This window comes from Corella eumyota, chromosome 7, assembly GCF_963082875.1.
Source record: "Corella eumyota chromosome 7, kaCorEumy4.1, whole genome shotgun sequence".
NCBI classification, from domain to species: Eukaryota; Metazoa; Chordata; class Ascidiacea; order Phlebobranchia; family Corellidae; genus Corella; species Corella eumyota.
The window spans coordinates 9,466,873-9,588,768 of record NC_137496.1 but is presented as its reverse complement, the minus strand read 5'-3'; the positions used below and the strand labels follow the sequence as shown (position 1 = coordinate 9,588,768).

The 121,896-nt window shown below is 27.7% G+C and overlaps 4 protein-coding genes, 1 long non-coding RNA gene and 1 pseudogene across 7 annotated transcripts; 1 reads left to right on the top strand and 5 right to left on the bottom strand.

Moving 5' to 3' along the window:
• Positions 1 to 276: 276 nt before the first annotated feature.
• On the bottom strand, positions 277 to 3,494 carry LOC145760312 (uncharacterized). The gene is made up of 7 exons (XR_014286582.1): positions 3,486 to 3,494; positions 3,329 to 3,443; positions 2,874 to 2,939; positions 2,364 to 2,426; positions 1,626 to 1,691; positions 1,348 to 1,483; positions 277 to 659 (listed from the first exon to the last, which is right to left on the bottom strand). It is a non-coding gene; the product is annotated as an uncharacterized LOC145760312 (long non-coding RNA).
• Positions 3,495 to 4,148: 654 nt separating this feature from the next.
• Positions 4,149 to 11,069, bottom strand: LOC145760311 (lysosomal protective protein-like; annotated as a pseudogene). The gene is made up of 10 exons (XR_014286581.1): positions 10,917 to 11,069; positions 9,969 to 10,080; positions 8,726 to 8,863; positions 7,977 to 8,135; positions 7,500 to 7,591; positions 7,040 to 7,133; positions 6,094 to 6,259; positions 5,885 to 5,922; positions 5,111 to 5,360; positions 4,149 to 4,364 (listed from the first exon to the last, which is right to left on the bottom strand). The product of XR_014286581.1 is annotated as a lysosomal protective protein-like (transcript).
• A 3,529-nt stretch (positions 11,070 to 14,598) lies between these two features.
• Positions 14,599 to 20,587, bottom strand: LOC145759984 (uncharacterized). Of its 2 annotated transcripts, XR_014286565.1 has the most exons (5): positions 20,476 to 20,587; positions 20,169 to 20,395; positions 15,783 to 15,843; positions 15,538 to 15,597; positions 14,599 to 15,411 (listed from the first exon to the last, which is right to left on the bottom strand). XR_014286565.1 is itself a non-coding variant. In XM_082573846.1 (3 exons), the coding sequence occupies exons 1-3, from the start codon at positions 20,538 to 20,540 to the stop codon at positions 15,815 to 15,817; spliced, it is 321 nt and encodes a 106-aa protein (XP_082429972.1). In that variant the 5' UTR covers positions 20,541 to 20,587; the 3' UTR covers positions 15,695 to 15,814. The 2 variants fall into 2 exon arrangements, 1 of the variants encoding a protein (XP_082429972.1); XM_082573846.1 differs by lacking the exons at positions 14,599 to 15,411; positions 15,538 to 15,597 and having other exon boundaries at positions 15,695 to 15,843.
• A 217-nt stretch (positions 20,588 to 20,804) lies between these two features.
• On the bottom strand, positions 20,805 to 22,482 carry LOC145759982 (uncharacterized). Its single transcript, XM_082573843.1, has 6 exons — positions 22,426 to 22,482; positions 22,130 to 22,321; positions 21,936 to 22,052; positions 21,797 to 21,848; positions 21,324 to 21,666; positions 20,805 to 20,822 (listed from the first exon to the last, which is right to left on the bottom strand). The coding sequence occupies exons 1-5, from the start codon at positions 22,474 to 22,476 to the stop codon at positions 21,428 to 21,430; spliced, it is 651 nt and encodes a 216-aa protein (XP_082429969.1). The 5' UTR covers positions 22,477 to 22,482; the 3' UTR covers positions 20,805 to 20,822; positions 21,324 to 21,427.
• Positions 22,483 to 37,364: 14,882 nt separating this feature from the next.
• Positions 37,365 to 43,935, top strand: LOC145760310 (GPI-anchor transamidase component PIGU-like). The gene is made up of 10 exons (XM_082574178.1): positions 37,365 to 37,387; positions 37,908 to 37,977; positions 38,800 to 38,897; positions 39,322 to 39,422; positions 39,700 to 39,803; positions 40,715 to 40,845; positions 41,688 to 41,825; positions 42,908 to 43,032; positions 43,199 to 43,341; positions 43,822 to 43,935. The coding sequence occupies exons 1-10, from the start codon at positions 37,365 to 37,367 to the stop codon at positions 43,933 to 43,935; spliced, it is 1,047 nt and encodes a 348-aa protein (XP_082430304.1).
• A 14,423-nt stretch (positions 43,936 to 58,358) lies between these two features.
• On the bottom strand, positions 58,359 to 60,083 carry LOC145760309 (lactadherin-like). The gene is made up of 4 exons (XM_082574177.1): positions 60,059 to 60,083; positions 59,846 to 60,004; positions 59,044 to 59,222; positions 58,359 to 58,496 (listed from the first exon to the last, which is right to left on the bottom strand). Exons 1-4 carry the CDS (start codon positions 60,081 to 60,083, stop codon positions 58,359 to 58,361), a joined length of 501 nt encoding a protein of 166 aa, XP_082430303.1.
• Positions 60,084 to 121,896: the final 61,813 nt, after the last annotated feature.

Below are 121,896 nucleotides of genomic sequence, written 5' to 3'. Positions count from 1 at the left end.
TATAAAACAAGTACTTGATTACACTAAATGCGCAATACTAAATAAAACTAACATTACACTAAATTAATAATATGAAAATTTAAAATCCTTTTATGTAATGGCTTTTAAAGAGCGTTATTAACACTACCCAACCGTAGTCGGCTTATCATAACAACTTTTTTTATATAGCCGGCAGCGTGGTGTAGTGGTCAGAACACTTTTAACACTACATGAGGTCGTGGGTTCGATCCCCAGTGATTCCATGCTGTAGCGCCATTTACACCTGCTGAGCTAGCACCTAATCAGCAGCTTAATTATCGGGCAATTTTATTCTATAATATCCCTGGGTTAGGGCAACAAATATTACTCTGTGTTTAAGCTGTAAAGTTAACCTTTCCAAATTAAAAATAAAAAAATACAACAAAATAACCTATTAAATATTGAAAATACAGTTTTGAAATGTAGTTAATTTTGCTTACGAATTTTTTTTAATTTAAAAATTTTTTTTTTTATTCTTGTAAAATTAATTTTTTAGTTTACCCAATTTGTAGATGATCTCTAGTTAGAGGCTGAATCATAGAAAGACCAAAACACCTGACGAGCATTTAAAAATAAACTGAAGGTAATATATCCTTGATTTTTTACAAACTTAACATTTTTTCAACCGTGTTTTTTCTAATCTAAAAACAAAATTTTTGATTTTTAATTTCGAAAAAAAATGTTTAAAAATTGTTTGTTTTAATTTTAAACTGTTAATTTTTTATATTTATTTATTTTTAATATGGGAAGGTTTACTTCATAACCCAAACATAGAATCTGTAACCTTAAATATTACAGATTTGTTGATTGAAGTGTTATGTTACAGAGTTTTGCAATTTTGTAAGTGATGTATATAACATGTTAGTATGGTTGACACTGAATCACCAAATGGCTTTAAAACCTTTAAAAAATGTCTGTGGTATTTACAATTTAATTTTTAAAAATACTGAAAAATTATTAACATAAAAAACAGATTACCATATTTTTGTGTGACGTAAAAAGTAGTGTAGTGAATGTATATAAGCTAGTACTTTCTACGTCATCACAAACAGGGGTTCCCTTTTCTTTTTTTTAATTAATTTTAATTTTTTTTTAAAGTTGTATAACTTGAAAAGCAGGTGAAATTATTTAAAGTTTAATTAATTTTTAAGCTAAAAAATATCGCTAATATATGACTTTAAGTGTTAGCACTGCATGATTTTATAATGTTTATAATGTCTTATTAAATAATGCTACATCACAGAATCAGTGGGAATTAAACTTAGGACCCTACATGGTGAAACCAGGTGTTCTAACCACTACACCATGCAGATGGTTAATTTTTTTTACCTCAGCCCTTTGCTGTTGAATCTGCATAGCTTTGGCTAAAGTTTCAATTTTGACATTATCCGTGACATCATCAGTTGATGACATCACAAGTGAATTTGAGGTGAAACAGCAGAATTCAAGAACAGATAACCACATCCTAAAAATATTTTTCAGAAAAAAAATAAAAAAAATTTTAACTTAAAAAAATTTTTTTTTTTAAATTGAAAAATTATAAATGTTTCAAAATTGTTAAAATTTAGTAATTTTTTTAGATTTTATTAAATGCATAAAACACTCACAATCCATGTTGTTGGCACTTTGTTCCATTGCACTTTGCTGAGATCAACTTATTGGCGGGACTTCAACTAAAAAAAAATTTATATATTTTTTTATCCTATTTTTTATGTAAAAAGGCCGACTTTACAGCATAAACATAAAGTAACAGTTGTTACCCAGACCCAGTCTTAAGTTAACTTTAACAGTTTAGAATACCTTAACTAGAACAGCCTAGTGTTCTAATTATTACACTTATACTGGCATGTATAATAGTCTCAACTTACTTTTAAAGTACCAGATTATTGTTAAAATTTTTGCTTAGAATTTTGAAAAATATTAATAAAAAAATATTTATTTTTCAAAAATCCACATTTTTTATATTTATTTATCCTCGATGTTGAATGGTTAACTTTGCGGCATAACCAAAAGTAATATTTGTTAACCTTATCCAGTCTTTAGTTAGTTTTAGCAGTTTGTAATAATATTAATTACAATTGCCCGGTATTTAATAAGCTGTTTTTTCATTTATAGTGCCTTACTAAATGGTGTTATAACATAGAAGCAGTGGGGATCAAACCTATGACTTTATTATGTGAAGCTAAGTGATCTAACTATTATAAACTGCTGCCAATACAGTTTTTAGGTACTGTATTAAATCATAAAGTTATCTTTTAACATCAAAATCAATAGTGTTAAACCTTAATACAAACATATAAAAATACAGGTGAATAGCTAAAGTTTAATATAAAATTTCAACACACCTGTCATAGCTTCCTCCGAAACAGATGCTTGCAAAGTTTTTAAATTTAAATGCGAGTTTTCACCTAAAAAATCAACTTTCTAGATTAAGTATAAAATGTTTTAAAATAAAAGCTTTATCAAAATATGTTGAAGAATTTACCTAATGCTTTTTAATAGGGATGAGCTAAAATTCAAAAAACACCGACCCAGTCTTGAGTTGCCTGTGGCAGTTTGGGATATTATATAGATTATAATTGCCCGGTCATTACGCTGCTGATTTAATTCTGGCTTAGCAAGAGTTCATACCGTTTATAGCGCCTTACTCAAGGGCGCTACAGCATGAGGGCAGTGGGGATTGAACCCACAACTTCATGTGTGGTGTAGCAAGTGTTCTTACCACTACACAACGCTGCTGGTTCAAAACTTGAAGCCACTAAAGCATGAAAAATATGAAGATTGACCTAATGCACTGAAGCCAAGTGTTTAGACCACTACAACATGCTGCTGGCTTTATAAGTAATATCACTAACCTTCTTTTTGATTGGCCTTTTTTGTTTCAGATTTTAAATTTTTCTTTTTTCTAAAAAACCTGAATTCTAAAAAAAAAATTGTTTTTTTTAGTATATATCTTTATCCTCGATGTGGAAAAGTCGAATGCGCGACTTAAACATAGAGTAACATCAGTTACACCGACCAAGTCTCGAGTTGCCTGTGGCAGTTTGGGATATTATATAGCTTATAATTAACCGATGTTTAAGCTGCTGATTAAGTGCTGGCTCAGCAGGAGTTCATACCGTTTATAGCGCCTTACTCAAGGGCGCTACAGCATGAGGGCAGTGGGGATTGAACCCACAACTTCATGTGTGGTGTAGCAAGTGTTCTTACCACTACACCACGCTGTCGGTTTGATAGCCTGTTACAAAACCATAAATATTCTAGAAAAAAACAAAATAAAAAATAATATTTAAGCCAATAATTAAAATACTTTTTTCAGTTTCTTGTGATTTGCTGGTTGACAAAATATTGTCAGATTGTAAAATTTCATTTTGTTCTTTTGTAGACAATTTGTTTACTCGAAGTGAAAGTAAATGGGTTCGCACCTGACAAAATTTAAAAAAATTAAACCAAGTTTAAACCAATACCGGCAGCATGGTGTAGTAGTCAGAGCACTCTCTTCACTACATGTGGTCCTGAGTTTAAACCCCACTGCTCTTATGCTGTAGCGCCCTTGAGTAATGCGCTATAAACGGTATAAACTCCTGCTGAGCCAGCACTTAATCAGCAGCATAATTACCGGGCAATTATAGTCTCTATAATACCCCAAACTGCAACAGGCAACTCGAGACTGGGTCGGAGTAACTTATGTTACTCTATGTTTAAGTCGCGCATTCGACTTTCCCACATCGAGGATAAAGATATATACAAAAAAAAATAAAAATTATTTAACAAAATCAAAATACTAACACACAAAAAAATATCGCATATTTTAAATCCTCAAAATTCAAAGTTTTACAGTTTAAAACAGTGATTAAAATTTTACTATTTTAGTGATTAAAATTTTAGAACAGTAATTAACAGTGATTAAAATTTTTTAAAACAGTGATTAAAATTTTAGATTAAAATTTTACTATTTCATTTTTGAACTTTGTTTTACAGAAGTGTAATAAAAAAAGCATATACATAGTACATGCTGAAATCTATTATAAATCAGTTAATTAATGAGATAGAATCAAATAAAATTGCACAAACAAAAAACAAAAATTACATTTTATTTATGATTTCGAAAATATTGCAAACAAAAATTTTTTATTAATCTTATCTTGAACTTTTATATATAAGTGATTTGTAAATTTTTTATAAATAATAAAGAGTTTAAATGTCTATTGTAATCAGTACTCTTAAATTTGTGACATTTTATCGGAAATTTTTTATTTTGTAAGGAATGGCTTATCGTTGATGAAATTATCAAACATGGCATATGCATAGGTGGGTGCCCACTGCGGAACCATATGACCATCTCCCTAAAAATTAAATATTATATTATATAGAAGCTTAAGTATATGCATAGTCAAAAGGATCAAGAATTTGTAGCATCCCTGAAACAATGTTCTATGGTATTAATTTCGTAATTCAAAAAAGCAATATCGTGGTATAGGACTGGCAGCGTGGTGTAGAGGTAAGAACATTTGCTACATGACATAAGGTTGTGGGTTCAATCCCCAATGCTCTTATGCTGTAGCACCCTTAAGTAAGGTGCTGTAAACAGTATGATCTTCTGCTGAGCCAGCACTTAATTAGCAGCATAATCATCGAGCAATTATAATCTATAATATTCAAAACTTTCACAGGCAACTCGAAACTGGGTCGAGGTGTCAGTTGTTTTTCCATGTTTAGGTCCCGCATTTGATCTTCCCACATCGAGGATAAAAACATATATAAAAAAACATTGATTGAACACTGACAGCAGGACATGGTGGAACATTAAGCTTCACTACATGAGGTTCGAGGTTTGATCCCTATTTTTTCATGCCAAAAAGCCTGTTATTAGGGCACTATTAATTATACATAAAAACAACTGGCAATTTCATTATCGGGCAATTATATTCTATAATATCCCTAACTGCCAAAGTCAACTTGAGACTGGGTCAAAGTAGCTGATGTTACTGTGTGTTTAGCTTGTGCATTCGACCTTTCCACATCGAGGATAAATAAATAGAAAACACCAAACATAAAAAAAATCAAATTTAAAAAATAAATATTTACTTACCCTTATTGTAGTGAAAGTAACTTGCTTAAATTTCTTGCGAAAACCAGCAACTTGGCCGTTAACATACCAAGGTGCTCGACTTTTCTCCAAAGGCAGTTTGAGATCGTCTACAAACCATTCATCCCCAAGAAAGTTACAAGCCATGTCCGTATCACCATTGTAGAGAAGTATTCGAAAGTCGAGTGATTTTAAAAGCGTTTGGTAATGGGAGAGCATGCTTTGATACAACGTGGTGTATTGAACGACATCACTTTAAAAAAAAGTTTTGGTTATTTTTTTGTATTTGTTTATCCTCAATGTGAAAAGAATGATGTTACATGTAAAATATAAAATAACATTTGTTACCCCAACCTAGTCTTAAATTGACTTTAGCAGTTTGGGATACTATTAAACATATATCCCAATAATTTCTGCATATTGGTATTTGGCTTAGCAGAAGTGTGTTTATTTATAGCACCTTAATTTTTTTTTTTATCTTTATCCTCAATGTGGGAAGATCAAATGCTCGACATAAACATAGAGTAACAACAGTTACCCTGATCCAGTCTTAAGTTGCTTTGGGATATTAAATAAATTGTAATTTCTCGATAATTATGCTGCTGATTAAGTGTTGGCTCAGCAGGAGTTCTTACCGTTTATAGCCCTTACTCAAGAGCGCTACAGCATAAAGTCAGTGGGGATTGAACCCATGACCCCAAGTGTGGTTACCACTACACCACCCCACCTTACTCGAAGGTGCTACAGCATGAAGGCATTGGAGATCAAACGCAGTACCTCATGTAGTATGGTAGTAATATGGTTTTACAAACTATCTTAATAATATGGTAACATGGTAATAAAATGTTCTCAAAAAATATGGTAATAATATAGTGTCAATATGGTGAAAATATGGTAATATAGCCATAATAGGGTCTTAAAAACTATTTTCCAAAAGCCTAACAACTTTATTTTTTTTAAATTTTATTTATAATATATGTAACTACCTTTTGTTCCATGATAAGAGATTTCATAAACTTGTCCATATTTGGAAATAAGTGAGCCATATCATGTTTGTATCTCTCAAACGTTCCTTTATCTCCACCATAACAGTCCATATATAAAGCATACTCGTTTAAAAGAGTTGTACACATATTGAAATGCTTCTGCTACCTTTAAAAAAAAATTTGAAAACAAATCAGTCAAATATATGATATTTATATTTTGTTTTTTAAAATATTTGGCATTACTACGTAAGACCCTGGGTTTGATCCTCACATCTTTTTTTTTTGTATATATCTTCCTCGATGTGGGAAAGTCGAATGCGCGACTTAAACATAGAGTAACATCAGTTACTCCAACCCACTCTCGAGTTGCCTGTGGCAGTTTGGGATATTATAGATTATAATTGCCTGATAATTATGCTGCTGATTAAGTGCTGGCTTAGCAGGAGTTCAAACCGTTTATAGCGCCTTACTCAAGGGCGCTACAGCATGAGATCAGTAGGGATTGAACCCACAACCTCATGGTGGTGTAACAATCATTCTTACTACTACACCACGCTGCCGGTTAAGCCTTCATACTGTAACATTCTTAAGTAAGACGCTGTACACAGTATAAACCCCTGCTGAGCCAAAAAATTAGCAGATTAATTATCAGACAATTATATTTAATAATATCCCAAACTGGCAAAGTCAACTCAAGATTGGGTCGGGGTAACAAATGTTACTCTATGTTTAAGTCGCGCATTAAACCTTCCCACATCGAGGATAAATATATATACCAAAGAATACATGTTTATGTTTAATTTATTTAAAATAAATAAAACTGTCATTTGTGGTGTGCGGGTAAATTATCGCTGACAAATATTAGTTAAAAGTTGCGACCATTTTAAACAATTTAAATTTTGATTATTGCCAGTATTGTATAAATTAAAATTAAATAATCACTTACAGGGTCAGGACAACCGTTGGCGGTGCTGGAAAAATTACAGGCCTGTCGACTTTCTAACCCATCACAGCATTTAGTTGTCAAACTTTTCCATAAACTAAAAAAAAAAAATATTGTAAAAATTTTTAAATTTAAGGTCACTTTTAAGATATATTTATCCTCAATGAAAAAAGGTCAACTTCACAACCTTAACATAAAGTAAAATTTGTTACCCTGACCCAGTCTTAAGTTGACTTTTCCAGTTTGGAATATAATTGACTAAAATTGCCCAAAATTGTTTTTTTTCGCTTAACAGAAGTTCATATCGCATATAGTGCCTTATTTAAGGACACTACAGTCTAAAAGCAGTGGGAATCAAACCTATGACCTTATGTAGTAAACCCAAGTGTTGTAACCACTACAGACTACTGTCTACTATACCACATTGCCCATAGTATAACATATATTTTATTATATAACTTACACTTCACCGAATAGCCCATGATAATATGCAAAATAAACAAGAGAGTTATCATTATAAGAAAAACTTGAAAGACCATTTCCAATTGCCATACCCTAAAAACAAAAAAAATGATTAACTTATATAATTCATTTATAGCGCCTTACTCAAGAAAGCTAAAGTATGGAAGCAGTGGGGATTGAACCCAGGACCTCATGTTGTAATTCATGTCTTCTATAAAATTTTTTTTTTCTTTATATCTTAATCCTCGATGTGGAAAGGTCGAATGAGTAACCTAAACATAGAGTAACATTAGTTACCCCGACCCAGTCTCGAGTTGCCTGTGGCAGTTTGGGATATTACATTGATTATAATTGCCTGGTAATTCCATGTTGATTAAGTGCTGGCTCAGCAGGAGTTCATACCATTGAACCCAGGACCTCATGTAAAAAGTGTTCTAACCACTACACCACGCTGTCATTTTTTTAAAACCTAACAAACCTGAAAATTGATTTTAGCAGCTCCTTGCATAATTCTAACACTGAGCGTAGGAACATATATTCCTCCATAACTCTCACCAGTTACAAAAAACTTGTTAGAAGAATATTCCGGAAATTTTTTAAAAAAACCAACGATGGCATTATAGTTGTGAAGAGAAACCTATAGAAAAATAGATTTTTATCCATAATTGGGCGAACTATTTAAAATACACGCAAATTGCAGAAGTACTCAAATGTGATACTTTATATATATATTTTTTTTGTATATCTTTATCCTCAATGTGAAAAAGGTCAAATGCGGGACCTAAACATAGAGTAACATCAGTTACCCGACCCAGTCTCGAGTTGCCTGTGGCAGTTGAGATATCACACATTATAATTGCCCGGTAATTACACTGCTGGTTAAGTGCTGGCTCAGCAGGAGTTCATATAGTTTATAGCGCCTTACTCAAGGGCGTTACAGCATGAGATCACAGGGGGTCAAACCCTGGACCTCATGTAGTGTAGGAAGTGTTCTGACCACTACACCACGTTGCCTGTTCATAAATTGATTACTATGGGCAAATTATATAAAATCTACATATAACGAAGCTTAGTGGACAATATATAAATGTATATCTTATATAAAGGCTTAATAAATAATTAAAACTGCCATTTGTGGTGCGCAGGTAATTTATCACATGCATATATAGGTTTACGGTTCTACAATTTTAAAAAAATTCTAAAGTAAATTTAGTCCAAAATTTATACCTTGTCATCATCAGTCGTCATATCACCATTGTCATCGTAAGAATAACCGACACCTTCCGGAGATTCTAAGTATAACACATTTGCAATCTTGTTCCAACTGTATGAGTTAGCGAATAGTGTTTTTCCATCACTATTTACCTAACAAAAAATTAAAAATTTTAAAGTTGTTTTTTCATGTATTTTTTTATCCTCGATGTAGAAAGGTCAACTTCACGGCCTAAACATAGGGTAACATTTGTTACTCTGACCCAGTCTCAAGTTGACTTTGGCAGTTTGGGATTCTATTGACTATAATTGCCTATTAAAAAAATTTGTTGTTTAAATATTGAATAGGCAAACGTTCATACTGTTTATATCATGTTACTTAAAAATGCTACAGCTTAAAAGCAGTAAGAATCGAACCCAACACCTAATGTAGTAAGTATACAAATACAGAAGCAGGGATGGAGAACAATGTCGACCCTAAAATTTTAGTAGAATATTAGCGCGCACTTTATTTAGCTTAATATTACGAGTTTACAAATCTCATTCTGCCGACTTACATACAAACTAGTGCCAAATAAGGTAGCCTTTTTTGTTGCCATATAACAAAGCATTTGTTGTCGAATAACATAGAATTTTTAATAACCAAATAACTTATAAAATAACACCGGTAGCATGCTGTAGTGGTAAGAACATTTGCTACACCACCCATGAGGTTGTGGGTTCAATCCCCACCGCTCTCACGCTGTAGCGCACTTGAGTAAGGCGATATAAACGGTATGAACTCTTGCCGATATAAACGGTATGAACTCTTGCCGAGCCAGCACTTTATCAGCAGCATAATTATCGGGCAATTATAATCTATAATATCACAAACTTCCACAGGCAACTTGAGACTAGGTCAGAGTAACTGATGTTAATCTATGTTTAAGTCGCGCATTCAACTTTCCCACATTAAGGATAAATATACATACAAAAAAAAACTTGGCCTTTTTTAGTCTGATTAACGAAGTTGCTGGTGGTACAACGTCAATATTTTTTGCGCATTGTATTTATATTATTAACTACATGGTCGTTGTTTGTTCGTCTTGTTAAAAATAACCAGTGCTATAACAGAAAACTATGTGGTAGGGAAAACAAATCGTAAAACTAGGGTAGACAACACACAAAAATTTGCGCGCTATAATGTCCACCCTGTTTTCGGAACCTAGATTGCCTCCATTTTTTTTTTAATTTTTTAATTTTATACAACAATTTTTACATGTAATGGGCCATTTTCTGAAAGAAATCCATCCAGTGAGCTACAACCTGGCCCTCCATTCAGCCATAACACTACAGAATCATTTGCAGGATTGCTTTGAGATTCAACAAACCTAAAAAATACAAAAAAAACATATATAAGTGTTTTTTTTTATTCTTATTGTAAGAAGATCGACTTAACTGCTTAAATATTAAAATTGCTTTAACTTAACCTTAATGATAATATATGGATATTGTTATTGTGAGGTTCTAAGTTTGATCCCCACTGCTTTCATGTTGTTGTGCAATTAAATAAGGCACTATAAATAGTATAAACACCTGCTGAACCAAAAATAATTAAGCAATTATAGTCAATAATATCCCAACCGTTACCCTGACCCAGTTCCAAGTTGCGTTTGGCAGTTTGGATATATCTAAATAATAATTTCCGCTAATTAAGCTGCTGATTAGGTATTGGCTTAGCAGAAGTTGATAGCGTTTAAAGCGCCTTAGCCAAGGGCACTACCTACAGCATAAGAGCAGTGGAGATCAAACCCAAAACCTTAAGTAGTAAAACAAAGTGTTTTAACTACTACACTATGCTGGCGATCTAAAATGCTAAATTCTACTGGTATATAAAAACATTTGGAAATTAGTTATTAAACCGGCAGCGTGGTGTAGTGGTAAGAACACTTGCTACACCACACATGAGGTCTTTGGTTTAATCCCCACTGATCTAATGCTGTAGTGCCCTTGAGTAGATTCTATAAACGGTATAAACTCCTGCTGAGCCAGCACTTAATCAGCAGTATAATTATTGGGCAATTATAATCTATAATATCCCAATCTGCCACAGGCAACTCAAAACTGGGTCGGAGTAACTGATGTTACTTTACGTTTAAGTCGCGCATTCGACTTTCCCACATCGAGGATAAAGATATATACAAAAAAAACATGATTAACTAACTACCAGTAATGAAAATGCTTAGAAGATGTAGCATCAAGATAACCGGAATATTGTTTAAAACTTGTCATAGTTGACAAAAAAACTCTTCACTTCATCTTCGGCAGAAGCTCCAAAAGTTAAAGTAATTACCAAACTTAAGATTAATAAACGTAACATGATTTTAGAAAACAAACTGAATAAATCCTAAAAATATATCATTAAATATATCATTAAAAATATATTATTTTATTAAAGTATATCATTAGGTTATTAAAATAATATTAGTATTAAAATACAATAATTCCTATTAAAAATACAGATAATAAGAGCATTATGGTCTAATGGTTTTAAATCAACTGATCACTTCATGTTGTTTTAAAATATATACATATATCCTTGATGTGGAAAGGTCAAATGCGCTACCTAAACATAGAGTAACATCAGTTACTCCGACCTAGTCTTAAATTGCCTTTAGCAGTTTGGGATATTGTATAGATTATAATTGCCTGATAATTATGCTGCTGATTAAGTGCCGGCTTTGCAAGAGTTAATACTGTTTATAGTGCCCTACTTACGGGCGCTATAGCATAAGAGCAGTGGGGATTGAACCCACAACCTCATGTGGTGTAGCAAGTGTTCTTACCACTACACCACACTGCCGTCCAGTCTGGAAAGTAGGGCAGCGTGCACGCACAAGATTTTTTTCGTTGAAAAAAATGCTTGCCTGAAATTGTTTTTTTTGCACCCCTGGCTTTAAAAGTAAATGCAAAATTAAGGTAAACAAGCTAACATAAATCACGTGTGCACGCGTAAACCGAAAATTTTAATATGCATGTACGCGCGGTCACGCCAATTTTTACGCTTGCACGCACAAGATCTCGTCGAAAACTGCCCTACTTTCCAGACTAGCTGCCGATGGCAAGATATTTATATTTACTTATATATATACTCAAGCTCTATGAACCTTTACCCTAACTTAATATTTACCATACATCCAATAATGAATTATTATTATTTTAAATTCCTGATAATAAATATATATTTTCTTGTTACTTTCATCTTACATTTCTAGAAAAGGGTAATTCTGAAATGATTTAAGTTGAGGTATAAGGTTTAATAAAAAAAACACCGACAACACTTCCTAATAGAAGAATAGGCCAAAATTCAGTTAACAAAATTTTGTACAAGAATAAAAAAAAGAGTTTCGATTTAACGATACTGGTTTTTAAATTTCTAGTAACGATTCAAATTTTTGCCATCACCAATCATTACATTCCGTTAAACAAGATACTAAACATTGTCAGACTGTCTGCAAAGAATTGCCGTGTTATTTAAATTTATGGCGAGCTTGTATTTTGCAAAAACTTTTTAATTTTTGCCTTTTTTTTATTTATTACACAAACATCACGGGATTGTTGGGACTTCCCGGTTTTGCAGCAATTTAACTCGCTACAGCGAGTAAACCAAATTCCCAAAACGGCATTTTACCAACAATGTGACAATTTTTATTTTTTTTGTACATATCTTTATCCTCGATGTGGAAAAGTCGAATGGGCGACTTAAACACAGTGTAACATCAGTTACCACAACCTAGTCTCGAGTTGCCTGTGGCAATTTGGGATATTATAGATTTTTTTAAACAGGCTCAAACAAAATTTAGAATTACATTTCTAATAACAATTTAATTTTCTCTTCTGTAGTTCTCTTTACTTTTTCAATACAGAATGTGTGGCATATTCTGCTTAATATCAAATGTATTTAAACTTAATAAACAATTTGTGTTTTAAAAACTTTATATTTTTATCCTCGATGTGGGAAGGTCGAATGTGCGACCTAAACATAGAGTAACATCAGTTACTTCGACCCAGTCTGGAGTTGCCTTTTCCTTGTAACAAAAAATTGATTTCGCCACCAAAACTACAAAAATTATTCCACCAACGATTGCAAGTATTAGTTCTATACTAAAACCCTCTAATAAAAAATCAGTTAAAAGTTAGGGTGATTTATTTAAATTTTTAATAAACAATTGCAATTTTCGCCTTTTAAGCCGGAGGTGGGTATGTAGGAAAGCGCTTAGCATTTCCATCAATTTTAATGCCAAGGCTTTCCTAGCCTCAAACCAGACTTGATGCCGGTTCACACCGAACGACGAGAAATCCGTATGACGTGTTGGTGGCCTTGGACAATAAAATACAGCGTTGGCCACTGGGGTACCAAAAACAGAACATTATTAACCAGAATCAACTGATATTGATTCAACAAACAAAAGAAATACGTAAGAAACCCATTTTCACAGGCGCAATAATAACTTTCGTTCGGCGAACCGAAACAGTGCAAACTCGCTACCATCCCATGCGGTTTAAACACCGTACAAAAGACTTATTGATATGAAAAAACTCATAGAGACTGTATTTATGTATATTTAAATCCATACAGGTTATAAAGGGGACAAACAAATTAATCCCTTTATTCAAGGACAAGTCTAACGCCCATAAGGCAGTTAGACGCTCTAAATTTATTCGTTATTATATTGAACATGGTCCAATTGTATATTTTTCGCGTGCCCTTGTAAAACATTGTCGCTATTTGTTATGTAGAGCCAGTGGAAGCTGTGCCTAATTTCCTGTTCAGTATTATTCTATAAATTTCATAGAATAAGGGTTAATAGTGTAACCCTTTTGATGTAAAAATGTGGATTGACAGTTGTCCGTTTTTGTGTTTTTCCTGCGCGATTTTATTTTCTGACAGTTAGTATATTTTTTTGGTTCCTAAAACACCCCCTATTTTTACTTTGCCAAGTTTTAATTTAGAATTAGTTAACAGTTAAATACCATTATAAAGGATGTAGTCGATATACGAAAGACGTTTTTTTTGTGTGTAATGTACTCGTAATTATGTTTATCGCTATGTATGTAACCTAGAAACCAGATTTTTGTAGTGTGTACGTGTAATACCGTTTTGTATATGTGTAGTGTAACTTTAGGAAAAATTATGTGATGAATGTGCTTGATTAATAAATAGATGTTTTCTGAAGATTCGGTTTGCTATTTTTGACCGTTTCGGGTCTTAAACCCAATTTTAGACAATAGAGACTTATACTTTAAACGTTATTGCCATATTATTTGGATAAGAGCACCCTTAGGAGCCACAACTTTTATGATTAGATTTTTCTTGACCTCAGTCCCTACACACCCGTTATCTTATAATTAAGTGCCCCCCTACTTATCTACAGGGTAATGCAATAATTAGTTGCTGCCGGTTGTTCTGTCCGAATATATTTATTATTTTAGTTAAATGATAGCAAAGCTTGGACAATTTTGCTTCCATAATTTTAAATTTATTTTGTAAGTATGGTTTCAAGACATAATTTAATCCTAAAAATCTTTTAAAATTGGGACTTATAAATTTGATTATACATAAAAACAACTTTAAAATGCAAGACTTAAAATCTAATAAAAAAGAACTAAAAATGCAAAGCACAAAATTTTTGTTATAGTGAGATTTAAAGCAACTAAAATAAAGCGTTATTTGTAAGACACAAAAGCGACAATAATTGCTTTAAAAGAATGAAGAAAAATGTAAAATTTATCTGAAGCATAGTTGATTACAAAATTAATTTGAAAAACTTGTACAAAATTAATTTAAAAAATTTGTACAATTTTAATAAAAATTTAAAATAAATCAAAAAATGCATACTGTTTTGGCATAGCACTAGCAGATGCTGAATTAAAAAATAGCACAAAATAATAAGACAAAGAAATTTAAGATACAAAATGTAAAATAATACCATTTTAGATAAAAAGAGTCCATTCTACAGCAAGTCCTAATATTTTAAGAATAACTTTAAGGCAAATACTGCAAATAATCACTGATTTACTGCATACGACCACACATATTAATTACCAGTAATTCTTAATTACAGTTACTTTAACATTTTATAATTAGAAAATAAAAAAAAATATCTTTTTGTATATATACATTTATCCTCGATGTGGGAAGTTCGAATGCGCGACCTAAACATAGAGTAACATCAGTTACTTGTACCCAGTCTCGAGTTGCCTGTGGCAGTTTGAAATATTATAGATTATAATTGCCTGATAATTATGCTGCTGATTGGTGCTGGCTCAGCAGGAGTTCACACAGTATATAGCGCCTTACTCAAGGGCGCTACAGCATAAGAGCAGTGGGCGTAAAACCCACGATCTCATGGTGGTGTAGCAAGTGATCTTACCAATACACCACGCTGCTGGTGCATATATAATAAACGAATCAAAAGTTATAAGTTAAAATGTGAAGAAGTAATTAAATCACAGTAAAAAAATAACAACTTCAAAAAAATGAAATTATAGCTTTTTTCAAAATTAATTTTTTTATTAATTTTTCAGACTAGCAAAATTATCTTTTTAGTCCGACTTTTTTTCTACATCGCTGCTATCAGAACCAGGGATAATATTAATCTTTTTCATTTCTTTGATCAATACATCACAATCGTTCAACTTGCATTCTTCCATTTTGACAACTACAATAAAATAACATAGAAGGTAATCGGCAATGTTGTACCATAAACTATTTATACAGAAACAGATTTATTAAAAAAAATATGCTTTCCATATTACCATAGTTACACAAAACTTTTAAAACTTACCAGTTAAGTTAATTGTGGAGTTGTCGCCAATATTAAACCCATTATTTGGTTCAAAATTATCTAAACAACCATTCAACTAATTAATTGGGTTAGCATAAAAGTGCATATTAAACAAGTTTGTTTCTATTACCACTATAAAATTTTATTTAGGTTGTTAGCGAAATTGCATTAAATGTGGTTTTAGACTATATTACAATAGACATTAAAACTTTTAAAAGGACTGGATTGTTAAATACAAAAATAACCTTTAAGTGGCTTATGTGTTGTTGAAGAAGGTTCAGTGGAAGTTGAAGGAATGCATCCACCCTAAACAAGATATTTTCAATACAACTACCGGATGTCAAATTATATCCACTCAGTTTTGAATTTTAATAAAAATATATTTTTAAAATACTGTTTCTTTTACATCGGTGGTCAGTTCATTGAAACCCGGGACTTGTTGCACTTTCTCAGGCTTAGCATTTGGGTTTTCAAACTGCTTTTCTTTAAATAAAAAGCCTTTGCTAATTTGTACATAATTATTGTTTCTAATAAACTTAAGAAAAAATTTAATAACAAAAATAGGTAAAAAAAAGTTAAAAATTGTTCAACCTAATTGAGAAACAGCAATATCAAATACAATACTAGATTTATTTGACAAATAAATGATGGTTCGAAATCTTTAAAGATGATTTGATTATTGACACAGGCAGGTCATTCACTAAACTTTTTAACACTCTTTAACATCTTTTAACGATGATGATATTTTACACGTTCGATATATTTAATAAATATCAAATACTAATAAAATGATTACATGACATTTATAAGCAAAATTAATCAGAGATTATATAATGTAATAAAGCGCCTAAATATGCAGAAGCTTGAAAATTTAAAATTTTGATTTTTTGCGATGACCCAAAATTTATAAAACAGAGTGCGATAAATTTAATATTTAATAGATATGTACAGATTTACTAATGAGTGATAACTTGACTTCATATATGAATTTATGCCACGGGATTAACTAACATTGAAGTGTCTTATTATTAGCTGCATTTTAACACAATGTTGCAATTAAGGTCCTGATCGTACGTTTGCGCTACAAATGCTGGTTCAAAATATATAAGCAATTGATTCAATAAACATGTGATTATTCCGTAAATGTCGATTACCAAAACTAGATAAACAAATTTAAGCTGGCATTTACGATAGTTACCAATGCGTAAAAATTTTAATCCTGCAGTACTTTAACAAAGAATTATTGCGCGAAAACTTTTTCATGATGATATTTCACGTGTAGTGTGATATATTTAATTAAATTTCTAATAAATGATTACATAACATTAGTAATTAAATTAATCAAATTATATATAACACCCTAAGAGTACAAATATGTAGAAGCAGGAGAATTTAAAAAAATGTTTTCTTCACCGAATGCGATAGATTTAAAATTAAAGTAAATATAATATGATTACTAATTATTGATCATTAAACTTAATAAACGAAATTAAGCCACATTTTGCAACAATTACTTTTTTAATCCATTGTCGCGAGTATTTTTCTATACCCCCGATCGTACGTGCGCACCACAAACGCTAGTTCAATAATTTTAAACATAAAAAGCGATCGATTCAATAAACAAGCGATTATTTCGTAAATAACGATCACCAAAACTTGATACACGAACTTGAGCTTTCATTTATGATAACTAACAATTTGTGAAAATTTCAATCGTCTAGCACAATGCTTTTCAACCTGTGAGGCGGTACGCCTTTGTGCGTATACGAAAATATGCAGTGCGGATAACAAACACGGTGCGGATGAGAATAGCTGGTCATTTTTTCTCATTATTTTAGATAATCTCGATAATATTTTAGGTTCACATTTTCCAAAAATATGGGCAATGTAGTGATAATGCCGATCAAAACAAGTAATCGTAAATCATTTTTTGAGGGTATTAGCGATCACCTGATTAATGTCCAAAGTTAGCAGATCAGTAATTACGTACAATTTGATATTTCGCCACAAATGATCATGCATTGTACATGCGTTAACCACATGATTTTCTAAAACTATATTCTCACAATATTGTAACGTCATAATCCTAATAGTTTTACGTGAATATCATTTTTTACAGAGCGTTTTTTTTGTAGAAATAGCAAGTCTAGTTTATTTACAATTATTCTTACAGTTACAGTAACACGGCCAGTTGGGACAAATTTTGAACATTAGTAAGAAAATTAATAACGCCGTAATTTTTTTGCGGGCAGATGCAGTAGAACAACAGGAAGTGGTAATGGAAGAAGAACCAGAAAATATTGAACCGTCGACATCTAAAATGAATAAGAGACAATTATGCAAAAAACGAAAATGGAACGATGCATTTACTGAGCTGGGATTTGTCCGAGAATCGGACGAAGACTACCCTTCGGCTCGCTCTTCTCTCTGCCATGTCATATACCACAATCCATCTATGGAGAAGTGCAAACTGAAAAGGCACAGAGACACTAAACATTCAGAACACAAAAACAAGTCGGGCTCATTCTTCAAACGACAAACACGACAATTTGTTGAACAGAAGCGACAGTTCCAGCAATTTGCAATGGAACCCTCTGATCACTGCCTCATCTTATCATCACTAAAAATAGCTCATGTCCTAATGTCTGCAAGAAAGCCATTTACCTTGGCAGAAAGCGTTATAAAACCTTGTCTGGAAATAGTAGCACGGGAAATTCATGGTGGATCAACGGCTGTCACCGAAGTGCAAAAACTGGCATTGTCTGATAACTCCATGCAAAGGAGATGTGCGGTAATTGCTGCATCACTCAAAGAAGCAATTCTAACCAAGCTCCGTAACGCTCCCTGCTTTGGAATTCAATTCGATGAAACGACTGATATTACCAGGCAAGCTCAGTTGATTGCATATGTTCGCTTTCCAGACAAGGAACGCATAAAACTCGTCGATCATTATCTGTTTTGTCTCCCCATTTGTATAGATACCACTGCAGCAAGTATCTTTTCAAAATTGGACAATTACCTTGTGGAACATGGTGTGACGTGGTTAAAATGCAAGGCTGTGTCCACCGACGGCGCAAGGGCTATGATCGGCATTAGAAATGGGGTTGTTGCGCTCATAAAGCAAGTCATACCAGAGGTTGTGAGTATCCATTGCATTATACATCGCGAAGCACTGGTTGCCAAGAAACTGGGCAATAAAGAAAAAAACTACCAACTTGCCGATGTGATTTCCGATGTTATCAAAATTGTAAATGTAATATTAAATAGTCCGAAGAAAAGTCGTGCGTTTGATGAACTTGTCAGAGAAATGGGAGGCGGTGGGCGCCTCGTTTATCATTCTGAAGTGAGGTGGCTGTCTCGTGGAAAAGTAATGGAAAGAGTGTGGAAATTGCGACAGGAACTCAATGTGTGGTTTGATAGACGAAAGGATCATAAAGCTCTTTTATTTCAAGATTCATTCTGGCTTGCTAAACTGGCTTATCTCGTTGACATATTTAATCTGCTTAACATGCTAAACCTCACTCTTCAAGGTTCTGGAATTGATATATTTGAAGCGACCTCCAAAATTACATCTTTCAAAAATGACATTGAAAATTTAAAAGAAAAATTATGCACTAACAATTTTATGTCTTTTTGTAGATGGGAGGAAACAGAACAAAACATTGAGCAACGAATTATCAAAATAGTCGGCTCTCATATGCAGATTTTGATTGATAATTTTGAAGCCTACTTCCCTAGTCAGCAGGCAACAGTACTGCAATCAAAACTATGGATTTTGAATCCTTTCGGCGAACAACCCCCTAGTCAGCAGGCAACAGTACTGCAATCAAAACTATGGATTTTGAATCCTTTCGGCGAACAACCCCCTCCAGGTTATTTGGGCGAAAATCTAAAAAACAACCTATGTCAACAAGCTTTTTTTAGCCGTGGAAAACACGCTGAATTCTGGACAAGAGCCCTCGACAGCCCTTACGAAGACCTGGCAATTCAAGCGCTAGAAGTTCTTGTGCAAAATCCAACCACCTATTTGGCCGAAAAGGTTTTTTTTCTGGTTGATATTAAGACTAAAAAGAGAAGTTGTCTTCTTACTGGGACACTAGACGACCTTATGCGGGGAGCATTGGAGCATGACGTTGTTCCGAACTGGAACGAAATTGCAAAAAATATGCAGCAGCAACCGAGCCATTAACAAAATTTAATATTTCGCATAAAGACATGCGGATATTCTTAACACATTTTTTTACATTTTAAAGTCAGTATTCGTTATTTTTCTTTAATAAACAAGAATTCATTTGTGTTTCTTAAAATACGTTCATAGGGTATGTATAATCTGATTTTACGCAACTTCGGTTGCTTGTGCGGATGAAATTTTATTTAAACAAAACAGTGCGAACCGTCTTTGTAAAGGTTGAAAAGCACTGGTCTAGCACTTTTAAAAAAAGAGATTTTGCACGAACATTGAAAAAGAATAGTAATGATATTAATAATACTGTCGATAACAATATGTTTCGAAATCGAAGATTCCGAACCATAATAAAAAATAATGAAATCAAAAAACAAACACAATATTATGGGGTAAATATTAGTTTTTATACAAATCACTTAAAATGTAACTTACAAAAAAAACTAACCTGCTTGATTTGGAATTAAAGGATATTCAAAATCGTCCCTTTTAACCTTTCGAGTTGTCAGATTTGTGGCCGAATAAGTAAATATTTCCCCTGATGGGTTTTTGTTTTCAAATCCTGGTTTGGGGTTTGTTCTGATAACACCAGATTGACAATCTGTACTGTCATATGTTTTTAAAAAAGGTTCATAATCTTTGTGAAAAATATCAAACAACACTTCGTCCTTTTGTCTAAATATTTAAGTGCAAAATTGGATTAAGTTGTTTTTGACTTTATTATTTTATTAAAGTTATATATACAAAACAATAACCTTATTGGAACATGTACAACAAAAACCCGATTCCCATTCGATTTAAGACGGTCTTCTGTGTCCATAACATACAAAGTTAAATATGACTTTGGTGGTTCATGGTAGCAATCAAATATTTGTCGTTTTACTGGATTACTGAGATAATGCTGTAGCCAATCTGTTATTACTTGAAACCTTGTATATAAAATCAGTTTAAATAAAAAAAACATAATCGTTTTTAAAACAAATAAATAAACATTCAATAACTACCAAGATAAATGATCAACTTGAAACTGAATTGTTTGAGACACTCCCAAAATAACATCAACAAGATCTTCCCAAACAATTCCATCTTGACTTACTTGAGGCTAAAAAATAATAAAGAAATAAAATGTTAGTAAACTAAGTTCTAAAATGCAAAGCTATTCTATATTTATAGATATATTAATGTAAATTTGAATATATGTAGATTTAAACATGAACATTTAGTAACATCGAACAGAGCATCACTTTGGATTAAACGTATAAATTTTTAGGCAAATTAAATATTGAATCAAATAGTTTTTTCTATTTAGCAAAATATATAAATGGCAGCAGCACTAGAAATTGACGATTAAATGTAAAAAAGTCCTTTTATTTAGGAGTTAGTGTATAGAAACTTTAATTTATTCAAAATGATTTACTTTTTTGATAAGCCATGATAAAATAAGGAAATATTTGTCATAAGATCAAAAATTTGAGCTTAAAAAAGTTTTTTATCCAACAAAAAAAGTTTTTTATCCAACGAAAAAGGTCTTTTGCAAAAGTAAAATAATAAAAATAAGTGAATATTAAAGAATTTTAAACAAAACACAACAATAATTAATTACTGTTGCAACACAGGTTCCAGTTGTTGAGTAAAATGGGGTAGAAAGAGAAATTTTCACTGGAACCTTAAACTTTAATCCATGTGGCAAGCATTCAAATTGTGGAGTCAACAAATAAGTTGAGTTATTCTGTAATTACGTTTTTTTTTAAAAGTAATAAAAAATATGTTGATTTGTACTATAAATATATGTAGAACAACTTTGTAAACCACAACCTTAGTTGGAAAAGTACCATCATTACAATAAACAACATGAACAGTAATTGGAACATCCTCAGTAAGTGCACCTTCAGGAATATCAATGTAACATCCCGATACTTCAACTCTACCTCCTTTAACACCAATCACTTTGCACATAATATGATTAGATTTATTAAATTTAATTACCAAAAAAATTGTTAACTAATAATAAAACATCAAATAAAAAAATATACAAAAAAATTATAACTAAGGTTTTAAAAAATAAAACAAACTAACCAGATGTAAATTTCGCATTATTTTTTAGTCCTAATGTAGTTGAATCTTTCTTCTAAAACAATAATTTTAAAAGTATTTGATTTTCATATTGTTTTAGTCAAATTATATCTATTAAAAGAACACCATATTGCCTATTTACCTGGTTAGATTTTTGTATTACTGGTTCATTTGAAGACTGATCAGATTTGTCTTGTCTAATACAATATTCTTCTGGCAAACCAGAAACTCCACGTATATTAGTTGTAAGTAAATTTAGCTGTATAAAATAATTTATATATATATATATATACTAAGATCAAATACCCCTACAAAATACAAAACATATTTACAAACTTTTGCATTGTTATTTCTTGCAACTCTTAGTAATTCACGCCCTTCAGAATCAACTCCACAATAAGAAAGAATCAGTCTTTTAATTTTGTGCAAACAATCACACAGCTTTGTGATGTCATCAAGTGAGAGTTTGTGGTTTCTTAAATTTTCAAAAAGAAAAAGTTTGCTGGGCTTCAAATACATGTCCCCAATCTACAAATTAATAAATTAGACTATTACAAATAGTAAATTTTTAAAAAAATAAACAAACTTGTACAAAACTAAGTTTTTATAACAACAAAGAATTGCTAGATTACCTTTAAGTTTGATTTTTCTTTTACTACTGGGAGAACTTGGTGAGTAAACATTGTTAAACTGCCATCCTTAAACAATGGATAAACATCTAACACCACTGGTTTTATCGAAAGTTGTAGAATTTCAACAAAACTTGTGACATCACTTGGATAAAGTTCACCAACAATTTTCATGTGTGAAGGTAAATGTTCAACAAACCAAACTTGAAGCTCTCTTCCATATTCTTTTGTTAATTTATATAAAAAAAGGGGATTTGGTAAATAGTCATGCTCCATATAAAAACCAATACAGTTGAACAAAATATTTTTCTTTCCAGCTAAATCAGGATCAAAACCCAACATCAACCCAACTTCTGTTATGTTCTGTTCATTACACAAACCAAAAAGAAATTTGCACACTTTAAACTGAGAAGTTTTTGCTTTTAAATCCTCCATTAACCAGGTTAATACAGATTCAAATTCATCCAGAGAAAGATGTTGAATCATGTAAACTGCATAGAGAAATTCTTGCCAATTCAAACTTGAATATTGTTCAAGTTGAGCATCTTTGAAAAATTCAAATCTAGTTAGTAGATTAACTTCTTTAGATTCAAATATGTTGTAAAGATTATCAAATTTGAATTCATCGATATGAAATACATCTTTTTTTTCCATTGTTCCATCATAAACCAGTTTAGCCAAGTTGGTTAACTTTTCACTGCTAGTCTGCCCAAATTTTAAGCAATTTTGAAGGAAAATTAACATTTTACTTGCCATTGTAGTTGAAGAAAGATTCTCAGTTTTAATTAACTAAATAAAAAAGTCAATTAATTTTACAGATTATTTATTTGAAAGAAATTATTTGAAAGAAACCTTAATTGAATAAAGTGTCCCATCATGAATTGACACATCTATTGCATTAAAAAATAGGAATAAGTTTGGAAAACAGTGTCACATTTAGACAATTTTATATATGCTTTTGTGTTTATTGTAGACATGACATTAAGAAATCACATGCTGTATTTACATTTACTAATTATTGTATAATGAACTAAGCTTTTTGTTAAGTTATTAAACCTATTATGAAGGTGACAATACCCCAATGATCAAGATTAAAATTAATCACCAAATTAAGTTTTAGATTTAAACCCTAAAACATTAGATTTTTTCGCCGTAATTAGTATATACTAGCAGTATAAAAAAAAACTAAGTGATGTAATTGCTATACTATTATGTTACATTAGTGTATCAAGGGCTATCTATATAATAGTCTGATTATTATTTATATTACTTGAGTTGATGTTGGCTTGACTATATCAGAAGTTAATTGATCAGTTTGTTCTTGTAGGTCAATATATTTCTTAGGTAAACCATGAACACCTCTTATCTCAGTTACCTAAACAATAGTACTCTAATATAGTTTATTTAATATTTTAGTTAAAGGGTGTTTTTGAATGTAAAATAAATCAATTTATTCAACATTTTGCTTAAATCTAATTATTTGAAGCTAATAGTAAATTAAAATAATTTATAGTTTGTAAAATTTAAATATATTAAATTAAATTTGTTTTTTTAGTTACAAACCTTTGTATTCTTTTTTCTGGCAACTCTCAGTAATTCTCGTCCTTCTGAATCCACTTCACAACCATAAAGATACAAACTATCAATTTTGTTCAAACAACCACACAGCTTTATGATGTCATCAAGTGACAGTTTGTTTGAACTAATATTCATCTCTCTAACCTAAAAATAAATGATTTTATTGAACTAATGAATTGAAAATATTTATAAGTTTGCACGCCTACATTTCGTATTTAAACAAATACTTTCAATATCAAACTCTATTCAATTTTACATTTTTTTTAAACAAATGTAACAGAAATAAATTTTATTATTTATAATGAATGGACAAAAACATTAAAAAATATTTGTTTACCTTTATGTTTGATTTTTCTTTTATAATTGGAAGAATTTGGTGAGTAAACAATGGTAAACTGATATCCTTAAAGCTTACATAATTTACATCTACATTCACTGGTTCGAGTGAACTTTGTAATCTGTCAACTAGTTTAGAGACATCATTTGGATAAATATCTCCATCAATTGTAATCTTAAAAAGTATAAATGTAAGTAATACATGTTTTTTACTTAAAATTTAAAAAACACAAAATAAAACAAGTATTAGGGTGGTTTGTTGTTTTCAGGGGGTTTACTAACTTATAATAAGTAATGCATTCATGTATAATAAGTAATGCATTCATGAAAATATATATTGTACCACAAATGCAAAATACTTTAATTATTTTACTTTTTTAAAAGCAATTTTTTTTTAATTTACGAAAAAATTAAACATTTATTACATGCCATTAACCCCCCAAAAAGCTATTTTGAAATAATTGACTGTGCAAGTCTGCCTTGTCAAAAACACATTAACAAGGTTTGTTTTAATTTCAAAGACTAAAATTTTAATATTCAAGTTTTAAGGCTGTATAATTACTGTAATATGCCATAAAAACACTGTCAAAAAATAAATTTTAATTGTGATGCACTTTTAAGGTTAAATAATATTTTATATTTTTAATAAAATGTAATGCAAATTTAAATCCAATAATTCTTTAGCAAAAGTTTTAAAATTGCTTTTCCTGGCAACTGTAAAGCAATACTAAAAACTTTTTGCCAATGTAACTTCGACAATATATATATATACATATATATATATATATACATATATATATACAAAAATTTTAATATTTTTTCGATGATTAAAAAAATATTTATTTTGACTTTTGCCAATAGGCCTAAACAAACAAAATTTGTCAGCCTAAAAAAATGACATTATTATTTTTCAACAAAACATGATATAATCTCCAATCATAACTTAGTTTAGTTGTTTAAATTTTTTTTTTTTATATCTTTATCCTCGATGTGGGAAAGTCGAATGCGCAACTTAAACATAGAGTAACAACTGTTACTCTGACCCAGTCTTGTGTTGCCTTTATTACATTATAGATTAGTATTACATTATAGATTAGTTTAAACAGTAGCTAGTACATGTAATGTTACTACCATCATGCAGATAATTTGCAGATGAATATATGCATTAAAGCCTATTTTAATTAAAATATTTTTCAGACAAAAATTTCCTTATGTCTTGTTTTATAAAATAGTTAAAATTTGGTTACTTTATTTTTTAATAATATGTTTAACTGTTTAGATTAATTTTTTATAAAAACTTTTTAATTATTTTTTTAATAATTCAAACAAGCACAAAGTTCTTAATTATCATGTTTACCAGATTAGTTGTTTGTGTTAATAGTTTAGTTGAAGACTGTTCAGATTTATGGGGTAGGTTAGCATGCACTTCTGGCAAACCAAAAGCTTTACAAATTGTAGTTGTCTGTAATTTTTGTTGTTTAAAATATTATACATAATATATTACATATGTATCAAGAATATTATTTAAAAATATATTTGATTTCTTGACAACTGCTTTTTTTCTTGACAACATTTGATTTCTTGACAACTGCTATTTGACTCACCTATTCTGTAGGTTGTTCTACTGGTTCGAAAATTTTCAACCATTGAGTCGATTTGTTGTTTTACATTATCCTGTGAAGTAAAGGAATTCTTCGGCAAACATCACGATCTACAGTTAAACTTGTCATTTCTAAATCACCAAGTGCTGTATCTTCAGTTATATTGGCAATAAAGTTTTCAGCATTTACCGTTATGAGAGTCATTTTGTGATGGATTCTAGCCCCTTAAACATTTGAGATCATTCTCTACAACACAAAATTTAATCTTGTAGATTTTCACATTTTTAATGTTTATGACATCTAGTACAGCTTCACTAAACATTTTTCGCTGCTTCAAGAGAGTGTTTCTTTTTCTTACATTGACACCTTAAAGTTTTGCCTCAAGCTGGACAAAAATGTTTACCCACTTGTGTTACGTTTCACAAAAATTGCAGTTTTTTATAATTTTTTTGCTCATTTCTTTAAGGTCCTTTTTCGATAGTTACCACTAGATTTTGTTGTAATTCTATTTACAAGCTAAGACTGCGATTAGATTCTACTTGACGACAATTCGTTTGCTTGTTCTACAGACAACTCACTTGCACGACAAATCTGTACGGATTTCATTAAATTTAAGTTTACCTCGCGAAGTAATAATTCTTGCAGTTTTCCAGTGTCCGTAAATACAATTTTATTTTTTATCATTCTGTCTTTTCTTTGAAAATTGCATGCTTCTGCTCTTGTACGCATATTAATAAGAAAGGTATTAAAAGGTTCTTGGTAAGCCACATTCCACCACATTCTGTCTAGGTGTACAATAGTTTTTTACAGCCTTTAACATTTTATTAGGATTATCGCGATCTTCAGGATCGTCAAATGTAAAATGTTTAGCAATAGGTATTACTTGAGGTCCCCCACAAAGTAGATTTATAGCTGGGCTATCTTTTTGTCTTTTGTTAAAGCTTTGCTTGCCAGCAGGTAAACATCTAACCGCTGTGCCATTTTCCGAAAGCTTCTGAAAAATTTCTATGATTGACATTTAATATAGGTGGTAATCGAAAATTAGTTTCTGTCATCTTCTTAAATTCGAATCTGTTTAGCTGCTACCATGTTAATAATAATAATATCTTGTTTATTATCTGGTAAGTTTATTAGTAGCCACGAGGTTTAAGAACCGCAACCTTTAAGTATAATGATAGGGAAATGCTTTATGGGAACATAGAGGGTAGTGTTTACTGACTTTATTTATTTGCATTGAGATTAGAGTGCGCTTTAATGTATTCAGGGTTATATTTATTTTATTATGTAATACAGTGTCAAAATTTTTATTCATTTAAATTTGGGATACAGGTAATTCAAATTTAGGATACAGGTTTAACAAAATACTATGTTGCTTACATTCTGCTGTGAAGCATATATAAAGTTTATATGTGACACTGTTTTATAAATTTATTCCTGTATTTGTCAATTTCGATTTGTAATCTAATTTTATGTTCCAAAGCTGTAGCAATAATTTGAAATTATTCTTTTTTAGGCAAAGCAAACTGATGATTTCTCCCTTACCACTACAATGACAAGTGAGATGTTGACATTTTTTCAAGATTGCTTAAAATCTGGGCAGACTGGCAGTAAAGAGTTGACCACAATGGCCCAAATATCTTATAGTTTTATAACAGAAAAAAAGAGGGAATCTCGATATTCAAACTATAAATCCAAATTTAATAATATTTCTATCAGATTTAAAGATTACATGAAAGCTAATAAAAATTTATTTAGAAGAGTTGAAAGGATAAAATATTCAGATCGGTGTTGCAAAGAATTTCTTTGTGCGGTTTACATGATTCAACATCTTTCTTTGATTGAATTTGAATACCACCTTACCCTGTTTATGAAAATTAATTTTACAAAAAAAATTTACACAAACTTGTGCAAGTTTATATATGGTTTGTGTAATGACCAAAACTCACAAGATGCTGGGTTGATTTTTGGTTTTGGTGGTAGTTTAACAAAAAAGAAAAATATTTTGTTTAATCAAAATATTTACTATGGGAATCATGACGGGCAAATGTATTTACGAGATCCAAATCTTTTTTATTTCTATGAATTAGCTAAAGAATATGGAAGACAACTTAGAGATTGGTTTGTTTACCTTCAAACATTAATATTGATACATTTACCTTCAAACATTAATATTGATGATGAACTTCATCCCATTGATGTCACATATCTTATTGAGATCCTTCAACTTTACAGTAAACCAATGAAGCTAATTGTTCATCAAAGGTTTAAAGATACCAGTTTAACAATGTTTACTCACCAAGTTCTCCCAATAGTAAAAGAAAAATCAAACTTAAAGGTAAACAAGTAATTTTTTGTTGTTGTGATTTTTCTATTTTCGCTCTTTTTAAAATTTTTTTTCAGTTTTTAGCAATTTACTTATTGGTTTTAGAATTAAGATTGTTTTAAGTTTTTGTTTGTATTAAATTTTATTAAACATTAGATTAAAGTGATGAACCTGAGGTACAACAAACTCTCACTTGATGACATTACAAAGCTATGTGATTGTTTGTACAAAATTGATAGTGTAAAGCTTTATGGATGTAAAGTTAATTCTGAAGCACGAGAAGTACTGAGAGTTGCAAGATATAAGAATGCAAAGGTTTGTAAATGTGTAAACAAATTTAATGCAATTTTTGTAAATTTATAGTATATACAGATTTAACTTTTAATTGAATTTAAACTGCCAGTTTAATTTATTAAATTTACCATTCAATTAACATACATTTTTTTAGGAAACTGAGATAACAGGTGTTCATGGTTTACCTGAGAAATATTTAAACCTGCAAGTTCAATTTGGTCAAACAACTGATGATATAGTCAAGCTAACGTCTTCTCAGGTAGAATTGGGTTTGCTAAATCATAAAGTTTAATCATGAAACAATAATGTACCATACCCACTGGCGTCGATTCTGGGGGTGCAGGGGGTGCATGCACCCCCACTTTTAATTTTATCAAGTGCTGAATATATGTGGCACCCCTAGAATATTTGCAAAATTTTGCATTTTTGGTGTAAAAACGGATAGTTATATACGCGATCTAAAAAATTTCACGATAATAAATACTTGGAATGTCGCCAAGTACTTAACAAATGTTAATCAAAATGGCATTTTCTGCGTGCCACGTTGTAGATTGTGTAAAACTGGAATTATTGCGAAACAAATAACGATTGTCTGGTGCCTTATTTTACGTAATAATTGTACTTCCTGGTCTGCTATCGTTGCGAACATTAAGATTAAGACTATTTGGAGTCTATTTTAGAAAAGCTAAACCAATTATGAGCACTTTAAAACGTTTTTTTTTTTTTAAATACGTATATAAACTTTACATATAAACTTTATATATGCTTTACAGCAGAATGTAAGCAACATAGTATTTTGTTAAAACTGTATTCTAAATTTGAATTACCTGTATCCCAAATTTAAATGAATAAAAATTTTGACACTGTATTACATAATAAAATAAATATAACCCTGAATACATTAAAGCGCACTCTAATCTCAATGCAAATAAATAAAGTCAGTAAACACTACCCTCTATATTCCCATAAAGCATTTCCCTATCATTATACTTAAAGGTTGCGGTTCTTAAACCTCGTCGCTACTAATAAACTTACCAGATAATAAACAAGATATTATTATTATTATTAACATGGTAGCAGCTAAACAGATTCGAATTTAAGAAGATGACAGAAACTAATTTTCGATTACCACCTATATTAAATGTCAATCATAGAAATTTTTCAGAAGCTTTCGGAAAATGGCACAGCGGTTAGATGTTTACCTGCTGGCAAGCAAAGCTTTAACAAAAGACAAAAAGATAGCCCAGCTATAAATCTACTTTGTGGGGGACCTCAAGTAATACCTATTGCTAAACATTTTACATTTGACGATCCTGAAGATCGCGATAATCCTAATAAAATGTTAAAGGCTGTAAAAAACTATTGTACACCTAGACAGAATGTGGTGGAATGTGGCTTACCAAGAACCTTTTAATACCTTTCTTATTAATATGCGTACAAGAGCAGAAGCATGCGATTTTCAAAGAAAAGACAGAATGATAAAAAATAAAATTGTATTTACGGACACTGGAAAACTGCAAGAATTATTACTTCGCGAGGTAAACTTAAATTTAATGAAATCCGTACAGATTTGTCGTGCAAGTGAGTTGTCTGTAGAACAAGCAAACGAATTGTCGTCAAGTAGAATCTAATCGCAGTCTTAGCTTGTAAAAAGAATTACAACAAAATCTAGTGGTAACTATCGAAAAAGGACCTTAAAGAAATGAACAAAAAAATTATAAAAAACTGCAATTTTTGTGAAACGTAACACAAGTGGGTAAACATTTTTGTCCAGCTTGAGGCAAAACTTTAAGGTGTCAATGTAAGAAAAAGAAACACTCTCTTGAAGCAGCGAAAAATGTTTAGTGAAGCTGTACTAGATGTCATAAACATTAAAAATGTGAAAATCTACAAGATTAAATTTTGTGTTGTAGAGAATGATCTCAAATGTTTAAGGGGCTAGAATCCATCACAAAATGACTCTCATAACGGTAAATGCTGAAAACTTTATTGCCAATATAACTGAAGATACAGCACTTGGTGATTTAGAAATGACAAGTTTAACTGTAGATCGTGATGTTTGCCGAAGAATTCCTTTACTTCACAGGATAATGTAAAACAACAAATCGACTCAATGGTTGAAAATTTTCGAACCAGTAGAACAACCTACAGAATAGGTGAGTCAAATAGCAGTTGTCAAGAAATCAAATGGTAGTTTGCGAATATGCATAGATCCTCAACCTCTTAATGTTGCACTCAAAGAACATTTTAAACTACCAACTATCGACTTGTTCTACCTAGCCTAATTAAGGCAAGAATATTTAGTAAACTTGACGTTAAGCAAGCTTACTGGCACGTAAAACTTGCTGAAGACGCCAGTAAATTAACGACAATGATTACGCCTTTCAGTGGATTTCGCTTAAAAAGGTTGCCTTTTGGTTTTAAAGTAAGTAGCGAAATTTTTTAAAAACAGCTAGTTTATGCCTTAATAGACTTAAAAGGTGTAATTTGTGTAGCCTATGACATTGTTGTTGTTGGATGTGGCTCAACAGATAAGCAAGCTGAACTTAATTTTAAAAAAATCTAAAGAACCTGAAAAATCGTTGGCAGGGCTGAAATATAAAGTTTAATGTAAATAAAGCAGTTGTTAAAAATACCAAAATAACTTTTATGGGACACCGTATAACAGCCAATGGTATAAAAGCTGATAGCTTGAAGGTGGAAGCAATATTAAAGATGCCTCGCCCTACTGACGTGAATGATGTTTGACGATTTTGTGGTATGATCCAGTACTTGGCGAGATACATGCCAAATTAATCGCAGGACCTTGAACTTATTTGAACATTAGTTTGGAAAAACACTGAATGGACAGAACAAGAAAAAACATTTTGTTTTTTTAACCCATAAGGGTACCCACAATTTATTACTTGCTCTATTTAGGCCTTATGAACATAGTCATTCAATTTGACATTTCGTATTTTATTAAAAAATACCTAAACTACATTTTAAGGTTTTTACTATTTTGTTATTAAACTTTACAAGCTATTTTTTAAATTAAATATTAAATATTGGAGGTTAAATCATCGTTCGTCTTGTTTTAATGGATATGCCTGCAGTGTGTTAAACCGCAGGCGCAAAATCACGAAGACTTAACGCATCAATGAGAAAAACAGCATTAAGTGTTAGTTACAATAATTTTTTGCCCTAACTTTTTTATTTTTGGATTTTTTCGCAAATTTCTTTATCTCTCATGTTAGTTAGGGCAATGCGCATCAAATAAGATGTTTAATTTCGTGATTTGAAATTTTGCAAAAATTTAGTAAATATGTCATAACTTTATTAATATTAAATATTTTTTTATAATTTTTTTGAAATAGGATATTCAGACCAGTGCGGTTCTATTGGTTTGGTTTAAATTCAATTTAAATTTTTCAATTTTTTTGAAATTTTTATTGGCCCACTTTATATAGTACCAATTTATGAGGGGGGGGGGATAATTTTTTGCCCTAACTTTTTTATTTTTGGATTTTTTCGCAAATTTCTTTATCTCTTATGTTAGTTAGGGCAATGCGCATCAAATAAGATGTTTAATTTCGGGATTTAAAATTTTACGAAAATTTAGTAAATATGTCATAACTTTATTAATATTAAATATTTTTTCATAATTTTTTTGAAATAGGATATTTAGACCAGTGCGGTTCTATTGGTTTGGTTTAAATTCAATTTAAATTTTTCAATTTTTATGAAATTTTTATTGGCCCACTTTATATAGTACGAATATATGGGGGGAGGGCAATAATTTTTTGCTCTAACTTTATTAATATTAAATATTTTTTTCGATTACGTTTATTTCAATGTAATCATGATATAAAATAATCCTAAAAGTGTTTAATATAAATAATCGGCAAATATAAATTTAAATAAATAATCGGCAAATATAAATGCAAATATAAATTTAATATAAATAATTTTTGAACTTACTAAAACGTCTTTATTAATACGATAACAAATCCCTTTTTTCGTATTGCGTCGCTTTGTGCTTTTCTTATAATTTTTGTAATGTCGTTTTAATTTAAATCGCGCGTCTCTTGTTCTAAAAATATTTATCTACATTTTTGTATATACTCATATTAAATCTTTAAAATTTGATTTAATAGGCGTCTTTTTTTGCGCAGTCCTTAAATTTTACTGCACGGGTGCCCTGCAAAAATGCGCGTTTTTCGCACATTTTTGCGCTTAAAGGGAACACTGCCCCGTACTAAGCCAATTTCTAGCACCACTTAACACCAAAACGTTTACCACCCTTTTTGTTTTTTATAGTCAGTTATAATCTAACATAAACAAAATGTTTTTAATAAACGTTATATAAAGTTATAATGGAGCACAGGTATGCCATATACTTATCAATTGCAGTAGCAGTTTTACATTTTTTTGTTTTGTATTTTAATACGCCATGTAATACTATCGTGGCATCAATGACCTCTGGGGTGATATTGAACCCGTTTTAAAAAATGTTTAACAAAATTTTAAAAAAATAAAAATTTACAGTTTGCTTTATGTTAATACATATAAGTTTAAAACTAAGTTGTATTAGCATAAAGTTACTTCAAGTTTAATAAAAAGTATATAAAACAAGAAACTTTGATTTAGTAAAACCATTTATTCTGTTGCTTTTTGTATGTTTACAATGCATAATAGAAAATTTTATAAGCTTACTGAAGCCTTAGGTCCAGATGATTCTTCACTAAATTCTTCTTTTTGCATTAAAGTATCAGTTATCTCAGTTTCATCCAACTTTGCAACCTCAGAAGTAACTGGAACATCTTTGTTTGAATCCTAAATTATAATTAAACTTGGTTTAAAATCTTATTTTCTTGTAAGTTTGTAATTACAAATAAATTATAATAACTATCATAACATAGTTCAAGTTATTTAATTAAGTTATTTTAAATTTCACAAAATAACAAAACTCTTTATTGCAAGAATAAAATAAAACTATGTTTTCAAAGAATGTAGTTGTTAAATGTTACTTACATTCATAGTTAAACAAGCTGGGTTTTTTCTACCTTTCTTGTTATTTAATTATTGCTTATTTTGAGTTATTACAATCAGTTAGAAATGTTGTTTTATACCATAAAAATAGTTTAGTTGTACATTAACATCCTTTTTTAAACCATAATTAAATATCTAGTATATATCTTATAAAAAATCAGCCCTGTACAAAACAAATGTCTGGTTAAAATTTTAGTAACTAAACATTATCTCAAGTATTTAATAAAAGGGAAAAATTTCTTAGGCCAAATCTTCTTACGACTATTGAACACAAAATTTCATTAATTTTATGCTAAAAGGTGGAAATATTTGGAGCCCCATGAGCGTTGTCCGCCCTAGAAACCAGTCTGGAAAGTAGGGCAGTTTTCGACAAGATCTTGTGCGTGCAAGTGTAAAAAAATGCGTGACCGCGCGTGCACGCGTACCATGATTTATGTTAGCATGCTTTAGGCGTCAGTACTGCACATGCACATTTTTTTTAAGAAACCAGGCATGCAAAACGCTAAATCTTAACGTGCATTTTTTTTAATGAAAAAAAATCGTGCGTGCACAGTGCCCTACTTTTCAGACTGGCCTAATAATAAGTGGAAATTTTTTACTTGAAATTTTGTCTAGAATATAGTCTATGACTATTAAATGCAAAACATTCTATTATCGACTATACATCGGAATTTTTCCACTTACATTTATGTTTTATGGCTGAACTTACATAAATATAAAATATTGTTGCAATTAGTTCGATTAAAAAAAAAATTGTGAAAACGTTGGCGACTATCAACTCGCATCGTGTTCGCCAGTCTGGAAAGTAGGACAGTTTTCGACGAGATCTCATGCGTGCAAGCGTAAAAAAATGCGTGCACGCGTACCAAAATTTCCGGTCTAGGCGTGCACGCGTGATTTATGTTAGCGTGTTTTAGGCGTCAGTACTGCGCGTGCACATTTTTTTTAAAAAACCAGGCGTGCAAAACAATAATTCCAGGCGTGCATTTTTTTTAATAAAAAAAACCTCGTGCGTGCACAGTGCTGTACTTTCCAGACTGGCGTGTTTGCGTAACTACTACGATTATTCCCTAATAACAATCAAATTCAAAACAAACAAAAATTGCAACTCTTTCTATATGATGTCATGAAGTTTAAAATATATCCATTCTAGTGTATTTTTATTTTGATATCACAAAGTTCCTGTGAATGATGTTTTACAACTATTTGTTTTGGTGTGGTTCCAGTAACCGATTTGGGACAGAATTCATCACCTCTGTTTTTCATAAAAATCCATTAAAAATATCAATTGTTAATTGCAATTAACTTTATTTATTTAATGCAACAAAAAAAATTCAAAATTTTAAGTTTTTTTATTAGTTAAGCCTTTAGCAAAATTCGCCTAATAAAATTAGCGATCCTGCCTTTTCTAATCTGCTATTAAAGATAGCAACTTCTTGATAACAATTACGTTTTATTTTACCGAGTTAAAGCCACACTAGCTACTCGATTCAGACAAGAACAATCTTAATCAAAAACAATGCAGCACGGGAATTTGGTGTTTATATACAGAGGGTGAATGACGTATTTACGACCAACGTCATAACCGGCAAAAATATTTTATATTTTATTTATCCTCGGCCAAAAAAATTAAAAAAAAAAGTTTCAAATTCTAATACAAACATGGCAACAAAAATCATTTACATATACATGAATTAATTCTATTTTTCAAGTTGTTATATTATACTATATTTTTGTTCACATATTCCTTATACACATTTAACGATTTATGCCAACAGTACTTTAGTTTGTAGTTTGTAATGCTTGAGTCAAAATGCTATAGCATGAGAACTCTCATGCTGTAGCGCCCTTGAGTAATGCGCTATAAACGGTATGAACTCCTGCTGAGCCAGCACTCAATCAGCAGAATAATTATCGGCCAATTATAATCTATAATATCCCAAGCCTCCACAGGCAACTCGAGACTGGGTCGGAGTAACTGATGTTACTCTATGTTTAAGTCGCTCATTCGACTTTCCCACATCGAGGATAAAGATATATAAACAAGCGATCATTTCGGAAATAGCAATCACCAAAACTTGATAAACAAACTTAAGCTGTGTTTTATTAATAAACAATGTGCGCTTTTTAAAAAAAAGTTATTGCGCAAACACTGAAAAACAATAGAAATAATATTATGGCTGACCATAGCCCAGTCTGAAAAGTAGGGCACTCTGCACGCACGATTTTTTTAATTAAAAAAAATGCACGTTAAGATTTAGCGTTTTGCATGCCTGGTTTCTTAAAAAAATTGTGCATGTGCAGTACTTGCTACACCACACATGAGGTCGTAGGTTCAATCCCCACTAAGCTCATGCTGTAGAGCCCTTCAGTAAGGCGCTATAAACGGTATGAACTCCTGCTGAGCCAGCACTTTATCAGCAGCTTAATTATCGGTCAATTATAATCTATAATATCCCAAACTGCCAGAGGCAACTCGAGACTCTATGTTTAAGTCGCGCATTCGACTTTTCCATATCGAGGATAAAGATATATACAAAAAAAATATATATATTATTTAAAAATTCCAATATTTAAAGTATTCTTGTTACTTTTACAGTTTTCACGTCTCATCACTTTTTTTTTGAAAATTAAATAAAAACTAGATTTATTTGATAAATAAAATATGGTTCGAAATCGTTTGATTTTTTTTATAAATATAATTTATTTAGTAGGTTTATTAAATAAATTATAAATTTGAATATTAACTTTTTTTAATTTAAACCTAATTTTAACAAACGAACACGCATTTATTGATATTGTAATAGAAAAGTAAACTAAATTTAAAAGCAAAATACCGATCTTAATTTTTTAGTAATCAAACGAGTATTAAAATATAATAATAACAAAACAATTAAAAAAAACATTTTATACATTTTTTACTTATACTTTAACATTTTACTTAAATTTCCAACCAATATATTTTACTTTAATGGACAGCGAAAAGAACGATTTTTGACGGCGACCAGAACGCTATTAAATTATTAAAGCGTTAAGCTCACACTGATTCGTTATTTTAAAAAAAAAATAATTACACCTTAACTAAGAATATTACATATCTTTGATTTTTAATAAACAAACAAGCATTTATATATATTATACAAATAAAATTATTTTTTTAACCCGGTTTTATGTTGTTAGTATCAAGATATACATTTTACTAAATTTTAAATTTCCAAAATTGATTTTTGATTTTTAATAAATAAACAAGCACTTAAATAAAATAAACAAACAAAAATTATTTTTTAAACATGTATTTTAATTACTAATATCATAAAATACATTATATTAAATTTTAAATGCTCAATATCAAACTTTTATTTTTAATAAACAAACAAGAATTTAAATATAATAAACAAACAAAAATTAAATTTTTAATCCATTTTCGAGTTATTAATATTATGATATATAACTGACCAAAATTTGAAAACTTAATAACGATCTCTAAATTTTAATAAACAAACACCTATTAATTACTAATTAATAATATTTAAATTATCAAAATAGGAGGATTGAAACACAATATGATAATAAACAACATACCGAAATTTTAAAAATTTATATACACAAAATCAAAAGTTATTCGATTTCAAAATTCGGATTAGTAAGAATAAAAATAAAAATAATAATAAATATACTGACAATAACAATATGTTTCGAAATCAAAGATTTCGAACCATAATAAAAATTGTTTTAAGTTGAAGAAGGTGTTTCGTTGTTAAATGTAACCTCACTCAAGCATGTCAGTGATTCCTATCATGGGGTAAGTACCTTTAACTACTGACATATTATTAAAAACTTTCTTACAAAAGAAACTTTTTTAAAAAAAAACATATGTAAAAAGCCGTTTTACCGAAAATAGACATTTTAGATTAACATTAGGTTACCCTAACCTTTCTCTGGAAATTTGCCTTTACTATTTCTAAAAATCGTATATATATACTTTAAAAAATGAACCCTACTTTAATTTTTTTTCAAATAAACTTTAATTTAAAAATGATTTTTTTACGAAAAAAAATTTGGTCTAAATTTTAGTAAAATGTCAGTTTTTCGAAATTTTGTTTTTGAGAATATGTTTATTGGATAAAAATACTTTTCGGTAAAATTTGAATACTATATACATTGTAAAAAACATTTAAGCATATATGTGCATTTATAATTTTTTTTATATATATATAGATGTAGGAATAATTATAAAGCATAATATATATTTCAAAATAATTAAAAAAATTTGATTTTTCAAGCTGTTTAAAAATTTAACAGAATTTTTATTTATTTTAAAGTCTTCTTCAGCTAATTTTTGTATCAAAACTAAAAGAATTCTCCCCAATTTATATCACTGTTTTATTTATAGTAAGTATATTTGTTGCTACTACTCAATTGCCTGCCCTTGCATTCTAGTTGTCACTGAACACAAAAATAATTTTAACTTAAAATAATTTCACCTACTTTTCAAGTAATACAACTTTTAAAAAAAATTTTAAATTAATTAAAAAAAGGGGAAGCCTGTTTGTGATGATGTAGAAAGTACTAGCTTGTATACATTCACTACGCTACTTAGTATTTTCTACGTCACACAAAAAATATGGTAACCTGTTTTTATGTTAATCATTTTACAGTATTTAAAAAAATTAAATTGTAAGTACCACTGACGTTTTTTAAAGGTACTATAGCCATTTTGTGATTTATTGTCAACCATACTATTATGCTATATACATCACTTACAAAATTGCAAAACTTTGTAACATAACAAATTTATATATATAGTCTGAAACTTTTAATATTTAACCCAAATATTGTTATGGGTTTGTGATTTTTTTTCAATAACTTTTTCAATAGCTCTATCGTTTGTTCATAAGATTATTAATGTGGTGTAGTGGTAAGAACACTTGCTACACCACCATGAGGTCGTGAGTTTAATCCCCACTGCTATCATGCTGTAGCACCCTTGAGTAAGGCGCTATAAACGGTATGAACTCCTGCTGAGCCAGCACTAAATCAGCAGTATAATTATCAGGTAATTATAATCTATAATATCCCAAACTGTCACAGGCAACTGGAGACTGGGTTAGGGTAACAAATGTTACTCTACTTTTAGGCCGTAAAGTTTTTAAAAATTTTTTAAAAATTAAAGATTGAAAGTTTTTTTTATAAAAAAAGTTTTTTTTTTTCTAGTTTAAATCTCAAAATGAAAGTAATTTAAAGAAACAGGTAAACTCAATTTTAATCACTCAACATCACGTCAATAAAACACCAACCCTTATAATGTTAATGTAAGTTTAAAAGACTAAATATTTTATAAAAATAGTTAGTGATTTTTTTTGGAAAATATATATTTATTTCTTTAAATTATTTATATGTATATTTTTTTTGACTTTTTGTTATATTTTTATCCTCGGTGTGGGAATGGCGACTTCATGACCTAAACATAGAGTTACATCAGTTACTCCGATCCAGTCTCTAGTTGCCTTTGGCAGTTTGGGATCTTATTTAAATTATAATTGCCGATAATTATGCTGCTAATTAAGTGCTGGCTCAGCAAGAGTTTATAAGTTTATAGAACCTTATTTGAGGTCACTACAGCATAGAGGCAGTTGGGATCAAACCAAGGATCTTGTGTAGTAAACCCAAGTATTATAACAACTACATAATTTAATTTTATATTTTTATTAAAGGCTAATGTATTTATGAATTTAGATTTTTGTTTAACCCATTCACAATAGCAACCTTCTTATCAAGATCTACTGTTACGTTTAACAACTTATTTTTAAGCCTATTTTCATTTTCTCTAGTTAAAGGTAAGACAATTAAAAAATTTAAAAAAAAGGGTATTTCCCGGAGGATCAGGGTGAATGAGGGGTTAATAAAAAGTTTCTTAATGTCGGTAAAACGCCAATTTCAGTAAATAATATCATTCTAAGTTTAGCGTTTTAATTGTACTAATATAGTCGCAACTCTTAACTAATATTTGCTTTTAATAATTCACCAAGGCACCACAAATGGTAGTTTTATTTGTTTTCTACACCTATAAATTGAACATAATATGTTATATATAGATAACAGTATTTTTTATAGGTAATGCTTGTTTTATTGGATTATTTCTTGCTTTATCAACTTATGAAAGTTTTTACTCCGTCCAACTTATATCTGTGGCTTGCATTTGTTTATGGAAATATCAGGTAAAAAAATGTGGAAAAAAGATTTTTAAAATTTTATTTTTTATTATCTTGTCTTATATATAGTATTATGTTTTTTGGTAAAATTTATTCTTAAAATTTGTAGCAAAAAATTTTTAACAAAAAATACATCTTAAATCATTACTTAATATTGTAAATTTATTATGTAATTTTTAATAACTGTATATATATTTATATTTTTTATTTATTTATCCTCGATGTGAGAAGGTTAAATTCACTACATAAATATAGAGTAACATTTGTTACCCCAAACTAGTTTCAAGTTAACTTTGGCAGTTTGGAATATTATTGATTATAATTGCCTGATAATTAATCTATTGATTGTTTTTTTGGCTTAACAGGAATTTGCTTATAGTACCTCACTTGAAGGCACTTTGCATAAAAGCATTGGGGATGAAACCCAAGATCTTATGTAGTTAAACTTAAAGTGTCATGTTAGAGAGTTTTGCAATTTTGTAAGTGATGTATATAACATGTTAGTATAGTTGACAATAAATCACAAAATGTCTTTAGAACCTCTAAAAAATGTTTGTGGTACTTACAATTTAATTTACAAAAATACTGGAAAATAATTAACATAAAAAACCAGGTTACCATATTTTTTTGTGTGACGTAGAAAGTACCAAGTAGCAGGGTGAATGTAAACAAGCTAGTACTTTCTACGTCATCACAAACAGGGCTTCCCTTTTCTTTTTTTTAATTAATTTTAATTTTTTTTAAAGTTGCATAACTGAATTTATTTAAAGCTAAAACCATTTTTGTGTTCAGTGACACCAACTTTATTAATTTTTAAATAAAAAAATATCGCTAATATATCACTTTAATGTTATAATCACTACACCGTACTGCCAGTAAATTTTGTTATTTAAAATTTTACAAATATATATTTCTAGAAAGAAAATATGGATTTAAAAACCTGTATAATGCTTATGATAAGTTGGTATCTAACCTGGCTTTTCGTTTTATTTTTCATTTCTTATTTATATTCTGATGAAAGTTCGATTTTTTCCCATTTTCAATTTATGTAAGTATATGTATAATTTTTCAAGAGATATTAAAGACCATTTCATAGACAATAAGATATTTCAGTAATATGGCATAGAATTGTTAAATTTTTGTTTGTTTAAAACTAAATAAAAAAAGGATTCAAATAAAATTATTGTTTGAATTTACTTTATAATTTGATATTTATTTTATTTTTACAAATATGTAGTGCTTGTATTATAAATTTTAAGTAAAATATTAATTTTTTTATATTTGTTTATCCTTGATGTGGAAAAGTCGACTTTACAGCCTAAACATAGAGTAACATTAGTTACCACAACCCAGTCTTAAGTTGGCTTTGTCTGTTTGGGATATTATTGATTATAATTGCCCGATAATTAAGCTGCCAATTTTTTTTTGTATATATCTTTATCCTCGATGTGGGAAAGTCGAATGCGCGACTTAAACTTAGAGTAACATCAGTTACTTCGACCCAGTCTTGAGTTGCCTGTGGCAGTTTGGGATATTATAGATTACAATTGCCCGATAATTATACTGCTGATTAATGGCTGGCTCAGCAGGAGTTTATATCGTTTATAGCGTCTTACTCAAGGGCGCTACAGCATGAGATCAGTGGGGATTGAACCCACGACCTCATGTGTGGTGTAGCAAGTGTTCTTACCACTACACCACACTGCCGGTGTTTTGGCCTGGCAGAAGTTTGTAATTTTTCTAGCACCTTACTTTAAAAACTACAAAATAATAGCAGTGGGGATCGAATCCAGGACCTCATGTAGTAAAACCAAAGGTTCTAATCACTACATGGTTTAAAAATAAATAAACATTTTTTTAATTTTTTTAGTTTATCTTTTTTTTTTTTAGTTTACCTGACCTTACCCCTAATATCGGATTATTCTGGTATTTTTTCACCGAGGTTTTTGACCATTTTCAGACCTTTTTTCTCTGTGTTTTTCAACTAAATGCAGTTGTTTATAGTATTCCATTAACCATAAAATTAAGGTAAGTGTTAAAATTTAATATGTGAAGTTTTCTAATAAAACAAAAATTTAAAAATATATATAAACTGTCTTAAGTACCGGCAGCGTGACGTAGTGTTAAGAACATTTGCTACACCATACATGAGGTCGTGGGTTCAATCCCCACTGATCTCATGCTGTAGCGCCCTTTAGTAAGGCACTATAAATGGTATGAACTCCTGCTGAACCAGCACATAATCAGCAGCATAATTATCGGGCAATTATAGTCTATAATATACCAAACTGCCACAGGCAACTTGAGACTGGGTTGGAGTAACTAATGTTACTCTATGTTTAAGTCGCGCATTTGACTTTTCCACATCGAGAATAAAGATATATACAAAAAAAAAGTAGGGCAAGCAGGCACACAAAATAAATACAAAAAAACGTATATTGGCAGCAGATTTAAACCGAAAGGTTTTGGGTTTAAGCCTCACCAATGCCACACTATTTATCTTTGAGCCGGGCATTTTTGAATAACTCGAACAGGTTGCAACCGCACATTCTTTTCGAATAAAAAATAAACCCTCTCACCTTGATGTTATACTAAAAAAAATAAAATAATAAATTGTGCATGCACAATACTGACATTTAGTGGTAGCATTTTACTCAAATTTTAAATCACATTTATTCCAAGAGTAGTACAAAAATTATGTTAATGCTATGTATTTACATATATTCTACCCATAATCTTGTTACAAGTTACTCCAACTGTTCTTAAATTGTAATTGATAAAAATATAAAAAAAAAATAATTTTAAACTTTTTTAAATAAAATCCAAATTATAATTTTTTTAAATTTTTTTTTGATGTGGAAAGGTTGACTTCATGACCTTAACATAGAGTAAAATCAGGTACTCTGACCCAGTCTCGAATCGACTTTGGCAGTTTGGAATATTATTAATTAAATTTGCCTATTAATTATTTTGTTAATTAATTTCTGGCTCAGCAGGAGTTACTATTTATAGCAGTGGGGATCGAACCAAAAACCTCATGGAATAAAGCCAAGTGTTCTAACCACTACACTATGCCATCACTAAAATTTAAAAAAAATTTTTTTTCTTAGATCTCACCCGATATTCTTAATGTTTGTTTTATATGGGGTGATAGCAGTGTTTAAGTCTTACCCTTCTATCGGAGATGTGGGGTACTGGCTTTCATTTACCCCGCTATGGAGCCATACTTTTAAATGTAAGTGTATTTAACCTGACTTTAAATATGTTATATATTACCCTGCTTGCCCTAACTCTATAAATATGTTATATATTACCCTGCTTGCCCTAACTCTATAAATATGTTATATATTACCCTGCTTGCCCTAACTCTATAAATATGACATATATAATTTAATTATTAGACTTACGCTACCTAGTGGTGACATCGGTGATGTTGCTAACAACGACAGTTTTGTGTCCGATCATGTGGAACATGTGGGTAGATGCTGATGCTGCAAACGCTAATTTTTATTTTGCAGCAACACTGGCATTTTCAACTGCTCAGGTATGTGATATTTTTTTCGTATTTATCTTGTTTTGAAATTGTAATTTTTGGTTTTTGCAAAATTTTTAATTTTTTTACGTTCTTTAAATATATATACCAAGACAATTACTTATAATAGCAATTTATTTTTGTTGTTTTGAGATCCTAGGTTCGATTCCCTGTGTTCCTATGCTGTAGCGCTCTTGAGTAAGACCCTGTAGACGGTATGAACTCCTGTTGAGCCAACACCAAATCAGCAGTATAATTGTCGGGCAATTATAATCTATTTTATCCCAAACTGCCACAGGCAACTAGAGACTGGGTTGGGGTAACTGTTATTACTCTATGTTTAGATCGCGCATTCGACATTTTCACATCAAGAATAAATTTATATACAAAAATATAAATTTGTTTCAAAATTATTAAAAATTTGTTTTAAAATTAATTTAACTTTTTTTTATTTGCTATTTTTTTTAAATTAAATTTTTATTATTTTTTTAGGTTTTCATACTAACTGAAATGACAATTTCTTACTTAAAATGGAATTATTATTTACATGAAGGATTAGAACCAAAATTAGACGGCAAAAAAGCTGACATTAGATTACTTAATTAAGGTAATACTTTGTGAATTGAATATTCGAGATTTGTTAAATAGTTAACATTTTATTCTTGAGGTAAAAAACAAATGTTGAAACAGTAAATTGAAAAAAAAAAATTGAAATTTTTTTTTCTGATATTATTATACTGGGTTAGGGGTAATTGACTGACAATGTGGGAGGGCATAATTTACATTCTGAATATAGGGGTAGTTTACCCCCAACTACAAATTTATAGGGTAATTAATTATAAGCTTTGTTTTACCCCCACTACAAAATCCTGGAGTAATTAATATATTATACTGGGTCATTGGGGTATTTTATTATACCCTTTAACGTAAAAAAAAGTTATTGATAGTCTTTTTGGGGGAATAACTAACCCCTTCTACAAAGTTGTAAGGTAATTATTTCTGGGGGTAATTTTACTCCTACTACAAATTCCTGAGGTTTTGATTCTGGGGGGGGGGGTAAAATTTTATCCCTACTACAAATTCTCAAGTAATTATTTTTGAAGGTGATTTTACCCCTACTACAAAGTCGTGGGGTGATTATTTCTGTGGGTAATTTTACTCCTACTACAAATTCCAGGGTAATTATTTTTCTGGGTAATTTTACTCCTACTACAAATTTTCGGGGTAATTATTTTTGAGGGTAATTTTACCCCTACTGCAAAGTCATGAAGTAATCGCTTCTGGGGGTAATTTTACCTCTACAACAAAATCCTAGGGTAATTATACCCTAACAGCAAAGTCTTTAAATAATTATTTCTGGGGGTAGTTCCACCCTTAATGCAAAGTTCTTGGGTAATTTACCCCATCAAAATTCACTACAGGACACTTTCCTTCATAATTTTTTCATCCTCTTTTTCTTTTCTTCCATATAAAACTTCACCCCCAATTAAACCCAACCCGGCTAGGGTCAAAAACCCTATTTGTAGATAAAGTTTAACATAAACGCACAAACTTGTGCTCCAAGCCGTAGCTAGCACTATTCCAAGATTGGTGATGCAGTTTTTTACACTGTAGGCTATCCCAACACGATCTGCGAAGTGGAGGGCAGTTAACCCTATACATAAATGGGTAAATTATAGGGATGGGCCAATCGAATCCGAGTCCGAGTACTCGGCCCGAGTATTAAGAATATTTTAATACTTGAGCTCGTCGAGCATTTTTTAGTACTCGGACGCCGAGTAATAACTAGTCATTGAGGATCGTATACGATTTACTAAACATAAAAAAACACGAGGTTTGCCTTTTTCTAATAATTTATAATCTACTCTCAATTATATCACGTTATTTAAGCAACGATTTCGCAACAAATACACTTTTTACTTGGTAAAATTTTACGCATAATAAGTTTGAGACTTTTACATTTCGGTTTGGACTTAAAATGATATTGCTATCAGGTCATAACCGAGTACTCGGACTCGGCCAATATCGCGACAAAATACTCGGGCACGTCGAATCCGAGTAATTTGGATTCCCATCCCTAGTAAATTAGTTGCTTATGTTGTTAATGGATCACTTGTACTTTATGGTCTTTCAAAAAATCAGAACTGTAAAGTACGAGAAAGAATTAGCAAAGAGACGTATAAGAAAAACTATCGAGGACAAATATTAGTTAAGAGTTGCGACCATATTATGACAATTAGGATGTTGATTGTCAGAATTCAAATAAAAGTTATCTAATATCAATTAAAATTTAATTTTTGTATTATATAAGTTGTGTTAAAATTCTGCATATTAACCCCTGCTTAAAACTTAAAAAAAATTAATAACACAAAAAAACTAAATTTAAAAACACAATAAACTGAAAAAACGGAGCAGGCAGAATTTAAGGGAATGGAAAATAAAGGTACGAAAAATGTGGGGAACGAAAAATGAGGGACTGAAAATGAAGAAAAGAAAATGGAGGAACTGAAAATAAGGGATCGGAAAATGTTGAAACTAGAAAATTAAGGTCGATACACCATTTTTAGTTTCATTATTTTCGTCTTTTTTTTCCAGTTCCTTCATTTTCTATTTCGTTTTTTTTCTGTTTCCTTCATTTTCTATTTTTTTTTTTTATTCCCCCATTTTCATGCGACCCCAAAATATAACAAATCAAAATAATTACTTTATCTTGTATGACGTTTAAAATCAATGCCTCGCTCATTCCAAAACACACTGTCAACAAATAAACAATCCATACCGATGACATCATCGGTTGCCAAGTTAGGCTGATGATGTAACTCGTTAAATGGACGGTTGTCATAGCAACAGCTAGCCATCGTCGACCAATTACCCAAGAGTTTATTAACGACGTAACTCCAGATGAAATAGCGTAAATACTTACTGTTACTCCAACCTAACAGTTTAAAAGTTTCTTTTGTATTTGTTTATCCTCAATTTGGGTTAGAAGACTTCACAGCCTAAACTTAGAGTAACATTTGTCACCCTGACTCAGTCTCAAGTTGACTTTCGCAGTATGGAATATTAAAGAATATAACTAGCCGATTATTATTAGCGGATCGTTCTTTGGCTTGATATGAAATTACATCATTACTTAGAAGCAGTACAGCATGAATGCAGTGGGGATTGAACCTAACCTTTCCACATTGAGGATGAACAAATACTAGCAAAATTAATTCTTTTTTAAATAATAAAATTTCTACCTGTAACACAAGATACAAATGCTCTGGTATACTCAGTAAGAACGTAGCCGTAAATCAGCCCATAGTAGAAAGATATCGGAGGAAAAAAAGGGTGTAACGGTGACACTAAGTGTTTAAAAACGAGTTTTAACTCCTGGACGTAGTCGTTCCAAATGGCTCTGTACTTGTTTTTTTCTACATTGTTTAAAAGCAAAAAAATATTTATTTAGTTGTAGGTAAAATTTTGTTTTAAATTTTGATTTTTTCAGTTTTTTTTTTTTTGATTTCGATTTTGAGTTTTTTTTTTGATGTTGATTTTGAGACTTTTAATTGAAAATTTTATAATTCTAGCATACTTTAAAGAACAGTTACTACTTTAAATAGTATTTATAACAGATTTTCTTATGTTAACCCTAATTTAATATCTATTAATTGTTTTTTTTTAAATACTTAAAAATATTTTATTGTATTTTAGTGAATTTTTTTAGTATAGACGTGTTATAATTTAGGTGTTAAATATAAATTGTTCTGCTGAAATGTTTATAGTTAGACAGCGTGGTGTAGTGGTAAGAACACTTGCTACACCACACATGAGGTTGTGGGCTCAATCCCCACTGCTCTCATGCTGTAGCGCCCTTGAGTAAGGTGCTATAAACGGTATGAACTCCTGCTGAGCCACCACTTAATCAGCAGCATAATTATCGGGCAATTATAATTTCTAATATCCAAACTGCCACAGGCAACTAGAGACTGGGTCGGAGTAACTGATGTTACTCTATGTTTAAATCGCGCATTCGTCTTTTCCACATCGAGGATAAAGATATATAAAAAAAAAATTAGGTACTAAGGTTTATTTACCTATATATGTGATAATTACCTTCAGTTTAACAAAATATTTGTTTTAACTTTATGTATATAGGGTTTGGTGACTACTGTGTTTTAACTGTCAGCATAATGTAGTGGTTACAACACTTTTATTTTCCTAATAAGGTCGGGAGTTAGATTCCCACTGCTCTCATGCTGATAAGCTTTTGTGCAGGGTACTATAAATGGTATAAACTCCTGCTAAGCCAAAAAATAATCAGCAGATTAATAACCAGGAAATTATAATTAATAATATCCGAAACTACTAAAGTTAAATTAACACTGGGTTAAGGTAACTAATGTTACTCTATGACCGTCAAATCGGCCTTCCTACATCGAGGATAAGTAAATAAATAAACCCATATGAAAACTTAAATTATGGATACATTTCTTAAATTAAAAATTTGTTTTTTTTTCTTTTTAAAAAAGTTTTAAAATAATAATTAACCATACCTTTATTATTAAATGCATCATACTTTGCCGGTACTCCGGGTAAATAGAAATACTCCACTACCATATTAACAACACTTAATAAAGTAAATAAACTAAGTAAAGTATATACTGCTATACTGTTTGGTTTATATTGAGATAGCTCACTCTCTGATGCATTGTAGATAATGTCAGCCTAAAAAAATTTTTTTTTTGTATATATCTTTATCCTCGATGTGGGAAAGTCGAATGCGCGACTAAAACATAGAGGTAACATCAGTTACTCTGACCCAGTCTTAAGTTGCCTGTGGCAGTTTGGGATATTATAGATTATAATTGCCCGATAATTATGCTGCCGATTAAGTGCTGGCTCAGCAGGAGTTTATACCGTTTATAGCACCTTACTCAAGGGTGCTACAGCATAAGATCAATGTGGATTGAACCGACGACGTTATGTGTGGTGTAGCAAGTGTTCTTACCACTACACCACATTTTGTTTTTAAAACTATTTTAGATCAAATATTTATTGGTAAACTGTCTCCTTCGGTTTTTTAAGTTATTTACGTTTTTTTTGCGTTTGGTGTTTTTGTAAAGTTTTGACTTACAATTTTAATAATAGGATACAATTTTAAGATACAAATTTAAAAATTATTTAACCGAATATACTAAAAACCATTTTACCATTATTAATTTTTTACTGAAACTATTTGCTCGAAAACACCATTTTATTGCCAAAGTTCTTTTTTCTACTTACCCCCTATTACTTTAACCCTTTTCTGAAAAATGCCCTTCATTTTACAAAAAAATTTAACCTAAATTTTGTTAAAATATCCATTTAAAATTTTTGTTTTTAAAAATGTGTTTTGGTATAGTTGTTTTTTTGGGTATATACCATGTCTCTTTTTGGGCTTATAACCGAATACGTTTTTAATAACATTTCTGATATATATATATATATTTTTTTTTTTATTCGACACACAGTACAACACAGGAAAGAATAGCGTAGCACGTAGTAGTACATATCAAAAAACAAATATTAAAAATTTTAAATAGCTAAATACAAACATAAACATAGTTTAAGGCAAAGTTGACCATTTTGTAAAAAATTTTTCCATTTTTTTAAATTTTTTATAACGATACAAATCACAATCTCTTAAGTTGGTTACAAAAATAATAAGTTCCCTAATTGTTGGTGTCCGTTCAGCATATTTACAAATATAAACAATATATCTAGAGCATAATAATAATAAATTAATTAACGAATGAGAGTGATCATGCGAGACCACTCCAAACAAACGTTCGCTGTTAGAAATAATTAAAGGAAGTCTTAATGTGGCCACAATCCAGGATATGGCATCTTCCCAGAACACGTTGGTTACTGGGCATTTACAAAAAATATGGTAAATGGTCTCACTTTCGGCTTTACAAAAGGAACATACAGGCGTGGTCTTCACCCCAAACGCAAAGAGAGCATCGTTAGTAACTATGGCCCTAAGGTTTAATTTAATTTGAAAAGATCGCAATCTAGTCGTCAAACTTGTGTCCGCAGTTAGTTTATAGACTGATTTCCATACGTGTTCGTTTAAACTCGGGTCGTTAATAGTAGATTGCCATTTTAATTTTTGTTTAATCGGAGTTTTTGTATTATTTAATTGGTAATTGTAAATAGACTTAACTGTACCGCCGTATGTTTTAAGAAAAAGTAAAATATCATCTATGTATTTTAAACCTGAGCGCGTGTTATTGTTAAAATAAGAGTCGTCAACATATGGTAGCTTGGATTTTAGTTTTATATAAAAAATGTAATCGTCATTTGTATTTCCAATGTTATATTTTGAAACTAGGTCGCTAAATTCAATGTGTTCGCCATTGTTTGTATATAGTTGTGAGAGGTCGGTCAATCCACGTTGTAGCCAGTTGGGGTTAAAGAGATATTTTCCTCGATATTTAGTGGTCTTATTAAGAAATATTGGTTCGGCGACATCGTCAGGTGGTAACATTATTTTTAATAGTTGTGCTGTTGTTCGTAAGTTACGAAGCGGTAAAATCCTCGTTATGTCTTTATGGTTGTAAATCAGTTTGGAACACATCACATTCGCAATTGTTTGCAGGTTTCCTGACGCACTTTCTATGTTTTTCCATTGAGACTTAAAGTTCTTATCAAAGAGTTTTGCTGCCCAACGTGTGTATAAGGCTAAGATGTAACTTTCTATATCAATCATATTAATTCCTCCCTCTTTATAATGAAGATGTAGTGTTTCGCGTTTCACACGTTCCCATTTGGAACCCCAAATAAAAACAAACAATTTTCTTTTTAATTTTGCCAAAAAAGCCTTTGGTGGCAACACTGGTACAACGCTAAGTTTATATATTAAAGTAGGTATAACTAGGCTTTTGATTATCGTTGTTTTTCCGATTAAAGTAAGGCCCCGAGAGGACCAGATTTGGAGTATGTTTGCAATTTTGTTAAGTGTTTCGCTAAAGTTTAAGTTGAAGAATTGTTTATCACTAATGTATTTGGAAATCGGTATGCAAACGCCCAAATATTTAATGTTCTCCGACGGCCATTGAAGGCCAGCGGAGGCGAAGGGATGATCTTGGTTATTTCTACTTGCGCCAATATAAAAGGCTTGGCATTTTTCTATGTTCATCTTACACCCGGAGATGTCCCCGAAAAGATTTACAGTTTCAAAGACTTTATCAAATTCATCCGAGTCACCGTTGAGAAACACCAAAGTGTCATCAGCTAAGAGCGATACTTTAAGCCGGTCTTCATTTATTTTAATACCTTGAATAGATTTGTTGATTCGTATTGCCGTTGCCAGACATTCTATGCAAAGAACAAACAGCGTTGGTGATAACGGATCGCCCTGGCGCACCCCCCTCTGTATAGAAAAATAGCTGGATAGAAAATTATTATTGATAACTGAGCATTTAGGCCATCTATAAAATGTATTTAACCATGATAGTACATATGGGCCAAATCCAAATTGTATTAGAACCTCTTTCATGAAGACCCAGTCTAAGGTATCAAAAGCTTTATATATATCTAGGGCAATAATCGCCCCAGGAAGATTTAAATTATCCACATAATCAATAACATTGAATATAAGTCTTAGATTTTCCCCTATATATCTGCCCGGTATAAACCCAGTCTGGTCTCGAGAGACTAGATCATCAATGTGCTGTTTAATTCTAGAGTTAATTAATTTAGCTAGTATTTTATAGTCTGCATTTAGTAGGGTTATAGGTCTATAGTTTATGGCAAAAAGAGTATCTTTGTTCGGTTTAGCTATTAAGGTAACCACACCTTGGCATTGAGATTCACTTAAAGTGCCGGTGGCCTGCGAATATTTATAACATTTAAGTAATGGGTCCTGCAACTCTGACCAAAATTTTGAATAAAATTCAATAGGAAACCCATCAGGGCCAGGAGATTTGTTTGTTTTCATACTTTTCATGCTTTTATGGCACTCATTTTTACTTATAAGAGACTCGGTTGCAGTTCTTTGGGGCTCTGATAGCTTTGGCAGGTTAAGGTTTGTTAGAAAGTGTCGGATTTTATCCAACGGATATATATCTTTTTTCCGAGCAAACAAGTTTTTATAAAATATCGAGAGCTCTTTTAAAATAGAATGTTGGTCCGTCAAAATGAAATTTTGAACTTTTAATCGGTTAATAATTTTTTTATCTCCGTGGCGCTTTTCTAAATTTAAAAAATATTTCGTGTTCTTTTCACCTTCTTCCGCCCACTTTGCTCTAGACCGAACAATCGCGGCCTTTGTACGATTCATTGCTAGATTGTTAATTTTTTGTTTACAATTGTTAATTAGGCGCCATTGATTTTCGTTTTTTAAGGTTCCATCGTTAAGAAAGGAATTTTCCAGTTTAATTAATTCCGCTTCAGGGCGAATTTCCTGTTTAATAAATTGTTTACTTTTATATGAGGAATATGCGATAGACACACCTCGCAGTACGCATTTCAGGGCATCCCATCTAATATGTGGCGTTGTATCGAGTTCCTGATTTTGTTTAAGATAGTTTTGAATTTCATTTTTAATTAGGTTTATGTAATTTTCGTCTTCCAACAAGGATATATTAAGTTTCCAATACCCTTTACCCCGCGGTGTTGGGTCAAGCAACAGCGTTAATTTTACTATTTTATGATCTGATCTGACACTAGGTATGATATTAGCTTTAAGCGTTTTGTTTATTAAATTTGAAGAGGTTAGAAAGAAATCTATTCGACTTGCGACTTTTGGGTTATTTTGAATACGAGAAAAATTTAATAAATTGGGATGTTTTACTCTAAATATGTCATTAAGATTATATATTTGCATCAGCGAAATAAGTTTAGCACGCGCTTGTTTGTTTGAGTGGGCTAAAGCGCCACCACGTTTATCCAGGTCGTTATTTAGTGTTAGGTTGAAATCTCCCGCAATTATCATATCATAACATGTTAGTTTATCAATATTCGAAAATAAATTTGCAAAAAAATTTGGCTCGTCACTTTTTGGAGCATATATGCTAGCCAAGGTCAATCGTTCGTCATTAATTTTAATGTTTAGAATAATAAATCTACCGTCCGTATCCTTGATAACGTCATATATTTTATAATTTATAGTCCTAGACAAACAGATCGCAACGCCCTTGCTCCTACTTGTGCTGTGCGACCATTCTATTTCGCCCCCAAATTCCATTTGCCATAGTTTTTGATCTTGCATAGTACAGTGAGTTTCTTGCAAACAAGCGATATGGATTTTTTTATGTTTCAGAAAATTAAATACCGTTTTTCTTTTAAGTTTATCTTGGAGACCGGCCACATTATACGATACAATTGTTAAAACCATACTTATATAAAAAAAAAATCAATAAATAAACCTATAATACAATCATGTTTTACTACCTTTTATTTTCCCGGCATCCGTATCCCTTTCAAACGTCATTCCACAGGGACATGTGTACGGCTTCTCCGAAGTGACGGTTACGGAGTAAATCTTGCCGCATTCACAATGTATGGTTTTTCCTGCACAGATGTTATTAGTGCAGGCGCGACTTCTTGACTTCGGGGGCACAATGTTCATGTTGTTGCATGTATCAGATGCACATCTAAATGATCGCTTGTCACAGGTTACACAATCGTAAACCTGCTCATCGTTCACAGCTTCTCTTGAGTACTGCCTGCAGCAAGGGAGTTTTCTCATTGTACGATTGCATCTTACACATCCTATGATAGTTTTTTTAATTGGGACCAAAAACCTTTCGTCGTCCGCGCAACACGCAGTCACTACATCATAATTCAAGTTGCAATTCCAGCAATGGAACTTATCGTTGGACTCCAGTATCCACGCCTCTCTTTTGCAACCAGGGCAATCCACATTTATTTTGTTTTCGCTTAGGCTCGAAGCCTTGGGCTTTTTTCCTGTTTGAGGGGAGATGGAATCACGCCTACGTTTGTAGGTTACCTGTGTAAAAGTGTCGTCTGCTTCGTTATCAGTGATGTTTATGTCAATCTCGCACTCGTTCGGTTGTGATTCCTTATCGGCTTCTATTTTATCTTTATTATTGCCGTCTGTAGAGTCTCGAGATAAAACTGATACGGACTGGCTTGCGCTTAATTTAGGGAACTCTCCTAACTTTTTAGGGCAATTAGCGAATTTGTGTCCTTTTTCGTTGCAATTTTTACAAGTAAAAATTTGATTTTCATATGCCACAAACATCTCGTACCCCTCTATTTCGATATAGCTCGGAATTGTATCTGGTTTTAAATCTTCTTTGTTCATCAGAATTGTACGAACTCCAGTTATAAGGTTTTTGCTGTCTTTACGAAAATAAACTTTGTGGACTTCCCCGAATCTTTCCGAGAATACTTCTTGGATTTTTTCGTTACTTAGCGGGATTGGCACCCATCCTAATGTAACTTTTATTTTGTCTGTATTGTAAAGTTTTATTCTGTATATGCTGGCGTTGCATTTTTCGTTCAAATCTTCCGCTAAATCCACCACTAGTTTTCTTGTTTTGCAAGTTACATCTACCAAATTCCCTTTTCTTATCGAAATTCCAACAAAGTTTTCTAGCGAGATGCTACTTTCTATCAAATAGTTTAGAAGGTCTTCCCTTGTGGTTCTTTTGACTGTTCTAAAGCTTAGACAGTTGGGCCTTTCTAGCCCATTGCTTGTCTCTTTTGCTAAGGCTTTAGCGTAGCTCATAACCATTTTTACTGTAAACCAAAACACGACCGCACGCGACGCGTCCAATCGTGGTATGAACATTTCTGATATAAATTTGCCTTTTTTACCTGGCATTCTTTAGCGCCACACGTGGACAAATCAATATCTTGTTGTTGAGTTAAATTGTGTAATATCGGTTGCGAAGTTTTTGATTTTCCGACGTCTTTCATCAAAAACAAAATAAACAAAACTATTCCACTTCCGAGTAACTAAAAACATAATGTCTGTATATTAAGGGGTTGTGATTATTTTTTTTATTTGTTTATCCTCGATGTGGGAGGGTCGACTTCACGACCCAAACATAGAGTAACATTAGTTACCCCAACCCAGTCTTAAGTTGTCTTTGGCAGATATTGATAATAATTGTCATACAAATAAGCTGCTGATTAAGTGCTGGTTTAGCAGGAGTTTTTACCATTTATAGTGCATTATTTAACGGCGCCACAGCATGAGAGCAGTGGGGATCAAACCCTGGTCCCCATGTAATGAGGCCAAGTGTTCTGGCCACTACACAACGCTACCTAGTTATATTGTTTTGTGTAAGACTGAAAAAACTAGTAAAATTCAAGTTATATATCTTTAGAATACAACAAGGGCCTATTACTTTATCCAAAAAAATTTACAGTGGCAATAAAAGTTAATTTAAAATAAAAAATAAAAGTTTGGTCCTACTGGGATTCGATTCCGGTACCCCTTACCTCACCAGCAAACACCAACGCATAAAAAAACCCAAAGTCTCGGTAAATGTAGGCACCCTTACTTCTTCCCTTTTTCTTATCTGACCTTGTAACCCATGACCTTTCACCCAAGTAGGTCATATAAACAGACGACCCTGCCCATGGTGAACTTTCAGTGATTTCATGAAAAATGGCAGCAGGAATAAAAGTATACCAACCTAATTGACAAAATTTAAATATTTGCCAAGTTTAAATATTACCGACAACTTATTATAAAATACACTAGCAGTCCGCCATACGGTCAGCATTTTAATTGTCGTAATATGGTCGCAATTATCAACTAATATTTGCCTGTTGTAATTTACTCGCGCACCACAAATAGCAGTGTTTTTTTTATTTTAAAGGTTTTGAAATTGGACATTAAAAATGTAGTCCACTAAGCTTTATTGTATATATATACAGTATTTATAGAGTTAAATATAAAGTATATAGAGAGTTAAGAGTATATATAAATATAAAATTGTAAAAAGAATAACAAATTTAGCGAGAGAACGAGAGAAGTTGCTCGAAAAGAGAGAAGTTGCTCGAAAATTAATCTGCTGATGGATTTTTGGCTCAGCATGAGTTTATAGCCTTTATAACGCCTTACCCAAGGTTGCTACGACTAAGAAGCAGTAAGGATCGGACCAAGAGCCTCATGTAGTAAAGCTAACTATTTTTACTACTACACCACTCTGCCAACTTTAGCTTTCATTATTTAAATAATTATTGTCCAACTTACTTGGATAAAAGTTAGCCAAAATATAACTCAGAAATCCAATTTGCCCGATAATTAACGCAGCTTTCGCTCCCAACTTATCAATAAGAAATGGAACAAAAACAATACATGATATTGATGACGTCACAAACACTATAGATAAGCTCGTTGTTCCTAACCCTTCCTCTACATTCATACTACTTTGAAGGCTAAGAACCCCTTAGAAATATAATCGCTGGTTGGTAAATGGTTCTGTATTTAGAATCTGTTGTTTTTAGATGGTTCAAGCTCAAAAATGGTTTTTTAGAGTAGTTTTAAATATTTCTTGGGTATGCTTTATGTTTATAGTTTTCTTCTTGATGTATGGTTCAAGTAAATTTTTAAAAATATTACAAAATTTTGAATATTGGGTTGGTTATTTTTTGCTTTAAAAATTTTTATTATGAATATACATATACACAAATATATGATTTGAAATTGTATTAAAGTTAAAATGCAATGTTTCAATGACGCAGTAAAATTGATGAAAAATGCTTATTCGTACGAATAAGCACTTGGCTGCGTTTTCATTGTCATAATACGGTTGCAACTAATATTTGTCTGTTTTAATTTTTTCGGGCACAACAAATGGCAAATTTTTTATTTTAAAAAGCTTTAAATGAACATTACATTAATATCATCCATTAAGCTTTTATTATATGTAGACTAGTCAATTGGCTGCCTTATGGGCTGCATTTTAATTTTTATAATATGATTGCAACTAACAATTGTACATGTTAATTTACCTGCTCACCACAAATGGTAGTTTTTATGAAGGGCCATTAGGTAACCAAAAGGTTTTGGGTTCAAGTCGCACCAGCCACACTATTCACCCTTAAGCCCTGCCTTTAGGGATTGCTTAAAAACACATCACAACAACATACCTTTTCCATAAGAAAACCTATTATCTTAAGCTATTACCAATAAACACTCACCTCCATATGCTGCATAACTTAACATAAACCCCACACCAACACTGGCTAAAAATCTAAAAAGTTTCGGCCTTGGAAAATTGTCCTCACTTTGCATCAATAAAATCTCTTCATTTTCAACTATATTAACAATTTTATTAATTTTTTTGGGGTAGTTACTATTAATATAGCATAATATTTTAACCTACCTTTTTCATTATCTTTATTCTCCATTGTATATAATATTAACACTGCTTAAACCTTTACTTTGTTTAAATTTTAACTTTACACATATCATAAGCTAGTACATAATTTTTGTGGTTGATTTTGCGAATCTTTTGTCATTAATCACACAAAGTGTTAGCCAAAAATCAACATTGTTATCTTATTCGCAAACAAATTAAATCTCTGTTGACCTAAATGGTAGTTTTAAACTTTTTTGAATTAAAAACACTGAATATTTTTCCTTGTCAATAAATTGTAATACAAAACACACTAATATCTTAACCTTTAATAATAAAAGGCACTTACCAAAGACTGTATATATTATTTACTGATATAGTAAAAGTAGGTATATATAAGATTATCGACAGCGTGGTGTAGTGTTAAGAACACTTGCTATACCACACATGAGGTCGTGGGTTCAAACCTCGCTGATATCATGCTGTAGCGCCCTTGAGTAAGGCGCTATAAACGGTATGAACTCCTGCTAAGCCAGCACTTAATCAGCAGGCAGAATAATTACCGGGCAATTATAATCTCTATAATATCACAAACTGCCACAGGCAACTTGATACTGGGTCGGAGTAACTGATGTTACTCTATGTTTAAGTCGCGCATTCGACTTTCCCACATGGAGGATAAAGATATATACAAAAAAAATAGTTTAAAAACTATTATACTGACTATAGTGTTATTTAGCCATTTGCCTATCTTTTAATTTTTTTTTGCAATTGTCAGAATTGGGTTTTAACTAATATATGCCTGCGATAATTTACCTGCGCACCACAAACAGCAGTTTTTTTATATTTTAAATACCTATATATTTGCCTCAATAATGTCACACTTACTTACTAACCCTTAACTTTGTAATAGAAAAGTTTTTTTTATGGTACTTACTACGTAAATGTATAAAATCTTAATACTCTAGAAGAAATTCCGCCAAAAAGTTTCACTAGCATGGTTATATTTTATACATAATAATTTTCGCACACACAAATCAATTACTTGGTATTTACTAGGGATGGGCTAAAATCCAAATTACTCGGATTCGACGAGCTCGAGTATTTAGTCTCGATACTCGGCTGAGTCCAAGTACTCGGTTATGACGTCATTTAAACGTATATAACTGTTCACGAGAATCTTTCCCGCATAATTTTAAACTGCAAAATTTGCCAAAAAACATGTATTTATGGATTATAAAGTGTTTAACGTTGGCAAAACTACCTACCGCTGATAGCAATATCATTTTAAGTCTAAACAAAAATGTAAAAGTGTATTTGTTGCGCAATCGTTGCTTAAATAACTTGATATATTTGAGAGTAGATTATAATTTATTAGAAAAAGGCAAACCTCGTGTTTTTTTATGTTTAGTAAATCGTATACGATCCTAAATGACAAATTATTACTCGGTGTCCGAGTACTAAAAATGGCTCGACGAGCACGAGTATTAAAATATTTTCAATACTCGGATTTGAATACGATTTGTCCATCCCTAGTATTTACATTATATATTTTTATAAAAACAAAATTACTATAACCACATTCGTCAAAAATTAACATAATAGCAAAACATTCTGAAATTTTAGTTTAACTATTTTTTGCATTTTTAATAATATATTGTAAATTACGGTAGGGTTGTTGTTAAAAAAATGTACAAACGGTAAAGATTTATAAACCAATTAGCAAGATAAAAGTTCCATACGCAAAGCTATAACGTTTTGCCAGGTTATTGGATACAATCGAACATAGCGTTCGGTTATAGGTGGGGCAAAGTTGTTGAACTTATACCCATCTCCATTTTGGTTCCCTTGAAATATCTGCAAAATTTGGGTTTTATTTTTTATTAAAAGTTTATCCTTGATGTGGAAAGGACAACTTTACGGTCTAAACATAGAGGGAAATTTGTAACCCCGACCCAGTCTCAGGTTGACTTTGTCAGCTTGTAATATTAATGATAATGTTATCGGATAATTAATCTTCTGATTGGGTTCTAACTTAGCAAAAGTTCATACCATTCATAGCACATCGTCAGCGTGGTGTAGTGGTATGAACACTTGCTACACTACATGAGGTCGTTGGTTCAATCCCCGCTGTAGCGCATGCAAGTAAGGCGCTATAAACGGTATGAACTCCTGCTAAGCCAGCATCTAATCAGCAGCATGATTACCCGGCAATTATATTCTATATAATATCCCAAACCGCTAAAGACAACTCGAGACTGGGTCGGGGTAAGTGTTTTTACTTTATGTCGAGGTCGCGCATTTGACCTTTTCACATCAAGAAAAATAATATACAAAAAAAAATCACTGCCATACACAGTTTAAAATTTTTCAACGTATCTTAAAATATTTACAAAAAAAAAACAATTATCAAATTGTTTCTTCCTTGTTGAATATTTCTCAAACTGCTCTCAGAATTTCCAAACGAAATCTTAAAGCTTGTGACCCAGTAGTTAGATTTTGTCGAAGAACGTCCTTGGGTAACAATCCCTGTAACTCGGGTCGGAATCCCAAGGTCAACTTGAATCCAAGCCCCAATTTGAGCTTAAACAAAAATGTTAGTTTTAGTAAAAAAATTTTTTTTTTAGATTTGACATTTTAACAAGGGCTATAAACAACTAATGTAATTAAAAATAATTATAATATTCTTAAACAATAGGACTTTATTACTATTTGCATATTCAATTATTAAATATTTTTTTGATCTGAATATAAAGCCTTTTTACATAAATAAAATTAGCTTTTTTTGTGTATATCTCTATCCTCGATGTGGAAAGGTCAAATGCGAAACCTAAACATATAGTAACATCAGTTACTCCGACCCAGTCTCGAGTTGCCTTCAGCAGTTTGGGATACTATATGGATTATACTCAGTGGCGCTACAGCATGAGAGCAGTGGGGATTGAACCAACGATCTCATGTGTGGTGTAGCAAGTGTTTTTACTACTACACCTCGCTGCCAGTTTTATGCTGCACCCTTGGGTAAGGTGCCATCAATAGACAAACTCTCGGTAAGCCCAAAACCAATCAGCAGCTGAATTATAGAACAATATTAACCAATAATTTCCCAAACTGGGTCGGGGTAACATAAAAACTTTATGTTCAAGCTCCAAAATTGGCCTTCTTACATTAAAGATAAACAAATTGCAAAAATGATAAATTCTTACTAGAACTTGGTGCCCAATAATAGTTTGGTCCTTTGCCACCTAATCTTGCGAAATAATATGGTCTTTTTGATTCCTTAGACTTCCAGTAGGAGCTTGCTGAAACAGCATGATCTGCTATCCCTCCATCTTTTAAGCCAAGTCCACATAATCTTACACGAACTAAACATGTGAATTCGTAACATTAGCAATGTTTAAAACATTGGTTATTACTACCTGAGATCCTGGGTTCGATTCTCATTGCTACTATTGCAAAGGTCAACTATAATTATGATTTAAAAAACTTAGATTTCAAAACATATTGTTATTGGAATTATTATTAATATTATTAATAATATAATCTAGTGTCTTATAAGACAAAAATTTTGAGTTAAAATAACTTTTGTTCTAGTAAATTAAAAGTTTTTAAAATTGAGTATGTTGTTTATTTATGAAGATTTATACTAACAATTATTAAATGATTTCAAACCATATTTTATTTATTGATTAAATCTGGTTAATACTATTATTGTTTTTATTTTTATTTGACCAAATTTTAAGTTAGAATAACTTAAGTTATAGTAAATTAAAAGTTTTTAAATTTTAGTATTAATGGATGTTTGTTTATTAAAAATTACAGATCATTTTTAAGCATTTAAAACTTGGTGTAATAAAAAATATTCTTAATTAAGCGACATTTATTAAGCCATTAAAATTTATGTTAAAAATAATCAAATGATATTTATCAAAAAAATCTAGTTACACTTTTTTTCGTAAAATACAATGTTATTGTTACTAATATTAATAAAAGATAAATTGTTTTAATAAACCTTAACAAAATGATTTTATAAAAGCAAAAATAGCACAACTATAAATTAAAAATAAAACTAACTACTCTAAAATGACTAGAATTAAATAAAAGTTTTCTTCATTTCTAGCCTAAGGTTTACATGTATGAATTTACAACTAAAATAAAATTTAAATGTAGTAAGCTGTTATAAACTAATGAAATACGTTATGTAAAGTATGTTTATAAACATAAAGTGACACATAGTAAGTAAATAACTATCTTGTTGTAAGACAAGGTCAACCCATGTTTTAAAAGCAATTGGAATTTTTAGTAAAGTAATTAATAACAAACAGGTTGTAAATAGAATTTTGCAAAAACTGAAAAATTTTAAAGTTTAATTATGTATTATATTGTTAGGCTATTGTTTTTAATTTGCTTTAACAATCTTTTGTGTTAAGGACAAAGAAATTAATAATTTTTTAAAAATTGATTTAAATTTTAGTGATATCCACCCAAAAGTAAAAATAAAAAATAATAATTTTTGTTAAATACTTGACAATAAATTACAAGGCAACCATAGAAGCGAACGATATTTCATCTTGAGTGTGTCCAACTATATCCCAAACGTTATTAGTTGGATCAAATACCTCAATAGAGGTAACTGGCTGGTCTTCAGGGCTAAAGAAAATTGTTAATAGGCGTTGTGTAACGTATGGAGTTTTAGGTTCAATCTTTATTTAAACAATAACAATCTTTATTGTATATATATCTTTATCCTCGATGTGGGAAAGTCAAATGAGCGACTTAAACATAGAGTAACATCAGTTACTCCGACCCAGTCTCGAGTTGCCTGTGGCAGTTTGGGATATTATAGAATATAGTGCCAGATAATTATACTGCTGATTAAGTATTGGCTCAGCAGGAGTTCATACCGTTTATAGCACCTTACTCAAAGGCGCTACAGCATGAGATCAGTGAGAATTAAACCCACAACCTCATGTGTGGTGTAGCAAATGTTCTTGCCACTACATCACGCTGCCGCTTATTTAAGCTTATTTAAATAGAGTCAAAATAAATACACAAAATATTAGATTTAACACTAAAAAAGAACTAGTCCAAAAACCTTACATACAAAAACACAACTCGTAAACAACAAGGAAAACAGTAGGCGTTAACACGTGACTAGAAGAAATAAAAGGTGTAGGCACGTGACTAAAAAAGTAGATAACGACAGTCCAATATTGTTACATTTGTGTTATTATTATTTTTCAGCCTACAACAGTTTAAACAAAACATTAAAAATGATATTTATATTGGTTGCTGCATTTAAGTTCGATTCCAACCGACGTACTGTAACGTAAGTTGCCTGATATCTTTTGTATGATAAGCCGTTGTATATTTTATAGTTGATTATTGGTAAAGGTTACGTGCAACCGTTCACTAGAGCTATCATCACAAATACCCCGATACAATACAATCAAATTCAGAGATTTACAGTGTAAACACGTAACTTGAGGTGTGAACACGTGACCAAAAAACACTTAGTGTAAACAAGTAAATGGCGGATTTGTTACTATTTTATATATAGGATGCTAAAAGAATCAGCCAAAGGCTTGAATATGTGAATAAATTATCATGTAAACATTAATCAAAATTGGCAAAAGCTTTTACAGTTTTCTGGCCAGAGAGATTTATGACAAGGCAAACTTTATTATATCAAATTATAAAAAAAGATTTTTACCTTTTCATACCACCGACCACATAAATTTTGCCTCTTGCTACTGCAGCACAATGCTTCCATCTCGCCATGCAAAGTGAAGCTACCTTTCGCCAGTGCGACTTTTTTAAGTCATATCTCATCACACTGGGCATTGGATCTTCGTCGACACTCCAACCACCTGTAAAGGATAACCAATTTAAACATTTAAAAACGACATTCTTTTAAAGTTTTTGTACCAATAACATAAATGTTGTTATTCAAATACACAGCTTCATGGGCACTTCTTGCATATCGCATAGCCGGCAAAAACGACCAAGTCTGAGTTGCTGGGTCAAATGCTTCAAAAGAGCTTAGGTTTTCATCCTTTCGATTCCAACCTCCAATAGCGTAAAGTTTACCTAAAAATAACACATTTGCTATTAAGTATACAAATTAATGATGACTTACTTATACTTTACAGTCTTTGGAAAAACTTAGAACCCTGATTCACCAGAGAAAATTAGCAAGAACTATTAAGTACAAATAGGAATTAGCGAAAACCATAAAGCAAAAAAAAATCAGCAAGGATCGTAAAGTACGTGAGAGTTAGCGAGAACCATAAGGTACGAAAAAGAATCAGCAAAGACCTTAAAGTATAAAACAGAATTAGCAAGGACTGTTAGGTACAAGAGACTATCATCGAGGACCGTAAAGTACAAGAGAGAATTAGCTAGGACCGTCAATTGCGTTCATAGGACCGTCAAGTGCGATTTTTGTGTTTACCTTCCGCTGGCACTAACGAAAAATTTCTTCTTGGGACGTTCATGTCTGGTATTTGAGTCCACCTATTTAATTTCGGGTCCAGCATTTCTCCCGATGCCAATATTTGGTAATTTTTGTCGCAGCCCCCAACTACGTAAATATATCCTAAAAACAGACTAAACATTGACCAAATTTTTAAACAAACTATTATTACAATAGGCTAAAAATTCCGTTCTAACCAAAAAAACAATCTAACAGTTAAATCACTATTGAATATTTTAACCATTAAATGACCTCTCTGGTCATTAAAACTCTGATAACTAAATAAACGCTAAATAAATGTTAACTGATAACGTTCTAAAATTGTTGACCGTTAGGAAAACCAGTAACCATTAATACTGACCATTTAGAATTGCAGACGAGGCTCTACTTCTTTCTACGTTCATTGGAACATGGCTTGTCCAGTTAACGTTTTCTGTAGCCTTTGGAATAGAGAAATCAGCACATTCAACCGATGATAGACCGCGTCCTCCCATAACCATAACTCTTTGATTAAAGTTAACAGCAGGTGACCCACATCTTGGTTCTGTTACTTTCTGGCAAATAAAACCAAAAGGTTTAGTTTGTTTATAAATTATGTTTATAGCACCTTACTTAAAGCTTTGAAACATGATAGCAGTGGGGATCAAACCAAGGATCTTATGTAGTGAAGTGTTTTGACCACTTCACCACGCTGCCGGTTTAAAGTTTTACATTGCTTATTTATTTTCAGCCTTTTTGGGCTCGTACTTCTCAGCCTTTTTTGACACGTACTTCTAGCAATTTTAAAAACGTTATACCTTAAGGCAGTGCCATTGATCAGTAATGATATTGTAAAGTAACACATCCCTTACGCGACTTAACCTTCCACCAATTACCAGCAACTTAGTGCATTCTACGATAAAACAATTTAGTGGACTTGAAATTTATTTAAATATTATTTAGAATAACGTTTAAATCGAAATGTCAAATACCGTTTTTTTCTTGTAAAGGAAAATCTAAAGTGATTGCAATCTAAAAATCCAACATTTTAAATTTTTTTTTTTGATTGTCAAACTTTGACTTAAAAAATTTAGATAAATGTTTACCTTTGGATTGGTAGACACAAGTTGTTGTAAAATTCGTTCTGCAGAATTAAATTTATTTTAAAATATTTTTTTATTGTATGGCGTTGTCAATTGCGCCAATAGCCTAGTATGTTAATTGCCATTTTAAAGAAATTTTTTTCAACAAAAAATTTTAACAGATTTAAAAATACTAAACAATCTACCTTTTTGACTTGGCGTTGTTAGATTAGTCATTTTTGGAATCTTTTTCTTTGGCTCATCACTTTAAAAAATAATAGATTATAGCAGTTTTTTAAACTTTATATATAATAAGAAAAGCAATACCACTTACCTTGTGTAGAAATCCATTGCTTCGTTAGTTTTTCTGAATAGCTCATACAAATGTATTAGCAGCTGTGGGTGTTTTCCAGTGAAAATATATAAGAATTGATTCCAATCAACCTTAAAGTTTAATTGTTACTTAGTAATAGTTTAATAACATTTAAGTTTATATTGTAAAGGGTTCTTCTGTAGTGGGTTTAGATAAAGGGTTTTAAATGTAAGGTATTTATTTAAATATCTGGGTACCCTTAATAATATATGTTTATTTTTTATTTTTTTAATTGCCGTAAAAACATAACTGTGTTTGTTTATTAGTGACTAAATATACCTCATTGGATTCAGGATCATATCCAAGCATGTTGTTTACTTTCTCTGAGTAGTTGTTATTGCGTAAGTGCACTGCCTAAATAAATCATTAAAAAAAACAAATTGAAAAATATTAATAAACACCGGCAGCGTGGTGTAGTGTTATGAACACTTGCTACACCATACATGAGGTCGTGGGTTCAATCCCCACTGATATCATGCTGTAGCGCCCTTAAGTAAGGCGCTATAAACGGTATGAACTTCTGCTGAGCCAGCACTTAATCAGCAGCATAGTTATCGGGCAATTATAATCTATAATATTCCAAACTGCCACAGGCAACTAGAGACTGAGTCGGAGTAACTAATGTTACTTTATGTTTAAGTCGCGCATTCGACTTTCCCACATCGAGGATAAAGATATATACAAAAAAAAAACTGAAAACAAAATTATACTTTTGCTTTAATATTCATATTTATGGAAACGACTACATTAATTTTAGGTCAGATCATATAAATGTTTGCATAAATTAAGGTTGGCAAACCTTATTTTTAATCACTTTGATTAGCTCCTTTACATTTTCACATTTGGTGATAGGATAAATTTTGTCCTTCACGATTTCTATTGGTAGATCTTCCGGTGATATTTTAAACCTCTCTATTTTTGCATTTGTCTGGGATAAAAGCCTGTTGTTAAAATAATTAACGTCGTCGCTAATTTGTACCCATTTTGGCTCCGTCAACACAATGTCTAATTCCTAAACAGGGTGTATTAAACATTAAAAATGAATGTTAAAACATCAAAAAAAATTAATAGAAAAAAAATAGAACCTTGTAAAATTCCATTTTCTTTTTTGCTGACCAGAAAAGAGGATGACAAGCTACTTGCTCAATGTTTATTCTGTCCTCGGGTTTAAAACAAACCATTTTTCTGATTAAATCACATGCTGTTATCTTTTGCTCTTCGCTTACTAAACCATATACTGTATATTAAAATAGTACAGACACTACATAAATATCACAGCATAAAGTTTTAGGTTTAGTTTTTACTGTGTTTTTATGTTAAAGATTACTTGAACCAATCAGCATGTTAAAAGTGTTCAAATGTAGAAAGTTTAGATAAAGGGAATTAAATGAAAGGAGTACAAATAAAAGAAGTTCAAGTGTGAGAGGTTTAAATGTTAGGAGTTTAAATAAAGCGGTTTAAATAAAAGTGGATTAAATGTAATGGGTTGAAATGAAGGGGTTTAAATGAAATGAGTTTAAATTAAAGGGGTTCAAATGTAATGGGTTCAAACAAAGGCACTTTAAATGTAAGGGGTTCAAATAAAAGAGCTTTAAATGTAAGGGGTTCAGATAAAGATGTTTAAATAATATATGCTTCGTCTAATCACTAAAAAATTTATGTTTAACTTTAAAAAAATTTACGAGGGTTTTCGATTTCAAGATAGGAAATCACGGGCAGTTTTTCATTACTAATTCTGAACGAATGTTCATGTATTTTGTCGCCGTATGGATGTTTTCCATTGGAGAGTATGTAATAAAGAAGAATTCCTAATGAAAATATATCCGATGACAATTTCTAAGACAGAAATCTGAAGTTAAATTGGCGAATTGATATAAAAAACGTTTAGACAAGCTTAATGTTGAAAAGTCGACTTCACGACTTAAACATAGAGTAGCACTTGTTACCCTGACTCAGTCCCGAGTTGCCTTTAGCAGTTTAAGATATAATAAGATATAAATGACTAATAATTAAGGATCTGATTAAGTGCTGGCTCAGCAGGAGTTTATAGTTTATACCCTTTTATAGGACCTTACCCAAAAGAACTTTGGGGATCGAACTAAAGACTTTATGTAGTGCAGAAAATGTTTTAATCACTACACTATGCTGTCGGTAAAAAGTTTAAACTTATTAACTAAAATTAAAATATTCAAAAATATTCTTGAAATAAAAATGTTAAACCTTACATACCACTTTGTTATTCTTGTAGTTTTCAGGAGCTTGATAGGATAGGGTACCCCCAGGTTTACTTGCATCATAAGTACTCCATCTGCTAGTTGAACGCTTAGTCCAAAATCAGCAACTTTTACCAAAGACTCGTTTTTGGTTCGCAACAATAGAAAGTTAGACGGTTTTATATCTCTATGTACTGTAAAATTTTTAAGGTGTAAGTAATTTAAATTATATTTAAAAAAAAGTGAATTTAACATCAAATTTGAAGACAGTAGCTTATAACAAAAACGTAATAAGAGTAAAAACAAGTACTCAAAAATATTTTTTTTAACATACCAAGTTTACATTTTAAGTGAAGGTACTGAATTCCCTTTACAGCTTGTTGTGCCACATCTAGTGGACTTAAGTCGTTAAAAAACTCTTTTGCTGGTATTACTTTTGCGCTTGGGTCTCTGTTTATCGCAGACTGAATTGGTTTGTTTTTTACATACTATAAGTAAGAAATTTTGGATTTTATTATCAATAATAAATTAATTTTTAATATTGGCCATTGCCAAAAGTGGGTTGGTTAACTGACCAATAGGGTTTAGAATAAAAAACTGATGAAAATTGGAACCAATAATAAAAAAATGTTTACTTTACAGTCCTTTAAAATTGTACAACCATAAAAGTAATAAAATGTAGGAACCGTTAAATGTATAAGAACAAATATAATAATACCAGGATTATAAAATAATACTAATCTAATATAGATACAAGTTGATTATGGAGTTAAAATCAGAATAAGTAAACATACCTGTCCAATAGTTCCATCACAAAGCGTCATTAAAAGCACCCTTTTCTTGCTATCAGCCTATAAAATTTTTATTTTGCTCTTAGCTTTTGTTTTTACTATTTATTCTCTTTTTTACGTTTGTTCATGTTTTTTTATACCGGTAGCATGGTGTAGTGATTGGAACACTTGCTACACTACATGAGGTCCTCACTGCTCTCATGTTGTAGCGCCCCTAAGTAGGGCGCTTTAAACGGTATAAACTTCTGCTGAACCAGCACTTAATAAGCAGCCAAATATCTGAAAATTATAACCTATTATATCTTAAACTGCCACAGGCAACTTGAGACTGGGTTAGGGTCGCAGTTGTTAGTCTATGTTTAGGTCGGCCATTCGACCTTCTCACATCGAGGATAAAGATAAATATATAAAAAATATTAAAAAAGCCTAATCTAATATCTCAATGATCTATTATTAAACAAAATCCAAGGAACTGTAATCTTTAACAGTCAAAGTACCCCACTATTAATTAAAAATAACATATTTACTTACAACTGTTTTCAGGCCCACATAATGAACAACATTTTCGTGACTTTCTGACGAGTTTTGCATAATGTTGACTTCCCGCAAATAGTCTTCATCTCGTTCTGGGTCGATCTCTTTGCCTGCAAATTTCTTACCAGTTGCAACTTCTTCGTATCTATGAGCGAAAAAATGATACAAGAGGATTATAAGAGCAGTTTGCTTAGCAAAGCTACTTGCGCTTAGCATATCGAATTGCAACGAAATTTTTTTTTGTATATATGTTTATTCTCGATGTGGGAAAGTCGAAAGACTTAAACATAGAGTAACATCAGTTACTTCGACCCAGTCTCGAGTTGCCTGAGGGAGTTTGGGATATTATAAATCATAATTGTCAAATAATTATACTGCTGATTAAATGCTGGCTCAGCAGGAGTTCATACCGTTTTTATCGCCTTACTCAAGGGTGCTACAGCATAAGATCAGTGGGTATTGAACCCACGACCTCATGTGTGGTGTAACAAGTTTTTTTACCACTACACCACGCTGCCCACTACACCATGCTGCCAAATAAGAGCTTATGACTAAATTTCAAATAATAGCATAAAAATGTATGTTTGTATATATAAGCATGTTCTATTATGATTTTAAATTACCTAATTTTTTTATACATTTTTGTTTAAAATAAAAAGGTACGTATATTCCAGATGCAATTACATTAAAGTTATTAAGCCTTTGTTAAACGAGTAATGAGCAACCAATAAACAGTACAGATAACTTTAAGTAATGCTGTTACTTTAAAATATACAAAATACTTACACGTAGAGTATTCCAAACTGGCCTTTTCCAAGAGGATGTTCGTGTCTTTTGTAATCTCCAATAATGTCTATTTAAATAAAAAAAATTAAATTTAATGGATTTAAATGCAGATTAACAAAAAAATAAAACATATTTGTCTAAATTCGTTACATTTACAATATTTTAATAAAATGCGTTACATTTTTTTATTTTGTTTTTGCCCTTTTAGGACATATTTAATCACAACGTAAAACATTTTACGAGTTACTTAAACAAACACTAACCTTGGCTTTGACTGCTTCCTAGTGTTGACCCAAACGTTGGATTGGTAATCTCACACTCACTTATGTTAAAGGCATTGCCAGCTACATTTGTTTGTCTTACAATATCAGTTTTGTTTATTTTGCGTCGGTCGTGGTACGATACATTAACATTAATGTTAACAGGAGGGCCTAGAACAAAATTTTGTATTGATTTGATTTCAACGTCTTTCTTAATCGTTGAGTTCCGAAAAGACCATATATAAAGCATATTTATATATGTATATATAGATGTATCTTCATCCTCGATTTGGGAAGGTCGACCTTACTATCGAAACATAGAGTAACATATGTTACCCCGATCCAGTTTCGAGTTGTCTTTAACAGTTTTGAATAATTTAGAATACAATTTCTCGATATTTAAACTACTGACTAAGTTTTGGCTCAGCAGAAGTTTATATCGTTTATACGCCTTCTCAAGGGCGCTATAGCATGAGAGAATACAATTTCTCGATATTTAAACTACTGACTAAGTTTTGGTTCAGCAAAAGTTTATATCGTTCATACGCCTTCTCAAGGGCGCTATAACATGAGAGCAGTGAGAATCGAACCCATGAACTCATGTAATAAAACAAGTGTTTTTTCTACTGCACCACACTGCCTGTCTTATATTAAATGCTGTTTAATTTTTAAGGCTAGTGCAGGTACCTTCTCTTGTTTGAGGAAGATTGCCTATACTTTCAGCAACACGAAATGCCAACCCTTTTTCTGCCTCATCTTCAGTTAATTTGTTATCACCCATATTTTTTTTTATTCTACTGACAATTATTTTTTAGCTGTTGTATTACCAACCTCAAACTATTTAAACACATTTTTCATATTTCTAGCCTTTATGTTACAAATCAATTAGATTAGAACGAGTTTTGCCATTGTCGAATGTATATATAATTGCTTGTTGGCAGTAGCCTTGAACAACTTGCCTTAAGCAAATAACCACTACGCAACGTAAAGTAAACAACCCTATGTCTACGTGCCATTCTATAACAAAATGTGTGTTGATACATATAACATGTTTTATGCTGTTTTTTGATCAAATTGAAATTTTTTAAACAAATTTATTTTTTATTTTGCTAAAATATTTAAAATACAAAAACAACAATAGAAAATAACAAAAGTTTTTTATTTTTTTCTGAATATATTTAGTAGCCTGTTGTCTTCGTTAAATCTGTTGCAACATTACTTAGTTAATAATTAACGTATTTTTTACAAGGTACAAGTATTTTGAAATTGTGTTTTTACTTTTTTGTTGATATTAAAATTTTTATGTAAACAATATTAATACTTATGGCATGTTTTAAATCATAAAACTGATTTTTTCAGTTTTTTTTGTCGTATTATTATTATGTTTGGGTTTTAACAAATTTTGACAACTTTTTTTTCTTGGTGTTTTTGCTAAATTTGGCCAAAAATGGAAAAAAAAATTTGCTCGTTTTATTGCAAAAAATGCACTTACGGCCTATTATAAGTCATTTAAACGTTTTTAAACTAATCAAAATCATTCAAACATCTCGTTTTTATCGAAAAATAAAAAAAAACGACTCTCGTGCAACATCTTGCGGTAAAAAAACGTATAACGAAAATTTAAAAACTAGATTTATTTGATAACTAAAATATGGTTCGAAATCGTTTGATTCTTTTTTATAAATATAATTTATTTAGTAGGTTTATTAATTAAATTATAAATTTAAATATGAATTTTTTTATATTTAAACCTAATCTAACAAACGAACACGCATTCATTGATATTGTAATAGAAAAGTAAACTAAATTTAAAGGCAAAATACCGATCTTAATTTTTTAGTAATCAAACGAGTATTAAAATATAATAATAACAAAACAATTAAAAAAAAAAATTTTACACATTTTTGACTTATACTTTAACATTTTACTTAAATTTTCAACCAATATTTTTTACTTTAATAGACAGCGATAAGGACGATTTTTGACGGCGACCAGAACGCTATTAAATTATTCAAGCGTTAAACTCACACTGATTTGTTATTTTATAAAAAAAACAAAAATAATAATTAAACGATATTTAGCCAGAGTTAATCCTTCATTTTAAATAGCAACATACAAAATAATAAAACCAACAACATATTAAAATTTCAGAAAATTTAATTTTTAAATTTTAATAATAAAATATATTAATTAGTAATTAGTGACATTTAAATGTCGTAAATAGGAGGTTTGCAATTTGTTGAGATAATAACAAACATACTAAAAATTTAGAATTTTTAATTTTAAAGAACAGAAGTTATCGTCCCTCAAAATTCGGTCAAATAAGAATAAAAACAACTAGATTTATTTGATAAATAAAATATGGTTCGAAGTTATTTGATTATTTTTAACATAAAATTTTATAAATAAAAAATATATGCATAAACATTAACTAAGAATATTGCATACCTTTGGTTTTTAATTAACAAACCCGCATTTAATATAACAAACAAACAAGAATTATTTTTTAATTATCTTGAAATTATAAATATAATAAGACATAACCGACCAAAATTTAAAAACCTAATACCAATCTTTAAATTTGAATAAACAAACACCCATTAATTAGTAATTAGTGATAAAAATTTTAATTTTAATTCATTTTTGAGTTAGTAATAATATGATATACAATTGACCAAGATTTAAAAAGTTAATAACAACCCTTAAATTTTAATAAACAAACACCTATTAATTAGTAATTAGTGATAAAAATTAAAATTTTATTTTATTTTTGAGTTACCGATATCATGATATACAAATGGCCAAGATTTAAAAAATAAATAACAATCTTTAAATTTTAATGAATAAACACCTATTAATTAGTAATTAGTGATAAAAATTAAAATTTTAATTCATTTTTGAGTTACTGATATCATGATATACAATTGACCACGATTTAAAAAATAAATAACAAACTTTAAATTTTATTAAATAAACGCTTATTAATTAGTAATTAGTGCTAATTAAATGTTGTAAATAGGAGAATAAAAACATAATCTGATAATAAACAACATACTAAAATTTCAGATTTTTAAATTCTAAGGAACTAAAGATATCTTCTTTCAAAATTGGGACTAGAAAGAATAAAAATAATAATAATAATAAGTATAATGACAATAACATTATGTTTCGAAATCTAAGAATTCGAACCATAATAAATATAATGACAATAACAATATGTTTCGAAATCTAAGATTTCGAACCATAATAATAAGAATACGGACAATAACAATATGTTTCGAAATCTAAGATTTCGAACCATAATAATAAATACACTGACAATAACAATATGTTTCGAGATCTAAGATTTCGAACCATAATAAATACACTGACAATAACAATATGTTTTGAAATCTAAGATTTCGAACCATAATAAGGGTTCAATAGTAAATTAAAATAAAAAAATAATTAAATTAAAAAATTGTTTTACAGTTAAATTTAAAAAAATGATTCAAAACATATTTAAGTTTTAAAAACTATTTTTTTGTTATCTTAAAGTTAACTGAATTTTTAACATTCAGTTAAATACATAATTTAGCATTTTTTTAAAAACTAAAAAAGTTAAAAATTAAATAGATATTTATTTTTAAATTTAAGAAATTTAAATGATTGTTTGATGTGTTCGATAGTGTATCAAGTTTAAGAGCTTTAAAGTATTTGATTTAGAAAACTTGAAATATTTAACTGTATTTAAATTTTTTGATTAAGACAAAAAATAATAACTTATTAAGAACAAAAATTTGTTACATACATTGTGATTCAATTTATATTTAAAAATGTAAAATATTAATTAACATGAAATATTATATAATCGAGGATAAAGCAATTTACATCTAAAACCATCCCAGCGTGATAAATAAAAACAGAAATCGGGGAGTTCCCCGAAGAGTCTTGAAGAAAATTGTAATTTCTTTTTTCTTTTTGATTAGGTTTTTTTCGCTTTGACGTAAATAGTTGGAAGGTTAACAAAAGAAGTTCATCAAGTGCAACCTAAAAATGACGAAGTTAAATTCATAGTTTTAACATGTTATTAATATTAACTGTTTACAAAAGTATTTCTTCGTGCCAAAGTGTCTTGTTATATCTCTAATATTGTTATATCTCTACTGACGATCACAAAACTTCATTTCTGCGTTTATCAAGTTTAAATAAATTTAATTTGTTGATTACTTTTAGGTTTTAGGCTAGTTTTCTTTAACTTTTAAAATGTGTTTGGCTTAACAATCATAGTAAAATTTTATTTTTAAAGTACTTCAAAATAGTTGGATGTCGTTACTTTAACTTGAGATTATATTTATGTTAAAACACTCAAAAGAACACCTAAGATAAAAAAAATTTAAAAAATATTGAACAGAACAAAAATTACATCATTTTTATATTACGTATACAGTTTATATTCATATATCGCGTGTAATTTAAGTTTTCAAATTAATTATGTAATATTTTACTAAATATATTTTTTGTTTTACAGGCAGTATTGATCATTACAACACATAACAACATCGGTTGTTCAACTTTATAAAATCATTTTTGTTTAATAAAATTGATCATAATATTTTTTTATTATCGAAAGTCTCTTGCAAACATATGTATATAAATAAGTAACGCTTATATATCGAGTCCGGTAGCTCAACGCGTAATGCCATATGTTTTAAGTTCGAAACCCAGCTTCCCCATCTAAGGTTCGAAACCCAGCTTCCCCATTGAAAATAATTTTTTTTTTTTTTTTATTTTTACGCATAGCTATAGTCACGACCTGTAATATAAAATAAATTTATGTTATGAATACTCAAAGAAAAAAGTGCTCAAATTTTTGTTCTTTTGACTTTTTGAAAAACTTTCTTTATCTTGAATCTTAGTAACGTCATTACAATTGTAATTAACTATAAAATTTTAAGTTTTGCGACAAAAAATTTTTTTGGTCGAGCCAATGATCATACAACCCTTATATGATCATTGGTCGAGCTAAGTATACAGTTTTGATAGGTCAAAAGGTCACGCGAACGATTCTACGTACGTGAAATAAAAAAATGCTCTTATTTTTGTTTTTTTAATTGTTTTTGAAAGTTTCTTGGGTTTGATTAGGTCACGTGATATTTTTGTCCAATAATATTGCATACAAATTAAAAAAAAATTTTTAAATTAAAAAATAATTGTTCTGTTAGAACCGTAGGTCATATTATAATGTGTAAATAATATTTTTCGAAAATATTAATATTCATAAAAGTTATGACACTTTTATTAAAAATTGACAAAATCTTAAAACTTAAAATTTTATATTTAATTAGACGCGCATTGGCCTAACTAACATTCAAGATTAAACATTTTGCGAATATTTTTAGTAAAACAAAAGTTTGAGGTAATTTTTATTTTGGGTTTAATTAGCTCGCGTGATATTTTTGGCCAATGATATTGCATACAAATTTTTTGAAAAAAAATAAAAAATTTAAAATCAAAAAACAATTGTTGTGTTAGAACCGCACAGGTCCAATTACCGTGTTTACAAAATATTTTTTGAAAATATTAATATTCATAAAAGTTATGATACTTTTATTAAAAATTTATGAAATCTCAAAACCTAAAATTTTGTATTTTATTAGACGCGCATTGGCCTAACTAACATTCAAAATAAAACATTTTGCAAAAATGTTCAGTAAAACAAAAGTTTGAGGTAATTTTTATTTTGGTTTTCATTAGGTCACGTGATATTTTTGGCCAATGATATTGCATACAAATTTTTTGAAAAAAAATTAAAAATTTTAAATCGAAAAATAATTGTTGTGTTAGAACCGCACAGGTCCGATTACCGTGTTTACATAATATTTTTCAAAAATATTAATATTCATAAAAGTTATGATACTTTTATTAAAAATTTATGAAATCTCAAAACCTAAAATTTTGTATTTTATTAGACGCGCATTGGCCTAACTAACATTCAAAATAAAACATTTTGCAAAAATGTTCAGTAAAACAAAAGTTTGAGGTAATTTTTATTTTGGTTTTTATTAGGTCACGTGATATTTTTGGCCAATGATATTGCATACAAATTTTTTGAAAAAAAATAAAAAATTTTAAATCGAAAAATAATTGTTGTGTTAGAACCGCACAGGTCCGATTACTGTGTTTACAAAATATTTTTCAAAAATATTAATATTCATAAAAGTTATGAAACTTTTATTAAAAATTTATGAAATCTCAAAACCTAAAATTTTGTATTTTATTAGACGCGCATTGGCCTAACTAACATTCAAGATAAAACATTTCGCAAAAATTTTCAGTAAAACAAAAGTTTGAGGTAATTTTTATTTTGGTTTTCATTAGGTCACGTGATATTTTCGGCCAATGATATTGCATACAAATTTTTTGAAAAAAAATAAAAAATTTTAAATCGAAAAATAATTGTTGTGTTAGAAGCGCACAGGTCCAATTACCGAGTTTACAAAATATTCTTCAAAAATATTAATATTCATAAAAGTTATGAAACTTTTATTAAAAATTTATGAAATCTCAAAACCTAAAATTTTGTATTTTATTACATGCGCATTGGCCTAACTAACATTCGAGATAAAACATTTCGGAAAAATTTTCAGTAAAACAAAAGTTTGAGGTAATTTTTATTTTGGTTTTCATTAGGTCACGTGATATTTTTGGCCAATGATATTGCATACAAATTTTTTGAAAAAAAATAAAAAATTTTAAATCGAAAAATAATTGTTGTGTTAGAACCGCACAGGTCCAATTACCGTGTTTACAAAATATTTTTCAAAAATATTAATATTCATAAAAGTTATGAAACTTTTATTAAAAATTTATGAAATCTCAAAACCTAAAATTTTGTATTTTATTAGACGCGCATTGGCCTAACTAACATTAAAGATAAAACATTTCGCAAAAATTTTTAGTAAAACAAAAGTTTGAGGTAATTTTTATTTTGGGTTTAATTAGGTCACGTGATATTTTTGGCCAATGATATTGCATACAAATAAAAAAAAAAAATAAAAAATTTTAAATCGAAAAATAATTGTTGTGTTAGAACCGCACAGGTACAATTACCGTCTTTACAAAATATTTTTCGAAAATATTAATATTCATAAAAGTTATGAAACTTTTATAAAAAATTTATAAAATCTCAAAACCTAAAATTTTGTATTTTATTAGACGCGCATTGGCCTAACTAACATTCAAGATAAAACATTTCGCAAAAATTTTCAGTAAAACAAAAGTTTGAGGTAATTTTTATTTGGGTTTTCATTAGATCACGTGATATTTTTGGCCAATGATATTGCATACAAATTTTTTTTAAAAAATAACAAATTTTAAATCAAAAAATAATTGTTGTGTTAGAACCGCACAGGTCCAATTACCGTGTTTACAAAATATTTTTCGAAAATATTAATATTCATAAAAGTTATAAAACTTTTATTAAAAATTTATGAAATCTCAAAACCTAAAATTTTGTATTTTATTAGACGCACATTGGCCTAACTAACATTCAAGATAAAACATTTCGCAAAAATTTTCAGTAAAACAAAAGTTTGAAGTAATTTTTATTTGGGTTTAATTAGGTCACGTGATATTTTTGGCCAATGATATTGCATACAAATTTTTTTAAAAAAATAAAAAATTTTAAATCGAAAAATAATTGTTGTGTTAGAACCGCACAGGTCAAATTACCGTGATTACAAAATATTTTTCGAAAATATTAATATTCATAAAAGTTATCAAACTTTTATTAAAAATTTATGAAATCTCAAAATCTGAAATTTTGTATTTTATTAGACGTGCATTGGCCTAACTAACATTCAAGATAAAATATTTCGCGAAAATTTTTAGTGAAACAAAAGTTTGAGGTAATTTTTATTTTGGGTTTAATTAGGTCACGTGATATTTTTAGACAATGAGATTGAATACAATTTTTTAAAAAAAAAACTAACAAATTTTAAATCGAAAAATAATTGTTGTGTTAGAACCACACAGGTCCAATTACCGTGTTTACAAAATATTTTTTGAAAATATTAATATTCATAAAAGTTATAAAACTTTTATTAAAAATTTATGAAATCTCAAAACCTAAAATTTTGTATTTTATTAGACGCGCATTGGCCTAACTAACATTCAAGATAAAACATTTCGCAAAACTTTTCAGTAAAACAAAAGTTTGAGGTAATTTTTATTTGGGTTTTCACGTGATATTTTTGGCCAATGATATTGCATACAAATTTTTTTTTAAAAAATAAAAAATTTTAAATCGAAAAATAATTGTTGTGTTAGAACCGCACAGGTCCAATTACCGTGTTTACAAAATATTTTTCGAAAATATTAATATTCATAAAAGTTATAAAACTTTTATTAAAAATTTATGAAATCTCAAAATCTAAAATTTTATATTTAATTACGCGCGCATTGGCCTAACTATCATTCAAGATAAAACATTTCGCGAAAATTTTTAGTAAAACAAAAGTTTGAGGTAATTTTTATTTTGGTTTTCATTAGGTCACGTGATATTTTTGGCCAATGATATTGCATACAAATTTTTTGAAAAAAAAAAAAAAATTTTAAATCAAAAAACAATTGTTGTGTTAGAACAGCACAGGTCCAATTACCGTGTTTACAAAATATTTTTCGAAAATATTAATATTTATAAAAATTATGAAACTTTTATTAAAAATTTATGAAATCTCAAAACCTAAAATTTTGTATTTTATTAGACGTGCATTGGCCTAACTAACATTCAAGATAAAACATTTCGGAAAAATTTTCAGTAAAACAAAAGTTTGAAGTAATTTTTATTTTGGTTTTCATTAGGTCACGTGATATTTTCGGCCAATGATATTGCATACACATTTTTTGAAAAGAAATAAAAAATTTTAAATCGAAAAATAATTGTTGTGTTAGAACCGCACAGGTCCAATTACCGTGTTTACAAAATATTTTTCAAAAATATCAATATTCATAAAAGTTATGAAACTTTTATTAAAAATTTATGAAATCTCAAAACCTAAAATTTTGTATTTTATTAGACGCACATTGGCCTAACTAACATTAAAAATAAAACATTTTGCAAAAATTTTTAGTAAAACAAAAGTTTGAGGTAATTTTTATTTTGGGTTTAATTAGGTCACGTGATATTTTTGGCCAATGATATTGCATACAAATTAAAAAAAAAAATAAAAAATTTTAAATCGAAAAATAATTGTTGTGTTAGAACCGCACAGGTCCAATTACCGTGTTTACAAAATATTTTTCGAAAATATTAATATATATAAAAGTTATGAAACTTTTATTAAAAATTTATGAAATCTCAAAACCTAAAATTTTGTATTTTATTAGACGCGCATTGGCCTAACTAACATTCAAGATAAAACATTTCGCAAAACTTTTCAGTAAAACAAAAGTTTGAGGTAATTTTTATTTTGGTTTTCATTAGGTCACGTGATATTTTCGGCCAATGATATTGCATACAAATTTTTTTTTAAAAAATAAAACATTTTAAATCGAAAAATAATTGTTGTGTTAGAACCGCACAGGTCCAATTACCGTGTTTACAAAATATTTTTCAAAAATATTAATATTCATAAAAGTTATGAAACTTTTATTAAAAATTTATGAAATCTCAAAACCTACAATTTTGTATTTTATTACACGCGCATTGGCCTAACTAACATTCAAAATAAAACATTTCGCAAAAATTTTCAGTAAAACAAAAGTTTGAGGTAATTTTTATTTTGGTTTTAATTAGGTCACGTGATATTTTTGGCCAATGATATTGCATACAAATTTTTTGAAAAAAAAAAAAAATTTTAAATCGAAAAATAATTGTTGTGTTAGAACCGCACAGGTCCAATTACCGTGTTTACAAAATATTTTTCAAAAATATTAATATTCATAAAAGTTATGAAACTTTTATTAAAAATTTATGAAATCTCAAAACCTAAAATTTTGTATTTTATTAGACGCGCATTGGCCTAACTAACATTAAAGATAAAACATTTCGCAAAAATTTTTAGTATAACAAAAGTTTGAGGTAATTTTTATTTTGGGTTTAATTAGGTCACGTGATATTTTTGGCCAATGATATTGCATACAAATTAAAAAAAATAAATAAAAAATTTTAAATCGAAAAATAATTGTTGTGTTAGAACCGCACAGGTCCAATTACCGTTTTTACAAAATAATTTTCGAAAATATTAATATTTATAAAAGTTATGAAACTTTTATTAAAAATTTATGAAATCTCAAAACCTAAAATTTTGTATTTTATTAGACGCGCATTGGCCTAACTAACATTCAAGATAAAACATTTCGCGAAAATTTTTAGTAAAACAAAAGTTTGAGGTAATTTTTATTTGGGTTTTCATTAGATCACGTGATATTTTTGACCAATGATATTGCATACAAATTTTTTTTTAAAAATAAAAAATTTTAAATCAAAAAATAATTGTTGTGTTAGAACCGCACAGGTCCAATTACCGTGTTTACTAAATATTTTTCGAAAATATTAATATTCATAAAAGTTATAAAACTTTTATTAAAAATTTATGAAATCTCAAAATCTGAAATTTTATAATTAATTACGCGCGCATTGGCCTAACTATCAATCAAGATAAAACATTTCGCGAAAATTTTTAGTAAAACAAAAGTTTGAGGTAATTTTTATTTTGGTTTTCATTAGGTCACGTGATATTTTTGGCCAATGATATTGCATACAAATTAAAAAAAAAAAATAAAAAATTTTAAATCGAAAAATAATTGTTGTGTTAGAACCGCACAGGTCCAATTACCGTTTTTACAAAATATTTTTCGAAAATATTAATATTTATAAAAGTTATCAAACTTTTATTAAAAATTTATGAAATCTCAAAACCTAAAATTTTGTATTTTATTAGACGCGCATTGGCCTAACTAACATTCAAAATAAAACATTTCGCGAAAATTTTTAGTAAAACAAAAGTTTGAGGTAATTTTTATTTGGGTTTTCATTAGATCACGTGATATTTTTGGCCAATGATATTGCATACAAATTTTTTTTTAAAAAATAAAAAATTTTAAATCGAAAAATAATTGTTGTGTTAGAACCGCACAGGTCCAATTACCGTGTTTACAAAATATTTTTCGAAAATATTAATATTCATAAAAGTTATAAAACTTTTATTAAAAATTTATGAAATCTCAAAATCTGAAATTTTATATTTAATTACGCACATTGGCCTAACTATCATTCAAGATAAAACATTTTGCGAAAATTTATAGTAAAACAAAAGTTTGAGGTAATTTTTATTTTGGTTTTCATTAGGTCACGTGATATTTTTGGCCAATGATATTGCATACAAATTAAAAAAAAAAAATAAAAAATTTTAAATCGAAAAATAATTGTTGTGTTAGAACTGCAAAGGTACAATTACTGTGTTTACAAAATATTTTTCGAAAATATTAATATTTATAAAAGTTATGAAACTTTTATTAAAAATTTATGAAATCTCAAAACCTAAAATTTTGTATTTTATTAGACGCGCATTGGCCTAAATAACATTCAAGATAAAACATTTCGCGAAAATTTGTAGTAAAACAAAAGTTTGAGGTAATTTTTATTTGGGTTTTCATTAGATCACGTGATATTTTTGGCCAATGATATTGCATACAAATTTTTTTTTAAAAAATAAAAAATTTTAAATCGAAAAATAATTGTTGTGTTAGAACCGCACAGGTCCAATTACCGTGTTTACAAAATATTTTTCGAAAATATTAATATTCATAAAAGTTATAAAACTTTTATTAAAAATTTATGAATTCTCAAAATCTGAAATTTTATATTTAATTACGCGCGCATTGGCCTAACTATCATTCAAGATAAAACATTTCGCAAAAATTTTTAGTAAAACAAAAGTTTGAGGTAATTTTTATTTTGGTTTTCATTAGGTCACGTGATATTTTTGGCCAATGATATTGCATACAAATTTTTTGAATAAAAATAAAAAATTTTAAATCAAAAAACAATTGTTGTGTTAGAACCGCACAGGTCCAATTACCGTGTTTACAAAATATTTTTCGAAAATATTAATATTTATAAAAATTATGAAACTTTTATTAAAAATTTATGAAATCTCAAAACCTAAAATTTTGTATTTTATTAGACGTGCATTGGCCTAACTAACATTCAAGATAAAACATTTCGCAAAAATTTTCAGTAAAACAAAAGTTTGAGGTAATTTTTATTTTGGTTTTCATTAGGTCACGTGATATTTTCGGCTAATGATATTGCATACAAATTAAAAAAAAAAAATAAAAAATTTTAAATCGAAAAATAATTGTTGTGTTAGAACCGCACAGGTCCAATTACCGTTTTTACAAAATATTTTTCGAAAATATTAATATTTATAAAAGTTATGAAACTTTTATTAAAAATTTATGAAATTTCAAAACCTAAAATTTTGTATTTTATTAGACGCGCATTGGCCTAACTAACATTCAAAATAAAACATTTCGCGAAAATTTTTAGTAAAACAAAAGTTTGAGGTAATTTTTATTTGGGTTTTCATTAGATCACGTGATATTTTTGGCCAATGATATTGCATACAAATTTTTTTTTAAAAAATAAAAAATTTTAAATCGAAAAATAATTGTTGTGTTAGAACCGCACAGGTCCAATTACCGTGTTTACAAAATATTTTTCAAAAATATTAATATTCATAAAAGTTATAAAACTTTTATTAAAAATTTATGAAATCTCAAAATCTAAAATTTTATATTTAATTACGCACGCATTGGCCTAACTATCATTCAAGATAAAACATTTCGCGAAAATTTTTAGTAAAACAAAAGTTTGAGGTAATTTTTATTTTGGTTTTCATTAGGTCACGTGATATTTTTGGCCAATGATATTGCATACAAATTAAAAAAAAAAAATAAAAAATTTTAAATCGAAAAATAATTGTTGTGTTAGAGCCGCAAAGGTACAATTACTGTGTTTACAAAATATTTTTCGAAAATATTAATATTTATAAAAGTTATGAAACTTTTATTAAAAATTTATGAAATCTCAAAACCTAAAATTTTGTATTTTATTAGACGCGCATTGGCCTAAATAACATTCAAGATAAAACATTTCGCGAAAATTTGTAGTAAAACAAAAGTTTGAGGTAATTTTTATTTGGGTTTTCATTAGATCACGTGATATTTTTGGCCAATGATATTGCATACAAATTAAAAAAAAAAAATAAAAAATTTTAAATCGAAAAATAATTGTTGTGTTAGAACCGCACAGGTCCAATTACCGTGTTTACAAAATATTTTTCGAAAATATTAATATTCATAAAAGTTATAAAACTTTTATTAAAAATTTATGAATTCTCAAAATCTGAAATTTTATATTTAATTACGCGCGCATTGGCCTAACTTTCATTCAAGATAAAACATTTCGCGAAAGTTTTTAGTAAAACAAAAGTTTGAGATAATTTTTATTTTGGTTTTCATTAGGTCACGTGATATTTTTGGCCAATGATATTGCATACAAATTTTTTTTTAAAAATAACAAATTTTAAATCGAAAAATAATTGTTGTGTTAGAACCGCACAGGTTCAATTACCGTGTTTACAAAATATTTTTCGAAAATATTAATATTTATAAAAGTTATGAAACTTTTATTAAAAATTTATGAAATCTCAAAACCTAAAATTTTGTATTTTATTAGACGCGCATTGGCCTAACTAACATTCAAGATGAAACATTTTGCGAAAATTTTTAGTAAAACAAAAGTTTGAGGTAATTTTTAGTTGGGTTTTCATTAGATCACGTGATATTTTTGGCCAATGATATTGCATACAAATTTTTTTTTAAAAAATTAAAAATTTTAAATCGAAAAATAATTGTTGTGTTAGAACCGCACAGGTTCAATAACCGTGTTTACAAAATATTTTTCGAAAATATTAATATTCATAAAAGTTATAAAACTTTTATTAAAAATTTATGAAATCTCAAAATCTGAAATTTTATATTTAATTACGCGCGCATTGGCCTAACTATCATTCAAGATAAAACATTTCGCGAAAATTTTTAGTAAAACAAAAGTTTGAGGTAATTTTTATTTTGGTTTTCATTAGGTCACGTGATATTTTTGGCCAATGATATTGCATACAAATTTAAAGAAAAAAAAAAAAATTTTAAATCAAAAAACAATTGTTGTGTTAGAACCGCACAGGTCCAATTACCGTGTTTACAAAATATTTTTCAAAAATATTAATATTTATAAAAATTATGAAACTTTTATTAAAAATTTATGAAATCTCAAAACCTAAAATTTTGTATTTAATTACGCGCGCATTGGCCTAACTATCATTCAAGATAAAACATTTCGCGAAACTTTAGGAAAACAAAAGTTTGAGGTATTTTTTATTTTGGTTTTCATTAGGTCACGTGATATTTTTGGCCAATGATATTGCATACAAATTTTTTGAAAAAAAATAAAAAATTTTAAATCAAAAAACAATTGTTGTGTTAGAACCGCACAGGTCCAATTACCGTGTTTACAAAATATTTTTCGAAAATATTAATATTTATAAAAATTATGAAACTTTTATTAAAAATTTATGAAATCTCAAAACCTAAAATTTTGTATTTTATTAGACGTGCATTGGCCTAACTAACATTCAAGATAAAACATTTTGCAAAAATTTTCAGTAAAACAAAAGTTTGAGGTAATTTTTAATTTGGTTTTCATTTCGTCACGTGATATTTTCGGCCAATGATATTGCATACAAATTTTTGGAAAAAAATAAAAAATTTTAAATCGAAAAATAATTGTTGTGTTAGAACCGCACAGGTCCAATTACCGTGTTTACAAAATATTTTTTGAAAATATTAATATTCATAAAAGTTATGAAACTTTTATTAAAAATTTATGAAATCTCAAAACCTACAATTTTGTATTTTATTACACGTGCATTGGCCTAACTAACATTCAAGATAAAACATTTCGCAAAAATTTTCAGTAAAACAAAAGTTTGAGGTAATTTTTATTTTGGTTTTAATTAGGTCACGTGATATTTTTGGCCAATGATATTGCATAATTTTTTAAAAAAAAATTAAAAATTTTAAATCGAAAAATAATTGTTGTGTTAGAACCGCACAGGTCCAATTACCGTGTTTACAAAATATTTTTCAAAAATATTAATATTCATAAAAGTTATGAAACTTTTATTAAAAATTTATGAAATCTCAAAACCTAAAATTTTGTATTTTATTAGAAGCGCATTGGCCTAACTAACATTAAAGATAAAACATTTTGCAAAAATTTTTAGTAAAACAAAAGTTTGAGGTAATTTTTATTTTGGGTTTAATTAGGTCACGTGATATTTTTGGCCAATGATATTGCATACAAATTAAAAAAAAAAATAAAAAATTTTAAATCGAAAAATAATTGTTGTGTTAGAACCGCACAGGTCCAATTACCGTGTTTACAAAATATTTTTCGAAAATATTAATATTTATAAAAGTTATGAAACTTTAATTAAAAATTTATGAAATCTCAAAACCTAAAATTTTGTATTTTATTAGACGCGCATTGGCCTAACTAACATTCAAGATAAAACATTTTGCGAAAATTTTTAGTGAAACAAAAGTTTGAGGTAATTTTTATTTTGGGTTTAATTAGGTCACGTGATATTTTTGGACAATGAGATTGGATACAATTTTTAAAAAAAAAAATAAAAAATTTTAAATCGAAAATTAATTGTTGTGTTAGAACCGCACAGGTACAATTGCCGTCTTTACAAAATATTTTTCGAAAATATTAATATTCATAAAAGTTATAAAACTTTTATTAAAAATTTATGAAATCTCAAAACCTACAATTTTGTATTTTATTACACGCGCATTGGCCTAACTAACATTCAAGATAAAACATTTCGCAAAAATTTTCAGTAAAACAAAAGTTTGAGGTAATTTTTATTTTGGTTTTAATTAGGTCACGTGATATTTTTGGCCAATGATATTGCATAATTTTTTGAAAAAAAATTAAAAATTTTAAATCGAAAAATAATTGTTGTGTTAGAACCGCACAGGTTCAATTACCGTGTTTACAAAATATTTTTCAAAAATATTAATATTCATAAAAGTTATGAAACTTTTATAAAAATTTATGAAATCTCAAAACCTAAAATTTTGTATTTTATTAGACGCGCATTGGCCTAACTAACATTAAAGATAAAACATTTCGCGAAAATTTTTAGTGAAACAAAAGTTTGAGGTAATTTTTATTTTGGGTTTAATTAGGTCACGTGATATTTTTGAACAATAAAATTGGATACAATTTTTAAAAAAAAAAATAAAAAATTTTAAATCGAAAAATAATTGTTGTGTTAGAACCGCACAGGTACAATTGCCGTCTTTACAAAATATTTTTCGAAAATATTAATATTCATAAAAGTTATGAAACTTTTATAAGAAATTTATGAAATCTCAAAACCTACAATTTTGTATTTTATTACACGCGCATTGGCCTAACTAACATTCAAGATAAAACATTTCGCAAAAATTTTCAGTAAAACAAAAGTTTGAGGTAATTTTTATTTTGGTTTTAATTAGGTCACGTGATATTTTTGGCCAATGATATTGCATAATTTTTTGAAAAAAAATTAAAAATTTTAAATCGAAAAATAATTGTTGTGTTAGAACCGCACAGGTCCAATTACCGTGTTTACAAAATATTTTACAAAAATATTAATATTCATAAAAGTTATGAAACTTTTATAAAAATTTATGAAATCTCAAAACCTAAAATTTTGTATTTTATTAGACGCGCATTGGCCTAACTAACATTAAAGATAAAACATTTTGCAAAAATTTTTAGTAAAACAAAAGTTTGAGGTAATTTTTATTTTGGGTTTTCATTAGATCACGTGATATTTTTGGCCAATGATATTGCATACAAATTAAAAAAAAAAAATAAAAAATTTTAAATCGAAAAATAATTGTTGTGTTAGAACCGCACAGGTCCAATTACCGTGTTTACAAAATATTTTTCGAAAATATTAATATTTATAAAAGTTATGAAACTTTTATTAAAAATTTATGAAATCTCAAAACCTAAAATTTTGTATTTTATTAGACGCGCATTGGCCTAACTAACATTCAAGATAAAACATTTCGCGAAAATTTTTAGTGAAACAAAAGTTTGAGGTAATTTTTATTTTGGGTTTAATTAGGTCACGTGATATTTTTAAACAATGAGATTGGCAACAATTTTTAAAAAAAAAATTAAAAAATTTTAAATCGAAAAACAATTGTTGTGTTAGAACCGCACAGGTCCAATTACCGTGTTTACAAAATATTTTTCGAAAATATTAATATTTATAAAAGTTATAAAACTTTAATTAAAAAAAATTTTCAGTAAAACAAAAGTTTGATGTAATTTTTATTTGGGTTTTCATTAGATCACGTGATATTTTTGGCCAATGATATTGCATACAAATTTTTTTTTAAAAAATAACAAATTTTAAATCAAAAAATAATTGTTGTGTTAGAACCGCACAGGTCCAATTACCGTGTTTACAAAATATTTTTCGAAAATATTAATATTCATAAAAGTTATAAAACTTTAATTAAAAATTTATGAAATTTCAAAATCTGAAATTTTATATTTAATTTCGCGCGCATTGGCCTAACTATCATTCAAGATAAAACATTTCGCCAAAATTTTTTGTAAAATAAAAGTTTGAAGTAATTTTTATTTTGGGTTTAATTAGGTCACGTGATATTTTTGGCCAATGATATTGCATACAAATTTTTTTTAAAAAATAAAAAATTTTAAATCGAAAAATAATTGTTGTGTTAGAACCGCACAGGTCCAATTACCGTGTTTACAAAATATTTTTTGAAAATATTAATATTTATAAAAGTTATGAAACTTTTATTAAAAATTTATGAAATCTCAAAACCTAAAATCTTGTATTTTATTAGACGCGCATTGGCCTAACTAACATTCAAGATAAAACATTTCGCAAAAATTTTCAGTAAAATAAAAGTTTGAGGTAATTTTTATTTTGGTTTTCATTAGGTCACGTGAAATTTTTGGCCAATGATATTGCATACAAATTTTTTTTTTAAAAATAAAAAATTTTAAATCGAAAAATAATTGTTGTGTTAGAACTGCACAGGTTCAATTACCGTGTTTACAAAATTTTTAAATCGAAAAATAATTGTTGTGTTAGAACCGCACAGGTCCAATTACCGTGTTTACAAAATATTTTTCAAAAATATCAATATTCATAAAAGTTATGAAACTTTTATTAAAAATTTATGAAATCTCAAAACCTAAAATTTTGTATTTTATTACACGTGCATTGGCCTAACTAACATTCAAGATAAAACATTTCGCAAAAATTTTCAGTAAAATGCAAGTTTGAGGTAATTTTTATATTGGGTTTTTATTAGGTCACGTGATATTTTCGGCCAATGATATTGCATATAAATTTTTTTTAAAAAAATAAAAAATTTTAAATCGAAAAATAATTGTTGTGTTAGAACTGCACAGGTCCAATTACCGTGTTTACAAAATATTTTTTTAAAATATTAATATTCATAAAAGTTATGAAACTTTTATTAAAAATTTATGAAATCTCAAAACCTAAAATTTTGTATTTTATTAGACGCACATTGGCCTAACTAACATTCAAGATAAAACATTTCGCGAAAATTTTCAGTAAAACAAAAGTTTGAAGTAATTTTTATTTTGGGTTTAATTAGGTCACGTGATATTTTTGGCCAATGATATTGCATACAAATTTTTTTAAAAAAATAACAAATTTTAAATCGAAAAATAATTGTTGTGTTAGAACCGCACAGGTACAATTACCATCTTTACAAAATATTTTTCAAAAATATTAATATTCATAAAAGTTATGAAACTTTTATAAAAAATATATAAAATCTCAAAACCTACAATTTTGTATTTTATTAGACGCGTATTGGCCTAACTAACATTCAAGATAAAATATTTCGCAAAAATTTTCAGTAAAACAAAAGTTTGAGGTAATTTTTATTTTGGGTTTTCATTAGATCACGTGATATTTTTGGCCAATGATATTGCATACAAATTCTTTTAAAAAAATAACAAATTTTAAATCGAAAAATAATTGTTGTGTTAGAACCGCACAGGTCCAATTACCGTGTTTACAAAATATTTTTCGAAAATATTAATATTCATAAAAGTTATAAAACTTTTATTAAAAATTTATGAAATCTCAAAATCTGAAATTTTATATTTAATTACGCGCGCATTGGCCTAACTAACATTCAAGATAAAACATTTCGCGAAAATTTTTAGTAAAACAAAAGTTTGAGGTAATTTTTATTTTGGGTTTAATTAGGTCACGTGATATTTTTGGACAATGAGATTGGATACAATTTTTAAAAATAAAAATAAAAAATTTTAAATCGAAAAATAATTGTTGTGTTAGAACCGCACAGGTACAATTGCCGCCTTTACAAAATATTTTTCGAAAATATTAATATTCATAAAAGTTATGAAACTTTTATAAAAAATTTATGAAATCTCAAAACCTAAAATTTTGTATTTTATTAGACGCACATTGGCCTAACTAACATTCAAGATAAAATATTTCTCGAAAATTTTCAGTAAAATAAAAGTTTGAGATAATTTTTATTTTGGGTTTAATTAGGTCACGTGATATTTTTGGACAATGAGATTGGATACAATTTTTTTTAAAAAAAATAAAAAATTTTAAATCGAAAAATAATTGTTGTGTTAGAACCGCACAGGTACAATTACCGTCTTTACAAAATATTTTTCGAAAATATTAATATTCAAAAAAGTTATGAAACTTTTATAAAAAATTTATAAAATCTTAAAACCTAAAATTTTGTATTTTATTAGACGCGCATTGGCCTAACTAACATTCAAGATAAAACATTTCGCAAAAATTTTCAGTAAAACAAAAGTTTGAGGTAATTTTTATTTGGATTTTCATTAGATCACGTGATATTTTTGGCCAATGATATTGCATACAAATTTTTTTTAAAAAAATAACAAATTTTAAATCGAAAAATAATTGTTGTGTTAGAACCGCACAGGTCAAATTACCGTGTTTACAAAATATTTTTCGAAAATATTATTATTTATAAAAGTTATCAAACTTTTATTAAAAATTTATGAAATCTCAAAACCTAAAATTTTGTATTTTATTAGACGCGCATTGGCCTAACTAACATTCAAGATAAAATATTTCGCGAAAATTTTTAGTGAAACAAAAGTTTGAGGTAATTTTGATTTTGGGTTTAATTAGGTCACGTGATAGTTTTGGCCAATGAGATTGCATACAATTTTTTTATAAAAAAATAAAAAATTTTTAATCGAAAAATAATTGTTGTGTTAGAACCGCACAGGTCCAATTACCGTGTTTACAAAATATTTTTCGAAAATATTAATATTCATAAAAGTTATAAAACTTTTATTAAAAATTTATGAAATCTCAAAATCTGAAATTTTATGTTTAATTACGCGCGCATTGGCCTAACTATCATTCAAGATAAAACATTTCGCGAAAATTTTTAGTAAAACAAAAGTTTGAGGTAATTTTTATTTTGGTTTTCATTAGGTCACGTGATATTTTTGGCCAATGATATTGCATACAAATTTTTTGAAAAAAAATAAAAAATTTTAAATCGAAAAATAATTGTTGTGTTAGAACCGCACAGGTACAATTACCGTCTTTACAAAATATTTTTCGAAAATATTAATATTCATAAAAGTTATGAAACTTTTATTAAAAATTTATGAAATCTCAAAACCTAAAATTTTGTATTTTATTAGACGCGCATTGGCCTAACTAACATTCAAGATAAAACATTTCGCAAAAACTTTTAGCAAAACAAAAGTTTGAGGTAATTTTTATTTTGGGTTTAATTAGGTCACGTGATATTTTTGGCCAATGATATTGCATACAAATTAAAAAAAAAAAATAAAAAATTTTAAATCGAAAAATAATTGTTGTGTTAGAACCGCACAGGTCCAATTACCGTGTTTACAAAATATTTTTCGAAAATATCAATATTCATAAAAGTTATGAAACTTTTATTAAAAATTTATGAAATCTCAAAACCTAAAATTTTGTATTTTATTACACGTGCATTGGCCTAACTAACATTCAAGATAAAACATTTCGCAAAAATTTTCAGTAAAATGAAAGTTTGAGATAATTTTTATTTTGGGTTTTTATTAGGTCACGTGATATTTTCGGCCAATGATATTGCATACAAATTTTTTTTAAAAAAATAAAAAATTTTAAATCGAAAAATAATTGTTGTGTTAGAACTGCACAGGTCCAATTACCGTGTTTACAAAATATTTTTTTTAAATATTAATATTCATAAAAGTTATGAAACTTTTATTAAAAATTTATGAAATCTCAAAACCTAAAATTTTGTATTTTATTAGACGCACATTGGCCTAACTAACATTCAAGATAAAACATTTTGCGAAAATTTTCAGTAAAACAAAAGTTTGAAGTAATTTTTATTTTGGGTTTAATTAGGTCACGTGATATTTTTGGCCAATGATATTGCATACAATTTTTTTTAAAAAAAATAAAAAATTTTAAATCGAAAAATAATTGTTGTGTTAGAACCGCACAGGTACAATTACCGTCTTTACAAAATATTTTTCGAAAATATTAATATTCAAAAAAGTTATGAAACTTTTATAAAAAATTTATAAAATCTTAAAACCTAAAATTTTGTATTTTATTAGACGCGCATTGGCCTAACTAACATTCAAGATAAAACATTTCGCGAAAATTTTCAGTAAAACAAAAGTTTGAAGTAATTTTTATTTTGGGTTTAATTAGGTCACGTGATATTTTTGGCCAATGATATTGCATACAATTTTTTTTAAAAAAAATAAAAAATTTTAAATCGAAAAATAATTGTTGTGTTAGAACCGCACAGGTACAATTACCGTCTTTACAAAATATTTTTCGAAAATATTAATATTCAAAAAAGTTATGAAACTTTTATAAAAAATTTATAAAATCTTAAAACCTAAAATTTTGTATTTTATTAGACGCGCATTGGCCTAACTAACATTCAAGATAAAACATTTCGCAAAAATTTTCAGTAAAACAAAAGTTTGAGGTAATTTTTATTTGGATTTTCATTAGATCACGTGATATTTTTGGCCAATGATATTGCATACAAATTTTTTTTAAAAAAATAACAAATTTTAAATCGAAAAATAATTGTTGTGTTAGAACCGCACAGGTCCAATTACCGTGTTTACAAAATATTTTTCGAAAATATTAATATTCATAAAAGTTATAAAACTTTTATTAAAAATTTATGAAATCTCAAAACCTAAAATTTTGTATTTTATTAGACGCACATTGGCCTAACTAACATTCAAGATAAAACATTTCGCGAAAATTTTCAGTAAAACAAAAGTTTGAAGTAATTTTTATTTTGGGTTTAATTAGGTCACGTGATATTTTTGGCCAATGATATTGCATACAAATTTTTTTAAAAAAATAACAAATTTTAAATCGAAAAATAATTGTTGTGTTAGAACCGCACAGGTCAAATTACCGTGTTTACAAAATATTTTTCGAAAATATTAATATTTATAAAAGTTATCAAACTTTTATTAAAAATTTATGAAATCTCAAAACCTAAAATTTTGTATTTTATTAGACGCGCATTGGCCTAACTAACATTCAAGATAAAATATTTCGCGAAAATTTTTAGTGAAACAAAAGTTTGAGGTAATTTTTATTTTGGGTTTAATTAGGTCACGTGATATTTTTGGCCAATGAGATTGGATACAATTTTTTTGAAAAAAAATAAAAAATTTTTAATCGAAAAATAATTGTTGTGTTAGAACCGCACAGGTCCAATTACCGTGTTTACAAAATATTTTTCGAAAATATTAATATTCATAAAAGTTATAAAACTTTTATTAAAAATTTATGAAATCTCAAAATCTGAAATTTTATGTTTAATTACGCGCGCATTGGCCTAACTATCATTCAAGATAAAACATTTCGCGAAAATTTTTAGTAAAACAAAAGTTTGAGGTAATTTTTATTTTGGTTTTCATTAGGTCACGTGATATTTTTGGCCAATGATATTGCATACAAATTTTTTGAAAAAAAATAAAAAATTTTAAATCGAAAAATAATTGTTGTGTTAGAACCGCACAGGTACAATTACCGTCTTTACAAAATATTTTTCGAAAATATTAATATTCATAAAAGTTATGAAACTTTTATTAAAAATTTATGAAATCTCAAAACCTAAAATTTTGTATTTTATTAGACGCGCATTGGCCTAACTAACATTCAAGATAAAACATTTCGCAAAAATTTTTAGTAAAACAAAAGTTTGAGGTAATTTTTATTTTGGGTTTAATTAGGTCACGTGATATTTTTGGCCAATGATATTGCATACAAATTAAAAAAAAAAAATAAAAAATTTTAAATCAAAAAATAATTGTTGTGTTAGAACCGCACAGGGTCATTTACCGTGTTTACAGAATATTTTTCGAAAATATCAATATTCATAAAAGTTATGAAACTTTTATTAAAAATTTATGAAATCTCAAAACCTAAAATTTTGTATTTTATTAGACGCGCATTGGCCTAACTAACATTCAAGATAAAACATTTCGCAAAAATTTTCAGTAAAATGAAAGTTTGAGGTAATTTTTATTTTGGGTTTTTATTAGGTCACGTGATATTTTCGGCCAATGATATTGCATACAAATTTTTTTTAAAAAAATAAAAAATTTTAAATCGAAAAATAATTGTTGTGTTAGAACTGCACAGGTCCAATTACCGTGTTTACAAAATATTTTTTTTAAATATCAATATTCATAAAAGTTATGAAACTTTTATTAAAAATTTATGAAATCTCAAAACCTAAAATTTTGTATTTTATTAGACGCACATTGGCCTAACTAACATTCAAGATAAAACATTTCGCGAAAATTTTCAGTAAAACAAAAGTTTGAAGTAATTTTTATTTTGGGTTTAATTAGGTCACGTGATATTTTTGGCCAATGATATTGCATACAAATTTTTTAAAAAAAATAACAAATTTTAAATCGAAAAATAATTGTTGTGTTAGAACCGCACAGGTACAATTACCATCTTTACAAAATATTTTTCAAAAATATTAATATTCATAAAAGTTATGAAACTTTTATAAAAAATATATAAAATCTCAAAACCTACAATTTTGTATTTTATTAGACGCGTATTGGCCTAACTAACATTCAAGATAAAATATTTCGCAAAAATTTTCAGTAAAACAAAAGTTTGAGGTAATTTTTATTTTGGATTTTCATTAGATCACGTGATATTTTTGGCCAATGATATTGCATACAAATTTTTTTTAAAAAATAACAAATTTTAAATCGAAAAATAATTGTTGTGTTAGAACCGCACAGGTCCAATTACCGTGTTTACGAAATATTTTTCGAAAATATTAATATTCATAAAAGTTATAAAACTTTTATTAAAAATTTATGAAATCTCAAAATCTGAAATTTTGTATTTTATTAGACGCACATTGGCCTAACTAACATTCAAGATAAAACATTTCGCAAAAATTTTCAGTAAAACAAAAGTTTGAAGTAATTTTTATTTTGGGTTTAATTAGGTCACGTGATATTTTTGGCCAATGATATTGCATACAAATTTTTTTTAAAAAATAAAAAATTTAAAATCGAAAAATAATTGTTGTGTTAGAACCGCACAGGTCCAATTACCGTGTTTACAAAATATTTTTCGAAAATATTAATATTTATAAAAGTTATGAAACTTTTATTAAAAATTTATGAAATCTCAAAACCTAAAATTTTGTATTTTATTAGACGCGCATTGGCCTAACTAACATTCAAGATAAAACATTTCGCGAAAATTTTTAGTGAAACAAAAGTTTGAGGTAATTTTTATTTTGGGTTTAATTAGGTCACGTGATATTTTTGGCCAATGAGATTGGATACAAATTTTTTTTAAAAAATAACAAATTTTAAATCGAAAAAAAATTGTTGTGTTAGAACCGCACAGGTCCAATTACCGTGTTTACAAAATATTTTTCGAAAATATTAATATTCATAAAAGTTATAAAACTTTTATTAAAAATTTATGAAATCTCAAAATCTGAAATTTTATATTTAATTACGCGCGCATTGGCCTAACTAACATTCAAGATAAAACATTTCGCGAAAATTTTTAGTAAAACAAAAGTTTGAGGTAATTTTTATTTTGGTTTTCATTAGGTCACGTGATATTTTTGGCCAATGATATTGCATACAAATTTTTAAAAAAAAAACAAAAAATTTTAAATCGAAATATAATTGTTGTGTTAGAACCGCACAGGTTCAATTACCGTGTTTACAAAATATTTTTCGAAAATATTAATATTTATAAAAGTTATAAAACTTTAATTAAAAAAAATTTTCAGTAAAACAAAAGTTTGATGTAATTTTTATTTGGGTTTTCATTAGATCACGTGATATTTTTGGCCAATGATATTGCATACAAATTTTTTTTTAAAAAATAACAAATTTTAAATCAAAAAATAATTGTTGTGTTAGAACCGCACAGGTCCAATTACCGTGTTTACAAAATATTTTTCGAAAATATTAATATTCATAAAAGTTATAAAACTTTAATTAAAAATTTATGAAATTTCAAAATCTGAAATTTTATATTTAATTTCGCGCGCATTGGCCTAACTATCATTCAAGATAAAACATTTCGCCAAAATTTTTTGTAAAATAAAAGTTTGAAGTAATTTTTATTTTGGGTTTAATTAGGTCACGTGATATTTTTGGCCAATGATATTGCATACAAATTTTTTTTAAAAAATAAAAAATTTTAAATCGAAAAATAATTGTTGTGTTAGAACTGCACAGGTTCAATTACCGTGTTTACAAAATTTTTAAATCGAAAAATAATTGTTGTGTTAGAACCGCACAGGTCCAATTACCGTGTTTACAAAATATTTTTCAAAAATATCAATATTCATAAAAGTTATGAAACTTTTATTAAAAATTTATGAAATCTCAAAACCTAAAATTTTGTATTTTATTACACGTGCATTGGCCTAACTAACATTCAAGATAAAACATTTCGCAAAAATTTTCAGTAAAATGCAAGTTTGAGGTAATTTTTATATTGGGTTTTTATTAGGTCACGTGATATTTTCGGCCAATGATATTGCATATAAATTTTTTTTAAAAAAATAAAAAATTTTAAATCGAAAAATAATTGTTGTGTTAGAACTGCACAGGTCCAATTACCGTGTTTACAAAATATTTTTTTAAAATATTAATATTCATAAAAGTTATGAAACTTTTATTAAAAATTTATGAAATCTCAAAACCTAAAATTTTGTATTTTATTAGACGCACATTGGCCTAACTAACATTCAAGATAAAACATTTCGCGAAAATTTTCAGTAAAACAAAAGTTTGAAGTAATTTTTATTTTGGGTTTAATTAGGTCACGTGATATTTTTGGCCAATGATATTGCATACAAATTTTTTTAAAAAAATAACAAATTTTAAATCGAAAAATAATTGTTGTGTTAGAACCGCACAGGTACAATTACCATCTTTACAAAATATTTTTCAAAAATATTAATATTCATAAAAGTTATGAAACTTTTATAAAAAATATATAAAATCTCAAAACCTACAATTTTGTATTTTATTAGACGCGTATTGGCCTAACTAACATTCAAGATAAAATATTTCGCAAAAATTTTCAGTAAAACAAAAGTTTGAGGTAATTTTTATTTTGGGTTTTCATTAGATCACGTGATATTTTTGGCCAATGATATTGCATACAAATTCTTTTAAAAAAATAACAAATTTTAAATCGAAAAATAATTGTTGTGTTAGAACCGCACAGGTCCAATTACCGTGTTTACAAAATATTTTTCGAAAATATTAATATTCATAAAAGTTATAAAACTTTTATTAAAAATTTATGAAATCTCAAAATCTGAAATTTTATATTTAATTACGCGCGCATTGGCCTAACTAACATTCAAGATAAAACATTTCGCGAAAATTTTTAGTAAAACAAAAGTTTGAGGTAATTTTTATTTTGGGTTTAATTAGGTCACGTGATATTTTTGGACAATGAGATTGGATACAATTTTTAAAAATAAAAATAAAAAATTTTAAATCGAAAAATAATTGTTGTGTTAGAACCGCACAGGTACAATTGCCGCCTTTACAAAATATTTTTCGAAAATATTAATATTCATAAAAGTTATGAAACTTTTATAAAAAATTTATGAAATCTCAAAACCTAAAATTTTGTATTTTATTAGACGCACATTGGCCTAACTAACATTCAAGATAAAATATTTCTCGAAAATTTTCAGTAAAATAAAAGTTTGAGATAATTTTTATTTTGGGTTTAATTAGGTCACGTGATATTTTTGGACAATGAGATTGGATACAATTTTTTTTAAAAAAAATAAAAAATTTTAAATCGAAAAATAATTGTTGTGTTAGAACCGCACAGGTACAATTACCGTCTTTACAAAATATTTTTCGAAAATATTAATATTCAAAAAAGTTATGAAACTTTTATAAAAAATTTATAAAATCTTAAAACCTAAAATTTTGTATTTTATTAGACGCGCATTGGCCTAACTAACATTCAAGATAAAACATTTCGCAAAAATTTTCAGTAAAACAAAAGTTTGAGGTAATTTTTATTTGGATTTTCATTAGATCACGTGATATTTTTGGCCAATGATATTGCATACAAATTTTTTTTAAAAAAATAACAAATTTTAAATCGAAAAATAATTGTTGTGTTAGAACCGCACAGGTCAAATTACCGTGTTTACAAAATATTTTTCGAAAATATTATTATTTATAAAAGTTATCAAACTTTTATTAAAAATTTATGAAATCTCAAAACCTAAAATTTTGTATTTTATTAGACGCGCATTGGCCTAACTAACATTCAAGATAAAATATTTCGCGAAAATTTTTAGTGAAACAAAAGTTTGAGGTAATTTTGATTTTGGGTTTAATTAGGTCACGTGATATTTTTGGCCAATGAGATTGCATACAATTTTTTTATAAAAAAATAAAAAATTTTTAATCGAAAAATAATTGTTGTGTTAGAACCGCACAGGTCCAATTACCGTGTTTACAAAATATTTTTCGAAAATATTAATATTCATAAAAGTTATAAAACTTTTATTAAAAATTTATGAAATCTCAAAATCTGAAATTTTATGTTTAATTACGCGCGCATTGGCCTAACTATCATTCAAGATAAAACATTTCGCGAAAATTTTTAGTAAAACAAAAGTTTGAGGTAATTTTTATTTTGGTTTTCATTAGGTCACGTGATATTTTTGGCCAATGATATTGCATACAAATTTTTTGAAAAAAAATAAAAAATTTTAAATCGAAAAATAATTGTTGTGTTAGAACCGCACAGGTACAATTACCGTCTTTACAAAATATTTTTCGAAAATATTAATATTCATAAAAGTTATGAAACTTTTATTAAAAATTTATGAAATCTCAAAACCTAAAATTTTGTATTTTATTAGACGCGCATTGGCCTAACTAACATTCAAGATAAAACATTTCGCAAAAACTTTTAGCAAAACAAAAGTTTGAGGTAATTTTTATTTTGGGTTTAATTAGGTCACGTGATATTTTTGGCCAATGATATTGCATACAAATTAAAAAAAAAAAATAAAAAATTTTAAATCGAAAAATAATTGTTGTGTTAGAACCGCACAGGTCCAATTACCGTGTTTACAAAATATTTTTCGAAAATATCAATATTCATAAAAGTTATGAAACTTTTATTAAAAATTTATGAAATCTCAAAACCTAAAATTTTGTATTTTATTACACGTGCATTGGCCTAACTAACATTCAAGATAAAACATTTCGCAAAAATTTTCAGTAAAATGAAAGTTTGAGATAATTTTTATTTTGGGTTTTTATTAGGTCACGTGATATTTTCGGCCAATGATATTGCATACAAATTTTTTTTAAAAAAATAAAAAATTTTAAATCGAAAAATAATTGTTGTGTTAGAACTGCACAGGTCCAATTACCGTGTTTACAAAATATTTTTTTTAAATATTAATATTCATAAAAGTTATGAAACTTTTATTAAAAATTTATGAAATCTCAAAACCTAAAATTTTGTATTTTATTAGACGCACATTGGCCTAACTAACATTCAAGATAAAACATTTTGCGAAAATTTTCAGTAAAACAAAAGTTTGAAGTAATTTTTATTTTGGGTTTAATTAGGTCACGTGATATTTTTGGCCAATGATATTGCATACAATTTTTTTTAAAAAAAATAAAAAATTTTAAATCGAAAAATAATTGTTGTGTTAGAACCGCACAGGTACAATTACCGTCTTTACAAAATATTTTTCGAAAATATTAATATTCAAAAAAGTTATGAAACTTTTATAAAAAATTTATAAAATCTTAAAACCTAAAATTTTGTATTTTATTAGACGCGCATTGGCCTAACTAACATTCAAGATAAAACATTTCGCGAAAATTTTCAGTAAAACAAAAGTTTGAAGTAATTTTTATTTTGGGTTTAATTAGGTCACGTGATATTTTTGGCCAATGATATTGCATACAATTTTTTTTAAAAAAAATAAAAAATTTTAAATCGAAAAATAATTGTTGTGTTAGAACCGCACAGGTACAATTACCGTCTTTACAAAATATTTTTCGAAAATATTAATATTCAAAAAAGTTATGAAACTTTTATAAAAAATTTATAAAATCTTAAAACCTAAAATTTTGTATTTTATTAGACGCGCATTGGCCTAACTAACATTCAAGATAAAACATTTCGCAAAAATTTTCAGTAAAACAAAAGTTTGAGGTAATTTTTATTTGGATTTTCATTAGATCACGTGATATTTTTGGCCAATGATATTGCATACAAATTTTTTTTAAAAAAATAACAAATTTTAAATCGAAAAATAATTGTTGTGTTAGAACCGCACAGGTCCAATTACCGTGTTTACAAAATATTTTTCGAAAATATTAATATTCATAAAAGTTATAAAACTTTTATTAAAAATTTATGAAATCTCAAAACCTAAAATTTTGTATTTTATTAGACGCACATTGGCCTAACTAACATTCAAGATAAAACATTTCGCGAAAATTTTCAGTAAAACAAAAGTTTGAAGTAATTTTTATTTTGGGTTTAATTAGGTCACGTGATATTTTTGGCCAATGATATTGCATACAAATTTTTTTAAAAAAATAACAAATTTTAAATCGAAAAATAATTGTTGTGTTAGAACCGCACAGGTCAAATTACCGTGTTTACAAAATATTTTTCGAAAATATTAATATTTATAAAAGTTATCAAACTTTTATTAAAAATTTATGAAATCTCAAAACCTAAAATTTTGTATTTTATTAGACGCGCATTGGCCTAACTAACATTCAAGATAAAATATTTCGCGAAAATTTTTAGTGAAACAAAAGTTTGAGGTAATTTTTATTTTGGGTTTAATTAGGTCACGTGATATTTTTGGCCAATGAGATTGGATACAATTTTTTTGAAAAAAAATAAAAAATTTTTAATCGAAAAATAATTGTTGTGTTAGAACCGCACAGGTCCAATTACCGTGTTTACAAAATATTTTTCGAAAATATTAATATTCATAAAAGTTATAAAACTTTTATTAAAAATTTATGAAATCTCAAAATCTGAAATTTTATGTTTAATTACGCGCGCATTGGCCTAACTATCATTCAAGATAAAACATTTCGCGAAAATTTTTAGTAAAACAAAAGTTTGAGGTAATTTTTATTTTGGTTTTCATTAGGTCACGTGATATTTTTGGCCAATGATATTGCATACAAATTTTTTGAAAAAAAATAAAAAATTTTAAATCGAAAAATAATTGTTGTGTTAGAACCGCACAGGTACAATTACCGTCTTTACAAAATATTTTTCGAAAATATTAATATTCATAAAAGTTATGAAACTTTTATTAAAAATTTATGAAATCTCAAAACCTAAAATTTTGTATTTTATTAGACGCGCATTGGCCTAACTAACATTCAAGATAAAACATTTCGCAAAAATTTTTAGTAAAACAAAAGTTTGAGGTAATTTTTATTTTGGGTTTAATTAGGTCACGTGATATTTTTGGCCAATGATATTGCATACAAATTAAAAAAAAAAAATAAAAAATTTTAAATCAAAAAATAATTGTTGTGTTAGAACCGCACAGGGTCATTTACCGTGTTTACAGAATATTTTTCGAAAATATCAATATTCATAAAAGTTATGAAACTTTTATTAAAAATTTATGAAATCTCAAAACCTAAAATTTTGTATTTTATTAGACGCGCATTGGCCTAACTAACATTCAAGATAAAATATTTCGCGAAAATTTTTAGTGAAACAAAAGTTTGAGGTAATTTTTATTTTGGGTTTAATTAGGTCACGTGATATTTTTGGCCAATGAGATTGGATACAATTTTTTTGAAAAAAAATAAAAAATTTTTAATCGAAAAATAATTGTTGTGTTAGAACCGCACAGGTCCAATTACCGTGTTTACAAAATATTTTTCGAAAATATTAATATTCATAAAAGTTATAAAACTTTTATTAAAAATTTATGAAATCTCAAAATCTGAAATTTTATGTTTAATTACGCGCGCATTGGCCTAACTATCATTCAAGATAAAACATTTCGCGAAAATTTTTAGTAAAACAAAAGTTTGAGGTAATTTTTATTTTGGTTTTCATTAGGTCACGTGATATTTTTGGCCAATGATATTGCATACAAATTTTTTGAAAAAAAATAAAAAATTTTAAATCGAAAAATAATTGTTGTGTTAGAACCGCACAGGTACAATTACCGTCTTTACAAAATATTTTTCGAAAATATTAATATTCATAAAAGTTATGAAACTTTTATTAAAAATTTATGAAATCTCAAAACCTAAAATTTTGTATTTTATTAGACGCGCATTGGCCTAACTAACATTCAAGATAAAACATTTCGCAAAAATTTTTAGTAAAACAAAAGTTTGAGGTAATTTTTATTTTGGGTTTAATTAGGTCACGTGATATTTTTGGCCAATGATATTGCATACAAATTAAAAAAAAAAAATAAAAAATTTTAAATCAAAAAATAATTGTTGTGTTAGAACCGCACAGGGTCATTTACCGTGTTTACAGAATATTTTTCGAAAATATCAATATTCATAAAAGTTATGAAACTTTTATTAAAAATTTATGAAATCTCAAAACCTAAAATTTTGTATTTTATTAGACGCGCATTGGCCTAACTAACATTCAAGATAAAACATTTCGCAAAAATTTTCAGTAAAATGAAAGTTTGAGGTAATTTTTATTTTGGGTTTTTATTAGGTCACGTGATATTTTCGGCCAATGATATTGCATACAAATTTTTTTTAAAAAAATAAAAAATTTTAAATCGAAAAATAATTGTTGTGTTAGAACTGCACAGGTCCAATTACCGTGTTTACAAAATATTTTTTTTAAATATCAATATTCATAAAAGTTATGAAACTTTTATTAAAAATTTATGAAATCTCAAAACCTAAAATTTTGTATTTTATTAGACGCACATTGGCCTAACTAACATTCAAGATAAAACATTTCGCGAAAATTTTCAGTAAAACAAAAGTTTGAAGTAATTTTTATTTTGGGTTTAATTAGGTCACGTGATATTTTTGGCCAATGATATTGCATACAAATTTTTTAAAAAAAATAACAAATTTTAAATCGAAAAATAATTGTTGTGTTAGAACCGCACAGGTACAATTACCATCTTTACAAAATATTTTTCAAAAATATTAATATTCATAAAAGTTATGAAACTTTTATAAAAAATATATAAAATCTCAAAACCTACAATTTTGTATTTTATTAGACGCGTATTGGCCTAACTAACATTCAAGATAAAATATTTCGCAAAAATTTTCAGTAAAACAAAAGTTTGAGGTAATTTTTATTTTGGATTTTCATTAGATCACGTGATATTTTTGGCCAATGATATTGCATACAAATTTTTTTTAAAAAATAACAAATTTTAAATCGAAAAATAATTGTTGTGTTAGAACCGCACAGGTCCAATTACCGTGTTTACGAAATATTTTTCGAAAATATTAATATTCATAAAAGTTATAAAACTTTTATTAAAAATTTATGAAATCTCAAAATCTGAAATTTTGTATTTTATTAGACGCACATTGGCCTAACTAACATTCAAGATAAAACATTTCGCAAAAATTTTCAGTAAAACAAAAGTTTGAAGTAATTTTTATTTTGGGTTTAATTAGGTCACGTGATATTTTTGGCCAATGATATTGCATACAAATTTTTTTTAAAAAATAAAAAATTTAAAATCGAAAAATAATTGTTGTGTTAGAACCGCACAGGTCCAATTACCGTGTTTACAAAATATTTTTCGAAAATATTAATATTTATAAAAGTTATGAAACTTTTATTAAAAATTTATGAAATCTCAAAACCTAAAATTTTGTATTTTATTAGACGCGCATTGGCCTAACTAACATTCAAGATAAAACATTTCGCGAAAATTTTTAGTGAAACAAAAGTTTGAGGTAATTTTTATTTTGGGTTTAATTAGGTCACGTGATATTTTTGGCCAATGAGATTGGATACAAATTTTTTTTAAAAAATAACAAATTTTAAATCGAAAAAAAATTGTTGTGTTAGAACCGCACAGGTCCAATTACCGTGTTTACAAAATATTTTTCGAAAATATTAATATTCATAAAAGTTATAAAACTTTTATTAAAAATTTATGAAATCTCAAAATCTGAAATTTTATATTTAATTACGCGCGCATTGGCCTAACTAACATTCAAGATAAAACATTTCGCGAAAATTTTTAGTAAAACAAAAGTTTGAGGTAATTTTTATTTTGGTTTTCATTAGGTCACGTGATATTTTTGGCCAATGATATTGCATACAAATTTTTAAAAAAAAAACAAAAAATTTTAAATCGAAATATAATTGTTGTGTTAGAACCGCACAGGTTCAATTACCGTGTTTACAAAATATTTTGCAAAAATATTAATATTCATAAAAGTTATGAAACTTTTATTAAAAATTTATGAAATCTCAAAATCTGAAATTTTGTATTTTATTAGACGCGCATTGGCCTAACTAACATTCAAAATAAAACATTTTGCGAAAATTTTCAGTAAAACAAAAGTTTGAGGTAATTTTTATTTTGGGTTTAATTAGGTCACGTGATATTTTTGGCCAATGAGATTTCATACAAATTTTTTGAAAAAAAAAAAAAAATTTTAAATCAAAAAATAATTGTTGGGTAAGAACCGCACAGGTCCAATTACCGTGTTTACAAAATATTTTTCAAAAATATTAATATTCATAAAAGTTATGAAACTTTTATTAAAAATTTATGAAATCTCAAAATCTGAAATTTTGTATTTTATTAGACGCGCATTGGCCTAACTAACATTCAAAATAAAACATTTAGCGAAAATTTTCAGTAAAACAAAAGTTTGAGGTAATTTTTATTTTGGTTTTCATTAGGTCACGTGCTATTTTTGGCCAATGATATTGCATACAAATTTTTTGAAAAAAAAAAGAAATTTTAAATCAAAAAATAATTGTTGTGTTAAAACCGCACAGGTCCAATTACCGTGTTTACAAAATATTTTTCAAAAATATTAATATTCATAAAAGTTATGAAACTTTTATTAAAAATTTATGAAATCTCAAAATCTGAAATTTTGTATTTTATTAGACGCGCATTGGCCTAACTAACATTCAAAATAAAACATTTTGCGAAAATTTTTAGTAAAACAAAAGTTTGAGGTAATTTTTATTTTGGGTTTAATTAGGTCACGTTATATTTTTGGCCAATTTTATTGCATACAATTTTTTTAAAAAAAAATAAAAAATTTTAAATCAAAAAATAATTGTTGTGTTAGAACCGCACAGGTCTAATTACCGTGTTTACAAAATACTTTTTGAAAATATTAATATTCATAAAAGTTGTGAAACTTTTATAAAAAATTTATGAAATCTCAAAATCTGAAATTTTATATTAAATTAGGCGCGCATTGGCCTAACTAACATTCAAGATAAAACATTTTGCAAAAATTTTAAGTAGAACAAAAGTTTGAGATAATTTTTATTTTGGGTTTAATTAGCTCACGTGATGATTTTGGCCAATGATATTGCATACAAATAAAAAAAAAAAATAAAAAATTTTAAATCAAAAAATAATTGTTGTGTTAGAACCGCACAAGTCCAATTACCGGGTTTACAAAATATTTTTCGAAAATATTAATATTCATAAAGGTTATAAAACTTTTATTAAAAATTTATGAAATCTCAAAACCTAAAATTTTGTATTTTATTAGACGCACATTGGCCTAACTAACATTCAAGATAAAATATTTCGCGAAAATTTTTAGTGAAACAAAAGTTTGAGGTAATTTTTATTTTGGGTTTAATTAGGTCACGTGATATTTTTGGACAATGAGATTGGATACAATTTTTTTTAAAAAAAATAAAAAATTTTAAATCGAAAAATAATTGTTGTGTTAGAACCGCACAGGTACAATTACCGTCTTTACAAAATATTTTTCGAAAATATTAATATTCAAAAAAGTTATGAAACTTTTATAAAAAATTTATAAAATCTTAAAACCTAAAATTTTGTATTTTATTAGACGCGCATTGGCCTAACTAACATTCAAGATAAAACATTTCGCAAAAATTTTCAGTAAAACAAAAGTTTGAGGTAATTTTTAATTTGATTTTCATTAGATCACGTGATATTTTTGGCCAATGATATTGCATACAAATTTTTTTTTAAAAAATAACAAATTTTAAATCGAAAAATAATTGTTGTGTTAGAACCGCACAGGTCCAATTACCGTGTTTACAAAATATTTTTCAAAAATATTAATATTCATAAAAGTTATAAAACTTTTATTAAAAATTTATGAAATCTCAAAACCTAAAATTTTGTATTTTATTAGACGCACATTAGCCTAACTAACATTCAAGATAAAACTTTTCGCGAAAATTTTCAGTAAAACAAAAGTTTGAAGTAATTTTTATTTTGGGTTTAATTAGGTCAAGTGATATTTTTGGCCAATGATATTGCATACAAATTTTTTTAAAAAACTAACAAATTTTAAATCGAAAAATAAATGTTGTGTTAGAACCGCACAGGTCAAATTACCGTGTTTACAAAATATTTTTCGAAAATATTAATATTTATAAAAGTTATCAAACTTTTATTAAAAATTTATGAAATCTCAAAACCTAAAATTTTGTATTTTATTAGACGCGCATTGGCCTAACTAACATTCAAGATAAAATATTTCGCGAAAATTTTTAGTGAAACAAAAGTTTGAGGTAATTTTTATTTTGGGTTTAATTAGGTCACGTGATATTTTTGGTCAATGAGATTGGATACAATTTTTTTAAAAAAAAATAAAAAATTTTTAATCGAAAAATAATTGTTGTGTTAGAACCGCACAGGTCCAATTACCGTGTTTACAAAATATTTTTCGAAAATATTAATATTCATAAAAGTTATAAAACTTTTATTAAAAATTTATGAAATCTCAAAATCTGAAATTTTATGTTTAATTACGCGCGCATTGGCCTAACTATCATTCAAGATAAAACATTTCGCGAAAATTTTTAGTAAAACAAAAGTTTGAGGTAATTTTTATTTTGGGTTTTTATTAGGTCACGTGATATTTTCGGCCAATGATATTGCATACAAATTTTTTTTAAAAAAATAAAAAATTTTAAATCGAAAAATAATTGTTGTGTTAGAACTGCACAGGTCCAATTACCGTGTTTACAAAAAATTTTTTTTAAATATTAATATTCATAAAAGTTATGAAACTTTTATTAAAAATTTATGAAATCTCAAAACCTAAAATTTTGTATTTTATTAGACGCACATTGGCCTAACTAACATTCAAGATAAAACATTTCGCAAAAATTTTAAGTAAAACAAAAGTTTGAGGTAATTTTTATTTTGGGTTTAATTAGGTCACGTGATATTTTTCGCCAATGATATTGCATACAAATTAAAAAAAAAAAATAAAAAATTTTAAATCGAAAAATAATTGTTGTGTTAGAACCGCACCGGTCCAATTACCGTGTTTACAAAATATTTTTCGAAAATATCAATATTTATAAAAGTTATGAAACTTTTATTAAAAATTTATGAAATCTCAAAACCTAAAATTTTGTATTTTATTACACGTGCATTGGCCTAACTAACATTCAAGATAAAACATTTCGCAAAAATTTTCAGTAAAATGAAAGTTTGAGGTAATTTTTATTTTGGGTTTTTATTAGGTCACGTGATATTTTCGGCCAATGATATTGCATACAAATTTTTTTTAAAAAAATAAAAAATTTTAAATCGAAAAATAATTGTTGTGTTAGAACTGCACAGGTCCAATTACCATCTTTACAAAATATTTTTCAAAAATATTAATATTCATAAAAGTTATGAAACTTTTATAAAAAATTTATAAAATCTCAAAACCTACAATTTTGTATTTTATTAGACGCGTATTGGCCTAACTAACATTCAAGATAAAATATTTCGCAAAAATTTTCAGTAAAACAAAAGTTTGAGGTAATTTTTATTTTGGGTTTTCATTAGATCACGTAATATTTTTGGCCAATGATATTGCATACAAATTTTTTTAAAAAAATAACAAATTTTAAATCGAAAAATAATTGTTGTGTTAGAACCGCACAGGTCCAATTACCGTGTTTACAAAATATTTTTCGAAAATATTAATATTCATAAAAGTTATAAAACTTTTATTAAAAATTTATGAAATCTCAAAATCTGAAATTTTATATTTAATTACGCGCGCATTGGCCTAACTAACATTCAAGATAAACATTTCGCGAAAATTTTTAGTAATACAAAAGTTTGAGGTAATTTTTATTTTGGGTTTAATTAGGTCACGTGATATTTTTGGCCAATGATATCTATTGCATACAATTTTTAAAAAAAAAATAAAAAATTTTAAATCGAAAAATAATTGTTGTGTTAGAACCGCACAGGTCTAAGTACCGTGTTTGCAAAATATTTTCGAAAATATTAATATTCATAAAAGTTATAAAACTTTTATTAAAAATTTATGAAATCTCAAAACCTAAAATTTTGTATTTTATTAGACGCGCATTGGCCTAACTAACATTCAAGATAAAATATTTCTCGAAAATTTTCAGTAAAATAAAAGTTTGAGATAATTTTTATTTTGGGTTTAATTAGGTCACGTGATATTTTTGGCCAATGATATTGCATACACATTTTTTTAAAAAAATAAAAAATTTTAAATCGAAAAAAATTTGTTGTGTTAGAACCGCACAGGTCCAATTACTGTGTTTACAAAATATTTTTTTTAAATATTAATATTCATAAAAGTAATGAAACTTTTATTAAAAATTTATGAAATCTCAAAACCTGAAATTTTGTATTTTATTAGACGCGCATTGGCCTAACTAACATTCAAGATAAAATATTTCTCGAAAATTTCAGTAAAATAAAAGTTTGAGGTAATTTTTATTTTGGGTTTAATTAGGTCACGTGATATTTTTGGCCAATGATATCTATTGCATACAATTTTTTTTAAAAAAATAAAAAATTTTAAATCGAAAAACAATTGTTGTGTTAGAACCGCACAGGTCCAATTACCGTGTTTACAAAAAATTTAAAAAAAATATTAATATTCATAAAAGTTATGAAACTTTTATTAAAAATTTATAAAATCTCAAAACCTAAAAATTTGTATTTTATTAGACGCGCATTGGTCTAACTAACAATCAAGATAAAACATTTCGCGAAAATTTTCAGTAAAATAAAAGTTTGAGATAATTTTATTTTGGTTTTCATTAGGTCACGTGATATTTTTGGCCAATGATATTTATTGCATACAAATTTTTTAATAAAAATATAAAAAATTTTAAATCGAAAAATAATTGTTGTGTTAGAACCGCACAGGTCTAATTACCGTGTTTGCAAAATATTTTCGAAAATATTAGTATTCATAAAAGTTATGAAACTTTTATTAAAAATTTATGAAATCTCAAAACCTAAAATTTTGTATTTTATTAGACGCGCATTGGCCTAACTAACATTCAAGATCAAACATTTTGCGAAAATTTTCAGTAAAACAAAAGTGTGAGGTAAATTTTATTTTGGTTTTCATTAGGTCACGTGATATTTTTGGCCAATGATATTGCAAACAAATTTTTTAATAAAAAAATAAAAAGATTTAAATCGAAAAATAATTGTTGTGTTAGAACCGCACAGGTCCAATTACCGTGTTTACAAAATATTTTTTGAAAATATTAATATTCATAAAAGTTATGAAACTTTTATTAAAAATTTATAAAATATCAAAACCTAAAATTTTTTTATTTTATTAGACGCGCATTGGCCTAACTAACATTCAAGATAAAACATTTTGCAAAAATTTTGTGTAGAACAAAAGTTTGAGGTAATTTTATTTTGGTTTTCATTAGGTCACGTGATATTTTTGGCCAATGATATTTATTGCATACAAATTTTTTAATAAAAATATAAAAAATTTTAAATCGAAAAATAATTGTTGTGTTAGAACCGCACAGGTCTAATTACCGTGTTTGCAAAATATTTTCGAAAATATTAGTATTCATAAAAGTTATGAAACTTTTATTAAAAATTTATGAAATCTCAAAACCTAAAATTTTGTATTTTATTAGACGCGCATTGGTCTAACTAACAATCAAGATAAAACATTTCGCGAAAATTTTCAGTAAAATAAAAGTTTGAGGTAATTTTATTTTGGTTTTCATTAGGTCACGTGATATTTTCGGCCAATGATATTGCATACAAATTTTTTTTAAAAAAATAAAAAATTTTAAATCGAAAAATAATTGTTGTGTTAGAACTGCACAGGTCCAATTACCATCTTTACAAAATATTTTTCAAAAATATTAATATTCATAAAAGTTATGAAACTTTTATAAAAAATTTATAAAATCTCAAAACCTACAATTTTGTATTTTATTAGACGCGTATTGGCCTAACTAACATTCAAGATAAAATATTTCGCAAAAATTTTCAGTAAAACAAAAGTTTGAGGTAATTTTTATTTTGGGTTTTCATTAGATCACGTAATATTTTTGGCCAATGATATTGCATACAAATTTTTTTAAAAAAATAACAAATTTTAAATCGAAAAATAATTGTTGTGTTAGAACCGCACAGGTCCAATTACCGTGTTTACAAAATATTTTTCGAAAATATTAATATTCATAAAAGTTATAAAACTTTTATTAAAAATTTATGAAATCTCAAAATCTGAAATTTTATATTTAATTACGCGCGCATTGGCCTAACTAACATTCAAGATAAACATTTCGCGAAAATTTTTAGTAAAACAAAAGTTTGAGGTAATTTTTATTTTGGGTTTAATTAGGTCACGTGATATTTTTGGCCAATGATATCTATTGCATACAATTTTTAAAAAAAAAATAAAAAATTTTAAATCGAAAAATAATTGTTGTGTTAGAACCGCACAGGTCTAAGTACCGTGTTTGCAAAATATTTTCGAAAATATTAATATTCATAAAAGTTATAAAACTTTTATTAAAAATTTATGAAATCTCAAAACCTAAAATTTTGTATTTTATTAGACGCGCATTGGCCTAACTAACATTCAAGATAAAATATTTCTCGAAAATTTTCAGTAAAATAAAAGTTTGAGATAATTTTTATTTTGGGTTTAATTAGGTCACGTGATATTTTTGGCCAATGATATTGCATACACATTTTTTTAAAAAAATAAAAAATTTTAAATCGAAAAAAATTTGTTGTGTTAGAACCGCACAGGTCCAATTACTGTGTTTACAAAATATTTTTTTTAAATATTAATATTCATAAAAGTAATGAAACTTTTATTAAAAATTTATGAAATCTCAAAACCTGAAATTTTGTATTTTATTAGACGCGCATTGGCCTAACTAACATTCAAGATAAAATATTTCTCGAAAATTTCAGTAAAATAAAAGTTTGAGGTAATTTTTATTTTGGGTTTAATTAGGTCACGTGATATTTTTGGCCAATGATATCTATTGCATACAATTTTTTTTAAAAAAATAAAAAATTTTAAATCGAAAAACAATTGTTGTGTTAGAACCGCACAGGTCCAATTACCGTGTTTACAAAAAATTTAAAAAAAATATTAATATTCATAAAAGTTATGAAACTTTTATTAAAAATTTATAAAATCTCAAAACCTAAAAATTTGTATTTTATTAGACGCGCATTGGTCTAACTAACAATCAAGATAAAACATTTCGCGAAAATTTTCAGTAAAATAAAAGTTTGAGGTAATTTTATTTTGGTTTTCATTAGGTCACGTGATATTTTTGGCCAATGATATTTATTGCATACAAATTTTTTAATAAAAATATAAAAAATTTTAAATCGAAAAATAATTGTTGTGTTAGAACCGCACAGGTCTAATTACCGTGTTTGCAAAATATTTTCGAAAATATTAGTATTCATAAAAGTTATGAAACTTTTATTAAAAATTTATGAAATCTCAAAACCTAAAATTTTGTATTTTATTAGACGCGCATTGGCCTAACTAACATTCAAGATCAAACATTTTGCGAAAATTTTCAGTAAAACAAAAGTGTGAGGTAAATTTTATTTTGGTTTTCATTAGGTCACGTGATATTTTTGGCCAATGATATTGCAAACAAATTTTTTAATAAAAAAATAAAAAGATTTAAATCGAAAAATAATTGTTGTGTTAGAACCGCACAGGTCCAATTACCGTGTTTACAAAATATTTTTTGAAAATATTAATATTCATAAAAGTTATGAAACTTTTATTAAAAATTTATAAAATATCAAAACCTAAAATTTTTTTATTTTATTAGACGCGCATTGGCCTAACTAACATTCAAGATAAAACATTTTGCAAAAATTTTGTGTAGAACAAAAGTTTGAGGTAATTTTATTTTGGTTTTCATTAGGTCACGTGATATTTTTGGCCAATGATATTTATTGCATACAAATTTTTTAATAAAAATATAAAAAATTTTAAATCGAAAAATAATTGTTGTGTTAGAACCGCACAGGTCTAATTACCGTGTGTGCAAAATATTTTCGAAAATATTAGTATTCATAAAAGTTATGAAACTTTTATTAAAAATTTATGAAATCTCAAAACCTAAAATTTTGTATTTTATTAGACGCGCATTGGCCTAACTAACATTCAAGATCAAACATTTTGCGAAAATTTTCAGTAAAACAAAAGTGTGAGGTAAATTTTATTTTGGTTTTCATTAGGTCACGTGATATTTTTGGCCAATGATATTGCAAACAAATTTTTTAATAAAAAAATAAAAAGATTTAAATCGAAAAATAATTGTTGTGTTAGAACCGCACAGGTCCAATTACCGTGTTTACAAAATATTTTTTGAAAATATTAATATTCATAAAAGTTATGAAACTTTTATTAAAAATTTATAAAATATCAAAACCTAAAATTTTTTTATTTTATTAGACGCGCATTGGCCTAACTAACATTCAAGATAAAACATTTTGCAAAAATTTTGTGTAGAACAAAAGTTTGAGATAATTTTTATTTTGGGTTTAATTAGCTCACGTGATATTTTTGGCCAATGATATTGCATAGAAATTTTTTTTTAAAAATAACAAATTTTAAATTGAAAAATAATTATTGTGTTAGAACCGCACAGGTCCAATTACCGTGTTTACAAAATATTTTTCGAAAATATTAATATTCATAAAAGTTATGAAACTTTTATTAAAAATTTATGAAATCTCAAAATCTAAAACTTTATATTTAATTAGGCGCGCATTGGCTTAATTAACATTCAAGATAAAACATTTTGCAAAAATTTTAAGTAGAACAAAAGTTTGAAATAATTTTTATTTTGGGTTTAATTAGCTCACGTGATATTTTTGGCCAATGATATTGCATACAAATTTTTTTTTAAAAATAACAAATTTTAAATTGAAAAATAATTATTGTGTTAGAACCGCACAGGTCCAATTACCGTGTTTACAAAATATTTTTCGAAAATATTAATATTCATAAAAGTTATGAAACTTTTATTAAAAATTTATGAAATCTCAAAACCTAAAATTTTGTATTTTATTAGACGCGCATTGGCCTTACTTACATTCAAAATAAAACATTTTGCAAAATTTTTTTAGTAAAACAAAAGTTTGAGGTAATTTTTATTTTGGGTTTAATTAGGTCACGTGAAACTTTTGGCCAATGATATTGCATACACATTTAAAAAAAAAAATTAAAAATTTTAAATTGAAAAATAATTGTTGTGTTAGAACCGCACAAGTTCAATTACCGTGTTTCCAAAATATTTTTCAAAAATATTATTATTCATAAAAGTTATGAAACTTTTACTAAAAATTTATGAAATTTTAAAACCTAAAATTTTTTATTTTATTAGACGCGCATTGGCCTAACTAACATTCAAGATGAAACAATTCGCAAAAATTTTCAGTAAAACAAAAGTTTGAGGAATTTTTTTATTTTGGTTTTCATTAGGTCACGTGATATTTTTGGCCAATGATATTGCATACAAATTAAAAAAAAAAAATAAAAAATTTTAAATCGAAAAATAATTGTTGTGTTAGAACCGCACAGGTCCAATTACCGTGTTTACAAAATATTTATCAAAAATATTAATATTCATAAAAGTTATGAAACTTATATTAAAAATTTACGAAATCTCAAAACCTAAAATTTTGTATTTTATTAGACGCGCATTGGCCTAACTAACATTCAAAATAAAACATTTTGCAAAAATTTTCAGTAAAACAAAAGTTTGAGGTAATTTTTATTTTGGGTTTAATTAGGTCACGTGATACTTTTGGCCAATGATATTGCATACAAATTTAAAAAAAATAAATAAAAAATTTTAAATCGAAAAATAATTGTTGTGTTAGAACCGCACAAGTCCAATTACCGTGTTTACAAAATATTTTTCGAAAATATTAATATTCATAAAAGTTATGAAACTTTTATTAAAAATTTATGAAATCTCAAAACCTAAAATTTTGTATTTTATTAGACGCGCATTGGCCTAACTAACATTCAAGATAAAACATTTCGCGAAAATTTTCAGTAAAACAAAAGTTTGAGGTAATTTTTATTTTGGTTTTCATTAGGTCACGTGATATTTTTGGCCAATGATATTGCATACAAATTTTTTGAAAAAAAATAAAAAATTTAAAATCGAAAAATAATTGTTGTGTTAGAACCGCACAGGTCCAATTACCGTGTTTACAAAATATTTTTCAAAGATATTAATATTCATAAAAGTTATGAAACTTTTATTAAAAATTTATGAAATCTCAAAACCTAAAATTTTGTATTTTATTAGACGCGCATTGGCCTTACTAACATTCAAAATAAAACATTTTGCAAAAATTTTTTAGTAAAACAAAAGTTTGAGGTAATTTTTATTTTGGGTTTAATTAGGTCACGTGAAACTTTTGGCCAATGATATTGCATACACATTTAAAAAAAAAAATTAAAAATTTTAAATTGAAAAATAATTGTTGTGTTAGAACCGCACAAGTTCAATTACCGTGTTTCTAAAATATTTTTCAAAAATATTAATATTCATAAAAGTTATGAAACTTTTACTAAAAATTTATGAAATTTTAAAACCTAAAATTTTTTATTTTGTTAGACGCGCATTGGCCTAACTAACATTCAAGATGAAACAATTCGCAAAAATTTTCAGTAAAACAAAAGTTTGAGGAATTTTTTTATTTTGGTTTTCATTAGGTCACGTGATATTTTTGGCCAATGATATTGCATACAAATTTTTGAAAAAAAAATAAAAAATTTTAAATCGAAAAATAATTGTTGTGTTAGAACCGCACAGGTCCAATTACCGTGTTTACAAAATATTTATCAAAAATATTAATATTCATAAAAGTTATGAAACTTTTATTAAAAATTTATGAAATCTCAAAACCTAAAATTTTGTATTTTATTAGACGCGCATTGGCCTAACTAACATTCAAGATAAAACATTTTGCAAAAATTTTCAGTAAAACAAAAGTTTGAGGTAATTTTTATTTTGGGTTTCATTAGGTCACGTGATATTTTTGGCCAATGATATTGCATACAAATTTTTTGAAAAAAAATAAAAAATTTTAAATCAAAAAATAATTGTTGTGTTAGAACAGCACAGGTCCAATTACTGTGTTTACAAAATATTTTTTTTAAATATTAATATTCATAAAACTTATGAAACTTTTATTAAAAATTTATGAAATCTCAAAACCTGAAATTTTGTATTTTATTAGACGCGCATTGGCCTAACTAACATTCAAGATAAAATATTTCTCGAAAATTTTCAGTAAAATAAAAGTTTGAGGTAATTTTTATTTTGGGTTTAATTAGGTCACGTGATATTTTTGGCCAATGATATCTATTGCATACAATTTTTAAAAAAAAAATAAAAAATTTTAAATCGAAAAATAATTGTTGTGTTAGAACCGCACAGGTCCAATTACCGTGTTTACCAAAAATTTAAAAAAAATATTAATATTTATAAAAGTTATGAAACTTTTATTAAAAATTTATGAAATCTCATAACCTAAAATTTTGTAATTTATTAGACGCGCATTGGCCTAACTAACAATCAAGATAAAACATTTCGCAAAAATTTTCAGTAAAATAAAAGTTTCAGGTAATTTTATTTTGGTTTTCATTAGGTCACGTGATATTTTTGGCCAATGAGATTGCATACAAATTTTTTTTTAAAAAATAAAAAATTTTAAATCGAAAAAATAATTGTTGTGTTAGAAACACACAAGTCCAATTACCGTGTTTACAAAATATTTTTTAAAAATATTAATATTCATAAAAGTTATGAAACTATTATTAAAAATTTATGAAATTTCAAAACCTAAAATTTTGTATTTTATTAGACGCGCATTGGCCTAACTAACATTCAAGATAAAACATTTTGCAAAAATTTGAGTAGAACAAAAGTATGAAATAATTTTTATTTTGGTTTTCATTAGGTCACGTGATATTTTTGGCCAATGATATTGCATACAAATTTAAAAAAAATAAATAAAAAATTTTAAATCGAAAAATAATTGTTGTGTTAGAACCGCACAGGTCCAATTACCGTGTTTACAAAATATTTTTCGAAAATATTAATATTCATAAAAGTTATGAAACTTTTATTAAAAATTTATAAAATATCAAAACCTAAAATTTTGTATTTTATTAGACGCGCATTGGCCTAACTAACATTCAAGATAAAACATTTTGCGAAAATATTCAGTAATACAAAAGTTTGAGGTAATTTTTATTTTGGTTTTCATTAGGTCACGTGATATTTTTGGCCAATGATATTGCATACAAATTTTTTAACAAAATAATAAAAAATTTTAAATCGAAAAATAATTGTTGTGTTAGAACCGCACAGGTCTAATTACCGTGTTTGCAAAATATTTTCGAAAATATTAATATTCATAAAAGTTATGAAACTTTTATTAAAAATTTATGAAATCTCAAAACCTAAAATTTTGTATTTTATTAGACGCGCATTGGCCTAACTAACATTCAAGATAAAATATTTCACAAAAATTTTCAGTAAAATAAAAGTTTGAGATAATTTTTATTTTGGGTTTAATTAGGTCACGTGATATTTTTGGCCAATGATATTGCATACACATTTTTTTAAAAAAATAAAAAATTTAAAATCGAAAAAAATTTGTTGTGTTAGAACCGCACAGGTCCAATTACCGTGTTTACAAAAAATTAAAAAAAAATATTAATATTCATAAAAGTTATGAAACTTTTATTAAAAATTTATGAAATCTCAAAACCTAAAATTTTGTATTTTATTAGACGCGCATTGGTCTAACTAACAATCAAGATAAAACATTTCGCGAAAATTTTCAGTAAAATAAAAGTTTGAGGTAATTTTATTTTGGTTTTCATTAGGTCACGTGATATTTTTGGCCAATGATATTTATTGCATACAAATTTTTTAATAAAAATATAAAAAATTTTAAATCGAAAAATAATTGTTGTGTTAGAACCGCACAGGTCTAATTACCGTGTTTGCAAAATATTTTCGAAAATATTAGTATTCATAAAAGTTATGAAACTTTTATTAAAAATTTATGAAATCTCAAAACCTAAAATTTTGTATTTTATTAGACGCGCATTGGCCTAACTAACATTCAAGATAAAACATTTTGCAAAAATTTTGTGTAGAACAAAAGTTTGAGATAATTTTTATTTTGGGTTTAATTAGCTCACGTGATATTTTTGGCCAATGATATTGCATAGAAATTTTTTTTTAAAAATAACAAATTTTAAATTGAAAAATAATTGTTGTGTTAGAACCGCACAGGTCCAATTACCGTGTTTACAAAATATTTTTCGAAAATATTAATATTCATAAAAGTTATGAAACTTTTATTAAAAATTTATAAAATCTAAAAATCTAAAACTTTATATTTAATTAGGCGCGCATTGGCTTAATTAACATTCAAGATAAAACATTTTGCAAAAATTTTAAGTAGAACAAAAGTTTGAAATAATTTTTATTTTGGGTTTAATTAGCTCACGTGATATTTTTGGCCAATGATATTGCATACAAATTTTTTTTTAAAAATAACAAATTTTAAATCGAAAAATAATTGTTGTGTTAGAACCGCACAGGTCCAATTACCGTGTTTACAAAATATTTTTCGAAAATATTAATATTCATAAAAGTTATGAAACTTTTATTAAAAATTTATGAAATCTCAAAACCTAAAATTTTGTATTTTATTAGACGCGCATTGGCCTTACTAACATTCAAAATAAAACATTTTGCAAAATTTTTTTAGTAAAACAAAAGTTTGAGGTAATTTTTATTTTGGGTTTAATTAGGTCACGTGAAACTTTTGGCCAATGATATTGCATACACATTTAAAAAAAAAAATTAAAAATTTTAAATTGAAAAATAATTGTTGTGTTAGAACCGCACAAGTTCAATTACCGTGTTTCCAAAATATTTTTCAAAAATATTATTATTCATAAAAGTTATGAAACTTTTACTAAAAATTTATGAAATTTTAAAACCTAAAATTTTTTATTTTTTAGACGCGCATTGGCCTAACTAACATTCAAGATGAAACAATTCGCAAAAATTTTCAGTAAAACAAAAGTTTGAGGAATTTTTTTATTTTGGTTTTCTTTAGGTCACGTGATATTTTTGGCCAATGATATTGCATACAAATTTTTGGAAAAAAAATAAAAAATTTTAAATCGAAAAATAATTGTTGTGTTAGAACCGCACAGGTCCAATTACCGTGTTTACAAAATATTTATCAAAAATATTAATATTCATAAAAGTTATGAAACTTATATTAAAAATTTACGAAATCTCAAAACCTAAAATTTTGTATTTTATTAGACGCGCATTGGCCTAACTAACATTCAAAATAAAACATTTTGCAAAAATTTTCAGTAAAACAAAAGTTTGAGGTAATTTTTATTTTGGGTTTAATTAGGTCACGTGATACTTTTGGCCAATGATATTGCATACAAATTTAAAAAAAATAAATAAAAAATTTTAAATCGAAAAATAATTGTTGTGTTAGAACCGCACAAGTCCAATTACCGTGTTTACAAAATATTTTTCGAAAATATTAATATTCATAAAAGTTATGAAACTTTTATTAAAAATTTATGAAATCTCAAAACCTAAAATTTTGTATTTTATTAGACGCGCATTGGCCTAACTAACATTCAAGATAAAACATTTCGCAAAAATTTTCAGTAAAACAAAAGTTTGAGGTAATTTTTATTTTGGTTTTCATTAGGTCACGTGATATTTTTGGCCAATGATATTGCATACAAATTTTTTGAAAAAAAATAAAAAATTTAAAATCGAAAAATAATTGTTGTGTTAGAACCGCACAGGTCCAATTACCGTGTTTACAAAATATTTTTCAAAGATATTAATATTCATAAAAGTTATGAAACTTTTATTAAAAATTTATGAAATCTCAAAACCTAAAATTTTGTATTTTATTAGACGCGCATTGGCCTTACTAACATTCAAAATAAAACATTTTGCAAAAATTTTTTAGTAAAACAAAAGTTTGAGGTAATTTTTATTTTGGGTTTAATTAGGTCACGTGAAACTTTTGGCCAATGATATTGCATACACATTTAAAAAAAAAAATTAAAAATTTTAAATTAAAAAATAATTGTTGTGTTAGAACCGCACAAGTTCAATTACCGTGTTTCTAAAATATTTTTCAAAAATATTAATATTCATAAAAGTTATGAAACTTTTACTAAAAATTTATGAAATCTCAAAATCTAAAATTTTTTATTTTGTTAGACGCGCATTGGCCTAACTAACATTCAAGATGAAACAATTCGCAAAAATTTTCAGTAAAACAAAAGTTTGAGGAATTTTTTTATTTTGGTTTTCATTAGGTCACGTGATATTTTTGGCCAATGATATTGCATACAAATTTTTGAAAAAAAAATAAAAAATTTTAAATCGAAAAATAATTGTTGTGTTAGAACCGCACAGGTCCAATTACCGTGTTTACAAAATATTTATCAAAAATATTAATATTCATAAAAGTTATGAAACTTTTATTAAAAATTTATGAAATCTCAAAACCTAAAATTTTGTATTTTATTAGACGCGCATTGGCCTAACTAACATTCAAGATAAAACATTTTGCAAAAATTTTCAGTAAAACAAAAGTTTGAGGTAATTTTTATTTTGGGTTTCATTAGGTCACGTGATATTTTTGGCCAATGATATTGCATACAAATTTTTTGAAAAAAAATTAAAAATTTTAAATCGAAAAATAATTGTTGTGATAGAACCGCACAGGTCCAATTACCGTGTTTACAAAATATTTTTCGAAAATATTAATATTCATAAAAGTTACGAAACTTTTATTAAAAATTTATAAATTCTCAAAACCTAAATTTTTGTATTTTATTAGACGCGCATTGGCTTAACTAACATTCAAGATAAAACATTTCGCAAAAATTTTCAGTAAAACAAAAGTTTGAGATAATTTTTATTTTGGGTTTAATTAGATCACGTGATATTTTTAGCCAATGATATTGCATACAAATTTAAAAAAAAAAAAAAAATTTTAAATCGAAAAATAATTGTTGTGTTAGAACTGCACAGGTTCAATTACCGTGTTTACATAATATTTTTCAAAACTATTAATATTCATAAAAGTTATGAAACTTTTATTAAAAATTTATGAAATCTCAAAATCTGAAATTTTGTATTTTATTAGACGGGCATTGGCCTAACTAACATTCAAGATCAAACATTTCGCGAAAATTTTCAGTAAAACAAAAGTTTGAGGTAATTTTTATTTTGGGTTTAATTAGGTCACGTGATATTTTTGGCCAATGATATTGCATACAAATTTAAAAAAAAAAAATTAAAAATTTTAAATCAAAAAATAATTGTTGTGTTAGAACCGCACCGGTCCAATTACCGTGTTTACAAAATATTTTTCGAAAATATTAATATTCATAAAAGTTATGAAACTTTTATTAAAAATTTATGAAATCTTAAAACCTAAAATTTTGTATTTTATTAGACGCGCATTGGCCTAACTAACATTCAAAATAAAACATTTCGAAAAAATTTTCAGTAAAACAAAAGTTTGAGGTAATTTTTATTTTGGGTTTAATTAGGTCAAAAGGTCGCGCGAACAATTCAATGTACGCGAAATAAAAAAATGTTTTTTTGTTCTTTTAATTATTTTCGAAAATTTCTTTATCTTGAGCATTAGTTATACCAAAACAGTTCTAAAAAAATTTAAAAATCAATGTCATAAATTTGTCATAACTCTCGGAAATATTAATGTTTGCTAAAAAAATTTTGCAAGCACGGCTGTTAGAACAGTGCAGTTTTATTGGTATAGTTATCTTTTGATTTAAAAAAAAAAAATTTGAAAACTTTTTTACTAGTGTGCTAGGTCACGTGATCATTGTTGTGTTAGAACCGCACAGGTCCAATTACCGTGTTTACAAAATATTTTTCGAAAATATTAATATTCATAAAAGTTATAAAACTTTTATTAAAAATTTATAAAATCTCAAAACCTAAAATTTTGTATTTTATTAGACGGGCATTGGCCTAACTAACATTCAAGATAAAATATTTCGCAAAAATTTCTCAGTAAAACAAAAGTTTGAGGTAATTTTTATTTTGGGTTTAATTAGGTCACGTAATATTTTTGGCCAATGATATTGCATACAAATTTTTTGAAAAAAAATTAAAAATTTTAAATCGAAAAATAATTTTAATTAGTGATAAAAATAAAAATCCTAATTCATTTTTGAGTTACTAATATCATGATATACAAATGGCCAAGATTTAAAAAATAAATAACAATCTTTAAATTTTAATAAATAAACACCTATTAATTAGTAATTAGTAAAAAAAAATAAAATTTTAATTCATTTTTGAGTTACTAATATCATGATATACAATTGACAAAGATTTAAAAAATTAATAACAACCTTTAAATTTTAATAAATAAACACTTATTAATTAGTAATTAGTGATAATTAAATGTTGTAAAAAGGAGAATGAAAACATAATCTGATAATAAACATCATACTAAAATTTCATATTTTTAAATTCTAAGGAACTAAAGATATCTTCTTTCAAATTTCGGACTAGAAAAAATAAAAATAATAATAATAATAATAGGTATAATGACAATAACAATATGTTTCGAAATCTAAGATTTCGAACCATAATAACAAATACACTGACAATAACAATATGTTTCGAAATCTAAGATTTCGAACCATAATAATGACAATAACAATATGTTTCGAAATCTAAGATTTCGAACCATAATAAAAATAATAATAAGTATAATGACAATAACAATATGTTTCGAAATCTCAGATTTCGAACCATAATAACTAGATTTATTTGATAAATAAAATATGGTTCGAAATCGTTTGATTCTTTTTTATAAATATAATTTATTTAGTAGGTTTATTAATTAAATTATAAATTTAAATATTAACTTTATTTAATTTAAACCTAATTTTTACAAACGAACACGCATTCATTGATATTGTAATATAAAAGTAAACTAAATTTAAAAGCACAATACCGATCTTAATTTTTGGTAATCAAACGAGTATTGAAATATAATAATAACAAAACAATTAAAAAAAAAATTACACATTTTTTACTTATACTTTAACATTTTACTTAAATTTTCAACCAATATATTTTACTTTAATGGACCGCGAAAAGAACGATTTTTGACGGCGACCAGAACGCTATTAAATTATTCAAATTAATTAAATTTTTTTTATCTATTTTTGAGCTACTGCTATCATGAAATACAATAGACTAAAATTTAAAAAAGTAAAAATAATCTTTAAATTTTAATAAATAAACGCATATTATTTAATAATTAGTGATAAAAATTAAAATTTTAATTTATTTTTGAGTTACTAATACCATGATATACAAATAGCCAATATTTAAAAAATAAATAACAATCTTTAAATTTTATTAAATAAACACC

Bases quoted from the DNA above. Each gene is read 5' to 3' on its own strand.
- LOC145759982 (XM_082573843.1), bottom strand. From the start codon at position 22,476: ATGTTTACTCACCAAGTTCTCCCAGTAGTAAAAGAAAAATCAAACTTA. The intron at 22,053-22,129 runs GTTTGTAAATAT...TATTTTATACAG, and splicing joins CAAGAAATAACAATGCAAAA to CTAAATTTACTTACAACTAA. The intron at 21,849-21,935 runs GTAAATAGGCAA...TTATTGTTTTAG, and splicing joins TAATACAAAAATCTAACCAG to AAGAAAGATTCAACTACATT.
- LOC145760310 (XM_082574178.1), top strand. From the start codon at position 37,365: ATGTCAGTGATTCCTATCATGGG. The intron at 39,804-40,714 runs GTAAAAAAATGT...ATATATTTCTAG, and splicing joins TTTGTTTATGGAAATATCAG to AAAGAAAATATGGATTTAAA. The intron at 40,846-41,687 runs GTAAGTATATGT...TTTTTTTTTTAG, and splicing joins TTTTCCCATTTTCAATTTAT to TTTACCTGACCTTACCCCTA.
- LOC145760309 (XM_082574177.1), bottom strand. From the start codon at position 60,083: ATGAGAATCGAACCCAGGATCTCAG. The intron at 60,005-60,058 runs GTAGTAATAACC...TCACATGTTTAG, and splicing joins AATCGAACCCAGGATCTCAG to TTCGTGTAAGATTATGTGGA. The intron at 58,497-59,043 runs GTTTTTTTTTTG...CAAATTTTGCAG, and splicing joins GAAGAAACAATTTGATAATT to ATATTTCAAGGGAACCAAAA.
- LOC145759984 (XM_082573846.1), bottom strand. From the start codon at position 20,540: ATGGACACAGAAGACCGTCTTAAATCGAATGGGAATCGGGTTTTTGTT. The intron at 20,396-20,475 runs GTTATTGTTTTG...TTAAATATTTAG, and splicing joins GTTGTACATGTTCCAATAAG to ACAAAAGGACGAAGTGTTGT. The intron at 15,844-20,168 runs GTTAGTTTTTTT...TATCTTGTTTAG, and splicing joins TTTAATTCCAAATCAAGCAG to GGTGGATGCATTCCTTCAAC.